This window comes from Crotalus tigris, unplaced genomic scaffold, assembly GCF_016545835.1.
Source record: "Crotalus tigris isolate CLP2741 ecotype Arizona unplaced genomic scaffold, ASM1654583v1 scf7180000018719.141741, whole genome shotgun sequence".
Classification (NCBI taxonomy): Eukaryota; Metazoa; Chordata; class Lepidosauria; order Squamata; family Viperidae; genus Crotalus; species Crotalus tigris.
Window position 1 is genome coordinate 1 of NW_024097166.1, and position 141741 is coordinate 141741.

The 141741-nt window shown below is 37.5% G+C and overlaps 1 protein-coding gene across 1 annotated transcript; it reads right to left on the minus strand.

Moving 5' to 3' along the window:
• Positions 1–4457: 4457 nt before the first annotated feature.
• On the minus strand, positions 4458–104108 carry LOC120313599 (calsyntenin-2-like; the record flags this gene model as incomplete). The annotated part of the gene is made up of 8 exons (XM_039355669.1): positions 4458–4624; positions 15843–16005; positions 70847–70968; positions 71192–71440; positions 73251–73436; positions 83122–83271; positions 99661–99869; positions 103897–104108. Coding segments are annotated over 8 exons (1458 nt in total), but the record flags the coding sequence as incomplete, so codon positions are not given.
• Positions 104109–141741: the final 37633 nt, after the last annotated feature.

Below are 141741 nucleotides of genomic sequence, written 5' to 3' on the forward strand. Positions count from 1 at the left end.
TTTTATATGCCATGTGAGTCAGAATATTACCTCTGGCTATTGTTATTCCTGGCAACAGATAAGTGAGTTATCATTGGCATTAATCAAGAAACTGCAATGTTGCATACAAATATTAAGAGTATTTATAGGCTTTATATTAGAAAAGTTTCTCAAAGGAGATTTGAAATCAGTATAAATTTCAAAAGTATGGCCACAGAGAGAGCTGTGGAACTTTTTGACTCCTGGAATAAAACTGGGGCCTCTTTTTCCATTTGAACATAGTTCCTTTCAGAAGAAGACAAAGTCCTAGAATAATATCAAACTGGCACTCTGTGTTGTTTGGCATTGTGACGAAACATAGTTCCAATATTGTAAGGAAAAGTGTATGTAAGCAGCAGCTATTTTTTTTCATAATGAAGCAAATAAGTTTTTTTTTTTAAATTTCTAGAAAGCATACACATGCTGTTAAGATCAAAATCAAGTGAAGTGTTAATACCAATTTACAATGCCTTGGTAAGGCCACACTTGGAATACTGCATCTAGTTTTGGTCACCGCAATGTAAAAAAGATGTTGAGACTCTAGAAAGAGTATGGAGAAGAGCAACAAAGATGATTAGGGGACTGGAGGCTAAAACATATAAGGAACGTTGCTGGAATTGGGTATGTCTAGTTTAACGAAGAGAAGGACGAGGGGGGACATGATAGCAGTATTCCAATATCTCAGGGGCTGCCATAAAGAAGAGGGAGTCAAACTATTCTCCAAAGCACCTGAAGGCAAGACAAGCAACGGATGGAAACTAACCAATGAGAGAAGCAACCTAGAACTAGGGAGAAATTTCCTGACAGTTAGAACAATTAATCAGTGGAACAACCTGCCTCCAGAAGCTGTGAATGCTCCAGCACTGAAAGTTTTTAAGAAGAGACTGGACAGCCACTTGTCTGAAATGGTATAGGGTTTCCTGCCTGAGCACGGGATTGGACTAGATTGGACTCCAAGGTCCCTCCCATCATCATCATCAATCATCATCATCATCATCATCATCATCATCATCATCATCATCATCATCGCACAGTCAGCCAGATGTTCAGACTGGATTTGGCATTTTGTCTACCTATCGAGTCTTTACCCAGGACCTGGGATAGGCAGATGTGGATGTTTGATGGTATTACAGATATCGTCGCAGGATGGAAGCAGTTCCTAATAAGGCCGCCTTTTGCAATTGACTAATAGTGAATTTGTCAATGCCAATTGTGTTCAAGTGGTGCTCCAGTTGTTTGGGATTGCACCCAAGGAGCCTATGACTATTGGTACTACCCTTGCTTGCTTTTGCCACAGTCTTTCTATTTCTATTTGTAGGTCTTTGTATTTTGTTATCTTCTCCTGGTCCACTTTCTTATTAAAAATTAAATATGCATGTCAACCATACATTAAATCCCACCCTTCAAGAACAAGAATATCCTTATTTGTTAAATTAAGCCAATCACTTATCCAAGTTAAGGCAGCTGCATCATAGTATAATTTCAAGTTAGATGCTTTAAGTCCTCCTCTTTCTCGGGCATCTTGCAAAATCTTAAACTTAACCCTTGGTTTTTTTCCCAGCCCAAATGAATTTATTGATACCCTTCTGCCATTCCTCCAAATTTACATCTTTTTTAAAAATAGGTATCATCTGAAACAAGAAAAGAAACTTTGGTAGAACATTCATTTTTACAGCTGAAATTCTCCCCCACAGTGACAATTGCAGTTTTTTCCAGTCATTTAAATCCTTTTGCACTTTTGCCCATAGTAATTCATAATTATTTTTATACAATTTTCCATTTGAGGCAGTTAAATATACTCCCAGATATTTAACCTTTTTCACCATCTGAAAACCTGTGGCTTTAACCAAACTTTCCTTGTCATTGGCTAACATATTCTTAAATAATATCTTAGTCTTATGGTTATTGACTTTAAAACCAGAAACTTTTCCATACTGTGTTATAAGTTCTAATAGACAATCAACCGCTCTAATCGGTTGTTCCAAAATCAAAACCAAATCATCCTCAAAAGCTCGTAATTTATACTCATTTTTTCTTATCTTTATGCCCTTGATTACCGTTGATTCTCGAATCTGGATCAACAAAATCTCCAATGTTAAAACCTGAGCAGCTCTTCTCTTCCCTTTCTCCCAGGGAGGAGATTCAAGCCGTGGGACAGCTGATTGTCAAAGTCCCGCAGCTTTTACACAACCCAGGAACGGGCTGCTTTGTGAAAAGCAGCCATCGTAGCTGCTTGATCCACCGGAAGCCCTTTAACTAAACATCTTTGACTGGATAAATATACAAAGCAACAATATGGAAGCTATGGAATGCCCTGTAATACTGAAAGTTCTGACTTCACATTCTCTTTTTAATTGAAGTTACAATTTGTCAAATTGCTACACAATTTCCTGAAGTATACTAGCAAGTTATTCAACTTTTGATTTCATAATTAGGATTTAATCAAAGCACAGCATTACATCCAAGATTCCCAAAAGCAGAATCTCTGAAATGATGGAATATCCCAGACAGTACGGAAATTCTGGAAAGGGCAGATTCCAAACTTGAATTGTAGAGCAGATAATTTCCTATGTTGGCTAATGGCAGTTAGTCATCTGCTACAGTATCAGCAACAGCTAGTTGTACATTTTTAGTCTCTATTCATGCCTTCTCCAATTTTTATTGACTGCTCCCTATCCCCATTCCAAGAACAGCTGGCAGTACACTGCAAGCAATATTAATGTTGTATAAATGCCTTATTTACAGTGTATTCATAATCTGTATGAAGTCTATTTTTTATATTACATTTAATACTGGCCTGGAGCATTTATGGGGATGACAGTGAAATCAAAGACCTACCCCTTTTATGCATGTATTAATGTCATGCATTTACCAAGGAGTATGCTTTTAATCAGGCAGCTGTAACTATCATGTTGGCTTTTTGTAACAGAATGTTTGAATGAACCTGGGGGAATGAAGGGAAGAGATGCAGTGGTAGGATTCAAATACGTGAACAACTGGTTCTCTGTGTGGATGCCACTTCAGGACATCCGTTCTGGGCCTGGGCAACCAAAAAATAGCTACCATACTGGTTTTGCTGAACTGGCTGAATCCCACCACTGAAGAGATGTTACCTAGGAAACAATCGGACAAGAGATGGAGCTCAATGATCAGATAAAAAAGCTTAGGATGGAGCCACCATGACTAATTAGGAGGTTAAAATTGGAGGTGGGAAGTTTGTATCTTCAGACTTGTAAGATTCTGTTAATGCAGAATTACAATAAAGTAGGATTAGCTCATCTAGTCATGTTTCCTGACTGGTTTACTTGGAAGTAATATTTTTTATGTTTTTTGAATAGACACAATTATTATTCAATATTTCATTGCATTCTCTTTGTTATTTATATCATACAGCCTTTCATTAATTAGGTATTATGCAACCTAATGGGTGAGTACATTGATATGAATTGACAAACGCTCAAATGCACAGGAGTTATTTACAAAATGTCACAAACTGAATTTAAAGTCAGAAAAAATTATAATGTAATACAATGCAATACATTTTTGTAGAACTTATTTTCAAACTTTTCAGAATTTGAGAGTGTTGATTTGCTGTAGCTAACACAGTGAAGAGGTTTCTGGAACCTTTAATGACAAACAAAATGAATATTCTGTTTTCAATATGAGTATTCTAATTTGTTTTTTAAAAGAATAAAAATTATGGAAAGTATAGGACTCAGTGATTCTGATAGATTGAATGTATCTGTAAAATGTTTGTGCCACTATTTTTTCAATGCTTATCTACTGTGGTTTACCCCCATTGGTGGGGCTGTCATAAGGTTCGTATGCATAATGTGTTGCAGTTTGTGAAATCTGCACTAGCAGCTTGATTTTTTAAAAAGTTCAGATGAATTGTTCTTAGAATAAAAAATAAAAAAGTAATTTGTGTCTGTTAGTGCTCAAGTCCTCAAAGGTGCAATCTGTGCTAGAACCTTTTTGATCATACTAATATGTTATGGCCTCTGCAAACAATAACAAAACTGGATCTATCTGCTGCAGACAATTCTAATTATGAAATTTTAATCTCATACTTTCACAACTTGCAGAGGTTTTGGGGGTTGTGTGTGAAGACTTTTACAAGTTTTACATCCCTATTAATATGGATGTGTTTGTGTGTTGCATTTCATGGGAAACTAACTTGCTTCTACACAGAATCATTTCACTGACAGAATGAAATGGAAATCCTGAATGGTTGTGAAACACTTATACCATCTGATTTCTATAGGTCTACACTAGAAAGAACACAGTTGGTGTCCCAATGTTCCACTTCTACTTTGTCTTTGTGTGACTTTATGGCAAATTAGATTGCTTCTTGGAGTGCTTTTGCGTTCTATCTTGTGCTCTACATCTCATAAATCAGTTTTAAATGTTAGTAAAGATTATATCAGTTCACACCTTACCTTTATTCCTTGGCCAAGACTCTCCAGGGAATTAATATCCAAACCTTCCTTGCAAGCCTGCAAGCAGGAAATCACTTTCTGACTCTTAATTTTGCCTGGTCGTATGGTAAGACTGGCAAGACTGCCATGGAAATACTGAGCAAATCTGGGCTTTGTGACTTCTCCTCCTATTGAAAATGAACCACAAATTGTCATGTCATTCATACATGCAAATTTATTTAGGAATATCAATATTCTCAGCACTGTCATATACTGTATGTTTTAAACAATTTACGTTAACTGGGCTGCTATTCTTATCAACAAAGATGTAAGAAAAAAATGGCTTACACACTATTATTTTGGAGTAAATAATTCTAATTACAATTCTATCATCATAATTGCACATATTTTAGGTGTGAAAATATATCCTAGCCTGAAATATAGCATTAAAAATTCATTTTTGTAACATATGATGGAAAAACTGTTCAGTGTAGAAACAGAATAAATTCAGCATCTCATTATGTTAAATATATAGAGAGATTCATGTTCAATATAGTAAAACAAAAAGCTGAAAATAGCATGCCAGATTTAAAAATAACATATCAGCCAAATCTAAACCAGGAATAGTAATCTCTCTGAAAGCAGAAATAGTTATGCTAAATTAACAAAATGTCCACCTATAAAATTTGCTTAGCTACAACACTAATTTACATAATACTTCTATGCTTCTCTGTAATATTCTTGAAATATAGATAAGGAAAAAATAAATAACCAGTTTCAATAATATTGGTGTGAAAAAAGTATACATTTACAGGAACAGATTGGAAAGATTTTTATGAATGTGCATGATTTCCACTCTCTTTTAACCTTCTGGGAAAGTGAATTCTTATAGAGATTTTCAAAGGATCAAGATAACGATCAAAGACCAATGAGCAGAGCAGTGATGGTGCAGTGGTTAAAATGCAATATTGTGGGCTGACTTTGCCTATTGCCAGGAGTTTGATCCTGACTTGCTCAAGGTTGACTCAGCCTTCCATCCTTCCAAGATCAGTAAAATGAGAACCCATATTGTTGGGGGCAATGTGCTGGCATTGTAAACTGCTCAGAGAGTGCTGTAAGGCACTATGAAGTGATATATATGTCTAATGCTAAGCACTATTGCTAAGTGTATGCGGGAGGAAAGATATAGCGGATATTTATGAAAGATAATAGTGGCAAAAAGTATTAATCTAAAATATGTTAAAATCAGTCACTTAGTAGTAATTCTATGAGCTATAATTACATCTATGGTACAGTTCTGCTCCATACTGAAATATTCCAGCAAAATAAATTCTGAAATTTATCAGAAGTTTCCAGAAATTATATACTGAATTTTGTGGATTTTTAAACATTAAAATACTGTGACATGTATTATGTATATATAAATATTAACAGTGAAATAGTTTTGCTTTGGAGAAAGAGATCAAGTTCCAAAGAAACAGAATTCAGAATATCATGGCATCAGTTATTATAATTGACAACATTTGCTTAAGATGATATTGGTTTATACAGCAAGAAAAATGAATGAGCAACAGATATTTTTCTGGATCTTGTTTCACAAATTGATGTAAATATGAGTATTTTTATATTAAAATGTTTCACCGTTATAAATAACTATTAGGAATAAACAGGTTAGCATCATTTGTATGAAAACATTCCAAATCTTTCCTGGGAAAGAAAGCAAGCAAAGTCTACAGCACTGATAAATGAATGGGAATCCTTATGGTTCAAGATATCATTCAGCTGAACAATCATATCTTTCAGTGCCAAACATCAGCCAGACAACAAAATTAAATAAAAGAGACAGTTCAGGTGAAACGTATTCATACATCCAGGGAAAAAAAAGAAAAAAAAGACTGAAACCACCTGCATCATAAAATTAATGATAAATCTTACTGCCACTGTAACCATCTGAGCCCAGCCAAATGTAGCCAAGCTTCAGAAGCATTTAGTTACTTACTTGTAACAATCAATAATACAATTATGTTTGCAAACTTGAAATGGCTTTTCTGTATCTAAATATGCCATGATAAAATTAACTATTTAAGTAGTTATGACAAACATTTACTCTTGTCAGTGGAGAGTCAAACACTGATACAGATACTGTAGATATCTTCATCTTAGATACACATCTCTAAGCTTCCCTCACACTTTAGTAGAATCAAAAATTTAAAAGGGATTATTTTGGCTTTCAATATCAGTCCATTGTTCAGTACATGGTATCCCATTTAAAATCTTCCTAATAGCTACTGGTTTAACTTCTTGTTTTAACACATCCAGTAAAAAGAAGCTCAGTATTTCGCTCAATAATTAATTCAGCTATTATGAAGCTGATTTTACTATCATTGTTAAAATTCATCTGATTAACTGTAACTTAATGCCATTGTCTTTTGTTATAATTTGGAAAGACAGTTGTTTAGCTTCCAGGTATGAATTGATCTCATTGTTTAAAAAAGAGGAAAATGTAAAGAAAATAAGGAGTATCTTGGGGGTAGATGCCAAGAAAGACAGGCAGAGAATTTAGATACTCCATGGATAGATTGTAACTCCATGGATAAATTCTGCACCTATGTTTTAATTAAATAATTAATGCTACTACATGCAGTTCTTAGGATGGACATTGAAAACCTTATGATTTTCACCTTTAACTCATGGGATACAAGGCAAATTGAATTCTAGCTAATTTTCTTTGCAGACCTTGATACAGAAAGATTACTTATAACTTTAAAAAAGGAACCAGTTAAATCTTGGCTTTATGGAAGATGTTTTCTTTTTATAGATAAATAATACTGCCATGTAATGATATATTTTAAAAGAAAAAAGACACATTACTAAAGTATTATTGAGGTAACTGTTTAGATGTTCAAAAAAGAACTGCAAAAAGTAAAAATAGGACAAATTATTATTTTTATTCACCAGCACTATTTTTATTCATCACTTTGAAACTTTTATTCCAATAGCATACTTGAGAGAATTTCCTAAAAAAAAAATACAAGTTTAATTGCATGCTAATAAACTGAATAATAGGAAAAATTGTGCAGATAAATGATATACATGGGGGAAAGACTACATAGAAAAATCCATGTATTTCTGGAAAAATTAATAATCTATATAAAATATATAAAGTATCACGTATTGGTTTCCTGGCACTATTTTTTTAAATCATTCTGTTTGATATTTAATAGAATGAAATAATGCACAAGTAGCTACAATATGCATATGTATCTAATTTAGACTGATTAAGTACATCCAGACTTATGGGACTGTGAACTATAATCTAACGTTATATTTTATATTTTATATTTTATATATATATATATATATATATATATATATATATATATATATATATATATTTAGCATATTTGATCTGTTCTCTTATTCATGCATTAGCCAATAATAACCATGGGGCAATTGAGAATGCTCATGCCATGTCTGTCTTCCCTGTGCAGGTGGCTAAAATGACTGCTGAGTTTTTCAAACAAGTTACTCTGAATATAGTCACAATCACTGATTGATTTAGCTTCATTAACTATAGCCAACCACAATTAAATATATTTTATATTACTATATCAATAAGGAGAATTTGGAGAAAAAGAGGGCATAGAAAGATTTTTTTTTCCTGTTTTATATCAGCAATAGGGATTACTTGTATGTTATGTGTTGAAAAAAATCATTGCAAATTATTTTTATTATCATAGCATTTTTCTACCCCTTTGGCCTTCAATCTCAATAAAAGTGATACAATCCATCATTAAAAGCCTAAAGAGTAATAAAGCCCCAGGTGAGGATTTTTTGCCAGCAGAATTATTTAAGAAATTCCTCGACTGGTCGGATCCAGTACTGGCAAGTCTTTTTACACCTGCCATATATCAGATGGATGGAAGATGGCAATAGTTGTCTTTATATATAAAAAAGGAAATAAAAAAGATCCTAGTAATTATAGGTCCATTAGTCTTATTGACCTTGTAGAAAAAATATATGCTAGGTTCCTTTTGTATAAAATTGAAATTATCATTATCATTATTATATCCTTGCAGAAGAACAAGCAGGTTTTAGACAAAACCGATCTATCATTGATAACTGCTTTGTTCTGAACCATCTAATTGCCAAATATGCCTATAAGAGGAGACCCCTGTTTGCTGCTTTTATAGACCTTACAGTAGCATTTGATACTGTAACCAGAGAAGTATTATGGAGTAAATTGACATCTCTTAAAATAGAACCTAGACTGCTAGCTTTGATTAAAGCCCTTTACGCAAGTACCTGTTTGAAGGTGTGGCATGGGGTTAATGGGGCCCTGACTAACAGAATTCACACAAATAAAGGGGTAAGACAAGGGGTATATCCTAGCCCCATTATTATTTAATCTATACATTAATGACCTGCCAGGGTTAATGAAGGATCCCATGGTACATATGCCAATGATCCTAAACATATACTGTAACAGCTTGCTCTAGGTCGATGATATGATCCTATTATCATATTCACAAGTAGGATTATTCAGGCTATTAAGAAGGTTTAACTCCTATTGCCAGGACATCTCCCTAACCATCAGTAAATCTAAATAAAAAATCATGGTGTTGAAAAACATCATGAGAGACATAGATAGTAATTAGATGGTGAACCAATTGAACAGGTTAACACCTTTGTATACTTAGGCATAACGTTTTCCAAGTCTGGATCTTGGGCTTGCCATCTTCAATGGAGCACACTCAGAGCAAAGGCTTGTTTGAATCTACTGCTTAAATTAAAGAATCATAGTTATCCAGGGTCCCAAGTCCCATTAATCAGAGTATATAAGGCTAAGGTTACTTCTCTGCTCTTGTATGGAGCAGAAGTTTGAGGTATATACTCAATTACAAGACTATAACAAATGCAATCCCAGCACCTGAGATCTATTTTGGGCATAGATGTAAGAACATCTGCTGCAGCAGTTAGAGCTAAACTGGGAATCTATACAATTCAAGCTCTATCCAAAATTAGAACATATAATTACTGGCATAAAATTAATGAAATGGAGAGTGATAGACTCCCTATGTTATGCCTACTAGAGCAGATAAAATTACAACCACAAACTTCCTGGTTCGCTAAATTTTGTAAGAAGGTAGATTGTAGGAGTGATCGTGAAATATAATTTGATCATATTTTATCTATCTACATATTATATTGCTGTATTTGATACTAATTTCATTTTTAAAATGTATTTTATCTCAATTTCATTTTAAACTGTATTTTATTTCTATTTTATTTTAAATTGTATTTTAACCAATTCCATTTTAAATTGTTTTTACTGCATTTTAGTATAACGTGTGTTTGGAACTCTGCACCTTTATGTGGCCCATGGGCTAATCAATAAAGTAATTAATTAATAGCATTTTCAAATATAATAGGAAAAAAGCCTGTATTAAAAGGTAATTGCTTTATATTGATCAACAGCAATTTCTTTCTAAATTCTGCTCTAAATACAGCTAATGCAATGTAGTGGATGTGGATTGGCTGGGATTCAGATATCTAATTCAGATTGCCTTGACCAAGTCTTTATTTGTTATGTCATAGGATGAATAAATAACTTAATGTACTAAGTGAGTAGCTGACAAAATTGTTGCTTGAGAAGGAGAAATTTGGAAAAGACTGTTTTGACATATGACATCTTCCTGAAAAGCTCTTTTATGATGTGTGATAACTCTTTAGTTTGTAGTACATTTTTCAGTGCAGTAGAAAACAAGCACAAGTTTTAGAAATCTTTAATCAATGTGTTTCATACAAAATATAATTTGGGCACTACTTGTATTTCATCTGAATGGCAAAAGAAATGGCTATGTTCAAATGCAAAAAACTAATTGGTTAGAGATGACTGTCTTCTATTCTCCATTCAATCTTATTCATAGAGAGAGAAGATGATAGGCAGATGGACAGACATCCAGATATCTGAATGACAGAATAGTAGGTGGCACTAATAATGTCTTCTCTTATAATATGGAACACTATCAAAAATAAACTGAAATTGTATGAAACTCATGTTTTCTAGCCAATAAATGAAATGTCTGAAAATATGTAATTTTATGTTGAAATTGATTTTATATGTGTATAGTAATCAATAGCACCCGAACTTGCTTAATTGTGGTCTGCTAGATTTGGCTTTCTCTTATGTTTAGGATAGATTTACTTTTTATTACCTAAATAAAAAGCCAGTTTGATCTAGACCAGGGGTGTCAAACTGCCGGCCTGTAGGCCAGTTTCATCATACCCAAGTTGCACCCACCCTATTGCCGGCAATAGAAAAAGAGTCGCGATACATCGCAACACGTCACGTGACGTGGTGAGTTTGTCACCCATGGTCTAGAATAGGGGTATCAAACTGCCGGCCTGCAGGATGGACGCATCACCAGGAAACCGCGCCTACCCCATTGCCAGCAATGGGGAAAAAGCTCTGATACGTCACGTGACATCACATGACGTTGCGAGTTTGATATGTTTGGTCTAGAGGTTAAGGAATAAGGCTAGAAACAGAAAGAGTGTGAATTCTATTTCCACCTTAGACATGAAAGCCAATTGGGCCAATTATTCTGTCTCAGCCAACTCACCAATTATTTTTTTGCATTTGAATTAATAGGAGGAAGAAGAAACTTTAGGAAAGAAGAAGCATTAGGAGGAAGAAGGAGCACTGCTGCTTTGAGTTATTTATAAAAATAATAAAGGCAGAATGGATGGGTGGGTGGATGAATGAATGAATGAGTGCCAGTTTGATGTTGTGGTTAAAAGGCAGGCTAGAAATTGGGAGACCATGAATTCTAGTCTTGTCTCAGGCATATATCTAGCTCGGTAAGGCATAAGAAGGAGGCAATGGTAAAACATTTCCAAGTTTTTCCAAGAAAGCTGCAGGACTTGTTCTGGTAGTTACAGGAGTCAACAAGGATTCAAAGGCAAAACAAAAGCAAAGCTACTCACATTTAAGTGAGGTTCTTTATTTTCAAAATTCCTTTTAGTTAAACTTTTCGTTTTGTTCTTACCTCTAGGAAATTATTTTAATTCTTTTATGCTAATCTTTATGCCTGTAATTATATTTGCTTTGTGTTGATTAATGGCAACAATTCATCTGATTTGAGTTTGGAAGGCAGTTTTATTTAATACAATAAAGATGTTTTGTTTTTTGTTTTTATAGTACTATTGATAATCTTTTCCCTCTAAAACATACATTTTAGTGATGTATTTTTTTTTAAAAAATCTCTAAATTTTTCCTTCAGAAATGGCAAACCATGAAACTGTTTTCTGTTTATCTATTTTATTTCTGTTGTTATTGTTGTATTTTTTGACGTTCTAAAAAGTGGCAATCAATGGACCCAGAAATATATTTCAGGAAACAACCAACCAAGAAGAAAAGAATGAAGACAGGACTTCAAGTGAGGGATTAAGTTTTTAATGTGATCTGCAGGGGCATGTAGAAAAAAAAAGGAAGAAGGGAATAAAACACTAATAACTAAAGAAACATTTCATGTTCAGTAAAATGTTGTACATTATTCAGAATTCAACATTTTGGCTGGCGAATTCTTGAATTAAATATCAAGTTGAATATTATGCTTTGATTCAGTTTTCTTCCATTATTTTCTTATAGTTTGCCAAGTCCTCTTTATGTATAGGTGAAATCTCTTAGCAGAGAGTTCTATTCATTTAGGGTATGAACTGATATTATGAAATAATCATAATAACCAGAGTTTAACAAAGAATACCACATGAACTACACATAGTATTCCACCTATTCCACATGGTCAAGTGTCTTTGCATAGAATCAAATGCAATATGTAGAGAAAATCATTTGGTTTTGTATTCCTTTTGGGTTTGAATGTGTCTTTCTCAATCTCAGGTCTTCTGCAAGAGGTCTGGGAACACACAGTTTGTTAGTTGTTCTTAGCACTGTACTCTTGTGGACAGAAAGCTCTGATGTTCTTCTTGTTATCACCACTGGGACAATGTTGGCTTTTACTTTCTATATCATTTCAGGTTCCTTCTTCAGGTCTGCTACTTCTCCAGTTTCTCATATTCCTTCTTCTCCTGATACTGCTATCACTTGGCACCACTACATCTCTTACCATAGTTGTCTTCTGCTTCTTGTCTATCATCATGATATCTGGTTGATTGGTTAGTACCTGCCTGTCTGTCTGAATTTGGAAGTCCCACGGGTTCTTAGCACTTCTATTCTCCAAGATTTTTTGAAGAATCTCCCATCTGGACTTGAGAGGATCTATTGCATACATTGTACAAAGGTTCCTGTACACAATGCCAGCTACTTGGTTGTATCATTCAATATATGCTGTTCCTGCCTGCATCTTACATCCTGCTACTATGTGTTGGACTCTCTCTGTTCTGCCTGTACCGTAGGTCCTGTCTAGAGTGGTAAACCCCTGCTTCTTTGGATCTTGTGCTTAGTGCCTGATAGGATTTCTCACTGTCTGCCTATTCAACTATCTGTACATATCGTGTACATCTGTACATCTCATTCTTCTGTTTGATCATCTTCCCATGTCTGCTGCTGCTATCTCAGGCATTCTCTTAGCAGCACATCTTTGGATGCCAACTTACTGATGTGCCCTTGAATATTCTGGGCTTCATCTTGGACAGTAACTTTGACATTCAGTAGACCCCAGCTGTCCCCCCTCCTTTTTCTTTTTTGCTGGTGTACAATTTCTGGGTGTTGAACATCAGGTAGAAACCTCCATATATTGTGAAGAAATTCTGGGTCAATCCATTAGCAGTCTCTATGCCTTCCTTTGTTTAGCTAACAATACCATAAAGATATATGTTTTGATGGCATGGATCTTATTATTCCCTTGAGCTGAGTTTTCAGGGCCTGTCTGTCAGCCCTCCTGGGTAACTGGGTAGAAACAACACCAGATGAGCTAAATCTATTTCACTATATTAACAGAATCTTGTAAGTCTGAGGTACAACTTCCTGCCCTCAACTTTTTACTACTAGATCCATTAGGGAGGTCCTTTTCTAGTTTCTTTGTTTGACTGTAAATTGACCACAGATTCATACCTTTCTTAGCTGGTAGGCAGCACCTCCTTTCTCTTTTCCTCAAGTTTATCCATGCATTTCATTCCATTGTCTTATCCTTTGGTGGTAGTTGGTTCTTGCTGTCTTTCTTGTCTCCTTATTATGGTTCCTATCTTTCTGTGGGATACCAAGGTACTGTAGCTGGTCTGTATGCCTGCTATGTGGTTTGCTGGTAGTTCCACTGCATCAGTCTTAACTACTTTCCCTCTCTTTACTACCATCAAGCTACACTTCTCGAATCATCTGGTAGTGGTACTATCTATTCCACATTGTTTTATCTGACCAAAGTAGGCTGTGATCCAGCTATATCCACAGTATTTTGCTTGTCTAATAATTTAATCACTTTATTAAAGTAATCATTAAGGTTTATCTGGCATGTTCTGTTTCTAACAAACCCATGCTGGCTTCTAGTGATTGCTATGTTCATTTTTAGGCACTCAGAAATATGCTGCTTGATTATCCTTTCTAGGATTTTCCCAAGTATTGATGTGAACCTAACTGATCTATAGTTTCCTGGATCCATTTTTTCTTCCCTTTTTGAAGATTATAATCACATCAACTCTCTTCCAGTTCCAGATAAGTCTTAGGAGCTAGGGCTAGGAATTCCAATTTTCAATCAGGTTTGAGATATCAACTCCCTCAACTCCCTTAACTCCTTTTTTGTGTGCAGTGGGTCAAGAGAGTTTTTATTACTTAAGAATATTTCACAGCTCAGTCAAGATAACACTTTCCTATGGTTCAGATGGAAGAGCATAGATTGATTCACAATGTTTCCACTTGTCCTCAACCTCCTGAAGATGGCAGGAGTGGGGATAATTACATGAAAATTCAAAAATCTTTCCTTCTATCCAGATACATTCTTCCTTGCATATGCTTGACCAGAAGTGCAAAGCTGGAAGTGATATCATTTCAGATCCAAGGTGGCGCAGCAGTTAGAGTGCAGTACTGTAGGCCACTTTAGCTGACTGTGTTCAGCAGGTCAGCGGTTCAAATCTCACCGGCTCAAGGTTGACTCAGCCATCCATCCTTCCGAGGTAGGTAAAATGAGGACCCAGATTGTTGGGGGCAATGTAAATATATATATATATATACATTGCTTACTGGTGTACACCGCTTACAGAGTGCTTGCATTTAAAGCGGTATATAAGTCTCATAAATAAATAAATAAAATTTCAAAATAAATAACAGCTATGAGACTAACTAAGACTTTACAACTTATTAACTATAGCACATGATTGTCCAGCACTTAATTTCTAATTAGCTGACTATTTGAAACATGAGAGAAAAATGGAAAGAATATAATACTATAGTCATAAACCAAATATAATCAACATCACCACCACCATCATATAATGAATAGGAATTAATAATGTTTTGATAGCTTTTTGTAATATAGTATTCTTCATGTGATTTAGGATTGCCAGAACTCATTAAATCACCCTCCCCAAAAAGTGATTGAAAATTAAGCTGGATAGAAATTCTGGACATTTCAACTCCAATACATATACAGAGTCAGATTGTGGAAGGTGCACATTAGGGTATACTTTATTACATTAAGAACAATTATCTTTACTTCCATAGTAAAATGCTATATGTATATAAATAAAATTCAACATAAAACAAGCTACATTAGAGCCCCACACTTTAGGAAGTACAGTACATGATTTCACAGTTCATATATATCTTCTTGAATTCAAACTGTTAAGTCATACTAAGCTAACACCAAACAAATCACAGTACATGAATTAAGTGAAAGAAAGTAATGAAAGAGAATCATCAAGCTATTTAATTAATGATGTAATGGTAGTAAAAGAAAAGTACAGAAAATGAATCAAAATAAAACATAACTACTTAATTAATTATTTGGAATGGAATAGGGCAACATTTTTTAGTCAGGTAATTTTTAACAATTTGCAAGACAGCACAGTGTATAATAAATGAAACATAATTTCTAATTCCAGATTTCTATTTCTAAAATAGAAAAGGTCTGGGATTTTGCAGATTATTGGAAGAATAGATCTGAAAGACTAGACACATACACACACACAAATTTCAAAGTACTATTTTCTTGTTGCATTGAGAATATCTAAATTGTTCAATAAATGCTTGTTTTCTAAAAATAAAATTATATTACTTTTTTTGCATGTGCAGGGCCTGCATTTCTACATCAAACTTTACAAAGGTCTAAATGTAGAGAGAGAACTTTCCTCAGCTGGCATTTAAACTATGATTTCATTAAATACAACCCTCTATTTAATAGAAATATCAATACAGTGAAATTTCAATTTAAGCATTCAAATTAATATAATTACCTTGCCAACAGGCACCCACAGTGAGTTGCATTGCTATGTGTGAGGGATGAATAGGCCAGTCATTAGTTACAAGATATGGTTCATATGTTGTACCATCCATATACAAAGTAGCTACTGGGAACTCAATGTTGACAACATAGTAGTGCCATTCTTTATCACAAATCTAAAGAATAGAAGAAGAGGAAAGAAAATATTACCTAGCTTCATGAACAAAGTTTGGGAGATGATCAATCAAAACAAATGAATTTTGCTCTACTTTAAACTGGAGAGGACTTTCATGGTCCTGTTACACTTTTATGTATATAGCATACAATATTTATTTCAGAATTCCTTTTTGCATAAAAAGTGTAAATACATACACAATTTGATCAAATGCTGTATGATTTAGCCACATATGCATGTTTATTTTTTCCCCAAGTATATGCTGTTATAAAATATAGTGCAGCAATTGGAAGAAATAACTAAGTAGATTTGTTCCTAGGGATTTTATTAGGATTCACTTCCTATGCAGAACGAACACCAATAGGAAAGAATAAAGGCTCCATCTCTTTCTCCTCTTCTCAAATATTCATCCATAAATATTAGAACAGTTTTCTCAGAGGTAATAATATCTGTATTAAAGGGAAGGTATAATTTCAATCTACAAACTAGGGATAAATAACAGTACAATCACCATTTCTCTAATACAACATGAAAGCTCACTATAATTTTCTTCACAATTTGGCAACAGCTGGTTACCTAAAGAATCTATTCAGATGGATTTGTTTAGTTATAATTCATGATATCTATTTGTTTAAAATGCTATAAAATTGCAAGCAGAAGGATAATTAAAAACATAGCTGTCATCTGTAAATTAATAGCTATAATCTATTAATTATTACTGTAGCTATGACTCTACTTGATCAATTACATTTCTTTAAATTCTTTTGCTGTCAGGCTGTATTTAGATACTGGGTCCAGTTCTGGGCACTGCATTTTAGGAAGGACTTTATCACATTTGAGAATATCCAGAGGAAAACAACTAATATCATAAGAGCTTGGAAGGGAGAAATTACAAGGAGCTGGGTGTGTATAGAGACATAACTTTCTTCAAGCTGTCATGTAGAATGTGGGGTAGAATAACTTAGAGTTGTTTCAGCTGACAAGACAAGGTAGAAGGATTATAAAATGTCTAACATACAGATTTCAGTTGGACATCAGGAACAATTCTTAACAGCAAGATCTGCTCAGAAATAGAACAGACCGTCTCAGCTAGTGGTAGATTCTTCATTACTAAATTATTTAAACAGATGCCAGATTTGTCAGGGATAATATAGTTGTGGTTTCCTGCATCAGGTCGGAAATTGGACTCAAGGATCTCTGAAGCCCTTTGCAAACTATATATTCTATGATTTTTTTAAAAAAATAGCAGCTCATTTCACAAGATCATACAGTTTTCATCAAAGATCAGTCACCTTAGATAAAACAACTTTATGCAACATCTAGCTCAGGGGTTCTTTTTTGTTTTTTACTTATATTGTATGTTGCTAGAGTTGTGTGTAGTTGATTTTCTCCACTGAAATGGTTATCACAGAAGCATTTAAATGTATGACCATATTACGGTATTTTTATCACCATCACTCTATTCATTTGTTGACATTTTTGTTCTAGATTTTAGGCAATCTGATTTAGTATATAATAAACATGTAAAGGAAGACAATGAGTGAAGCCTGAAACATCTGCTATCCCTTGGTGACCTTCTTTGTTCCCACCCACACATGGTTTGAGGCAGACACTAAGTCTATAGGGCACTTCAATTCCAAAAATTTGATTCACACTCTTTTGAAGTAAATCATTACAGATAGTCCTGAGGTTAAGACAACAATTAGGACTGGAATTTCTGTCACTAAGTGATGCAATTGTAAAGAACAATGTCACGTTACCAGTTAGCATTCCTGGCTGCTGTCTTAACCAGATGCTTGGGTCATTGACCAAAGACCTCATGTGACAATGATATGAGAAGAAGTAGAGTTTCAGGTCAACAAGTGAGAGCTGTTGGTGAGAGCTATGGGCAGATACGTGCTATAGGCACATGTTATGGAGCAAAGGCAGGTATGTGGGTCATTACAGCATGTGCTATGGAGCATGGGCAGGTGTGCAGAAACCAATGGCAAGAACAATGGTGCATGGATGGTTGCTGAATGAGTTGTCATAACCCAAGAACTATTTGTAAACTGAACAAGTGTTTCCTGCTAAAGTATCAAGTTGGAACAGCAATTTGGATCTCTCTGATCCAAATACTGAAAAGGGACTCTGACCACTGAATTAAAGAGTCTGCCCAAATTAAATCAGCCTGCATTAACATTATAATTCAAGGCACAGGGAAGTAGAAGTAAATATGAGCACTAGAATAATTTATGTTGAGGCAATGCCAGTGGCAATGCCAAAACATGTATAAAAGCCTAAAATGGACTATTTGTAAGCTGTCTCACATGTTTCAGAAATTGGGCAATCATTATTTTAGAAAGTCTGCCTTGACACTAAGGTTATTAGCACCAACATTGAAGTATAAGCAAATAGAAGTCACTCTTTTTTCTACAATATCAATATCTACACCCTCTTCATGCTACGCTTCAATTTCCAAAATTATACCATTAGTTTCAGACATCTGAATGTCATTAAGGAAATCACCTTGTGTATTTATTATCTCAAAGACTTTTCATGAAAAATCTCAGGCAGATTGATAGTTTTACCCTACCTGCAAACAATTATTGCTTGTCTCTGGCAAATTAAGAAAGCTTTGAATCATTACACTGATGATGTTACTTAGTTGGGCAATGAAACATCTGTAAGTAAATAACAAAGCTAAGAGAGCACTAAGCAATACAGTTCAACCTTGAACTACATATATGTTCTTCTATTAAAATTCTGGATAGTTGAAAGGACTAAGACTGGAGCACAGAAACAATTATTATTCATGATAGTAGACAGAGAAATATTTTGTCTTGCTCTCTCACTCACACATCAATGCATATACAGAAAGAGAACTAAGTGCAATGGTTGATGTGTTGGCAGTGGTGGGATTCAAATATGTGAACAACCGTTTCTTTGTGTGGATGCCACTTCCAGAAGTCCATTCTGGCCTTGGGCAACAAAAAATTAGCTACCGGTTCTGCAAAGTGGTGCGAACTGGCTGAATCCCACCACTGTGTGTTGGGCTACAAACAGGAAAGTGTGGGTTTCAGTTTTCTCTAAGGCAGAGGTCTTCAAACTTGGCCCTTTTGTGAGTTGTGGACTTCAACTCCCACATTCCTCGGCCAGTGATGCTGGCTGAGGAATTCTGGGAATTGAAGTCCACAAGTCATAAAAGGGCCAAGTTTGAAGACTCCTGCTCTAAGGCATGGAAGCTAGCTGGGTGACTTTGAGGCAGTCACTTTTTTTTTCAGCCCAACCAAGTTAACAGGTGATTTCTGTGGGAAAATAAGAGGAGGGACCATTATAGACATTGTCATTAGTTGTACAAAATATATAAATCAGATGTACGCATATATACATACAGATACACACACATACTCACACACACCAACTGGCAGGTCTGTTTTAGAGAGTTTAATGCTGGTATGGAAAGAACAATCAGTGGGTGAGGTTAGTTAGATTTGCCATTTGTTCTTACCTATTCTTTTACAATGATTGTATTCTATTTTCATTTTATTGGTATTATTGTACATTGTCCAGAGTCAGCTGGAGCCTGGACAGTAAATATTAGAGTAATCTCTATAAAATTAAATTAAACTGCTTTATCGGAACAAGGTTTTGGAAGGATGTAGTTAGGCTGCTGAATTATTGAAGAATGAAGGTTCACTAATGGGGTGAGAATGTGTGAATGGTATACATAGAACTAAAAGATGAGAGCAGCATTGAAGAAGCATTGAGAATGAAAGAAAGGAATTCCTGATAGGAATCAAAGATTTGAGATGAGATTGGCAGTGAATCTGACTGTCAGTGAAGGAATAAAAGCTAGCATTTGGCAGGCCAATGGTACTAGTAGTGAAGAGAGTGAAGAGGCAAAGGTTGCTCTGTCACCTTCATTGCTATAACTAATGCTACTTTTGTTGCTGCCACTGTAACTGGATTGGGTGACTGTGGAAGGCCAGAACAAGTAGAAGTAGCATTGGTTATTCACTCTGTTCACTCAAGGCCAGCAGAGAATGGTGCATACTAATGCTAAATTGTCATTTCTGAAATGCCGTGGATGCTATGGAAACTGGAGACAAGCGACTAGAATCAAGCTATTTGTCTCTAGCTCAACTGACATACATTATCATAAGCTGGATCTGTTTTTTATCTTGGAGCAATGGTAATGAAATATATTGTCATCTGCCCTTTGCCATGTTAGCTTACTTCCTAGATTACATTTGCTTTGTCAATATCCTGGACCTCTGCAAAGGTGACAGTGTGATTAAAATAATCTGCCCCAGTCACCTAATGGATCTTGTTGATTTTCAGTGAGCACTTGAGATTTATTTCAGTGATCTGGCAAGCAATTTCTTCCTGTGCTTTGTGGAACTCAGGAGATTGAATGGCCTTGCTTTGTGTGCTGATTTCTGATGATACTAATTAATATAGGAAAGGACACTTTTCATTCATTATTCCCCTTTTTCAAAATTTATGCAGTTAATATTTTAGCTCAAAAAGTACATCAAAAGTGAGTAAATGTGAACAGTCTCAAAAATGTAACTAGGCTATATGAATGTTCATGTAGTGTTTTTTTTAAAGAAAAATCACAAATTGATACAGAAAGGGAATTGATAGTAACTGACAGATTAATTCATCTACTGGAACAAGGATGCTGATCCTTTATTCCCCTCTTTGTATGTTTCCTACAGGTTTAATGAGAATGCACTGAGATGCTGTTATTTTTCACATATTTCCCTTCTTTATTTACTGGAAAATTTGCTAGTCATGGGTCCTGAAAAACTCCTGTGATGCTGCTGTAGCCTTGTGAAGTTTTAATCTTCTGACAGGCAAGTTCAACATCAAGGATTTAAATAATTAGAGGTTACATGGGGAAAAATAAAGGTATAGATGCAGAATATACCATACAGTATCTAGGAAAGGAAATGACTTGCTTTGTTGGCAGGACAAGTTGATAGGGTGCTGAAAAGAGGTAGCATTCAGGGGCAGTTCTGTCTTTCTGTATCAATTCTGTATAAATCTGGAGTAGTAAGAGTGCTAAGGAAGGAATGTTGAAAGCAAATAACTGATACAGTGAGTATGAATGACAAAAGCATTTGCTAAAAGAAAACATTTGAATGTAGCTATGTAGTTCTATTGCTTGTCAAGCACTGGATATGCTTTTCAAAATATAAACTCTCAGGTAAAATGCAAAATGCACAGGAAAAACATTTTCTGAAGGGAATAAATAGATATAGCAATTCTAAATGTTATGTCCCGAGCCTTGCAAACGGCTCGGGCGTTTGCAGGCAGTCCCGGGCAGGTGCAAAGCTGCCCGGGACCAGACAGGCTGTCGCCAGCGCCGTGCGCATGCGCGGGTGCTGGCGCGGGAAAAGTAACCCATTTACCCGGGAGTTGCCTATATAAGAGGCTGCGAGGCGTTTGGGCGAGGCTGAAGCCATCTTCCTGTAAGCTGAACGCTGAATAAATGAAACTGAGAACTCCAGCTGCTTCTCGTGTCTGTTTTCCCGCCACGGACTCAACACTGGCGACGAAGGTGGGATGCCTTGCACTACCTGGAAAGGAAGAAGTGTAAGCTTACCCAAGGAGTCCTGAGCGGCGAAAGAGGAACGGCGTCGACTTGGCAGCTGCCCGCCAATCCGGTGCGCATTCGGGGGTAGGCTGGCTGATAGACCCGTCTCCTGAAGATCCGAAGATGGCGAAAATCGGAAGGCTTTCGGAATTCGACGTCTCACATCCAGAGCGGTGGGAGTCCTACGTATCCAGAATGGAGAACTACTTCAAGGCAAACCAAGTGAGGGAAGATAGCTTGAAGGCGGCCACCCTGCTTTGCGTTTGCGGCCAAGACGCCTTCGAAATCGCAGAAAACCTTGCAGCACCTGTTCCAGTAGAGTCTGTAAGCTACGCAGACCTGAAGAAGCTGCTGAAGGAGCACTTCAACCCCAAGGTGTCTGTTATCTCATGGCGCCACATCTTCGAACAGAGGGATCAACGGTCCGGTGAGTCAGCCAAGGAATACATCGCCGTGTTACGGAAGGCCGCCAAGCCCTGCGAGTTCAAGGACCTCGAGGAACGACTGAGGGACCGATTCGTGTGCGGGTTAAGGCATCGCGAGCTACAACAGAGACTTTTCGCAAGGAAGAATTATCCTTCCAAGACGCCTTAAGGGAAGTCACCGCAGAAGAAGCAGCAGGCGGCGCCATCAAAAACATGCGGCCGATCAGAAACAGTGCAGAGGGTGCGTCCGTGCACCAGGAAGACGTCCGACGAAACTCCGAGGAGGATCCGGACGAGGAAGTCGACCGTCTACACCCCGCGAAGGAAGAGAACCAGAAGGGAAGCTCTTCGGCTCCGCTCAAGTGCATCGGCTGTGGAGGTCGCCACAGGAGAACCGACTGCAAGTTCCGCTCCGCTACCTGCCGGGCATGCGGCAAACAAGGGCACATTGCAGCTGTGTGTCTGGGCCGACGAAAGGCACAACCCCAAGAAGAACGCCTGAAAGGGTACCAGATTCCCCAGCCAGAATAGGGTAGGTTTTGCGCTTCGCGAAGAAGCATCTGTAGAACAGGCACACACAAGCCCATGAAGAAAAAGCTGTCACTCAACGTGAAGCTACAAGGGGTTCCATTATCTATGGAACTAGACACAGGGTCTGCCCTGTCCATCATTTCATTGCATACATTTAGGAAGATTTGTTCCAGAAGTGGGTCTAAGGCCAAGTTAAGGCCTTCTGATATTGTATTAACAGATTTTCAGAATCAGAGTGTGTGTTATTGTGTTTTGTTAGACTTATTAGTAGTAGGGCCACCCTTAACGTGCAATACAAGAGTTTTGAAGGTCCACTAGACTTATTAGTAGTAGGGGGTGAACGAACGAGTCTCATAGGACTCGATTGGTTTGAGGCCCTGGGGATACACGTCACAGGACTCAACAGCTTACAAACACTCGACCTACAGGAAGTCTGCAAAGAATTTGCAGATGTTTTCAGCCCCCAGCTGGGCACATTCAAAGGACCACCTGTGTCCTTAAAGCTAGACCCCACTGTCACTCCCATTAGGATTAAAGCAAGAAGGGTCCCTTTTGCTTTAAAAAGTAAGATTGACACTGAACTAGACAAACTAATCCAACAGGGAATCCTAGAACCTGTTGATTCCAGCCCGTGGGAGACCCCCATTGTCACGCCTCTAAAGGCAAATGGGGACATTCGCATTTGTGCTGATTACAAATGCACACTCAATAAGGCATTGCAGCAACATGCCTATCCTGTTCCTGTGGTCAGTCACATCCTGGCCTCTCTCAAGGGGGGGCGTGTTTTTGCAAAGCTTGACCTAGCTCAAGCATATCAACAGCTGCCTGTTGATGATGATGCTGCCATAGCTCAGACCATTGTGACCCACAGGGGAGCCTTTAAGGTAAAAAGGCTACAGTTTGGAGTGAATGTCGCTCCTGGGATTTTCCAAAGCGTAATGGAAAACACACTACGAGGTATACCAGGGGTCTGCCCCTACTTTGACGATGTCTTGATTGCAGGAGACTCCACACACATTCTAGCTGAAAGGCTTAGGGCTGTCCTGTTAAGATTCAGGAAATCAGGCCTCAAGCTCAGAAAAGACAAATGCCAGATTGGGGTGCCTTCTACTGAATTTCTGGGATTCAAAATTGATGCTGCTGGGATTCATCCTGCTGAATCCAAACTAACTGCTATTTTAGAAGCACCCAGGCCAAAGTCTAAGGCCGAACTTCAGGCCTTCCTAGGCCTCCTGAATTTCTACAATTCTTTTCTTCCACATAAAGCTAGTGTAGCTGAGCCTCTTCACAGGCTACTAGACAAACAGGCTGTGTGGCTGTGGTCACAAGCGCATGAGGCTTGCTTTAAAGAAGTCAAGGCCTTGCTCACTTCTAACAGTGTTCTTGCACATTTCAACGAGTCTCTCCCTGTGTGCATCGCTTGTGATGCGTCCCCCTACGGGGTTGGAGCTGTCCTGAGTCACCTCAGGTCTGATGGAACTCAGGTTCCTATTGCATACTACTCCAGAACACTGTCTTCTGCCGAGCGCAACTACGCTCAGATAGACAGGGAGGCTCTGGCTGTTGTTGCTGGAATTAAAAAATTCCACGATTTTCTATATGGCAGGCATTTCACGGTCTTCACTGACCATAAGCCTCTGCTGGGACTGTTTACCACACGTAAGCAGACTCCCCACATCATTTCCCCTAGAATGCTTAGGTGGTCTATTTTCTTGTCTGCATATGATTTTTCATTACTCCACAAGCCTGGGAAAGAAATGGGCCATGCTGATGGCCTCAGTAGGTTGCCTCTGCCAGTAGTAGAAGCTGACCCCGCGCCAGCTGTCAACATTCTATCAATCCAAGCCTTGCCCGAGCTCCCTCTTAGTGCCAGGGATGTTACCGCTGAAACAGGTACAGATCACACACTTTCACGTGTCCGCTCCTGGGTCCTGTCCGGGTGGCCTGAGCACTGCCCTAGTCCTGAGTTTCAGAGTTTCTGGTCCAAAAGAAACGAACTGTCCCTTTCTCAGGGTTGTCTGCTTTGGGGAAACAGAGTTGTCATTCCCACCTCAATGAGGACTAGGGTCTTAGAATCCCTCCACGAGGGTCATCCTGGCATTGTTCGTATGAAGGCTCTTGCACGCAGCCACTTGTGGTGGCCTGCTTTAGATAAAGATATTGAGGCTAAGGTACACGCATGCCACCTGTGCCAACGATCTCGCCCAGAGATGCCCCAAGCTCCTGTGCATAGATGGGAGGAAACACAGTCCCCATGGTCTAGGGTGCACATTGACTACGCTGGGCCCTTTCAGGGCCAGTTCTTCTTGGTCCTTGTTGACAGCCATTCAAAATGGCTTGAGGTTGTGCCTGTCTCATCCATCACCACTGCAAAGACTATTCAGGTACTGAGGGGGATTTTTGCTGCACACGGGCTGCCAGATGTCATTGTGTCCGACAACGGCCCTCAATTCACCTCCTCCGAATTCCAAGCTTTCTTACAGGCAAACCTGATTCGTCATGCCACGTCTGCGCCTTTTCACCCGTCCACCAACGGTATGGCTGAACGCATGGTGCGCATCGCAAAGGACGCCTTGAAGAGACTCACCTACGGGGACTGGCATCACAGGTTGGCTGACTTTCTCCTTTCTTATCGCACCACACCATCCACTTCTACAGGGAGAAGTCCAGCTGAACTTCGTTGGGGGCGCCAACTTACTACTAGACTTGACCGGTTGCATCCGGACAGACTGCCTTCATCTACCTCACATCCTAGGGCACCTAGACAACTACTTGTGGGTGCCCCGGTTTGGGCTCGCAATTACGGGCCTGGTCATACATGGGTCCCCGCTTCTGTGTCCAGGATCACAGGTCCTCTCTCCTACGAGGTTGCCCTGGACAACGGTCGTGTCCTGCGTCGGCACATCGACCAACTTCGCTCTAGGCGAGACTTTTCTGCTGAGACTCCTGGGTCTTTTCCAGGGGGGGAGGGGGACCCTTTGGAGCAAAGGGAAGGGCAAGAGCTACTGCCCATCTCCACTGAGGGAGCCACAAACGGCTCGTCCCAAGGTTCTGCAATTGCTCCGAAAAGAAAGTCATGGAGCTTACCCACACAACAGGCACTCACGCCTACTCCAGCCAGGGAGTCACCCCGGGGGCATACTCACTTTCCACACACATCACACAGCACTCCAGCAACGGAGGATACCCGGGGGCATCCCAACAAATCATTCCCCGCAAGAGAGCTGGCACACAATTCCCAAGGTTGGCCTGACCTTACCCCAAATCCTACAGGGGGTCAAACATACACAGAGCTAGTCGAGGAACCAAGTCCCGACTACAACAACCCTAGCACAAATCAGGGAACACCTGAGTTTTGGGAAAGTACAGAAACCCACACGAGCCCGAACACAGAATGGGGTTCAGGGAATGGACAGCCTCCTGACAGGTCTTGGACTGACCTAGGAGGTTCTACAGAGACGCCCAGCAGTGGGCTATCACTTCAAGGGGCCTGAGGGTCTACAGCTAGGTAGGTCAACCAGGTCACAAAGTAACAGAAGCCCTGGCCTGACGAGCCCGGTGGGCAAGCAAGCAGGCCAGGCATCGGGGCACAGTCCTTGGAAGACACCAGGGCACAATAGAGAGAACAGGCTCACGCCTCCCTCCAGTCAGGGGACTTATGCCAGTAACCCAGAGCTAAGAAGGTCACAGAGAGCAAAGAAATCTCCTAAGTATCTAGAAGATTACATAACATTGCTGGCAAGGCAAAAGCCAGTAATCAGTGGGAGCACTGGGGAGCAAAATGTCATATAAAATAAATGTTGTATGTTGGTAGTAGTTTTAGCCCGGGGGAAAGGGGTGTTATGTCCCGAGCCTTGCAAACGGCTCGGGCGTTTGCAGGCAGTCCCGGGCAGGTGCAAAGCTGCCCGGGACCAGACAGGCTGTCGCCAGCGCCGTGCGCATGCGCGGGTGCTGGCGCGGGAAAAGTAACCCATTTACCCGGGAGTTGCCTATATAAGAGGCTGCGAGGCGTTTGGGTGAGGCTGAAGCCATCTTCCTGTAAGCTGAACGCTGAATAAATGAAACTGAGAACTCCAGCTGCTTCTCGTGTCTGTTTTCCCGCCACGGACTCAACACTAAATATAATTGAGTCATTCCAAGAAGCCAAATTCTGAAAATGTGGTTGCTGAGGCTGGCAGAGAAGTGGAAGAAAAGGTCTGATGACAGATTTCATTCTCCCAAGCTCAAAGCCATGTACTTGAGTGGGTGTACTAGTTTTACAGCCTCAGATAATGGAACCCATATGGAAAATGTATGCATTGAATTAAATTTCTGAAATATTTGGCCAATAAAATATGAAGTGAGAATTGAATCCAGTTCTGTTCCCATTTGTAGTAATTTTTCTTCAATAATTTTATTAACTATCTTTGTGAAACCCAGATGTGTTCAAAGATAAATTATGTCTCACAAACCAAGGTAATTTATTTTATAAACAACTGAATGTGTTTCATCTGCAAAATGACAGTGCGATTATATTAGGTTCACTTTTTCCCCCATGTTGGAAAAACAGAAAAGCACTGAAGTGCTTCCATGGTGAAAGGATTTGATGGTGACATTACCATTGCCTGGGGGATACCCAGAGTTTGGGGCTTTTTTCATGTCCCCATGAAGTTGCCCACTGAAGTGGTATCCATTATTCTACTCCTGGTCACCCATTTTTGAATTGCTGGGTTGGCAGAAGCTACAGCATGTGATAGGAGCTCACCCCATCCCACAGCATCAATGGGTCTCAAACATGAGCCTGCTGATTGCCAGCCCAACATTCTAATCTCATGAGCCACTACACTTTTATTTGCTTAACTGTATTTATTAAATTTTGCATAGTTATACATCAAGTCTTTTATTGGGTAACTTCCAATGTCATACAAGTGGACCTCTGTTTTGAAAATTGGTCCTTCCTTGCTTTACAAAACAGGCAACCTACTGAGACAGAGGCAGTACTGCCTGATCTTCCTATAAAATAATCTCTAAAATTTGGGAGCTCCAGGACAAGGAAAAAAGAGACAGTAATTCTGCTTACTCAACTTACTTCCTCACCTGCCTTTTTTTCCCCTTCCTGAAATATATGACATTACTGGCAAGACAACTGGATGAAATAATTATGTTTCCCCTTTGGCCTACTATAGATAGGGCTGTGTTTCACATATCAGCAAAACTCTGATTTTTCATTTAGTATCCTTCTTGCTGACTTTTCTAGTTATTTCTTTTCAAACGTTCAGCAACACTGCAACTTATAATACATTTTTTGCACTTTAAGTCACTATTTATGATCAAGATGATAATGAAAGAGACTAGAACAGTCCATTTACAACAAAGTGAAATCAAAAGCAAACACAGACCTCTGACTTTCTTGAATACTAATAGCTGCTTTAAAGGCTCACACCTCCTGATATTACCCTTGAGACAGTGGTGGGATTCAAATATGTGAACAACTGGTTCTCTGTGTGGATGCTGCTTCTGGAAGTCCATTCTGGGCCTAGGCAACAAAAAATTAGCTATCAGTTCTGCCAAACTGATGCGAATTGGCTGAATCCCACCACTGCCTTGAACATGAACATGAACGAGACTATTTCAGAAAGTAGCAGTGCCTTGTGACATTGCAGGAGAAAAACCAATGCTATCTTACTTCATCTGTTTGTTTTTTAATATATCTAGAACACTTCTGAATACTCAGATGAGAAGCATGGAAATGCTGGAACTCTAAAAGTATCTTCCTTCTTTATGAGAGGTCAGGACTAAGATTTACCCTCTTTCTAGAATAAATATTACACCTAATGACATAAGCTCATTACCTTAACACAGTACATTTACAGAATTTATCATGCAATGTCCTGTACCCTCGACATCCATTTACCTTCATTTTCCTGTGTAACCTGTAGTACAACACAAGTCATAAGGATCATGTATAAATCTTCACCAATGGTGGAGATTTTAAATTGATGAGTTGAATTTCAATTTCAATTCTCTGTTGAATTTCAAGATATCACCATTGTGAAAAGTTAGTTAATTCAGATGCCTTATTTTTATTTAATTGCAAGGGATGGAACAACACCATAAGTTAGGACAATTTTTTTTTTTTTTTGATCCTTTGCTGAAGGGCTTTAGGATTATCCTCTCAGCCACAACATGGAGATCAAACATTCTGCTCAGCTACTCAAGAAGACACATGCTCTCTAAATCTGCCTCTTGAGTCTGTCACGTCTTTGCAGAGAATATCTTATTTTGTATTTTGTGATGTATTTGAAGCTGTGAAGCTGCTCAACTAACAGGATATGTGCTATAAAGAAACAGATGGCTGGAAAGAACAAGACTGTGGGTATTTGAGAACCTGAAAAGTGCTCTTTTGTGAATGAAAAAGAGACTCTCTGGTCAGCTCAAGCGCTCTTGAGTCTCTTGAGTCTTGGATGGAGACAGAAAACAAAGAATTTGCCTGTGGAAATAGAATGATGAAAGAGATTCTGTAATAAGCTATAGAAAGGGATCTGACTTGATTTTTAAAAATATTTTGAAAGAAAGATTGGAATCTTCATGTACTGTGTCATTAAAAGGAAGTATAATAACTTTAAAAAATGTGCCCAAGATAATGGATCAATGTGACAATTATACAGTATCAATAAACCCTGAAAATCTGCAATGTGAATATTAAGTTAATGTGATGGGAAGGAATGAATTGGTGAATAATGTATTCTATCAGACAAGGATTCTATATCCTAATTGCTGAAGACCGTGTGCATGATGAACATTTTGCAGATTATGACAAATTGGCACTAGTTTGTCATAATCTGCAAAATAAAACAGTCCCTCTCAGAAAAACAACTTTGCTTTTTGGATGGTGTAAATATTTTATTTGGAGACTAATTCTGTATCTTTTTCCCATTATAGCCAAGGAAGAAATTCTGAAAACGCTGTCATATGCAATGCAGACAAGGTAAGAAAACACGAAGAGATATTAATTAGGGACAATTTGAAAATCAAATGGAAGGGGATATGGCAGCTTGATGATACATTTTTCTTATATGAAAAATAGTGAAGTTAAAGAAAAGTAAATCAGAGAATAAAACATTCATCAGAATGATCACCAATGGATAGAAAAATAGACAGGGATTTTGTTTAGTGAAAACAAGGACAAGGTCAGAATAGGCAAGAAATGTATGTGCTAATTTTTCATTCAGAAGCTTTTTTGGTAGACAGTAGATGTAAGCTTTATAGTCCCATGAGAGGACAGAATATTAAGGCAGTTTTTAAGGCAACAAAATATGTCCTGTACAAAACAGCTTTTTGAATAAGATTTGGCAACATCCCCTTTTATGTAAATGAAAAGCAGCTAAAACTTCAAGGAGCAAGACTTTTTATCCTGAAGAAGCAGCATGCAATGTTCTTCCAAAGGGAACGGAGGCTTCATTTTCTAAAAGCCACTTAATTGGTATCCTCTTCTCTAGAGATGTTTGTGCTCAGATAATAGGAATGGCCTTTGGGGGGAAAAAAGTACGGCACATGAGAAGTAAGTATGTACTTATCCCTTGGAAATTCCTTAGGCTGCAGAATTTAGATTGAAGCTTTGTTCATTTGCCCCCAAATTGTGCGGTAACTGTACCTATTCTGTTTGTGAAATGAATCACTGTGTGGGAGATGGATGAGTTTTGCATGGAGGTGAACAGAAGGTGAGAAGGCAAAGATATTCTGTCATGCCGGTAGTGGGTTAAATGTATCATTCCTTATGAATGTAGGAATATTTTATGAAAAACTATTTTTAGACTTCATTTCGGAAACAGTTTTATGACACTTTTGCTTTGGTGCATGGCTACTATTATGTATTATAAAACAGTTGATACAACTGTTAACAGTAAAAATAGCTAATAAATAATTGGTATCGCTCGATGATCAGCATTAAGGAATCATTTACTTAATACTTTCAGTTCACATGCTTATTCTTTCTGTTATGGATTTACTTTGAATCTCTTCTTAAAAATATGTCTATTTAAAAATCATCCTATGGAGTTTAGTGTAAAATACTCAAGTAATTATTTCATGAATTAATTCTTTATACAGATATATAATTCTCCATACATATTTATATAATTCTCCATACATATTATATAAATAAATAAAGGGAGAGTATTTTATAAAAACAAGATACTATGATAAATTTCTCATAAACAGAACCTTTAAGATCAAATACTCTATTCTATGCACCTTTTCTATAGTTTTGAACATAACAATTATTCTTGCTTTAAATGGCCAATAATAAATATTCAAGATTACTAATACTTATACCACTTAATGAACTTAGATGTTGAATCAGTTGAACACAATGCAATTTTTATTCAAATTGTGATAGTATTCTTTTTGGTTTGGGGTAATTTGTGAAAGCCAATTTATTGGGCACAGGTTTAGATGCAAGTTGTATTAAACAAGTTAGTAGCAGAGTTCTTGCATTTATAGCATCTGGAGTTAGTTATGATTCATTCTTCAGATATTAACCTTGTCTCACTTCTTTACTGACCTGGAACCAGTCTTATACATAATGAGATGTTCTGGATTTTTCATTTTTTTACAAATGCTCCATTACTTGTCATGGTCTGTACAATCAAAGGCCTTTCTATAATCAATGAAGCACATATTGACTTTTTAAAAAAATACTCTTTGACTCAATTATCTCTTGTTCCTTATTCTTTTCTAAAATCCCTTGAACAGCTGTCCACGAAGAACTGTAATCTGCATTGAATGATTCTAAGCATATTTTTTTAGCATGTGAAATTAAGGTTATTGTGAAATAATTTTCCCATTATGTTGTCTCCTTTTGTTGATTTTCTCCTATTACAACCAGTGGACCACTTTGCCAATTCCCAGATTTTTTGGTATGCTTTTATTTGAATTTTTATGGATTCTTCTTCTGTTGTTCACCATAGTTCTGTAGATATTCCATCGATTCCTGCTACCTTCCGACTCAATAATGACCAGGATGCTGGTCTAACATTACATTCATGTACTAGAAATTCTTGTAAATAGGGAATATCTATGGTATCTTGGATGTTGAGTATACTTCTTCCATCTTGCTTGGCCTTCTTTGAACCATTTACTTGATCATTTGTGTCCTTTATACAGATCGTTTAGAAATGAACCTCCTTTTGTATTCAGAGATCTTTGGGGAAATTTACCATGTTTTTCCTGTGTTCTCTTTTCTTTTACTAGTTCTTTGAAGTTCAGTTTAAGCTTCTTTCTGGATTTTTGTCCTTGACTTTGGCTTTTCTTCTCTTCTTGGCAATCTGTTCTGACATCCAGCTTGGTTTCTTGGTCTTTGGCAGTTTCTTCACAATCAGCCTTAAAAACCTATTTCCTTTCACTCTTCCTCTAATTTTCTATCAAGCAAGTTCAGAAAATCCTGATACTTTTTGAAAATATATGTCCAAGATCATATTATGGAAACTGTTGGCTTTGTTCTTCTGGTTTAGCTTGACTTGGAATCTGAACATGAACAATTTGTGATCTGTTTCATAGTAAATCCCTGACTACATTTTTGTTGTTATGCCTTCCAACTACTTATTAATAACTGACAATCCTATTTCTGGATGTGTCATCTGATGATATTTGTATATATATATATGTATATATCCAAAATAAAATGAACACCAAGGTATTAATTAAAACTATAAAAGTTTAATTTAAAAACGCCAAGCTTTCGCCGTCACCTGCCGGCATCATCAGGGCTGGGCCGCCAGGGTGAGAGAGTCATTTTTATAGGCAAGCCGAAGTCTGCACTCGGCTCCTCGATCTCGTCACCGGACCCAATTGGTTAAATTGTGCTCCGGTGGTTCGTTTCTTTCTGTCCTTCCTAGCTATGTGTATATCTTCATCTGCCTTCTTTTCTTTGAATTCTAAGGTAGGTAATGTAAACTCTTTGTCCCTCTGATTGTCTCTATCCCTCAATTCATTCTCCCTTTCGGGTTCGAGTGGTAATCCGCATTTGTCCTTTTCTTCTCCCCAATCACGCTTTACCCAGTCACTTTTTCCATGAGTGTCTTTCCTTTCATCCTTAACCCCCCTTCCTCGTACCCAACTGTCATCAAGGTGGTCACACACAGTGTTCCAGACTGGTTGGGGTGGTTCGATAGGTTGTTTTTCTATGGGGGTGGTCTCATAATTGTGGTTGTCTTTCGCTATCACACCCTTCCCCAAAAAGGAGGGGAATATACATACATACATACATACATACATACATACATACATACATATATATATATAAAATGTAGGTCTTTGGTTGTTCGGGTTTTCTCCTGTGTAAAATTGGAAGTGTCTTGGCGACGTTTCAACGAAATCCCATTCGTCATCTTCAGGCTGGTGCTTTCAGCTTCGTGCTTCGAGGAGCAATGTGTGGTCTTAGCTGTTTCTTCCTTTTAACTGCCAGTGGGGGTATGAACTGATTGGGTGGGAGCTTGGCTGTGTTCTGATTGGGTGGAGGTGTGTTCTGATTGGTTAGGGGCGTGGCTGTGCTCTGATTGGCTGGGGGGTTGGCTGTGCTCTGATTGGCTGGGGGGTTGCCTGTGCTCTGATTGGCTGGGGGGTTGGCTGTGCTCTGATTGGCTGGGGGAGTGTTCTGTTTGGTTGTGCTCAGGTTAGTCTGAGTTGCAGGGGGATTTAAGATTTTGGGCTGCCTTACTACTTTTTGGCTTCGCATTCGTGGTCGTGCCTCATCTTCATGGAGGGTGTCAGTTTGTTTCATGTATGGATTGGAGGGGTTTAAAGTGGCTAATGATGCAGCTGTGGTCTGGCTTCTGGTTTGTGGTCGTGCCTCATCATCGGTGTGGCTTTGGGTTTGCTTTTTGCGTGGATGTGTGGTGGTGACATCCTGTGTGGTTTTTGTGAGTGTGGGTCTGGTATCATTTTTTGTGTTAGGGAGTCGTTTGTCAATAAGGGCGGGTTTCCAAATGGCTGGTAGGCGGGAGGTATCATCTCGCTTGTTCATGCTGTGTGGGCGTTTTTCTATCTCGATGGCTTCTCTGATTATTCTGTTATTAAAATGTTCACTTTTGGCAATGGTTCTGGTATTTTTAAAGTCAATTTCATGTCCTGTGGCTTTAAGGTGTTGGACCAGGGAAGATGTTGGTTCCTCTTTTTTGACTGAGTTCTTATGTTCTTCAATGCGTGCACTTATTCTTCTGTTGGTTTGTCCGATGTATGTGTTGGGACAAGCAGTGCATGGGATTTCATATACTCCTTGATTTTCTAAGTCAATTTTATCTTTGGGGTTTCTAAGGATGGTGGATATTTTTCTGTTTGGGCAGAATGCTGTTTTGATGTTGTGTTTATGGAGGATCTTACTGATCAGGGTGTGGCTAACTGAAGAGAGCAGAATGAGCTCGAAATGGCCATCTTAGTCTCCCAATTTAATTCTTTAATTCTTTGTCAGAAAAAGAAATTTGGATTTGTAATGTTTCGCAGTTGCGCCTTGAGCCTGCTTAACGCCCCTAGTTGGGGCTGCAAGGCAAAAGAGATTGTAAAAAAATAAAACTGCAGTATAGCAGTTAAAAAATGTCAAGGTGTAATCAATTAGACATCTGTCTGAAAAACTTCCTGCATATACTCCCTTGACTCAGCTGGCAAAGAGGGAGGAGAGCCTGTGGCTTGGTGGTTAAATCACTGCCTAGCATGTAAACTGCCCAGGTTCGAATCCCATAAAGGGTGTGGCTAACTGACGAGAGCAGAATGAGCTCGAAATGGCCATCTTAGTCTCCCAATTTAATTCTTTAACTCTTTGTCAGAAAAAGAAATTTGGATTTATATATATATATATATATATATATATATATATATATATATATATATATATATATATATATATATATATACAAATTTCATTTAGGCTGTCTGAAAAATCTGCTACCAATAAAGAAATCACTGGATTGCCAAAAATAAATTTTCTTGCTTCATTTATCTTTTTTTAAAGCCATACAATAAAACTATATTTTCTTCTTTGTTATTTCAAATTTTGGTTTTCCTGTCTCCAACCAGAGACAACATGTCTGGTTTGCATGTTCTATCAATTTTAGACTGACCTTGATATGAAGCCTATACAGTTCTTTTTCTGTGTTAGTTGTTGGAACCTAAACTTCAATGGCTTTGTATTAAATAGTTGTTCACAAACTCATTGATATTAGTCATTGACTGCATGGTACCTAAATAATTTCTCTGTAATTGTCAGCTCTTTGGGATAGGCCAGATATGGAAACAGACTCCATAATATTTATTAGTACTCTACTTTATTGATATAGGATAAAGTAATAGAATCTTGAAAGTCCAGAGCTTTTTTCTTCCTTCCCTCTTATATCAAAGTAAGTTAATTGGAGGCAATTGATGTTCCTTTTTGATATTTGTCTTCTTGTTCTGGACTTACTTTTTTTTCTTTTTTTGTTGACTACCTCCACATACCTTCTCCAAACTCATTTCTATGATTCTTTACAGCAGTATCCTTCCTGACTATCAAAGCAATAATGTTCCTTTTTATTTTTCATGTCCTAAACAATATATCCTTTCATGTCCTAGCAAAAAAGCATGATCTGACTGTAAATGTCCAGTTCCAATCCATGTCAACTCATTGATGTCTAAGACATCAAATGGTAGTTGTTCCATTTCATTTTTCACTGTGCTGAGCTTTCTGATATTCACACTTCTTACTTCTAGTTCCCAGTATTCTGTCTTTGCAGCTTCACATTTTCTTTTTCTGCATAGCAACATCAGTTACCAGCTGCCTAGCAGGCTTTAAATAAATTAAACAATTTTATCTTGTTTATTCGCATGGGGGTTTTGGTAAAAAAAAAAGGAGTGGTTTACCATTGCTTTTTCTCATAGAGCATGAAACTATTCTTTTGCCATTATCACTAAAGTTAACATCTGCTGACAGCATCATATTATACTGTTGCTATCTAATGTAAGTGACTGTTTGTTTTAGCTGGGCAGATGGGATAATCTTTAAGCATTGAAAAATGTACTTTCTGCATGTTCTTTTGCCCATCCATCCCAGATACCTTATCATCACAAAAATATGGCAGCATAGGAAATTTCTGGATTGTAATATAATAATAAATATTAATATTTTTTGGATATTTTCATGGTAGTAATCTAAATGAAAATTATTTCTGGGAGAAAAATTATTTTCTAGAGGAAAATCCCTTATTGGTTATGACATTACTGATGCTAAGGAAACTAAATGTGTAAATGCTAATTATTTATATCTAAAACTGCACTATTTTTAAATGCCTTTTTTGTGAAAAGCTACAGGCTAGATCTTTCTAGGGAAATATAGCTTTGATTTATTGATTGTGCTTTGAGAGTAATTGCCTTGATCAATGTAAAGGATCCTGTCATCCTGCCTTTGTCTAGTAAACTCCATTGGCAATGAAGAATGTAGCAAAATGAACTTGATTGTTCTTATTCTTTGGCATCTACTTTCTTCAACTCAGAGGATTTATTTTTTACATTAAGTACTAATTCTTATACTTTTTCCACCACAATAAGTACTAATCCATGTACTTCTTCCAAAGCAAAACAATTATTTAAATGTTAACTGTGTTATAAGGATTTCCATTTGATCACTCTCTTTCAGCATGTTTGTCTGTACTGTTAGCAGATAGTAAAAGAAATAACAATTAGTTTTCCACTTCAAAATGTCATTCATACATATCTAATGAATTTGTAACAGATATTTTATTCGAAATACAGAAATGCATTAATTCTTTCTTATTCCACGTATATTTAATCTGAATTCCTAGCATAATAGTCACTGTCTTCCAAAACATTAATTCTCATTGATATTAGTGTTTCACTAATATGGCATACCCAGAAATGTCACAGCTAGGAATGAGACCTCACTGCTCTTTGGAAGCTTCTGGACTGAAAGGACTAGCCAGCTATTCCAACTGCACTCTTTCAGTTATTTTCTCCTCACTGCATATGAATTTTCAAAATCATCCTCATGGTTGAAAATCATATAAATATGCAATATACATCATGGATATATGGGCTATAGTTTCTAGCGATAAAATTAGTAAAGATGCTGCTGAGCTAAGTGAATGACTATTCTAATTTGTACAACCAGTTTTTTTGGCTAGCTGTAGATTCCTTGACTGCAATAATTCCTTGAGAAAGACTTTGTGTCTTTCTTTTTCATATCAGTAAAAATGAGCAGAGAGAGATGTTGCTGAATAACAGAAAGATGAGTAATAGAAAAGAAAGACCACATCAGCATCTGACACCTCCTCAGAATAATAAAGCAAACTGAGAAATTCTAAAGCGCTTGGGAGTAAGATAGAAACCTAATTCACATAGTAAGAAGTTTTTCAGGAAATTTGCATAATATTAATATGAGTCTTGAAATATATAAATTTAAAACAGGAACAGAAAGGTAGAAATATGCTCCAACTTTACTACTCTGAGAAGCACACAAACCTGTCACATCATGTGACAGCAAAATGCTTTACAATTCCTGAATATTTTGTCATGTCTTTCAATCCTGTGTTATATTCTATATGAAATCTCCATTCTGAGCTAGGAAAAGGAAAATTGCTTTAGCCAGTTTATTTGGCTAAACGATAGCGTAGCATGAAACTAACATTCATGTTAAAAATCTGTATTTCAATTTGGTTTTACAAGATGAATCTTCTTCAGAATATTTTTTACTTATTCTAACCTGGTTAAAATGTAGAGAATTTCAATGAGTCATAAAATCTGAATTTGAGGGATTAAGCTGTGTAATGTTTCTTGCACTGGGGCTGTTACATCTCTTTCACCATTATCTTATTACTGATGTTATTTGTGTACTGTTCTTCTTTCCAAAATAGAGAGAATTATAGGTGAAAGTAAAAATACAATCAATATGTAAAATTTATAGAAAACAGGAAAAAAAATCCAATTAAAGTAACAGTTTTTGTGGGATCCTTGGTGCTGAGTTTGGTGGTTTTCTTGCAGACATTTCATTACCGAATTAGGTAACATAATCTGTGCTAGAAATGAGTGGGGTTTCCTCTTATTTTTATACTAATGGCTTGCCATGTCAGCGTTGGTGGACATATCCTTGGTCGTTCATTGATTAGACTGTTGTTTACTGTTAGTTTGTCTGTCTGTGTCGATATTTCCTTGATTGGAGTATTGTTTATTTGATTCTTTTTTTTTTCAAAAAAGTTTTTATTTTCCAATTATCAATTACATAAACAAAAAAGAAGAAATTTCACATTTAACAAGATAAAGTAAATACAGCTAGATGTCGCCTGCCCACCCCCACGAAACTGCATCCGCCCTCTCTTGTACTCTCCCTTACTTCCCTCCTCCTTCTCCCTCCCCTCACCTCTCTCTCCCTTCCCCCTCTCCTCTCACCATAATTCCTCCCAAGCCTTTCTCCTCCTCTCTCTCTCCTCCCTAACCTTTCTCCTCCTCTCTCATCCCTCTTCGGATACAGTACCGGGGAAATGCCCAAGCAACATCTCTCTCATAAGTTATCCCTTATTATCTTACTTTAATCCTATCATCTAACCTACCTACCCCCCCACCCCAACCCCCCCTCCCTCCAAGTCCCAAAAAACCCACCCACCCCAACCTCCCCTCCCCCCCACTTCCCAGAGCTTGGCACAGGGTTTTCAAGCATATTAAACAAAATCTACTTAACTTTAACTAATGCAAACTAAATCTAACTAAACTTATCCAACTATACAAATAACAAAATCAATACATTACTTTAACTCAAATACAAAACAAATTTAAACAAATTAAAGAAAATCAACTATCAAAATCAAATAATGCCAAATTTAAAACAAAAATTATTCATAATCAAGACAATACTTTTAATGATATCTACTCTAATCAAAGTTTACCCATTTTTTTTCAAACATATTAAACAAAATCTACTTAACTTTAACTAATGCAAACTAAATCTAACTAAACTTATCCAACTATACAAATAACAAAATCAATACATTACTTCAACTCAAATACAAAACAAATTTAAACAAATTAAAGAAAATCAAAATCAAATAATGCCAAATTTAAAACAAAAATTGTTCATAATCAAAACAATACTTTTAATCATCTCTACTCTAATCAAAGTTTACCCATTAAATCCCATATTTATTTTAACTTTAACTAATACAAACTAAATCACAATAAGTAAAACGGAAATTATTCATCATCCAAACAATACTTTTAATCATATCTACTCTAATCATAATTTACCCATTAAATCCCATATTTGTTCTTCATATAATTTATCCACCTTCTCCACACCGAGATGTGTATTTCTTTTAAACAATATAAACTTAGCTCTTAACTCTTTCCCCCCCAGACCCAAATGAATGTAATACCCTTTTCTCCCAAATCAAAACCTTATAACATTCTTATCCACTTTTAATATATCATAAGTACTCTCAAATATTAAATCACCAGATTAAAACCTATCAGCTATTCTCTCGAACAGAAATCATAGTAGATACTCTCAGATATTAAATCCCTAGATTAAAGCCTATCAAGTCTTCTCCCAGGCAAAAATCATAAATAACAAAAATTTAACAAAACTCCTTATAACAAGCCGGCGGATATTCCAACTTCTCCTTCTATTATCTGTTACTTAGAAGATGACGAAAAACCTTCTGCTGTTCCATTATTTTACTTCTAAAAGCTGCGCGAGTCATGCCCAATTTCTTTGATGAATCTTCTGTTAAGGAGGACTGGTGCAAAGGTTCAACCTGCATATTTTTTCCAGTCAGCTGCTCTTCCAGCTTTTCTTCCACCTTTATTTTACTTCTAAAAGCTCCACAAGTACTCAATTTTATTAATGAATCTTCTGTCAAGAGAGATTGTTGCAAAGGTTTAACCTGCATATCTTCTATCAATTGCTCTTCCAACTTTTTTTCTAATATCTCAGCTGTAGGTAATAAAGAGCCCGCCTTCAAAACAGAAGTATAAAAATCCTTCACTTTTAAAATTGTATCAAGTCTGCATAATTCACCACCATTCCAGCTGGTATCTCCCATCTGAAACGAATCTGTCACCTCTTAAGCTCATCAGCCAAAAAAGCAAAATGCTTTCTTACTTTAAAAATTCTTGAAGGTAGTTCTTTCAGAAGTATAACATCCTGGGCTGCAATTTGAAATCTCTGCTTGTAAAAGGCTTGTAAAATTTTATTACGAAGTGATCTACTAAAAAAATAAATAACCACATCTCGTGGCAGATTCCTCTGTCTTGCAACCCTTGAATTAACCCTAAAAACTTTTTCTGTCTCTCTCAATATTTCTTCAGGCTCGGATTCCAAAATAAGAGCTATAGCCTTTGCAACCACTTGTCTCAAATCTTCTTGATTATTTTCCTGCATTCCTCTTATTCTTAAAGCAAACTCCATACTTCTGTATTGTAACATAGTAATTTCATCCTGAATTATTTCCACCTTATTTTCTATTTTATCTTCCAATTTTTCAGAATTTTCTACAGCAACATCAATACGCTGATCCAAACGATCTATGTGATCAGCAAACTTCTGAAGCACAGACGCTATATCTTCTCTCAATTTCCTAAATTTATTTTCAATAATTTCACTTATCTCTTTTTCAATTCGTCGTACACTATCTTCCAAAGTGTCCTGTAAGTCTTTAGGTAAAACTGCTGGTAAAGCAGAGAAAAGTGGTGGAAATTTAGACTCAACTTGCTGAGCTGTCTGCATTACCGAAGAGGAGATTGAGGCTTTAGAAACTAAAGCTCCAAAATGCTTTGAAGCCATCTTGGAAAAAAAAACTCTTAAAATCTTATAAAACCTTTAACAAAGAGAGAGAGAGAAAAAAGAAGACAAAAGGAGGGAAAAAAACAAAAACAAAAGCCCCCTGTGTAAATGAAAAAAAAAGAAGAAAAAAAGCTGTTACATTGTTTCAAATTAAAGTTCCGGTCCTTTCACTCTTAAAAACAACATCTCAGCGCCATTTTTCACCCCTCTCAAATAAGAAAAGAGAGAAGATGAAATCTTTTCCAGAGTTAAAGTCTCAAAATAATCACAGATATAATCTCCCTGGTCAGCTCTGTCTGCTTTAAATTTTACTCACAAGTTCATTTTGAAAGCAGATGTGTAAGCGGCGTCTAGCTTTGCCCCCCCAAAAAAATTAGAGCAAAGGCATCCTGGAATGTGGAGAATGCCTCAGACTCCATGGGAGCTCTCACCCTCCGACCTCCAAAGAAAAAAAAACTTTGGGGTCTCTCGGGGAGCCCTGCCACTATCCGAGGGAAACTCATCTCCTCCCCTTCGCCCAGTGAGAGAGATTCCAAGCCGCGAGACGGCTGTTGCTCGCTGTCTCAGCTGGCTTTGACACATTCCAGGGCGGACGGCTGAAAACAGCCGCCATCGCCGCCGCCGTCACAGGAAGCGTTTATTTGATTCTTGATTAAGTATGAATCTTGATGTTAATCTCTGTTACATGGGTGTTGATTGCTAATGAAGAGGGGTTTTGGTATTTTTGTTTTCTTCAGTATTTTGATTGTCTTTCTTGAGGGGTATGTAGATGTATGTTATCTCTATGTGCCTGTTGATGGACAATTTATCTGAGTGCCAAGGTTTCAGGAATTATCTGATGTTTTTAGACTTGACTTCATCTAGGGTGCTCCACAGTTTCCCAATTGAAATTATGATTGAATCTGTCCATGTGTTGCGAAATCAAGGAATTTTCATCATGTATTCTGGCTGTTGGTTGGTGTTCATGGATATACTATACTAGTCTTTTGACAGTTTGTCCTACATAATGGCAGTTACAGTTCTTACAAAGTGTGTTTTAGATGACTCCTGCTTTTCTTCTGGGGCTCCTGGGTCTTTTGGTTTTCTTAGGATCTTTTGTTTTAGAGGACTTTAATTGACTTGTGTGCTATACTGATACCATGTGGTTGTAATAATCTGTTGGTGGTCCCGAGATCTTTTTGATACATGGCAGTGCTTTTAACTGTACAGTTAGAGCCATAACCTGTTTCATATAATTCAAGTATAGTTTGCATTCTCTATTATTTTTTTTCCTTTTTCAAGCACAGCCAATATACATATGACTGCTCTTCCCTATATTTTTAATGGTTAGTTTTGCATGACTATTCTTGACAATTCTTTAGGAAAACAGAATGATTCAGTAAGTAAAGATGCCTACTTTACCCTGAGGCTAAACCTGAAGCAAGGTTCATGAATTTCATTGATTTAAATAAAAAAAAAAACCACACACAAGTTATTTGGTTTTTTTTAATGGAATTGGATAATAATTTCAAGAACAGTATGAAGATTGCCTAGTTTCAAATCAATACATGCAGGGATATTGTAGCTAATTTAAATTCTGGCTTTTAAAACATAAAAGACCCTGTTTTTTATTTTTGAACTTTCAAATGGGTATTGTCTTTATCTTTTTAAGTCTGATGAAAAATGATTCTTCCAATATACTATGCTTCTCTTATTGGAAGACTAACTTATTCTCTGTCTCCCTTCCTCTACCACCTGGTCCTTTCCCCTCTTCTATATAGAAGTATGAAACAATGGCTAACAAAGGAACAATGCAGAGCATTAGCTAACCTTTGCTGCTGCCTGAAAGTATACGTTTGGCTTGTTGCTTTAGGGAGATTTTTCTTTGGCTCATGAAATCACAGAATTGATCTGATACATAAGTCAATTAATGGCTCATGACATTTGAGTTATGGAGGTTAGGTTAAGATAGACTACTGGAATTAAGATTAAATCTTAATGTTTTCTTCTAAAAGACTGCATAAACTGTGCAAAAAAATTCCATATCCTGTGAGTCATGAAATTTTTATTAGGTCATTGTTTGGCTAAATCAGCTTTTCCTCCAAATAAACTAAACTTATCCCAGTAAGTAAACTATGAGACTATGATGCAAATTAAAGACAGGAAAAGAAGATTTAAGATTGATTACTGCTCGAAGGGATATCACATGTTTTTCCTATGTTCACATTATTTTTTTTAATACAGTATATTGCAGGATTGTGATTCTGTCATCTTTCTCAAAAAATTAGAATAGTAGGTTTTTAAGTACTATGCTTTAATATACATTTAGAAGTTTATATATAATTTTACTTATAATTAGTTAAATAAAAGTTATTCACATTTTTTACATTTAGATAAAATCATAGCATTGTCTAAATTTTCTGTTTTATATTAGGTCAGGCAGTGGGTTTACTTTTGTTAAAATATCTGATATAAAGCTAAAATTGACAAAATATATAAAAGATCCAAGCAAGCTGCAAGAACTGTATACTGGGGAATAAAATCAATAACTTTCCAATGGCTGAAAGACTTTTTTTTTTTTTTAGTTTTTCATTTAATGTCTAAAGCAATTCTTTAAATTGTACTGGAAAATTCCAGATGATTCTGACATACACTGGCTTTATTTTTCAAAATGTATCTGAAGAGGATGAATGATATAGCAAGCAATGTATAAATAAATCACCCAAGAGATGGTATAATCTGTTGTGGAGAATTTGAGCAAAATAACAAAACATTGTTAATAAAGTAATTTCATAACTTCTCTAAAAATATGAACAATACTGAACTTTAGGAAAGAATGTAGGAGAAACTAAATTTCAGAGGGCACTATGTGCAAAATACATGGATTCTTTGAAAGTGGGGAAATTTGGGAGCTAAAATCCGCACATCTTAAAATCGCCAAGTTTAAAAAACACTGCTCTATAATATATAAGTGTAGGGAGGCGTCTAAAATGCCAGGAAAAAAAAAATCACAAAAATTGTTTCCCTGAAGTATATGACTAATGGAATCTATTTAAAAAGTCTTCATTTGGCCATTTAGATTTCTATATCTCAGAAATACTTTTTTTGTAAAATTTGGGTAATGCAGTAATTAAGATGTCAGCTCCTTCATGGATTACTGCCTTGTTGTGGCGAAGGGGCTTGCATAAGTCAATGAAGCTATGAGCTGTGTAGTGCAGGGCCACCCAAGATGGACAGGTCATAGCAGAGAGTTTTGACAAAATGTGATCCACTGGAGAAGGAAATGGCAACCCACTCCAGTATCTTTTCCATGATACAGTACCAAAAGGCAAAAAGATATGACACTGGAAGATGAGCCCCTCAGGTCAGAAGGTGTCCAATATGCTACTGGGGAAGAGCAGAGGGCTAGTACTAGTAGCGCCAGAAAGAGTGAAGTGACTGGGCCAAAGCCAAAAGGACGCTCAGCTATGGATGCATCTGGTGGTGAAAGGAAAGTCCGATGCTGTAAAGATCTTCTCCAGCATGATTGGATGGAGAACCCACGGATGGGTTGTCTTAATCTATCTGCTCCAATTAGACTAAGTCTGAAATTTAGTACCGCCCCCTCTGTGCCAACTGCACCCCAGTTTTAGACTTAGTCTCTTTGCTCTAAGACGCGTTTTTTCTTCGCTCCTGGAGCAGAAGACTGTGTATTCCTATTTTATTTTATTCCCTTTAGCTTAGTGCTAACCACTTTTATTAATAGATTTGATAATTTAAAAAAAAAGAAAAAAGAAAAAAAATTTTTTTTTCCAGTGATCATCCCAACCTGTAGCCTAGCAGGCTGACAGGCTGACAAACCTCCTTTTGGGGGGGGGGGACTTTCCCTTTCTCCCTTTGAGAGCCTTTCAGCTTCACAATCAGCTTGAAAATTGGATTCCCAGAAGCAAGAGAAATCTCCTACCAGGGGCCGTTCCTCTGCATCAGAGGCTCCATTCTTCTAACCAGAGCCTGGAGGCCTTAGAGGCAGGGGTAAGCTTGCCAATTGACTGGGGGGCTCCGCAAGCGACGACGATGCTCGTCAGGCCTGGAGGGAGTCTTTTGTAGGTCCCTCAGCCTCAGCAGACCGCCCCAGCAGCAGGAGAAAGTTTTTGGCACCGATCCAATTTTCGGAGCCTGGAGGCCTTACTAGGCCTCAGCCTGCCTCAGCCTCTCTCAGCTCACCTAATTGTAATCCATTCGCTGCGTTAGGAGCCCAAGCGATTCCTCGGAACGAGGGCTCATCGCAGCTTAGGCCTCAGGCCTCAAGGCCTTCTTCTAACGGCCGTTTTTTCAGCGCGAACTCTGCGGCTGCCATTTTGAATTGACTCACAGCGGCCATTTGTATGTGACTGAGGCCCAGACTGCCTGTAACTCAATCCTGAGGGCAGTGTATGACCACCTGAGGCAGAGGCCTCGAGATTCAACTACATCATCTCCACAGACGGATTGGACTGGGGAGGGCCAGCTTGCTCCTGAGGGACGCAGTGCCCACCAATCCCCATTGCCCACCCCCCTCACGGGCCGAATCATCTCTGCGGCTCCCTTGGCAAGTTTACAACGCCGAGGGGGGGCGTTTTTGCTAAGGTTGAGTCCAGAGCAGACTCATCATGGCGGAGAAAACCACCAGCGAGCCGGCCAAGAGGAAACATCAAACAGAGGCAAGTGGAAAGAGCACCACCAAGCGAGCTCGGCCAAGCAGGGAGTCCAATATGCCACAGATGAGGGAGGAGGAGTCCCAAAGACTGAGAGCGGCCTCCCCAGGTCAGACAGGCACAACGGGAAGGCCCATTTTTGAACCCCTTCCTCACATTGTGCCTCAGCCCCAGGGGCCTGGTCTCCCCCCAGGGGAATTTCCCAACTAGAATCAGCCACAAGGGTGGGCCCAGGGACAGGCTTGACTAGCCAGGACACACTTAATGTGGGCCCCCAGACCACATTCACCCCCACTGCAGCAGGGCTTCACCCCCCTGACAACCAGACTCTAATCCCGGACTACCTTCAGTCCATGATAGCTCAGGCTGTGGCTCAATTCATGGCTTCCCACACCCAACAGCCACCCCTACAATCCATGTATCATTCCAATCTCCAGATATCATGGATGAACCTTCATCAGATCTAGAATCAACAGGGGCTGACCCATCGGGCCTGATTATGTCAGAGGATGAAAGTATCACTTCATCTGACCCCACCCCTCCTGTCGGTCTCTTTGACCATTCACTTTTATTTCCCTGCTAATCAAGGCCTGCACAACTGCAAACCTCCCTCAAGAGCAGGAGGCCCACCTACAACATCCAAGGGTCCCCATGTTATATATACGAGCCCTCAGTCTCTCAGAACCATATCCCCTGCCCCCTTTTCTCAATAGGGTTCAAAAGCAATGGGAGAAGTTAGGATCCCTCTCAAGTCCTGGTGCCATAGAGAAGACATTATTCAATGTTGCCCCTTCTCTGACCTCCCTATTGGAGGTCCTTGAGATTGATGAGCCATTGAACTCATTGTTTCCCAATGCTAACATTCCTGGGGATATAAATGAGGCACTTAGAGCGGAGGATAAAAAGATTGACTCCTCATTGCGTAGTTTCCATCTGGCATCAGCCTGGGCAACAAAGGCGGCAACATCCATGGCCTTCTTCGCCAGGGCTTCAGCCCTTGGGTTACGTGAGCTCCAGGACAGGATCCCTCCAGACCAGCTCAGAGCTCACCAAAATCTGGGTAAGTTAGTGGCCACATCTCAATACCTAGCCGACGCTTCCCTGCACACGGCCAGATACACGGCCCGGACCATCACGGCAGACATCTCCGCACGAAGGCTCCTTTGGCTCAGAAATTGGCGAGCAGACACCAAGACCAAGTGGCGTCTGGCCTCTAAACCTTACACAGGTGGACATCTCTTTGGTAAGGCACTAGAACCATACTTAACTGAAGGTAAGGACAAACATAAAACTCTGGTTAACTCATGTCACAAAGCAGTTACAGGAGGCTGCCTTTCGACCAGCTCCATCCTGGGACTGGGCCCAGGCAGATCGTTCAGCATGCAGAAGCAGACCACAGATCCAGGCCAAGTGGCCCCTTTGAGGCCTGGGGGGCCATTCCTCTAAACGAGGCAAGTGATCTCACAGTCTCACTTCCCATAGGAAGCCGGCTGGCCCCTTATTCCAGCACTTGGACAGCCATCACTACAGATACATGGGTGTTAGACCGTCACGCAAGGTCTAAGACTAGAATTTTGTTCTCAATCACCTGACAAATTCCGCTCTTGCCCTATCCCAACGAGTAGGTCCAGGGCTGACTTTATGTCAGAGGCCATAGCTCATTTATTACAAATACGAGCAATTGAACCAGTACACAAGACCAAGAAGGATGAGGGTTTTACTCAAACCTCTTCGTCATCCCTAAGACTTGGGGGGCTGGAGGGCAATCTTAGACTTGAAAGGTCTAAACCTTACTTGAGGTATAAGAAGTTTAAGATGCAACCACTTCAATCAATCCTGGCCAGCATCGGGCAAGGTGACTTTCTTACCTCAATAGACCTAACTGAGACATTTTCCTAACCACCGCAAATTCCTCAGATTCAGCTATGCTCAATGCCACTACCAGTACAGAGCCCTACCATTTGGCCTCTCATCGACACCAAGGGTATTTACAAGGTACTGGCAGTGCTTGCAGCCCACCTTAGACAAATTCCAATCAGAATTCAAGGCTATTTAGATGACATACTAATTCAGTCATCATCATTCCGAAACGCTCAGTCAGACCTCGCCCTAGCCATCAAGGTCTTTCAGGAGCACGGGTTTTCTGTTAATTTCCAGAAAAGTCATACAACAACCCGGCTCCTCCATTTGGGCGCTGTTATAGACACGGAAAATTGTACGGTCTACCTATCTCAGGAACTCTATTCAGACTCTTGTACATCAGATCCGAAGGGACAGAATAGTCACATTGACCTCCCTATCACAGCAGCTGGGGAAGACGGTGTCCTGCGTGCAAATTGTGCCATGGGCACACCTCCATGCCAGAGAATTACATGGCTTCTCCTTCCATTTCAGAGACTTCACACCAGCACATCCCACCAGAAGGTCCGAGTTCCACATCGGTGTTGAACTCCCTTCAATGGTGGGACTCCCCGGCGCTGTCACGGGGAGCAGTATTAGAACCAGACAGGATTACCATTACCACAGATGCAAGCCTGTTTGGGTGGGGGGCACACCTCCACACGCACTGGGCTCAAGGTCGGTGGTCCAAACAGGACCTAAAGAACAATATAAACTGGCTGGAACTCAGAGCCATACATATGGCCCTAAAGAGATTCACCGATATAGTACAGGGCCAACATGTCCTGATTTTAACCGACAATATTACAGCCAAGGCCCACGTCAACAGACAAGGGGGGACAAGGTCCAGGCCTCTCATGCAGGAGGCCAAATTGCTGGGGTCCTGGGCGGAACTGAATCTTGCCTCCATCAGGGCGGAGCACATATTCGGAGTGACCAACCAGCAGGCAGACTCACTGAGCAGAGCAACCGTGGACCATTCCGAATGGCAGCTGGATCCGAAGGTGTTCAGAGAGATCGTGGACAGGTTTGGTTCCCCAACCTTAGACCTTTTGCCTCCCCAATCAACTCACAACTTCCCAGGTTCCTTTCCAGGTTCCCATCTCCATCAGCGGAGGGAACAGATGCACTCCGCAGTCCCTGGCCCAGGGAACTGCTCTATGCCTTCCCTCCCCTGCCACGATCAGAAAGATCCTTCACGAATGAGCAGAGGTCCTCCTGGTTGTGCCGCATTGGTCGAGACGCTCTTGGTCACTGACCTGATGGAGCTCTCCGCGTCCCCTCTATGGAGGATCCCAGCAAATCACATCTCCCACATTCAGGGGGAACTACGCCATCCAGACCCTCAATGGCTCCAGTTAACTGTCTGGCACTTGAGAGGCAGGCCTTAGGCTGAGACTCATATTCATTGAAGGTCATAGCTATGATTCAGCAATCCAGACGACCCTCTACAAATAGAATATACGATGCCACGTGGAGAGGCTCCTGTAATTGGTGTTTAGTTCGAAAAATTGACCTTTTGGCGGTTTCAATGCCAGTTATCTTGGAGTTCCTGAGGGATGGTCTAGACAAAGGGCTTTCCACAAGCACCATCCACAGGCAGGTAGCATCACTTGCCACAGTTATTTCCTGCGGCAATGAATCCTTAACACATCACCCTATGATACGCTCCTTCTTAAAAGGAGCTAACGTCAGACCATCAACTGTACATAGATACCCCTCGTGGGATCTTCATCAGGTTTATAGGCTCTTGTTTCGCACCCTTTGAACTATTGACACTGGTTTGTTCAAACAGTTATCGATGAAGGTGGCATTTCTTGTTGCTGTAACTTCAGCCAGAAGGATCTCTGAACTGGCTGCTCTTCAATGAGGAAGGACCTGTGTACTTTCCATAAGGACAGGGTAACCCTTAGGCTAGGCCCCTCCTTTGTGCCTAAGGTCAAGTCCTTGTATCATAGATCTCAGGAAATAGTTTTGCCGGACTTCTGTCCTAACCCATCTAATGACATAGAGGTTCAGTGGAACAAATCGGATGTGCGCAGGGCTTATATTGTTATATACAGAGAACCTCATCTTTCCACAGAACAGAGGCTCTGTTTGTGTCCTATCACCCTTCATCACTAGGTCAGAAGGTTTCTTCAACCACAATACGGAGGTGGATTAGAGTTTGTATTTCTCTGGCATACCAGTCTCAGTCACTGCAAGCTCCTAGGCATTTCACGGCCCATTCCACCCGGGCGCAGCTGCTACAGCTGCCTAGTCTAATCAGGCCTCCATAGAGGGAATTTGTAGAACAACAACATGGGCATCGCCCTCTTCCCTTGTCCGTCACTACAAGATGGATATATATATGCCTCTTCTATGGCTTCATTTGACCGCAAGGTTCTAGAACACACATTAACGTTGGATGGGACCCAGGCCCAATCTAATTCCCCACCCTAGGGACACAGGGCTTTGGTATGTCCCATCCGTGGGTTCTCCATCCAATCATGCTGGAGAAAGGGGCGTTGTCTTACCTGAACGCCTTTTCTCAGCATGATGATGGAGAATCCACTCCCTCCCATTAGGTCAGTTGGCCTGGTTCCCATATTGATCAGACGCGTTGGACTAAAGTCTGAGTATCGCCTTAGCCTAAAACTGGGGTGCAGTTGGCACAGAGGGGGCGGTACTAAATTTCAGACTTAGTCTAATTGGAGCAGATAGATTAAGACAACCCATCCGTGGATTCTCCATCATCATGTTGAGAAAAGGCGTTCAGATAAGACAACGCCCCTTTTTCTCCAAAGGAACCTGTTAGTGTCCCAAACAATCTTGCGGACCCTGCTCAAGCAACGCTTATGTGGTATGCCCTGGATGGAAGGGAGGGAACTGCCAATAATCTTTTCAGCCATCCTCACCACTCTCTGTACTGCCTTCCTGTCAGTTTGACCAAACTAGATGTGGTCAAACAAGAGTTGACAAGACTGAACATCGACATCTTAGGAATCATCGAACTAAAATGGAAAGGAACGGGTGAATTTAATTCAGAGGACCATCAGGTATACTACTGCAAGCAAGGATCCCTCAGAAGAAATGGAGTAGCCTTCATAGTCAATAAAAGAGTAGGAAAAGCAATACTGGGATACAATCCCAAAATGACAGAATGATCTCAGTGCGAATCCAAGGCAAATCATACAATATCACAGTAGTCCAAGTCTATGCCCCAACCACTAATGCTGAAGAAGATGAAAATGACCAGTTCAACATCAAAAAATGATGTCCTTATCATCATGGGGATTGGAATGCTAAAGTAGGAAGCCAAAAGATAACTGGAATAACAGGCAAGTTTGGCCTTGGAGTACAAAATGAAGCAGGGCAAAGGCTGATAAAATTTTGTCAAGATCATACAATGGTCATAGCAAACACTCTTTTCCAACAACCCAAGAGATGGCTCTACACATGGACATCACCAGACGGTCAACACAGAAATCAGATTGACTATGTGTTCTGCAGCCATATATGGAGAAGCTCTATACAGTCAGTAAAAACAAGACCAGGAGCTGATTGTGGCTCAAATCATGAGCTTCTCCTTGCAAAATGTAGGCTTAAATTGAAGAAAGTAAGGAAAAACACTAGGCCACTCAGGTATGAACTAAATCATATTCCTGATGAATATACAGTAGAGGTGACAAATAGATTTAAGGAATTAGATCTTGTAGACAAAGTGCCTAAAGAACTATGGACAGAGGTTTGCACAACATTGTACAAGAAGTAGCAACTAAAACCATCCCAAAGATAAATAAATGCAAGAAAGCAAAATGGCTGTCTGAGGAATCTTTGCAAATAGCTGAGGAAAGAAGGGAAGTGAAAGGCCTTAGGAAATGATGGAAGAAAGTGAAAGAACTATACAAGAATGAGCTTAGCGTCCCTGATAGCCACGATAGGGTGGTCACTGATCTTGAGCCAGACATCCTAGAATGTGAAGTGAAATGGGCCTTAGGAAATCTGAGCAACAACAAAGCTAATGGAGGTGACAGTATTCCAGCTGAGCTATTCAAAATCTTAAAAGACGATGCAGTAAAGGTGCTACACTCAATTTACTAGCAAATTTGGAAAACTCAACAGTGGCCACAGGATTGGAAAAGGTCAGTTTACATTCCAATTCCAAAAAAAGGCAATGCCAAAGAATGTTCAAACTATCGCACCATTGCACTCATTTCACATGCAAGTAAAGTTATGCTTAAAATCCTACAAGCTAGACTCCAGCAGTATGTGGTCGAGAACTTCCAGAAGTACAGGCAGTTTGAAGAGGCAGAGGAACTAGCGATCAAATTGCCAACGTATGCTGGATCATGGAGAAAGCTAAGAAGTTCCAGAAAAACATCTACTTCTGCTTCATTGACTATGCTAAAGCCTTTGATTGTGTAGATCACAACAAATTGTGGCAAGTTCTTAAAGAGATGAGAGTACCAGACCATCTTATTTGTCTCTTGAGAAATCTATATGTGGTTCAAGAAGCAACAGTGAGAACTGGACACGGAATCACTGATTGGTTCAAAATTGGGAAAGGAGTCTGGCAAGGCTGTATTCTGTCACCCTGCCTATTTAACTTATATGCAGAGCACATCATCAGAAAGGCAGGGCTAGATGAATCAAAAGTTGGAATCAAGATTGCCAGGAGAAATATCAACAACCTAAGATATGCAGATGATACCACTCTAATGGGAGAAAATGAAGAGGAACTAAAGAGCCTCTTGATGCAGGTGAAGGAGAGTGCAAAAGTTGGCTTGAAACTCAACATTAAGAAAACCAAGATCATGGCATCCAGCCCTCTCAATTCCTGGCAAATAGATGGGGAAGAAATGGAGGTAGTGACAGATTTTATCTTCCTAGGTTCCAAGATCACCACAGATGGGGACTGCAGCCAAGAAATTTTAAGACGCTTGCTCCTCGGGAGGAAAGCTATGACAAATCTAGACAGCATACTAAAAGGCAGAGACATCACCCTGCCAACAAAAGTACGTATAGTTAAGGTCATGGTTTTCCCAGTTGCAATGTATGGCTGTGAAAGTTGGACCATAAGAAAGGCTGAGCACAAAAGAATTGAGGCCTTTGAACTATGGTGCTGGAGAAGACTCCTGCGAGTCTCCTGGACTGCAAGGCGATCAAACCGGTCGGTCCTAGAGGAGATCAACCCTGAGTGCTCTTTAGAAGGCCAGATCTTGAAGTTGAAACTCAAATATTTTGGCCACTTAATGAGAAGGAAGAGTCTAATGCTGGGGAAGATTGAGGGCAATAGAAGAAGGGGACAACAGAGAATGATGGATGGAGTCATTGAAGCAGTAGGCGTGAGCTTAAATGGACTCCAGAACATGGTAGAGAACAGGAAGGCCTGGAGGAACGTTGTCCATGGGGTCATGATGGGTCGGACACGACTTTGCAACTAACAACAACAAGATGTCAGACTTGGGTGGGAAGAACTATGTTCAATTAACTCTCAATTGTAGAGAGTATTGGGTGCTGTGGGCAATTACTGATCTTTACCTTTTGTACATTTGCTTCTTTTGTCTCTTAAATTACTTATAATTTATAGTTATCCACCATCTAATAATGCTGAAAGAAAGTGTTAATAAAAATTATACTAAAATAAAGCATGACTTCAATATATCTACAAAACAACAGGTTTCAGTGTCACTTTTTTAAAAAAAAATAGTTGTCTCTAATAAAATAAAAAACTGTAATATATAGTAGTTGCCAACCACACCTCTTTGTGGGAAACATTCTGCTCTTCTTCTTTTTCATGGACTCACATTTAATGGGCTCACTATCCTTGATATAAAAGCACCTGGACATGCATTTCATCTGACAATCTGAAAACATGATCAAACAAATATGGGAATTACTGAAAAGTGATGAAAAGGCCATACATTTCTGAGGCATAGAACCCTGGATTTCAGTTCAGCCCTTGGATTCATGGCATATTTACAAAATGTTAAAATTTATGTTGAAAGCTAAATTCTACATTTAAAATATGGAGAATAATAGGCTTTTCTACATTCAGGTTTATGTAAGGTAATGTTAATTTTGCTTCATTTCATACCAAAAGTCTTTGAAATGACCTGCCAATGTAAAAGACACATTAAGCTGAGCTGTCTTAAATCAGTGAATATCTCTAGGGATTCCCAGCTATCATCATTTGATTTATATTATTTTAAAAACAAGTTTCACTTCTTTTGTAACATATAGTACAGTGTTTCTCAACCTTGACAATTTTAAGGCATGTGGACTTCAACTCCCAGAATTCCACGGCCAGCATTGCTGGCTGTGGAATTCTGGGAGTTGAAGTCCACATGCCTTAAAATTGTCAAGGTTGAGAAACACTGATATAGTAGTTTGTCTGCAAGGTTGTTGTTATTGTTCTTAAGCTATCTTAGTACACATTTTAAAAGCTGTTTGAGGCATTTATTATTCACCCAAGAAATTGCACAAGGTACTGGAATGATCACTGCACTTCCAATTTAAATACATACACACCACACACACACACACACAGCACTTTAATATGCAGCATTCATATTCAGGGCAGCTAATTTCAGTTCTCAAGACAAAATAAAATAAAATGTACAACATACATAGTAAATGAACTTTTATGAGCATGTTGAATTTCTCTGGAGAACTGGCTGTTCTTGTCTAGGCAAATGCAATGACCCCAGACAAATATGTGTCAAGGATGCTTAAGGAATAGATTTTAAAGCTGTACCCACATAACATCTATTCAGTGTCAAAATATTATTCCAAAGTAGATCTACATATGAATATGCTGCTATTGTCTTCAGTCTTTCAGTTATCTTGCAAAAATCTGCTGTCAGGATGAACCACGTACTATGTGCTAATAGGTGTGGGAACAGCCTTAATAATATCCTGAAGTGATTTCAACCTTCAAGAAATTAAAATACACTATTGTTTTTAAAAATGACAATTCCAACTTCTTGTGAACATACCAGGATAGTGGGCAGGAACAGGCAGTCTGGCAGTGGAAAATATAGATGACCTTTATTGTCATTTTTTATTGTGGGCACAACGGCACACATTAAAAATGAAATTTAGTTGCTTGCTTTCAAAATGTACACATACATAACACACATTTAAACATACTATATACAACATATGTATAGACCCTTACATATAAGTAAATACTGTATAAATATTAATCACTGTCCATCTTGAATATATAACGGAAGGAGGAAGCTTTAGAGTTCACAACGTTAATACTGTATGGAACAAAACTGTGACTGAATTTGGATGTTCTGCTTCATATACCACAGTGTTCTCAAAGAAGGTAACAAGGAAAACGAGTGGTGAAGAGGATGTGTAGTGTCCCAAACAATCTTGCGGACCCTGCTCAAGCAACGCTTATGTGCTATGTCCTGGATGGAAGGGAGGGAACTGCCAATAATCTTTTCAGCCATCCTCACCACTCAAGAATCCAGTTGCACAAAGGAGTGTTTAAGCCTAAAAGGCCCAGTTTGTCTACTAGATGCTGGGGAATGATTGTGTTAAATGCCGAACTGAAGTTGACAAACAACAAATGCACATGAGTATTTCTTTCCTCTAATTGCTTCAAACTCAGATGGAGAAGAGAAGAAATAGCATCCTCTGTAAAGCAATTTGGTTGGTAAGCAAACTGAAGCAGGTGAAATGCTGGTGCGAGGCTAGATACAATAATGTCGTTTATCAGCTACTCAAAGCATTTCATAATATGGATGTTAGTGTAACCAGACAATAATCACTGAGGCCTGTAATTATGGACTTTTTTGGCACTGACAAAATGATGGCCATCTTAAAACATGATGGGACTACTGCCTGCTGCAATGAGAGATTGAAAATATCTGTGAGAACACAAGCCAGCTTATCTGAGCATTCCCTAAGAACACATCCAGGAATATTATCCGGGCCTGCTGCTTTCCAAATGTTAACTTTCTGCAGTGTTTTCTGGACAGAGGTGACATCAAAGCTAAGCACTTGCTTGTCAGGATAGAGCACAGCTTTCCTAGCAGGAGTGCTATTTGATGCCTCAAATCTTCCCAAAAATGTATTCAACTTATTTAGGAAGTCTGTATCATCCTTGCATCTCGATGGAGCCACCTTATAATCTGTTTGGCCTGGATTCCTTGCCACATTCGCCTGGTGTTTGTTGGGTCCTGAAAAAAGTTCTGAATTTTCTGGCAATGGGCTTGCTTTGCACATTTTATGGTACTTTTCAAATTAGCTCTGGCTGTTCTAAGTGCCAGCATGTCACCAGGTTTAAAAGCCACATTCCATGCTTTCATGTCAGCCATGGTTTTTCATTCGCCCTCACAACAATACTTTTAAGGACACAGACATCCTCTATGCACTTTTGGATATATGCAGATACCGTGGTGGTATACTTCTCAACATTTATTTGTTGGTTATCAGTAGCTGCTTCTTTAAACATGCTCCAATCCGTGCACTCAAAGCAGTCTTGTAATGCTTCTATAGCTCCCTCTGTCCAAACCCTTATCTGCTTTACTGTAGCTTTCACTCTGACTAATAAAGGTCTATATGCTGGAATAAGCAGCACTGAGAGATGGTCAGAGGGGCCCAGGTGAGGATGGGGGATAGCTTTGAATGCATTCTTGATGTTGGAATAAACAAGATCCAGTGTATTGACTCCTCTGGTTGCAAAGTTCACATATTGATGGAAATGTGGCAGAAAAGCTTTCAAATCAACTTGATTAAAATCCCTCACTACAATAAATGCACCCTCTGAGTGAGTAGTTTGTAAGTCACTGATGGTATGATAGAGAACATTCAGGGCCTTTTCTCTGTTTGCATGGGGGGGGGGAGGTATACACAGCTATGATAATGATAACAGAAAATTCCCTAGGCAGATAGAAGAGTCTGCATTTGATGGTCAGAAGCTCCACATCAGGGGAGCACAGACTTGAAAACACCTTGGCATTATTACACCATCTGTCATTTATATAAAAATAGACATCCCTTCCCTGGGATTTGCCACTAAGAGCAAAACTCCAGTCCTGCCAAAATGTTGAAAATCCCATCAAACTAACAGCACTATCTGAGACAGAGGGCTTTAATGAAGCTTCTGTTGCAATGATGACACAGCAATTTCTCATTTTCCGGTTTGTTGTTAAATCTAGCCTCAAGTAATCTATTTTTGGCTCTAAGAAGCAAGCATTTGCAAACAAAATAGATGGAAGTGACACTCTGTAAGATCTAGCTTTTAGCCTAGATGTTAGGCCTCTGCATTTGCCACGTTTCCTCTTTCACACCTCCTCCTCATCTTCGGAAGATGGTCAGCAATGGAGAGAAACTTCCCAGCTGCAATGGCTGCCACCCACTCTGCATCTGCCACTCAAAACGCTGCCTTTGCTGCTCAAAACACTGAGCATGGCGCTGATTCCACCTCCAGTAATTCCCTTTCTTCCTCCCCGCTCCTCCAGACATTGCAGCTGATCTCTCACCCTCTGTGTCAACCGCCAACGCCTCCGTTTTGATTCTTTCCCCCATAGTAATCCGAGGCCAAGCAGACTCTCCAGAACATTTTTCTCAACAGTTCCTCTCTCGCTAAATAACTTCATCTCCAATATGAAGTGACGTTCGTATGAAAGTTTAGCAATCCAACTCTGTTTGTCACTATTTTTGAAAAGTACTTCAGTCCGAATCATTCATTCCCCTCCATATCTCCAACACTTTTGAGAGCTGAAGCAGTCATACCCAAGCAAGGCACCACCATCTTAAAAATATGGCTATTCCCACAATTTTTACTCTTCTCCAATGACAGGACCTAGAGGCTTTCTGAATAAATTCATATAAAAAAGTAACATTTTCTTCACTTAGTGCTTTTTTGGTGCTACCTCTTATTGTAGAAGAACAATTAGTGCACATGGAAAAACACAAAATTTCAGGTTGACATTCTGCTCAGATCCAAATATTTCAGTAGGTACTTGTGGCACAGTCACCACCTGCCTATTCCTCCATGTTCATTTTGGTCATGAATGCAAGAGACTGGATGAGTTTACTGGGCCTCAGAATGTCTACTGTGACTCTGTAGAATGAAATTTCCATAATTTTAAAATTAACTGATTTTTTTCAACTGGTACAGAAACAAAGACTTAAAGTTGTTCTTGTACCCCTAGAAATTGTTTCATTATACAAATAGTGTTAATTATTCTGTCTCTCGTGTTCAATCTTAATGTCAATATTATGCATACATCTTCTTCATACTTACTGTCTAATCTATTGGTTTCCTAGTGTTATACATTTTGTAAAACCATATCATTAAATCTATAAATTCTTATTTCTTTATTCAATTTCTGGAATTGAATATCCCCATTTCTGGAATTTTTAATCTCAATATTTTCTGTCTTGATTATTTCCTATGTCTTTCTCATTTCACTATTTCTTCAGCTTTTATGGGCAAATACGGCCTCTTTTTATCTGAAAACACTCTATTGCTTTTCTAAGGCCTTGTAGCATTGACTATCCTCCAGTCTCAACAATTCTCCATTCCTAGAACAGATTTAAACAACATTGTTTAATGTTGTATGCAGTGGACTTGTTCTGAATACTTCTTTGAAGATATCGGTCTGGTTTTTTCTTCCACCTTTCAGCTTTTATCAGCATGTCTTGCCTATAGGGAGTAAGTCCAAAGTTTGTTATTCCATTGTTTCATCCTGGGACTGCTATTGAGTTTGTTTAAATTGGAAACTTTTTCCGGCTTCTCTCCAGTCTTCCTGAATTAAATCATTTGGCACCATGCTTATCACATACACACCGTGTTTGTTGGGTTTTTTGTACGTTTTATCGGATCTAATTAAAGGAGAAAGTAGGGTTGTCTTAAACCATTCCCCATGTTTATCTGATCATTGATTGAAATAAATATTCTCTCTGTCACTAAAGATCTCAGGATGCTCATTCTGTAGCATCTCTACTTTCTCTTTGCAATCAAAATATAGACTATATAGAATACAAAAGGTAATTAAAAAAAGTAATAGAAAATTAGGAGAAGGGGGAGGGAAAAGAAAAAGAGTGTAAACAGGGAAAAGAAAAGAAAAGGCACCAATTTCCAACTTTCTTTAGCACAGTGGAAGATAACATTACAATCACAACTTTTTACTTTTGCTCATCAGTATGTACAAACCGTTTCTATAACAATAAACCTATTTAATTAGAAAAAATGAAATCAAGATTTCATTTTTTTATTGCAAGCACAAAATCTGGAAGCAATTTCAAAATAAAAACAAGGTTAGATATATTCTCTTCTTTGGATATAAGAATCAGTTTGACCATCTCTACTTCTCTTTGCTGTGGGGAATCTATCTCTATTGACTCATTAATCTTTATCATAATTCATATTAAGGGAAGCTTCTATATAATTTCAGGGCTTTTTTAACCCTAAAAGGAGAAAACACTTTTTCTAATTTGAATAATTTACTAACTTTAAACAATACTCAAGTATTACATATAAAGGGGAATGAAAAAAACCTCTTCATTTTAAACTCAGAACCCTAAACACAAAACTACATTAGAGCTTTCCCAGCATTACATTAAAAAAAAACAACAACCAGAGGACATACATTTACAAATTTATTTTATACATATGAAGCTACCTTAATGCTTTCTTTCAATACATATATCAAACTTATAAAAATCCATCTTAACTAATTGAATCATTAAATTTAAGTCATTCCTTCCAGCTTGTCTTCATAGAATAAAGTGTTTTTCTTCTTAGGGGTGTCTATCAAGTCTTTTTTCTTCAAGATGTTTTCAGCCTTATTTATATCCATAAAAAAGTCCCAAGATTGTTCTATTAGGCATTGTAGATTAACCTGGAGCAAATCCTCAAAGAATGAAGTCTTCCATATCTTTTTTTCTCAAAGAGTTCTTGACCTTGTTGGTATCCATAAGGAAAAAAATCACAGACTTGACCTCTTAAGAATTGTGAGTTTACTTGACACTCTTGTTTCAGTTGCACTGGGAGGGTTATATTCAAACCATCAACATAATAAAAAAAAAACTGGTATCAGATTTATATTCCAAATTTTTGACTTCCTGTATAGTTTCACTGACCAGAAAGGGCAATGGAAGTTATTTCTTTTAATGCAAAAGGCAAATACATAACACTTATAAACACGTAAATATATGTCCAAATTAAAAAACTTTAAACAATACTCAAGTATTATATATAAAGGGGAAGAAAAAAAAACACACCTCTTTTTAAACTCAGAACCCAAAACACAAAACTACATTAGAGCTTTCACAGCATTACATAAAAAAACAACCAGAGGACATATATTTACAAACTCATTTTATACATATGAAGCTACCTTAATGCTTTCTTTCAATACATATATCAAACTTATAAACACGTATATATATCTCCAGATTAAAAAAAAGAAAAAGAAAAAAAACTATTCAGCTATTTAATATTAAGCAACAGTTTTAAGTCTGAAGTCAAGAAATAAAAATTAAGTTTTATTATGCTCATATACTACATACCGTATATTCTGGCGTATAAGGTGACTGGGCGTATAAGACGACCCCCAACTTTTGAGAAGATTTTCAGGGTTTAGAAAGTCGTCTTATATGCCAGAAAATACAGTACAATATTGAATTTCTGTTTATAGATGAGCACAATAGGAGCTCCATTCCTTTGCTGCTAGAAAGCGAGTGTTGCCCACCACTGCTTCCCTAATGCTTCCTGAATTCAGCTAGTATTTTTCAATATTCAATATTCATAGTCAAACAAATGTTTCTTTTTTAAATATTGTCTCTGGTAGATCCCATAATCTATTTTGTTAATTTTCACTTTGATCTTTTTCCTTTGACCAGTATCTTTCTTAATCAATGTGATTTGCTGAATCAAAAAGTTTTTCCATATATTCATGACTGCTGCTATAGGTATAAGAAGTAAATCAAATGTTTCTTTTTTTTGTAGATGTAATGTCCTTAATTTATATAGCTTACTGTTTTCTACTATTTAATTGCTTTTCCTGAAAAAGAATAAAGTGATGGGCAATGTAGAAAAATGTATGCTTTGTCCTGTTAGTGCTTATTTCTGTAAAAAAACAGGGCTGGCCACTAGGGGGCAGATTGGTTTTAAATTCAGAGAACAGCTACCCATATATTCTGGTGTATAAGACGACCTCCGACTTTTGAGAAGATTTTCAGGGTTTAGAAAGTCATCTTATACGCCGGAAAATACGGTAGTTTCTTTTCATACAATTCTCTAAATCAGGGGTTCCCAACCAGGGGTGCAAGACGATATTCCAGGGCATGCAAAAACTTGGATTTTCAAAATTATAGTGTATATGCATAATATAGTGTTGCCATTATTTCAAACTTTTGTAACAGATACGAGAATATATCAGAAGCTTTCTATGGGTGCAGGGTCAGGGTATAGAAAAGGTTGGCAACCACTGCTCTAAACTGGTGTCTGTCTAGGCATCATTTCTATAGGACAGGTTAATGCTATGACTGGAACTCACTGTTTTATCTATAGACTGTTATTTGATTTTAGCTACATGATATATGCTAAATATTCAGTAGATGTGATCCAAGAAAATTAATTTTCTCTTTAAACTCCCACATTATGAACTCTGGTAATATAATAAATATATTTTTAGAAACCATAATATGTGAATTGCTTTACCCTGATTGAAGAAAACAAAGTGTTCCCAGTGGAGAGCTTCTGGCTAACATAATTAGAAATTAGTTGGCATATCACATATCTTTGTGACTATATATAAAACTCCCCTGAATAATTTAAATAATAAATTCTGCCCCAGTGGAAAATAAAGCTCATATCTCTGAATTTGTTAAATGTTTTCATTTCCAGAGACATGTGCTTAGGGATATTACTAATAAATTTTAAACCTTGCTATAATCTCTACAGGTATTATTTATGTAAATCCTTATTCTACAAAATGCATTTATATTTCAGCTGCTACTCAGCTGCTATTCACATTTACCTTCCTGGTTGGAAGTGTAATCCATTTCCTTTCTCCTGCTATTTTTTTTTTTAAAAAAAGCTTTGAAAATGAAATCTACAAATCTGTATGCAGGATTATAAAGGCTTTGGTTATACTATACTAATATAAGCCAGTGAAGCAGGAAGACAACTCCTGGCCAAAAGCTTGGGATAAAAATACTAGATGGATATGAGTGATGTACTTCCTTTAATCCTAATTAGAACCTCCTCATTTATATCCCTGTTTCAAAACACCAAAGCACATTTAGTTTTTATTCAGAAATGTGCATATTCTGGATTTGTTAGAATATCATGCTAGATCCATGGTGTGGTGTTGCCAAAAAAATAAAAATAAAAAATACACAGAGTCATGGTATATTTAATTTTCTTTCCCTTTCCTACTATGAAAAACTTTTGTTGCTGTCATGTTTACATCTGATCTGAGGGTTCATTCTACTTGTAGCTTACTTTAAAAAAGATATGCCTTCCAAGTTTTTGACACTGTTTTGTTTAAACAAAACCAGAATTAGAATTAACTACAATTAATGTTTCGCACATACTGTAGCACTGAAATGATGAATTAAAAAATAAAACAGGATCTTTACTTCCGTGTTTCACACAAAATAGACTATCCAATGATAACCCTAACCCCTTCTAAGCCATAGATGGGGCAAAGTTTATATTATCATATAATCTGTATCTTTTAAAATTTTAGCATATTAATTGTGTAGATGCACTCTTGCTTAAGGACACCACAGAAGAAAACTGCTATTTAGTTAAGATAAAGGTCCATACAGTTCTGTATTATTTGCAATAATTCCAACAAACTTTCTACATGACTATTTGAAAGTTTCCTAGTAATTCAATGGAAGAACATTGAGAGACTGTTTTCTATTTTTGTGAACAAGAAATTAAAGGATGTTTGAGTCAGCTGTCTTTCTACTGCTCACTTTCTAACTGTTCACTTTTTAGTAGGGTGCTAGAGAAGGTATAGGATGTAAAATCCAAGAAGTTTTGAAGAACATATTTTAAGCTACTTCAACCTAATGTCAGGTTTGATTTTGATTAGAAAAAAAATTGGTCACCCTCACATTAAACATCTTATCAAAAGAATGAGCAACTGGTGTTAATTCAGTTTAATTTCCTCTATTGTATTCTTAACATTCTCATAGTATGAAGTACTATGCCAGGGGATAGGAATAGTTTCAACAGAAGCATCAATCCAGCTCTTCTTCAGTTCTTGGCTAAAATCTGTTTCTGCATCATAAGGTTTGTTTCCTTGAAATACAGAAGATTTGATTTAATTCTACCTGGAAAAGTATGTACAATAACAGCTCATTTCCTCTTTCTAGGATTTGCTATAGCATTGTGTTCTGAAAATGCTAAAAGAACATTTGGGATTCAAATATATTGCACGCTATATTTTGCATGCTGCATTACATTTCTGAAACTCTCTTTTCAATTACACAGTATAAGGATTCTGTATAATTTCAGTAGTAGGCGAAACTGAATAAACAGAATCTTACTGCAAATATAAGATGGCGGTGTCTGGGTTGGAAATCTGATTGATTCCATGACAAATCATTCTAGATCTTGCTCTATTGCAAACTTAAAATTTCCTGGAGGCTAGAAGTGATCTTTATCAGTTCAGATGGGTATGCCAGTTACAGATTGAGCAAGAGTAGCCTAAGTTGATATATATGGTCATGTGCTGGACAAAAATACCTTTTTACAACATAAAAGATATATTTATATCTTTATATCTATATATTTCCAACTTTGAAAAGTTTTGTCTGATACAGAATATAGCTAAGGAGTCTGCATATAGCAATAGCATTTAAACTTATATACCATTTCAGAGTGCTTTACAGTTCTCTATAAGTGATTTACAGAGGTAGTATATTGCCCCCAACAATCTGGGCCCTCATTTTCCAGACCTCTGGAGGATGGAAGGCTGAGTCAACCTTGAGCTGCTCAGAATCAAACTCTTGGAGTGAGCAGTGAGTTAGCCTGCAACACTGTATTCTAACTACTATGCCACCACTGCTCTTGTCATTGTAATATGCTATCACTAGCAATGGGATATGGACATATCTCAGGCCCACTGCTATTTTAATCTTTAAAGCATTGAACATTTAGGCTAGATTATTTGAAGGACTGATTACATATGCATGGAGCTACCTATATAGTATACACTTTCTCTCAGCACAAAGCATCTTACAAGGTTGTTGTGGGTTGTTGCCCATCTTGAGTTGATCAAATAAAGGTGGGATAATAAATAAATAAATAGTGTACTATTCATACAATTCACACCTTTTTCTTTTGGTTATAGAACATCTCATTTCTAATGGTTCATGTGCTGCTAGGATGGAATATTTCTTAACATATTGAATATTATTTTCCAGCCAAAGAATTACATTAAAAGCAGAGGACCAAAGTTTTTAGTGAAGGGACTGCTTCCTCATTTATACAGTAAATGATATGCCAAAGTTAGTTGTTGCCTATGCTTTTACTGTACATGATTGAACAGAAAGGCATTAAATTTCATTGTCTGATCTTTTAAGAATAGCAACGCTTTGGCTCTTGCCTGCACAGTGTCTCTAAAACAGAAGGAACCTTGTAAAGGGGCACATGGCCCCTGGAATATTAGCCAAATATGCTGCTGAAATTCAATAGCAAAGGCAAAACAACAACAACAACAACAACAAACCCAGGTTGGACAATGAAATAAAATCCCATTCTGTTCCTTTTGGGACATAATTATATATCACAACTGAATTCACCATGGCCCTTAGCAACCAAGTTTCTTGTAATATTTTATTTCTGCTCCAAAATCACATTCAGCTTGCAATGCAAAAAACACCATGTCCTTGAGAGGAGAGAGAGGCAATCATGCAGATCAGAATACATATCAGCTAGTTTTTAATGGTGGCCCAGATGTGACACTCCTGTGATGTGTAGCCTCCAAGTGACAGTTTTAAAACTATTGTTTTTCATTATTTCTTGTGTGAATGAAATGCTTTATTTTCCAAAGACTAACCACATCAAGAACCACAGCATCCTAGATTTAAAATGAGCCATTAAGTCCAACCCTAGTTCAGTGCAGGAATCTAAATTAAAGAATTCTCAAGAGACAAGTGTTTCAATTTCAGCTTGAACAGAATAACTCTTCTCCCAAAAACTAAATAGCCCCCCTTCTTTAATATGAATATGAAGACCTGGCTATCTTACTAAACTCTGAGGTCTATTTCCTCAGGAACTAAATGTGTTTTAATTATGCACTTGTATGATTGTGCCTTTCCAGTCTTAGATATATAATTTTATGAATTTATCTAGACTATGTACTTCATTATTATTTTCATATAAGGTTATGAAGATGGAATTATATATCTCTGATTGGAGCAGCTTATAAATTCTGCAAATACATTAAAAGGCATATGAAAACCTGAAACAGTGAGTTCAAATCCTGCCTTAACCATGCAAGCCAGCTGGGTGACCTTGGGCCAGTCACTCTCTCTCAGTCCAATCCATATCACAGTGGAGAAGATTGGAGGAGAAAGGTGTTGGATATGTTTGCCACTTTGAGTTATTTGTAAAAATAATAAAAGTGAGATATAAATAAATTAAATTAAATAAATCTCATTTGATAATTTCTATCAACAATTTTTTTGCCATTAGTAAATATATGAATGAATGCTGCACTGAATTTACTGCCTGCAATATTGTATCTCTCAATACTCTTGGTTTTATAAGACCTGTTTTACTTTAGATCTTTTTCACAGTTAAAATACATATAGTTAAAGTGACCAACCATCCTCCTTTAGGGAGGACAGTCCTCCTTTTGTAAGTTCTGTCCTCCCTCGAAAAGTGTCCTTCTACATCTCCTCCTTTTCGATATTTGAAGACTAATCTGCAGGGCTTTTTTTCCCTCATAGAACGCTCAGAACGGCATTCCGGCATCTTTTTTTGATGGTTTTTTTTTCAACTTTTGCATGCGCTGTGCTACTCCCACTATTGGCTTTTGAAAGCCAATAGGAATTGCTGCTGAGCACGCCAAAACACCTGGCTGGCAAACTTTGCACATGCAAATTGTCTGTATTATTGTTGCAATGAATAAAATGTTTCTTTTATTTACGATATTTTTTTCCTTCAATTTATTTGTGTCCTCCGTTTCATTGTAAAAAAGTTGGTCACCTTAATATAGTATGACTCCTTCCCTCCATCAACCCATCCCGTACTCTACATTATTGCAGTAAAGATTAAGGTAAAATCTTTTCAAGTAATTTCTGTCACTGATAACTTAATAAATACTAGCATGTAGTTTTCTTGGTTATCTATAGAATACTTGCTATTGTCTTATGTATTTTTCCCACTTCCCAGTCTAATATACAGCCCAAGGATTTCCTGGTGGCCTCCAATTGAGGTACTCATCAGATCTGAACTTATTTAACTTTATGAGAGCAGCCAAATTTGTCATGTCTAAATAAAGTCAGTCACAGGATAAATGTAATCAACCAAGGAAGGGGAATACAGTATATGCAGGGAAATAAAAATATGAAGTCTGAATGAACATTTTTGTTTTCTACCCAAAATGTATCATTATTAATTATGGATTTTCAAGACAAAGTGGTTTTTATAAAAGAAAATGCTAATTACATGAGAGTAACATATTCATGCATATTAAAATATATGGATGCCTCTTCTCCCATTTTATACCCAGAATATGTAACAAATACATTTAGAAATGTGATTTTTTATTTTAATTGTTTAAAATGAGAGATCAATGTATAACTTACATACCCCCAAATTTAGAAAAAAATACTTTATTTAAATGTTATCTTCTAGCTATTTAATTATATAGTAAAACATTTGAAAGAGACAGAGTGATTATATACCATACATCACAAGCAGAATAATTAGTTATTTGTAAGCCTATGCGATAATTATTTTGTCAAAATAAACTATTTTATAAGAATGCTAGCTCACAGGAAAGACTGCTGATATTTCAATATCTCTGGGCACATTTTCTGAAGTCTAGCTGAAGAAGTCAAATGTTGACAAATGTAAGTTTTCATGGAAAAAGAACTATATTATTGCCATTCTATTTAATTCTATTCAAATATGAGTACCTTTGAGTGGCCAGAAATGTTTAAAGTTGTTTCTTGGATATAGTAACTACATATTAAAGGCCAGAACTTCAATATTTTTGTCAGAGGGAATATAAATATGATGTTGGACATTATTAAAATATCTAAGGGGCTAGACATTTGTATTTAGGAGATACTAGTGAATGACAGAGATTTATTGATAATTTAGTCAATTGTATAAAATAATATATAGTTTCTAGGACTTCTGGTTTGGCATTACACCCAACTAAAAGTGGTAAAAAAATTTACCTCGCATCTTCATTTGAAGCCCCACCCAGGCTAATCAAGGATCTCCAAGAATGATGCCTCAAGAAAAAATAAACACCTTTCAGAAGGAAATATACTCTGTGCTACAACTAATTCACCAAACAATTGTCGCACACAATGAGGACACAAAAAAACCATAACGAGACTAAAAACAATTTAGCTAATAAATATGAGCAAATCTTCAAATTAAATCTACAATTAGAAAATACCCAGACAACGACTACAAGGTATGAACAAATAAACCAGAAATCAAAAGATGAAGCAGAGGAAATTGACCCAGAGACAGAAGAGATAAAAGAAGGGAAATATAAACTACCATATATAAATAAAATACTGCAAGACTTAGTCATAATAACAAAAATGGAAAAGATATTTTACCCTTAGGTCTGCAAAATATACCTGATGATAAGGAAGAAGATTTTTAAAAATGGACTATAGAACTGTCAAGGGAAATGCCACAACTTGGGAGATAAAAAATGAAAAGAGAAAGAGAAGGAAAGTGGGAGTTGCTTAAGGAATATAAATGGCTGGAATTCCCCCCCCCCCTTTGGCACTATGATCTTTAGTTTCACTGTGGGTCACCAAAGGGCTGTCAATATTTTGCGAAGTCTTGTGTACCTCTGTAACTTTGTTTCAGATCTTAGTTAATGTCTGGAAAATTCCAACCAAACCTGGTAGATTCTTCTGAATATAAGAGCAGAAATGCAGAGAATGTAAGCAACAATCTGCCACAAACAGATATTATGCATCACCAGCTCCTGGTCTTGTTTTTACTGACTGTATAGAGCTTCTCCATCTTTGGCTGCAGAGCACATAGTCAATCTGATTTCTATGTTGATCGTCTGGTGATGTCCATGTGTAGAGCCGTCTCTTGGGTTGTTGGAAAAGAGTGTTTGTTATGACCATCGTATTCTTTTGACAAAATTTTATCACCCTGTGCCCTGCTTCATTTTGTACTCCAAGGCCAAACTTGCCTGTTATTCCGGTTATCTTTTGGCTTCCTACCTTAGCATTCCAATCCCCCATGATGATAAGGACATCATTTTTTGGTGTTAATTCTATAAGTTGCTGTAGGGTTTCATAGAACCGGTCAATTTCATCCTCTTCAGCACCAGTGGTTGGGGCATAGATATGGACTATTGTGATATTGAATGGTTTGCCTTGGCTTCGAATTGAGATCATTCTGACATTTGGGGGATTGTATCCCAGTATTGCTTTTCCTATTCTTTTATTGACTATGAAGGCTACTCCATTTCTTCTGAGGGATTCTTGCCCACAATAGTATACCTGATGGTCATCTGAGTTGAATTCACCCATTCCTGTCCATTTTAGTTTGCTGATTCCTAAGATGTCGATGTTCAGTCTTGTCATCTCTTTTTTGACTACGTCTAGCTTGCCTTGATTCATGGATCTTACATTCCAGGTTCCTATGGAGAAAAAATCTTTGCAGCATCAGACTTTCCTTTCACCACCAGATATATCCACAGCTGAATGTCCTTTCGGCTTTGGCCCAGTCGCTTCATTCTTTCTGGCGTTACTAGTACTTGCCCTCTGCTCTTCCCCAGTAGCATATTGGACACCTTCCGACCTTAGGGGCTCATCTTCCTGCATCATATCTTTTTGCCTTTTAGTACTGTCCATGAGGTTTTCATGGCAAAGATACTGGAGTGGTTTGCCATTTCCTTCTCCAGTGGATCACATTTTGTCAGAACTCTCTGCTATGACCTGTCCGTCTTGGGTGGCCCTGCACGGCATAGCTTATAGCTTCATTGAGTTACGCAAGCCCGTTCGCCATGACAAGGCAGTAATCCATATCAACATCAATATCAATATCAATGAATACAGAATAGCAATCGGGTTTTTAATAATCAGTATAATGGCACCTAATCATTTTTTAAATAAATTGTTGGACCTAGTAACACAGCAAAACAAAAAAATGCAGAAGAAAAATATATTCTCACTAAAAGTGGATCCTTCTAAATCTAGCCAACATCAAGCAGAAAGACTGACAGGTAAAACAGTTGGCTTATCCTTGATCTTCTCTGCTTCATTTCGTATATTTATAACAAGAATTTCTGAGTCAATTTATCAGTTACTCTTATAAGGAAGCTACACTGTATGCAATTACTACATAAACTGACTGTGCATTCATCTTCAAATATAGATTATAAATAATATCTTGCACATTCTTTTCAGTGGACACATATAAAAATCACCTCATGCTGTGCAATATAGTTAATTAAATAGGTTTTATTTCTAGGAGGGTATAGAATTGTAACCACAATCACTAATTAATTTGTAATGACTCTCAAATAAGCATTACTGTAGTATATGGAAATTAAAATAAAGAAGAATTGATTCAGTACAAAAGAGGCTTCTGCTAGTTTTCTTGCAACTTCAATTAACCAAACTTAATGAATGGTACAGGTAGTTGTTGCTTTTATAACCATTCAAAGTTAGGATGACCATGGAAAAAGTGATTTACATCCCATAAAGGAACCCCAGCCATCATAAATGATCATGTCGCTCCATGGTCATATGACCACATGTTGGGAGGATCAGCTTTACAATTACTTATAGCATTCTACAGTCATGTGATGATTCTTGATGTTTTTGCTGTTTTTTTTTTAAAAAAACAGGCTATCTGCAATCCACTATGTAAGAAATATGTGTATAATAAGTAAACATGTTTTTTTAAAAAATAATTGTGAAATGTTATAAGTATGATATGGGAGGGTGACATGTTGCATTCACAAGAAAAAAGTATCATTGAACAGGCTAATATTTAAAAACACTTTAATTTAAAGTTAAATTGCTTTTGGTTTAAAATCAAAATCAAATTTAATTTTGAGATGAAAGCTTTTTTATTACATAATCACTCCCATATTTTTTTAAAAAAATTCTAAGCATTTATATAAATTTTAGTGAACTGGTAAATGAGTATATACAAAGAGATTTCCAAAACTAAACAGAAAGATATAAATGTAGAAAATCAGGATTTTTTTTATTTTGGTATCACATTCTAGTTTAGGAACATTGTCACAGCAAAACTTATTTTACTTTCTAGTTTAGTTGATGTATTGTTGGAATAAATTGCCTTGTCAACTGATAAATACCAAGGCAGCACTGGCTTCAAAACTGATTTGGAAGTGCTTTGGACCTCATGAGAAAACAACAGTTCTTAGTTCTTTTAGAGTGGCATTACCGCAAAAAAAGACCTTACTTTTTTTTTAAAAAAAAACCTATTTATTAAAGTCATAAGGTGATTCTTAAAACAATAATATCTTTTCTTATGCCTTGCACAGATGTCTGAATAACATTGGGCTCCTTAATGAATAGTAAAGAGATATTGTGCTCTCACTCATGTAATCTCCAAGCATTTCTTTCAATTCACTTGCAAAGTGTTCAAACTCTTAATATCTATCCATTTGAGGAAATTTATTACATTGCACAGTGTTAACCTTCTTCAGTACCAACTGTCCACTTGCATGAGGTCACATGGCTGTCATAAGCAATCAGCTTGAAAAAAAGATTTTCTGCATCTCACAGGCTGAGTAGAGTGAAAATATTTCTTTATTATAAATTTTCAGTAGAGTCGCCACAACCTTGTACACTTTGTTCAGTGATGGTGACTCTATGGGATAAGTGTGCTGAAGGAGATGAAAGACTCAGAAAAATAAAGTCTCTGAAAGCACCCACTGTAATCTCTGATCACTTCCACATGAATGGACTGTGCCATTATAGGATCAGTTCTACAGGCTAAAAGTTACAATGCTTTTGAAGCTTCCAATTTGATTTCTGCTTCAAATTTAAAATTCTGTAAACATTCTGATCAAGAAGTTGAAGGAATCTTCAGAACTGCTTCTCTAAATTGCACTGGGGGGTGCAATTTAACTTCCCAAACAAATATTATTTATCTTAATTGAAATATATATCCTGAAAAACTTGGAGGAAAGAAAAAAAATGATAGAAGATTGAATTTTGGTAGAAACCGGAATAATTTCATTTTCAACCATAGCTTCCAATTCAGTGGTGGAATTTTGTTTTCTCTAGTTATAGTTGGACTCTTAACTTTCATTAATTGAAATTATCCTACTCAAGAACTTCAACAACATCCAATAGAGCAGAGGCCCCCAACCTTTTGAGCACCAGGGACCAGTTCTGGGGAGACAGATTTTTCCACGGATCGGAGGGGATATGGTTTCATATGCTGCCTGCCTTCCGTGAATAGGGCTTTGCTTGTTTGTGTGGCCTGGTTTCTGGCATGCCGCTACCCAGTGACAATCCATGGACGGGGGGTTGGGGACCCTGCAGTAGAGTACTCATTCAGTCATAATTCATGGTTTAAGATTAGATACTATTATCTGCAGTAGAAAGTTGTTCAGTCTGGACTTTCCAAACCTGGTGCTCTCTAGAATGTTGAATCTTAAGACCTAGAAATTTCAGGTTGGTAAATGCAAATTTAGATTTTGCATTATTAGGCACACTATTCATGCAACATTATGGAAGAAATTTTAAGGAACAATTATAATAAAAGGTAATTTATGTACCTGGTCAAGCTTCCAGTGAAATTCTGCAGGACGGAAGGTATCAGCTTGGTCAAAATCTTTCCGTAGCAAAAATACTAGTCGACAATTATGCACATAAAGTGCATAATGGTGTCGATTCATTTCTAAAAATAAATAAATAGATCAAGATGAGAAAAAGATTGGCATGTGTAATAATTTATTAAAATCAGATTATACAATTAATTTGAAATTAAATTATTACAAATCAATACTTGATTCAGATCTTGAGGCTAATTCTTATAACAGATTATGTTATTTTTCAATATCTGTTTGTACTGAACATTTAAATCTGAGAGAAGAATGAAGAAAGTACAGATTCTAAGTTACCTGTCTTATCAGAATTACACAAAATAGTTTCTTTCTCTGCTCTTAATCCTGGACTTGGGCCATGCTTCATCCACATGGTGATGGTAAAGTGATCAGTTAGATTCTTTGGTACTATTCCATCAGGAATTTTGGCACCTTGCTTTCCATCAAATTTAAAAACCATGTCATTGCTGTCCATCAGAAGACCAGCTGTCCAGTTATTTGTAGTACTGTGTATTGGTAACAGGTCAATGGCACCTGAAGATGCTCCTGTGGATGACATACAATGAAGAGATTGATGAGATACTAATGGGAAAACTGTTATCTGAATTTAGTGTATAAAAATCAGAATCACACTTCATTGTCTCATTTTAATGACAATTGACATTTTTGCATTTAATCTTCCCAAGCTTAATTCCTGGCCATTAAAAGAGTATTAGTGGTAGCAGCAGGATTAAGTAAGTTTGAAGATAGCCACTGCATTGTCAGGATGCCAAGAGGCTAAGCTTTATAGACCAGTAGCCCTGTTTTAATCATATTTTAATTTATATAAATATCTTTTATCTATGTAATCATGATATTCATATTTTTAACATGTGGACTATGGCTTTATGTCAACCTAATAATCAATAATTTGTTTCTTCAAAACCTTTCACAATAGATAATTTCTTAAACTATAACCAATATCACTTTATACACTGATTACAAAAATTAATAACAGTAAAAAGAAAAATAAATTTTCCACCATTATATGAACCTTCTTTTTGCTGGCTCAGAATTAACTGGATGCATATGGAGGTACACTACCAATACTAACACTTCTTTTACACAGATGTGCTCAGACATACGATGGCACATTTCCATCTCTTCAGGAAAGAGTACACAGACTATTATAGAGGATCCAAAAAAAGAAAGGAATAGAATATTGAAAGTCACTTTCCATTACTGAGTGACTTTCCTTCCTTCCTTCCTTCCTTCCTTCCTTCCTTCCTTCCTTCCTTCCTTCCTTCCTTCCTTCCTTCCTTCCAAGAAGCAATGGATGGAAACTAATTAACCTAGAACTAAGGAGAAATTTCATGACAGTCAGAATAATTAATCAACTTGCTCCAGGTATTATGGTTGCTCCATCAAAATAAGATCTTGAGGTTAATTCAGAATAAGAAGAGATTGGACAACCATTTATCGGAAATGGTATAGGGCAGTGGTGGGATTCAGCAAGTTCGCACCATTTCGGCAGAACCGGTAGCTAATTTTTTGTTGCCCAGGCCCAGAATGGACTTCCGGAAGCGGCATCTACACAGAGAACCGGTTGTTCACATATTTGAATCCCACCACTGGTATAAGGTTTCCTGCTTGAGCAGGGGTTGAATTAGAAGACCTCTAAGATCCTTTCCAAATCTGTTATTATGTTACTTTTCTGCTTAATACTCTCCATTATTTTCTAGATACAATATGGAAAGCCTATTGCTGGTTACAAGATTTGTGCTGGAATTTGTAACTGTTTTGATATATAACAGCTATTGGTTGGATAATGTTGGGATTGAACTCACATGGCCTCACTGGGCTATGTGACCATTGGTGTGGCAGCTCCAATAAAGGCATTTGGCTTAACTGAGAAATTCAATTTGGTAACTTCAACTTAGTGATGAAGATTACTTTAAAAAGTCTAAAGAGTCTTTCCACCATCCTTGCAGAGTCCTAGTAAAAGAATTGTATTAATTAGTTAACAAGCAGGATATCTGGTCATCTGTATCCTTCTACATAAATAAATGGCCTATTTTGCCTGATATACAGATGATGAAAAGGATCACGTTCTATCATAAAAATTCAGCAAATATTTCAAAATAAGTTTTATTGCTGACTTTGTACCAAGCAAATTCATTTTTTTTCAGAATATTGTTTATTTAAATTATCTATGCACTTATTACTAGCTTCAGGCCTGCTAACTGCAGACATGTGATCCTTGTCCTCATATAATCAAAGAACAGAAAAGAAATGTGCCTTTTAGTTTCTACATAAATATCAGCATTGTCACTACCAGCTCATAAACACCCAAAATTATATATAGATTAATATGTACCACATAATTTCTGCAGAGATTTCTCTGAATATGTCTCACGATCACAGCCTTTTCCAATATAGTTGGTCTGAAGCTCAACAGTGGCATGGATAGAAGAAACAAGTCCATCACAAGTCTCCAGGTGAATAATGGGAAATAAAGGTATGCTCCCCGAACCAGGCTTGTACTCAATATGTCTTTTCCAGCCTAAAAATAGAAATATTACATACTACAACACGGCCAGCAATGTAACATTTTATGTCTCTTATAGACTTTTTTGTATTTTGTGCCTTTTTAGAAACAGAAGTGAGATGCTTGTGTTTTAAAAAAACCAAAGACCTAATCAGAAGTGAAATTTAAAAAACATTTCATTAAAAAAATATGTCAGCTGCAGATTTCTTTGTTCCCAGCTGTGTAAACAATAAATAACTTAATGTAAAAGTCAACCAAACTCAACAAAATTGTTGGGAAGCTGTTCAAAGGCTACCAAGATAAGATTTTATAATAAAGATATTTGTTTTAGTTCTATTCTATTCAAAGGGATACACACTGAAATCATACATACTGTACATTTTCAATCTGTTCAGATGTTGAGAATTACCACATTGCTATAAAGACTTTCACTTTCCAAGCAGACATTTATCTGAATGCATGCAAGAGATAAGCTGGGCTAGCTTTTCTCTTGCAGACATTTGTACTGAATCCTGAAATGTTACAGGAAAACCTTCAATTGTCTGGATGATATCTGCAGGGAATAAAAGTTAAGCTTTGCAGTGCTTTCCTATTCTTTAGATTCTAGCTCAGATCTTATTTTTTCCCATCAGGCATTTGACTTATCCTGTGAGTCTACATACCTTGTTGCAAAGTAGCTGCATACATAGATTTTAATAAACTTTCTTGTGCATTCAATGTATATTTGAAGATAGTTCAGGGTTAGTCTATTTTCATAACCAGCATGTTCACTGATTAAATTTTCCTTGGCCAGGAACCCTTGGTGTATTCCAGGAAAGAAAATCCTGATTCCTCTATAATTATTTCCACATGTGGAATGCTTTACAAATACAGGAGCAAGACTACTTCATACTCTTAATTATGAAGTGGCAAGCACATACATATTCTAAAGATCCTCATAAACACATTTATATTTCAATGAATTTCACTTATGTATTCATGTATTACTAATTCAGTCCCTGCCTCCTTTCTTTTGACCAAGACCTGTTATGTTCCTCATTGCAAAAATTTAAGCCATGCTATTAGACAAGTCATAAATTTTACAAAATCATTTTATATTAATAACTCTTTTGGTTCTGTAATATTTTGAGGGATATAAACATTTTTAACAGTTTGATGATTCTGATTGTCTTTCCCTACCCACAAAAATTCTAATACAGACATGATGAAGTAGACTCATCATTGTGACAATGTGACATTGTGACTTGTCACAATGGGTCAAATATAGTGATTTGCAATAAGAGTCACTGCTGTAAGTTGAATGATATCACTCAATGCCCTTGATCTGAAGATACTTTTAGTTAGATTTTTCCAATGCTATGGATTTGTTCATATATTTATGTATTATGGAAGGATAGGAGAAAGAGCCATCCATTTAAATTCCTACAGTTTTTAAATTTATGTCATAATACATTGCCAAACACATGAATGTAGTACATATTAATATTCCTCTTCCTTCCCTCTCTCCTTTTCTTCCTTTCTCCAAGAAAAAAATATACATTCCTACATCAATACATTAATATTGGTTAATATGGTTCAGTGTGCCATGTGAAGAAGTGATATGACAGCTGTTCAGAATTTCCCAACACAAAATAAATCCTATGATTTGTCATAAATTTCAACATTGTTGAAGTATTATTTGCAACCTGAAAATCTAACTTTATTTCAATTCAGTGCAGTGTGGAACATTAATACTTTTATAGACCTTTGACAAAACTACTTAGGCCATATTATTTCAAAGAAAGTCCTATAAGGAGTATTCTACGGTACTTTAATCAGGATGATTGAATTACAATTACATAATTTCAAATTGAGACTCAGTCGTAAAAGGTTCCTACTTTTAACAATATTGCTAGCTTTTATACAAATATACGTTTGCAGATATTAGAGATCTTTCATACTAAAGTCAAAATAGTAATTTTAGTAATCACTAAAATTAATGATTCAAAACAATCACCATAATTAAAGATTCCTGTTTGCACAGTGAATTTTTATAAATATATTGCTTAATTGTAAGAGACACTTAGGTGTTGCACTCATTCTTTAAATTAATAGTCCTATTTAAATTGTAATTAGTATATCCAAATATGCCTTATGCAAGACTTTCAAGATAGAACAGGTTGCTCATATGCAAATTTTTGTCAATGCTATATTTTGCTTCAGTTCAAGTAATAATAATTTACTCAGTTTGTAAATGAAGACAGAAATAATAATTATTCCATATAAAGAAAAGAGTTGCAAACCAATATTTCAATACTTAGAATTTAAACTGTAAACCTTGCTATCTTTATAGTTAATGCTTTAATTCTACCTTAGAGCAATTGCTAAACTAGCACTCAGCAATACCGATGAAAATAATGTTCTTTCTTTTAAATGATCCAAAGTAGATTTGTTTTTGATTTTGCAATAAAGATGAGCTAAAATTGGTTTTCTCCCCTTTTTTATTGTAATCCTAGATTGGGGTGGGTTACCTTTTACAATATAGAGACAAATAAAAGGCCATTCTCCAATAGCACTAAATGAATAGAACCAAGGCAATAAAGGTAATAAATCAATGCATACTGTAAGTCAGGACATTCTAGGACAGAGATCAGCTAGCAATTTAAAAGACCATTTCAGGAAATCAGCATCTTTGCATGTGCAAAAAAAGTTTGCCATTGACACATTGTGTTAAGTTTGTTTGTAAGTACATTACTTATCCCATGCTAGTATCTGTTCCAATGAGACAGATACAACAATTGCTATGAAAAGAACTTTTTATTTCTTTGTTGGCCTCTGCTCACTGAGCATAGAATTTATATTTCACGGAGCTTCCAGTTTGCCACGCGGCTACCATGGATGGCTGGGAGACTTGCTCCTTCTCCACCGTCCAGTTTTGCATCGCTGGGGGGCCCTGAAAAGGGCCAAAGGTTGCTCCAAAGAGGCGACCAGCAAGGAGGGGCATTCGCTGGATTGCGGGAGAGCCGTTAGACCTGGTGATCCCTCCAAACCGGTGGACGAAAGGACCGTCCATAGAATATGGCTCGTTCCTAGGCTGCAGACAGCCAAAGCCACACTTACTACCTGGCAACTTCAAAGCAACGTGGAAAGGACTGGGTGAAATCTACTTCTATTAAATCCTAATTGCTCTTTTGTACCTATTTAAGCTGCTAAAGTACTTTCCCCCCTGTGGAGATGGAAGGGGGATTTTAGCCCTCCCTCTGGAAACAGCGGCAATTGAATATACAGGGGAGATTTAAAAAAAAAATGTTGAAAAAATAATTGGATCCCAATTGGAACTTTATTTCTTAAAGCTTATGGACTGAAAGATTTTTTACTTTTTAATTTTCATTATCTATTCCTGTTGAAAATCTGGGGTTTTTTTTCCTTATAAATAAGAAGAAAAGCTGAAAAGATTAAAATAATTCTGGGATTCAAAGGGAAACTTTAAAACAGGGTTTTTCAACCTTTTTACCAATTGTACCACTTTTAGGATATGGCAATATTCGAGTACCACCTAGCAAGATGTCAAAAACTAGATGATCAAAAAAAAAAAACCTGTTCAAAGTTGTAATTGCACTGAAATGACTTATGATCATTTTTCACACTTATGACCATTGCAGCATGCCCAGTGTCATGTGTTTTATATTTGGATGCTTGGCAACTGATTCATATTTATAATGGTCACAGTGTTCCAGGGTCATGTGATCCCCTTCTGCAACCTTTTGACAAGCAAAGTCAATGGCAGAGCTGCTGGTGGCCAAGTGCTAAGGTAAGACTTCCTTTCCTTCCCTACTTCCCTTTTTCTCATTCCCATCTCCTTCTGAAGGAAGAATTTGAACCCCCCCATATTTTCTCTCTTCCATATATTGATCAAACAAGGAAAGCCTCCAGAGACAGAAAAGACAAGCTGCTGAGTGAACTAGCTTAAAAAGGCACATTCCCCTTTAAGAATTAGCTACTGGCTAGAAAGGAAAGTAAGGAGCACAGCTGGCACTTAAGGAAGAAAAAAAATGTAAGTACTGGCTGCCAGCTAAGGCAACCTCCCCAAATGGTTCCATTCATAAGTAAAGGAATGCTACAGGCAAAATCCATTGAGGAGAAAAATACTTCACAATCCCTTGCAGCAAAACTTACAGCTAACAACAGCAGAGCAATAGAAGCTAATAAGAGACATCAGCCATCAGCCAAATAGAAATTGCCAAACACTCCTTAAGAACACAAAGCCCTCATTGCACAAATCCCAGAACTTCAAAGTCACAAAAGCACATAAGAATCTTTCCACTCTCCAGCTCCTTCCCTCCTTCATGCCTCACCTCCAGCCATTGCTGCTTTTTTCATTCCTCTTGGAGGGTGACCCCTCCCCTACTGCATTTCTTGCCTGTTTGCTGCTGCCAGCACAGGTGGCTGCCACAGCAGTTGTAGATCGCTCATGGCCAGCCTGCTTGATCTCCTCTCCCCAGCTCCCCCCTCCCCCCTTCTTCTTCCCCTTCGGTGCAGCTGACTCTGCCTTCTCCCAAGGCTGCTGCTTTTTTTCTATCTCCCTCTCCTGCCCAAACTGCCTCCTTTTATAGGCTCTCCTGTCTCCGCCCCCTCCTCCTTTCTCATGGGGGAGGGTGAGCCAGAAGTGAGCCTGCAGCCTTTGCAGCTCCAGAGGACTCTCTCACTGTAAGTCCTTGCCTGTGCTGGCTCTTTCCCTCCCCCACTACACTTGGCTAGGCAGGACTATGTACCACCTGCCACTCATTAATGTACCACTTGTGGTACGCGTACCACTGGTTGAAAAGCCCTGCTTTAAAAGATAGAGGCGACACCGTGTGGTCAAATTTGGTATTTTAATCTGTTATTTTTCAGAAGCTTGGCTGACAGCCTAGAGAAATAGATAAGACACATGAAAATTTTGAAACAACAGCTGTGAAAGGCTTTGTGTTCCTTACCCAGAAAAAAAAAACTTTTCCTTTCTTTTGGACTTCCTAATTGTAAAGCCTTTACTCTAAAATACCAATATGGAAGAGAATCAGGAACAAAATCTCCTTATGGATAAAGATCAACAAATTCTTTCTATGTTGAAAACAATAATTCAAACTCTCACCACAGCCAATGAAAAATTAAGAAGCTATAGGAAGGAACAAAAAGACAGCCCAGATATGAAAGCCCAAATTTTGACCACAACTAAAGAATCATCTATACAAAATATAATAGAAAAAATGAAACATTCAAATACCATGATAGAAGAATCAACTACTTAACAAATATTGACATTTGATAATCCAGAAAAGACACCAACAACTTGGAAAAAGGAAAAGGTTTCCTATATAAATCAGAAGGAATTGGAGGATGCAGAAAAAGAACAGTTGGATGAGAAGATAAACAACTCAGAACAACCACATTGATACGGAAGAATAAAGAGACGACCGACCAGATCTACAAGCTCTCTCAAAAAAATGGTGACCGGACGGATTCACCAATATCAAATAATATATAGGATATTACAAGAAGATTGTATTGATGACCCAAAAACAAGGACATGGAAGATGATTTGGCAAAGGAAAAAAGCTAGAATAAGACTGAAGAAGAATGGAGTTTCGACCATCTTATCAAAATTTAAAACAGAATATACTTAAATAGATAAGATGTGCATCTTGAACATAAGAATAGTTTTTGGTCATTAAAATTTAGCAGTATAAATACTAATAGCTAAATTTGAATTTCGATTTGTGTATAAAGGTTAAGTAAAGGTGGATAGGATGTAGCTAAGCTAAAATTTATTGATGAAAGTAATAAACAGGCCTATATGGAACGTCAATAACAAAAATTATTAGTTTAAGCATGAGATAGCAGACACAAAGAGGAAGAAAAGGGAAGCATTAAATACTGAAATAAAAAGAAATTATGATTATCACTTAAAAAAATTGAAAACTAGCAGAAAGGAAGGATATTATATTGTATTATAAATTTGTTGATATAGAGGGTGAGAAGTTAAATAGATGTGTATTTTGAATATTAGATTTTGTGAGGAATGGTGATAGAGGAATTGGAGGTATATTAAAAATCTTGGGAATGATAAATATTAAACGTTAAATTTAAATCAGTGGAAATTAAAACTGGAAAAATTAATTAGGTCATTGATTGTCTAAAAGATTGTATGTTAAAACAACTAGGATATATATAAACTAAAAACTATTGATATATATAAGAAAGTTATTTTTTATGTGATGGATAGAACAAAACTTTTTTTAAATCTACAAATAGACAGTATATATGAAGGGAAAAAGAGAGGAAATGTTTATGGTAGCAATTTGAAATCTGTACTAATGATATTTGTATGTAATTGAATTACTACTACCCACCCACCATGTTGCTTTTCAAATATGTGAATGTAATATTAGAAAATCAATAAAATTTGTAAAAAAAAAAGAATTTATATTTCACAATACTATCATTTTTTATGAGTGAATTTAACATTTCTGAGAAGTGAAAGCAGCACTAACCATCAATATAAAGTGTCTGGATATGTGATGGATATGGGATTACTTATTAATAAATGTATATGGCTGCCCATCTCACAATAGCAACAATGTGTGGCTAGAGAAATTAAAATTGAACATAAACAAACCAATAACAATAACATTAAAAGTCAATAATAATGTCAATAAAAATGCAAGGAAAATGTCCTGAAGTCATTGAATACAACAACAAGCACTTCTATGACACCCATTTCACAGCCTCCCCACTGCCTCCGATACCTTAACTAGCCAGGAAGAACATGGATCTGATACACAGGTAGATGAACTTAATGCTGCAAGAACCCCTGCCTATTTCTTCAAGTCCAACAGGATCAAATTTCATGTGGAATTTTGTGGGGAAGGTTATTTTTTTATTTAAAAAAAATCTTGTTAAGACTTCTTTCAGCGTTTATACTACCTCAAAATGATAGGAAACCCTGCTCAAATATTCTGAAGGGGTTATAAGCCCTGATCTGGGTAAGAAAGGGCTGAAACTGTCAAAGGACACTCCAGAGAGATCAGCGTATAAAGAGAATAAAGAAGAAAGGAAATGTGAAGCCCTGCAGATGTTCCAACCAATCAAATGACAATTCTCTATCCTAATGGTACAAAAATTTAGAAAACGAGAATATTTCTCTATATTTTTTGCAAAACTATTTCATAGTTTATGTGATTGTCTGTTCCATATATATTCATGTAGGCTGGTAGCAGCAAAGGTTTATAAAAGAAAAACGCTGCCTAAGCTTGATCTGAGTCAGATAAGACAAGATTGATCAGACAAGCCAAACACTGAACAGTTCAATGGCCATGAAGGCTTTCAGATGTGCTTTCTGTCATGATTCATAGATTGTGTTATCCTCTGTGTTTTCAGACAATATGCAAAGAAGCAAGATTTATTATGACAGTCCTGAATGAATACAGATATTTTGATATGAGAAAATTTATGAAAATGTTTCTTCCACAAACTTCCTTTTAATATTTTGCTTTTACTTATTAAAAGAGCAAAAAAATAGCACAGATCACTAACTGAAATTGTGTAATTTTTATATACTACTATGAAAATCCTTTTTATATAAACCTGTTTAAAATTCTGTAGCCAATGAGAAGATTGAATTAAACATTATCAATATGCATGCAAGTGAGCCAAGAAAGTTGTAACAGCTGAGATTAGGATTACTAAAAACAAGGCCCAAACTGTATTCACTCTGCCAACATTTACAATGTTATAAGTTCACTTTTACTATTTTGAAAAAAAAAATGATCTCACTCTCAAGGACAAGCACTTTTGACTTCTGTAGCCTTAATATAATATATAATATAAGTATATATATTCTTATATTGTACATTATTAGCAAATGCTATCCGGAGAAAGCTTACACATTAATTCATAAATGGGAATATGGAAAAGAAATATACCATATTTATATTTCTGTTCAAGATAATACACTTCTTGCTCTCTATAAAAAAAATCTTTTTAAGCATCTGGGAACATTGGAAACAAATGTGACCTAGATATGTTACCTGAGATACTTTTATATTACCTTTGCATTGATCTCAATGGATCATTAAATAGGTCAAACTTGATACTTAATCAGTCACAAAGACAAATGCTAAAAATAAACCCTTGGCTGTTATTGCATGCTATGTACAAAACATAAAACATGCCTAATTATCCTTTCTTTTGAAAAAGATAGATTTTACCATATTTTACATGATAAAATAATTTATTATCTGCATTTTGAAACCAAATATGTCAGATCCCATGGGCTGAATTAAAACATCATAAGACTCTGTTCTAACCCATAAATTCATAACTTTCAAGTCTTGGCCCAAATTCTACATACTAATGGGATTACTCTTTGGATACATTTTCAAATTACTGAAGCCTGGCATGGATGCCAGTGCTACTACAATGGAAAAATTAGAATTTTAAGTGACTCTTTGTGCTGAACAAGACATAGAGATTCTGCTCCAAATTTCTGATGAGAACATTCTAGCTCACACCTATTTTTAAGGCTTTATTATTATAATTATTTGGGCTGGTGGCAGCCAATTGTATTGGCCTTATTATTACTCTGAACCTACCAACTGCTCATTTATGAAATGAGAAACAATGCACACCAAGCTTCTGTATAAATTGTTGGTTTTATTAACACTATTGGTGGATTACTTTCACTGCTGATGGCAGGTGTTTTATTGTACTGCAGCTGATCAGTTGATTATGATGGTGTATTTACAAAAACAGCAATCTTAGCTGACTGCGATTGAAACCCAAAAGCCAAAGAGAGTTGGGGAGAATTATAAGGAAATTCTATGACTATAAGCTAGATGGAAATTAAAAAAAAATCAGAAAAAAACAGTGGCAAACCATAGTCATATTATTGAGGATTACATTAGATAAAGCTTTTACTTTATCTAAACTAGGGATCTTCAAACTTGGCCCTTTTATGACTTGTGGACTTCAACTCCCAGAATTCCTCAGCCAGTGAGCTGAGGAATTCTGGGAGTTGAAGTCCACAAGTCATAAAAGGGCCAAGTTTGAAGACCCCTGGTCTAAACTTTTAATGACAGTTCCTATGTTCTTATTTATTATCTTCAAAATTGTATAGACTTTGTATATTTAGAATAGAAGTGCTGATAGATCCAGGTATTTGGGGTATATTTCTTTGCTCAATTGCATTGAATTGTTGCTTCAACCATTGAATTCCAATTGTGCCACAACTTTCCTGCAATAGCAATGGACTAATCATGTCAGGGCGATAGACTGATGCATTGAGACTACAAGGACCACTACAGTATTGTCAATACAGTATTGTCTGTCTTACGCCTCACTTTCAGCATACAAGTTTTGAGTAGGACTGAGACTTGAAGAAAACCAACTTCTAATTATTAGATTACTGTAGAGGTTGAATGAAAACTAGTAATGAAGCCATAGTCTAGCAGCCAAGCATTTCTAATTGGTGGTTTAATTTATCCAACTTCATAATTTTTAAATAATATCAGATTATAGCCAGCACTGAGCACATAAATTGTATACTTCATTTTTAAAAACTAAAAATTAAATTATGATTAAGTTTTTGTTATTTTAATTTTTCTTCTTTAATTCTTCTTTATTTCCAGTACAAAATGTATAATTAAATTAACACTAGCATTTAATAATGACACACAATTATTACCTTGCCATCCAGGTTTACACACAGGCTTAACTTCAACACGTACCAGGACATCTTCAGTTGCACGTTTCTGCCCACAGTCAAAAGCTGTTACCATTATTTCATACTGATGCTCTTTGTCATAACTGAGATTTTCAGTATTTCTGATATTCCCTGTAGGTATAACACAGAACAATAAATAGCTATTATTTCATTGCCAACTTACTGGACTAGTGCAATTTACTATAATGAAACTTATAATAATTGTCAATAGTCTACAAAAGAACTTTTATATAAAACAGTATTTCTCTACCTTGATAATTTTAAGGCATGTGGCCTTCAACTCCCAGAATTCCACAGCCAGCATTGCTGGCTGTGGAATTCTGGGAGTTGAAGTCCACATGCCTTAAAATTGTCAAGGCTGAGAAACACTGATATAAAAGGAAATGGGGACAAAAAGCTAGAAGAAAAATTGACCTTCATGGGACCTTTTCTTAAATTGTACTTTTTATTTTATTTTCCTCAAAGTTCTTCAGAACTTTACAATCAAACTATCATCTTATGCAGGGTGGGACCTGACTCTCGAGATTAGGTTCATCAGACACAAAGAAAATAGCTAAGTGTGACAAGCATAGTTTGAAACAGAAACATACTGAATGCAGCACTTGTGTTGAAAATGTGTACCAGCCTCTGTATTAAGGTCACATCTCTAGACCAATGCAACATGAAAGGACATGTATAGATATAATATCTCTTTGATGAATTAATACGACACATAGCACCTTCAGCAAATTTAAATTAATCATAATATCAATAATTCTATTCTTCCATAATTGCCTGGTGTCTAGAAGACTCTATCATGTTAAGAGTTCCTCTTACAATAGAAATAGTAATAACATTTAGACTTATATACTGCCCCATAGTGCTTTACAGCACCCTCTGAGCAGTTTACAGAGTCAGCATATTTCTCCCAACAATCTGGGTCCTCGTGTTACTGATCTCGGAAGGATGGAAGACTGAGTCAACTTTGAGTCCTGTCAGGATCAAACTCCAGAGTTTGCTTTCAATACTGCATGCTAACCATTACCCCACCAGTGCTCTTGTATTGAATGTATTGGAAATGGCCAAAGACTAAATTAATTAACAAAAACAATGGCAATCTGGAGGTTTAGTGTCTTCTTGTTGCTGCTTCTCCAGTTTCCTCACTTCTACATCACTGGCAAGATTTATTTTGGTTGCTAATGGCTTTTGTCAATATTTATGGTAAATTTGACCAGTACTTCACTTAATTTACTCAATATTGCAAAAGATATAATAATAATAATAATAATAATAATAATAATAATAATAATAATAATAATAATAATAATAATAACCCCCAGTGAGGCACTACCTTGACGTGGTTGTGGGGCTTGTGTACTCTGAGGAAGATGAGAGCTATGCCAGAGGTTCAACCATACTGGACAGGTCTCATCAGAGGAGTCAGACAAAGAGTGTCTCTCCCATAAAAAATATGGTGAGACGTAAATTTCAGAATGCCATACCGGCTCGGACGTCGCCCGGGTTAACAAGGTCCGCACTAGATATTGGAGTTCCTGGATATCTGGTGAAAAATGGGTTACAGGACTCAGGACTGTTGGCTGAGCAACCAGGGCCAGCAGCTGCAGAACTACTGGAAGAAAAGGTGTTTACCCGTCGCAGATACACAGTGATGGAAAACAAAGAAATAATGATCTGTTACTACAGATCAAGTCCAACAAGACGAGGATATCTAAAACGAATGCACGAATTCTGGAAAGAACAACATCCAGAATCAGAAATAACAGAACAGAGACTAGCAGATCAACGCCGATTTATAACACGAAATAAAGTATTTACAGAAACAGAATTGGACGAACTGCAAAGGTTTACCCAGGGCAAAGAAATCAAAGCCTTACAAGAAGTAATTCAGAATGTAGAGGCAAACCAGGGGGAGTTGGCAGTGAAAGAATCCAGTAGAGATATACAACTGTTCTCATTTGGAAACCAGGCACCTCTTCCTCAGGAAGAACAAAACCCTCTAACTAAAGAAATAAAAGAATTGAAACAAAGAATAATTGAGCATCTAGAACAGCACAAAAACAACAGAATAAGGCTGCCTGCATTGAAGCTTGTTCCAAAGAAACAGCTAGCACAAGCATTAAAAGATGCAAATACTGCAATAGCAAGTATAAGCACCAATTCACTGCAAGAAACAAACCAACTAATGTACAGCACAGCTGCAGTTATAACAGAATACCTGGGATGCAAAATCAACAAAAAAGAAAAACAAACAAACAGTGCACCACAAAAATGGAAGGTTAGACTAGAAAATAAGATCAGCAAGTTAAGATCACATGCAAGCAAGCTAGAACAGATGAAAGAAAAGAAGCTGAAGAACAAGAAGACCAAAGAATACCTAATCAAGAAATACCACTTAGAAACAAGGAAGATCAAGGAAGCACTGGAAATAATAAAGCAACAAATAACAGCTATAGCCAGGAAAATCAGTAGATATGAAGCTCGAATTGCAAACTATAGGCAGAACCTCCAATTTCAATCCAATCAGAAACGTTTCTACCAATCCATCAATGGAGAAACTGCAAGGAATCAGTCAGTACCTGACAAGGAAGAAACAGTGCAGTTCTGGAAGCAGATATGGGATAACCCAAAGAAATACAACAAGGATGCGGCTTGGTTAAAAGAGGTGGATGCAAATAAAACAGAAGTTGAAATGAAAGAACTAGTAATAACAACAAAAATGGTAGAAAAAAGAGCAAAGAAAATCAAAAATTGGTCAGCACCAGGTGAAGATGAACTGCATGGGTTTTGGTTGAAACATCTAACTGTTATACACCCACTCATTGCCAAACAGTTCAACAATATACTACAAGGAGGAGAAATTGAAAAGTGGCTAACAACTGGGAAAACCTACCTAATAATGAAAAATCCAGCAAAAGGGGCAACACCAGGTAACTACAGGCCAATTACCTGCTTACCAACAACTTTCAAATTACTAACTGGTGTGGTAGCTGATGCAGTACAACAGCATCTAGTTGAAAACAATCTCTTTCCACCTGAGCAGAAAGGAAACCGCCCCAATAGCAGAGGAACAAAAGATCAACTCCTAATAGACAAAATGATCTTGGAAAACTGCAAGAGAAGGAAGACCAACCTGAATGTGGCATGGATTGACTACAAAAAGGCATTTGACTCTCTGCCACATGATTGGATAATAAGTGCCTAGAAATAACAGGAGTCAGTAGAAACATCAGAAAATTTGTGCAAAGATCGATGGCACAATGGAAGACACAGTTGCAGATCAATGGTGAGAAGCTGGGAGAGGTTAATATCAAGAGAGGAATATTTCAAGGAGATTCATTATCACCATTACTATTTGTTATTGCACTGTTTCCTCTGTCAACAATACTGAATAACTCAGGACATGGCTATCAAACATCAAAAACATCTGCCAGACTATCCCACCTCCTTTACATGGATGATCTGAAGCTGTATGGAAAAACATCATCTGAAATAGAATCGCTGCTCAACACTGTCCGTATATATAGCCAAGATATTGTAATGGAGTTTGGCTTGGACAAATGTGCCACACTTACTATCAAACAAGGAAAAATAGTGAAAACTGAAGGAATCAAGATGCCCCACGAAAATAACATTAAGAGTCTGGATGAGGAAGAGTACTACAAATACTTGGGTATCCTTCAAGCTGACAACATCAAGCACACTGAAGTCAAGAAAAAGATTAGAGGTGAATACATCAAGAGAGTGAAGAAGATCTTAAAATCCAAACTCAATGGAGGAAATACCATAAAGGCAATCAACACCTGGGCAATCCCAGTCATTAGGTACACAGCTGGAATAGTGGACTGGACTCAAGCAGAACTAAAAGCAATGGATAGGCAGACCAGAAAAATAATGACAATGAATCATGCCCTTCATCCACGCAGTGACATTGATAGACTTTATCTACCAAGGCAAATAGGTGGGCGTGGAATGCTACAAGTACATCAGATGGTTGAAGAAGAAAAAATGGCTTTGGAAGAATATCTGAAGAACAATGATGAAGATGCACTGAAATTAGTATATCAGGAAGGCTTACTAACTACTGGAGAGACCAAACTGGCCTACAAGAAAGACCAAATGAAGAACAGAATAGAGGCATGGGAAGACAAAGCACTACATGGCCAATACATGAAAAAAATAGCTGGGAAAGCAGATAATAATAAAACCTGGCAATGGCTAAGAGCAGGAAAATTGAAGAAAGAGACCGAGGGACTAATTCTGGCTGCACAAGACCAAGCCTTAAGGACAAATGCATACAAAGTCAAAATTGAGAAGACAGCAACAGACAGTAAGTGCCGCCTATGCAAAGAAGCTGAAGAAACAGTGGACCACTTGGTAAGCTGTTGCAAGAAGATTGCACAGACTGATTACAAGCAGCGGCATGACAAAGTAGCAACAATGGTGCATTGGAAGATCTGCAAAAAATATCATTTGCCTGTAAGCAAAAACTGGTGGGATCATAAAATAGAGAAAGTCATAGAAAATGATAAAATTAAACTGCTCTGGGACTTCAGAATTCAAACAGACAAGCACCTGCAACATAACACCCCAGACTTAACAATTGTCGATAAGAAAGACAAAAAAGTCTGGATAGTGGACGTGGCAGTGCCTGGAGACAGCAGAATAGAAGAGAAAGAACTGGAGAAGATAACAAAATACAAAGACCTACAAATAGAAATAGAAAGACTGTGGCAAAAGCAAGCAAGGGTAGTACCAATAGTCATAGGCTCCTTGGGTGCAATCCCAAAACAACTGGAGCACCACTTGAACACCATTGGCATTGACAAATTTGCTATTAGTCAATTGCAAAAGGCGGCCTTATTAGGAACTGCTTCCATCCTGCGACGATATCTGTAATACCATCAAACATCCACATCTGCCTATCCCAGGTCCTGGGTAAGGACTCGATAGGTAGACAAAATGCCAAATCCAGTCTGAACATCTGGCTGACTGTGCGATGAATGATAATAATAATAATAATAATAAAGTTGGAAGGGACCTTGGAGGTCATCTAGTCCAACCTCCTGCTCAGGCAGGAAACCCTATACCATTTCAGACAAATGGCTGTCCAGTCTCTTCTTAAAAACTTCCAGTATTGGAGCATTCACCACTTCTGGAGGCAGGTTGTTCCACTGGTTAATTGTTCTAACTGTCAGGAAGTTTCTTCTTAATTCTAGGTTGCTTCTCCTTGATTAGTTTCCACCCGTTGCTTCTTGTCCTGCCTTCAGGCACTTTGGAAAATAGTTTGACTTTCTCTTCTTTGTGGCAGCCCCTGAGATATTGGAACACTGCTATCATGTCCCCCCTCGTCCTTCTCTTCATTAAACTAGTCATACCCAATTCCAGCAGCTGTTCCTTATATGCTTTAGCCTCCAGTCCCCTAATCATTTTTTGATGATATGGGAAAAAATCATAATTTTTTTCCCATATCATCAAAAAACTGGGTTTCAACTTTCAGCTAAAGGGAAGATTCAGATTTTACTTGGCCCAATTTGGCCCAAAATGGTTCTTCTTACAGTTTACACGATAGTAACTATTTTCAAGCAATGATTTGAAGGTGTCTCTCTCTCTCTCTTTCACTGTTTCCCATTGTTCTGTTTTCACAGCCACTCATTGTGAAAGGCCATTCATTTAATATTCTGTCTTCATTGTCATTAAATGCCCTTAGACTTCATGAACTTGCCCAAAGTAATAATTTCCTTCCTTCCTAAAATTAATCTTTGTTTCCTTTACTACTCTAGCATATTGTCCATTTTCACCTGTTCAGGTCAGTTTTGACTCCCAGAGATTGCTTGAATAAGTCCATGGCAAAAGAAAAACATTAAAACTTTTTAAGCAATTATAATATAATTATTCCAATAGCAGCAATCTAACATATGGAGATTAGAATGACCCCAAACCCTGTTAGCCTTTCATGAGGCCCCCAAACCAGGCTATGCTCCTGAGCTTGGGGTGCCAAGTGTGTTAAAGGAGCCCATACTGCTCCTGTAATCTGGATGTTTTAGTGGTTTTACTGCTTTAAAATATTTTAGCATTTTTTAATTTTAATATTTCTTTTAAATTGTGGGTCATCCATAGACACTGACTAAGAAGGCTACAGAAATTGAATGAATGAATGAATAAATAAATAATAAAAAATCTGTTTACATAAATACACATTTTTACAGGCTTTTAAGTTCACCTTTTTAACCTTTTCCTATTTTGGAACTACAACATCAATTGACTAAAAATAATTTTTTTCCTAATCGAAGAAAAAAAGATCCAGACTTGTTTATATTTGAAATTCCAGTTTTCTGATTTCAGAGCTAGCTTCTTCAATTGAAGAATTAAGTTTTAACAGGAAAGGCACTGTAGACTATGTTCATATTTAAATGATGGTCACAGTCCATAATAATGATATGTTCCATGCACCCTCGGCGAGCACTCCTTAGCTATGTACTTAATTTCAAACTTAGTCTATATTATAAGGTTTCATTCTAAATCTCATTCCATCAACTTTGCACTGACTCCAGCCAGCTTGAAAACAGCCTCCAAGAGAACAATATAGGAAACTAGCTCGTTCTAGTGACAGCTAAATAGCTAACAACTTACTTCACTCTCCAAGGTCTGGCAGTCATTCTAACCATTAAAAGAAATCTCTGTACAGTTGGCCTACATCATAACCACAGTCCCAAGTAACACACTGCTTTTAATGAATAAACTCCTGATGATGACATAAATCTTAATATCCCCTAAAGCTAAATAAAAAGTTGCAACTGTTAACGTACATGCTTTAGAAGATTGGTTTCTAAAAAGCCTTTTAATCATTCATGAAAGATCACCAGAGCCACAAAATGCCTACAAAGAAAGGAAATAAATATTTCCAATGAGATCTCTAGCTTCATGGGGCTCAGATATAAGTGTGGGAACTGCAAACTCTGAAGGACTATTCTTTTCTTTTAAATGTTGCACAGTGTTCTGTATTCATGATCTCATTGCTCATAAACAAGATTATAGTAATCAAAGCCAAGAAATTGCAGCTTAGTTACCATATTTTGCTCCATTTGAAGTCTCTAGAGTAACCACATGGTATTAGTAAGTTGGGATGTAAGTAAAGCATGGGTACTGATGTCTAACTAGCTCAAGAATGGATAGAGTTTGCAAAAGAGGTCTTATGCAACCATCGTAAACCAGGAATTGAAAGATATGTGTAATCAAGGAGCATGCCCAGATTACAGTTGTTCTGTAAAGTAATAGTGCAGCTTCAACTGGAACAAGCTGAACTCCAGTCCTAGACCTGACTATAGTATAAATGTGAAATACAGCTCAGAGGATGTTGAAATAATATATTGTTCTTCATATCCTCTACAGCAAAATTGGTCAGTATTTGTGTGATTAAGTCTTTTGCTCCAATCTGCTGTATATCATGTTATATTTATTTAAATGGGGCGTTGGTCTTACCTGAACGCCTTTTCTCAGTACGGAGATGGATAATCCATGGATGGGTTTTCTCTGTCTGCCTGCTCTTGAGACCAAGTAGCCAAAGCTTGACACGCCCCCACTTCCTGTGGAGTCCATTCTTAACGAGGGCGAATTGGCTGATGATTGACGAGGTATTGGCTCTCATCTCCCTACTAGCGGCCTGCTGGCCTTGGGGTGGGTGTGGATTATCCATCTCCGTACTGAGAAAAGGCGTTCAGGTAAGACCAACGCCCCTTCTCCAGTACAGGAGATGGATAATCCACGGATGGGACGTACCAAAGCCTCACTGTCCCAAGGGGTGGGAAACAGATAAGGCCGGTAGATTGATCTCTGAGACAACTTGCTGGAGGACCCTCCTACCAAAGGAGGCGTCTGCCGATGCAAAGCGGTCTATCTTGTAGTGTCGTATAAACAGGGAAGGCGAGGACCATGTCGCGGCCCTGCAAACTTCCTCGATTGACGCCTGGGTAGCCCATGCCGCCGAAGTTGCAGCGCTTCGGGTGGAATGGGCTGTGAGATGACTTGGGGGCGGCAGGGATGATACATTGTAAGCTTCTGCGATACAGCTTCGGATCCACCTTCCAATGGTGCCCGCGGAAACTTTCCGCCCCAAGGTGCCCGCTTGGAAGGACACAAATAGGGCCTCCGATTTGCGGAAGGGTTCTGTACGCTTTATATAACGCCGCAAGGCTCTGCGGACGTCCAATGTATGCCACTGCCGCTCCCGGTCATGTGTTGGATTTGGACAGAAGTTTGGGAGAATTACTTCCTGTGTCCTGTGAAAGAGTGAATTCACCTTCGGTATGAAGGCAGGATCTAACCTAAGGACCACCCTGTCCTTGTGGAAAATGCATAGGTCGTTTCTGACTGACAGTGCGGCCAGTTCCGAAATTCGTCTGGCCGATGTGATGGCAATCAGGAACGCCACCTTTAGCGACAGGTGTCGCAAGGAAACGGTCGCCAATGGTTCAAATGGTGACCGAGTGAGTGCGTGAAGGACTCGCGGTAGTTCCCAGGACGGGTACCTGTGAATTACTGGAGGTCTGGTGTTATAGGCGCCCTTGATAAAGGCGCGGATCCTGGGGTGGTGAGCTAAGGGAACCGAATCCGTGCAGGTGAGGAGGGTGGACAAGGCCGCCACTTGCCTGCGGATGGTCGCGGGGGCGAGGCCTCTGTCTAGTCCCTCCAAGAGGTAATCTACTATCTGAGGGATGTAGAGTTTGTGTAAGTCAAACTGCCGTTCCCTGCACCAAAGGCAAAAATTTTTCCAAGTGGAGTCATAAATGCGGTTTGTTGCCGGACGGCGTGAAGCTTGAATTATGGTAATGGCCCCGGGAGAGAATAGTTCCTGTGCCATTATCTGGCGCTCAAGTGCCAGGCGGTCAGTTGTAACCATTGGGGTTCCGGGTGACTGATGGTTCCCTGGTGTAGGGACACTTGATGAGGGGGAATGTTCCATGGGGGCGACTGAGACAGGTTCATCAGGTCGGCGAACCACGGTCTCTGTGGCCAATATGGTGCTACTAGGATCACTTCTGCCCGCTCCTGAATCAGCTTTCGGATGACCGCCGGTATGAGTGGTAGTGGGGGAAAGGCATAAAGCAGACCCTGAGGCCACTGAGTTCTCAGAGCGTCCGTCCCCTCTGCTCGCGGGTTGAAGTAACGAGAGTAAAATCTGGGGAGCTGGGCATTGTCTGATGATGCGAACAGATCGAGGATCGGGTACCCGAACTTGCGGGAGATGTCTAGGAACAAGTTCGGGTGTAGCCCCCACTCCGAAGGGTCCACTGTGGTGCGGCTTAGGAAGTCCGCTTGCTGGTTGTTGACCCCCGATATGTGTTCCGCTTTTAGTGACTTCAGATTGGGCTCTACCCAGCTGAATAGGAGTCGTGACTCTGTCATCAGGGTTTTTGATCTGGTCCCCCCCTGCCGATTGATGTGCGCCTTGGCTGCTACGTTGTCTGTTAGGACTAGAACGTGGTGGCCTCTGATTCTGTCTTTGAATTGTTGCAAGGCTAGGTGGATAGCCCTGAGTTCTAGCCAGTTGATGTTGTTTCTCAGATCCGTGGCGGACCAACGTCCCTGTACAAACTGGGAGTCCAGATGGGCTCCCCAACCATACAGACTGGCGTCTGTAGTGATGGTAACTCTGACTGGTTCCTTGAAGGGTGACCCCTTGGTCACGGCCCGAGAGCACCACCAGCGTAGCGCCCTGCGGATTTGTGCCGTGACCCTGACTAGGTGGTTGGATGCGCTGGTGTTCTGCCATTGGTAAGGGAGCAGAAACCACTGTAGTTCCCGTAGGTGGAGCCTGGCCCAGGGTACAATGGCTATGGCTGATACCATCTTGCCCAATAATTGGGAAAGTGTTAGTATCGGAACTGAACGTTGCCTGTGAACCCAGCGAGCCAGTTCCCTGATGCCGGCCACCCGGTCTTGGGAGAGATAGACCATACAGTTGGTTGTGTCTATCATGGCCCCCAGATGCAGCAGCCTGGACGAGGGAACTGTCTGGCTCTTCTGAAAGTTTACTGAGAATCCGTGTAATTGGAGGACGCGAATGACGGTCCTTACGTCCGCCTGAGCTGTCTGTAGGGATGTTGCTTGGATTAGTATGTCGTCTAGGTAACATTGGACGCGTATTGGGATTTTTCTCAGTTTGGCGGCTACCGCTGCTAGTATCTTGGTAAATACCCTGGGTGCCGAAGATAGACCGAAGGGGAGAGCTCTGTATTGGAAGTGTTTTCCCCCGTAACAGAAACGTAGGAACCAGCGGTGGTTTGGGTGGATGGGGATGTGAAGGTAGGCTTCCGTGAGGTCTATCGATGCCAGGAAGTCTCCTTCTCTGATGCTTCCCAGGATGGACTGAAGGGATTGCATCTTGAATTTTTTGTATGTGATGTAGCGGTTGAGGTTTTTTAGGTCCAGGATTGCCCTCCATCCTCCTGAGGTCTTTGGAACCACGAAGAGGATGGAGTAAAATCCTCTGCCTCTGTATTCCGCTGGGACCGGTTCTATGGCTTGAATGTCCAACAGGTGTTGGATGGCCTCCTGCATGAGTTTGCGTTTGGTGGGGTTCCTGGAGACCGAGCAGTTGATGAGTCGGTCTGGGGGTGTGACCAGGAACTCCAGGGACAGCCCGGACTGGATGGTTTGTAGTACCCAGTTGTCCGTGGAGGTCTGCTCCCACTGGTGGAAGAAGTGAGCTAGTCTTCCTCCAATGGGTAGGTCTATGTAGGAGTCATTTTGTCTTCCGGTACGGACGACCCGTTCCACGAAAGGGTCGTCTCGACTGGTTTTGTTGTCTGGGCTGGAACCCCGGTCTGTCGTAGGGGCGGCCGTACGGTTTGTTCTGCCTGGGAGTGAATGGCTTGGGTGCCTGACTGATAGGCGTGGTTGTCGGTTGGCGAAAGGACTGCCTACGAAAGTAAGGTGTGGTACGTTTGTCTGACCTTTTGTTCAAGTGTGCCATGACCTTCCGCTTGTCTTTGTTCTCTACAAGATAGGGGTCCAAGGCCTCCCCAAACAGACCGTTGCTTGAGTAAGGGGCGGTCGCTAGCCGCCACTTAGCCTTGGTGTCAGCTTGCCAGTGTTTTAGCCATAGCATTCTCCTGGCAATTATGTTGGATGCTATGGATCTGGATGAAAAAATGGCCGATTGGAACGTTGCGTCTGCAGCGTATTCCGTGGCTGCTACCATCTTAGCCAGGTCCTGGTGTGTTCGTATGTCCTCCATAGGAACTATGGTTTGTAGTTGTTGCAACCAGATGAGGGTGGCCCGGACAAAAAAGGAGGCCGAGGTGGCTGCTTTGATGGCCCATGCCGCTGTCTGGTGGGTTTTGCGAAAGGCTTGTTCCCACTTTTTGTCATCTGCCTTAAGGGCCTCCACTAGGTCCCCAGCCATGGCTGTCTGGGAGACCAAGGGGGTCCAGGCTTCATCTACTTTAGGAATTTCTAAGGCCTCATTGAGGTCTGTGGCAGTGCTGTATAATTTTTTGTCCGTACCACTCACTGATGGGAAGGAAGCGGGAGAGTCCCATGGCTTCTTGATCCCTTTCAGGAAAATGGTGGGGCAAGGTATATGGTGTTGCGTTGTCACCTTTTCTACGAATACGGGTCTGGATGTGGTGGCCGGTGTCACTTGCGGCTGAGAAAACTGATCCGTCCCCATGTCCGCAATGACTGTGGCCTTGCGTAGTATCGTGAGGAAGCGGTTGGGATTAAATAATCCCCCTGAGGGGGGCTCAGGGGGAAGTTCCTCATCCTCTGACATAGAGATCCCAGGTTGATCCTCCTCTTGTGGTGAAGAATAACCACTCATGGAGGACTGGGCCGGGGAGATGGGTTCCTGAATGCCTGAGGACTCTGAGGCGAGTTCCGAGTGTGGCATGGCTGAGATGGAGGGCCCCTGGTCGTGGTGGGTGGAGCGCTGTGCTAGGGCTCGGTCCACCACTTTGGTTAATAGGGCCTCTAGCCGTCCATCTGCCCAGATGTCCCCTATGTCATTACCTTTGGGTGTGGTGACCGCAGGTGGAGAGTTGGACTCAGTGGTTGTGCCTGCCGCCGTGGTTGTTTGTTGGGCTGATGTAGATGGCGGATCCAGTGGTTGCGGTGTTCCTGGAATGGACCACGCGCTCTGGGTTGATGTGGATGGACCCAATGGTAATTCCATCTCGGTGGCCGCTATTTGAACCAATTCCAATTGGGCCTGCCTCTGCGCTCTGGAGAACTCCTTCTCCAGGGCCTGGTGCCTACGGCTGGCTTGCTTTTCCGCCAACTTGGAGGGCCTCTTGAGCGAGTGTTTTGTCTTCGCTTTGCACTTGCCTGCCGCCTTCTGGTCAGAAGGTGTGTTGCAGCCGTAATTGGGAGATGGAGGGGTCGTGCTCATGGATTGAGGCAACGAGGGTCCCTCCATTCCGCTTGAGCAGTCCCAGAAAAACTGAGAAGACGCTCAGGCAGGCAAGTATTGGCGGGAGCGAAATTGGAACAAGTACCAGGACTGTTCCCCTGATCACCCGACCACAACAAAAATATTCTCTCTGGGCTAAGGTCACGGTAGCTGAGGGAGGTACCGAAGGCACGTTTGGAACCACTCTTTGGGTTCCGCCCGGAGGCCTTAGGTGACCAGGCAACGTGCACCAGTAGAAAAAGGAAAAGGGAGGCAAAAAATATCAGTGGCGACCTCAAAAGGGTCTGTAGGCCTGACTTAATACACAGCAGGTATCAAATGGCGGTCACCTAGAGCGGAATTTATTCTTATTAATACTATTACTATTATACTAATAATAGGAACAACAACAATAATAAAATAATAATAATAATCACAACAACAACAATAATGGTGATGATGATAATATTGTGTGTTCTGTCTTTAGGCCTGTTGGCCCTGCAGTCGCTTAATTTTTAGCTTTAAAAAAAAATTTTTTTTAATTATTATTATTATTATTTTTAAAATTTATGTATCTATTTTTATTATTATTATATTTTGTCCTATTATTATATGTGTGTATCGGGGGTGGAGCGCTGGTTGTGTGCTCCTATTCCGCCTCTATCAGTGATTCCAGATATGATGTAGAGCTTCCTTAAGCTCGGTTTGCCTTTCTCTGGCAAGAGATGGCAGCCACAGCTTGTTTCTCCCTGAAAAAGGGCTTTGCGGATCCCAGGAGGGTTCTCTAGCCTCCGTTTCTTGGTTGGGGCTTACTCCCTTCCTGTGCTTCGTTTCCCTCTGAAAATAAGCTCCGCAGCCTCCCAGAAGCTGCTTGTGCCCGGGGATTTAAATTTGGCGCGCTGTGACGTTTTAAGGGAATCCCAGTCAGGGATTGCCTTTGTTGTTTGAAAACGGCAACTAAAATGGCGCCCGCGGTTGCCCTGGGCTGCTAGGGAATCTCCGATGATCCGAATTCAAGTTTGAATCCGGACCTGGAGATTGTTATTTTTTCCCCCAATTTGAGGAAAAAATCCCTTGGAAGGTTGGGGAGAAAAGCTCAGCAAGTGGTCTCTGCTGATGCCTTCCCCCCCCTTTTCCACCTCCAGAGCCCTGGGGCTGACTGGGATCCGTGGGGAGTTTCCCCCCCACACCCCCTTTTTCAATTTTAATATAGGATCAGGGATGATCCCAAGGAAAACTTAGTGGTTGGGGAAAAGGTTCAGCAAGTAGTCTCTGCTGATGCCTTCTTCCCCCCCTTTTCACCCCCCAGAGCCCTGGGGCTGGCTGATATCTGTGGGGAAATTTCCCTCCCCACCAATCCCCTTTTTAATTTTAGGTTTGAGATCAGGACTGATCCCCAGAAAATTTTGTGGTTAAATTCCTATAGGTGGCAATTTTTTTTTTTTTTTTTTTTGGAAGGGGAAGCCAATTATCAAGGGATAATCAATCAATGGATTTCTTGTCTAACCTGATAAGCTGAGAGCCACGCCAAAACGAGTCTTCTTCGAGCAGAGACCAAGTTAAGAATGGACTCCACAGGAAGTGGGGGCGTGTCAAGCTTTGGCTACTTGGTCTCAAGAGCAGGCAGACAGAGAAAACCCATCCGTGGATTATCCATCTCCTGTACTGGAGAATAAACTAAATATAACAATTGGTTGACTCCAAGGATATGTAAAAACCAGCTTCACCACCTTCAGATGATATGTACAAGAAGTTCAGTTCAAGGTCCATTTGTCTTGACAGATTTGACTTGTGCTACACATCCCCAGTGCTGAATAATTTAAATCCATCTCTCCTGATACTGTCTCATCTACACACTGGCATTCATAAACTATGCTTGACTAATTGGCAAGTAATATTTCAGAGAATACTAACATGGCACATATTCCTAGATTACAGTCTCTACCTATATACTTATTTTTGACTTTTACAATTGCCCAATATGTTTCAAAGTGTCATTGAATCCAATATGGATTATGACCACCCTAACCTTAACACTTTTATAAAGATCAAATTGTCCATAGCCAAAGTCCATCTGCCCTTTAGAAAAGTACCCTTAAGAAGAAATTATGTGGATTAATCATCCAGACATTGGGTCTCTTCAACAGGAGTATCTCCTTTATCCACAAAATGTTGTCAACCCTTTCCAAGACCATTAAGAGAATTATCAATTTGGCAATAGAATGATGCTATCATATCTCAGAAGATTTAATCTACATATCAATCTGGCTGCATAACAGTTCAGTCATATTGGTTTCAAGGAAATTTGTGATGAGTTTCCTGAAGTCCAGGAGCTTCTTGCACTGAATCCAAACTCAATGTTCAGAGGTCTGAAAATTATACATTGTGCAAGCTCTACGAAGTTTTTTTTTTTGTTTGTTCTTTAGGAACTATTTGACCTGAACACTAAATCCACAGATTTGATTCACTGTTGCTAAATTCACCTTGATGCTCGGTCTCTAAAGGTAAGAGGTGAGATGCTTGCCTACTATTCTGTAAAATTTCTTCATAAAATTCCTAATCTGAGCATTTATATTCCAGAAAATGGAAAAAATATAAATATTGTCCAGAATTAATTCTGAGCAATAAAATATTTGCATTGCTCAAAAAAACAAGCTTGAAAATGAAAAACTACAGTAACTTAAATGATCTAGAAGTTACTGTATGCTATATGAGACTTTGTTTTAGAACCCTTTCAACAAAGAACTAGGCTAATAATTTTTTATTACATAATATAAATTATATTGAATGTCTTGTTTCATAGAATATATAAAATATCAGTCCTTCAATCGAGCTATTGAAATGTGAGGACCAATATCAACATCTGTAGAGCACCTAGTGGGGCAAATAATAGCACCTCCATTATATATCACATGTAAAGGGCAAGTTACATACCTGTGTATGATATCAAGATGTTTTTACATAACTGTATTACTGTGACATTATTTTAATGTCATCGAATACATAGTTTCTAACTGCCATCTGAATTTCACCAGTCCTAACTTTTTCCCATTATCTTCTGACTCTGAGCTATGCACTGTGAAAAAGCAGTTCAGATAGAGGTAGAGGTCAGTGTCATATGGGAAATTGCTTCCTCTAAAGCAGTGCAACATAAAATGGCTTCTAAGAAAAAACAAAGGCTTTGCACACATTTTCAATTTATAATTTTGAGCCACTGATAGAATTTCAGAAATAAAAATCCTCATTATTTCCAGCACCCTGGAAATAATTTGTTACAGCAAAACTAATAAATTTGTTTACTCAAGGCATAATAATTTAAACACAGAATGTAACTAATCATATATTAATGAAAAAATAAGGTTGATGTGCAACCTTGGAAAAAGACATCTGGATTTTTTAAAAAAATAATTATACATTTGCCTCTTCAAACATGAACTCACTGAAAAAAAATAAACAAATTAATTCAGTTAATAAAGATCAGGAACATTGGGAATGAAGTATATGTAACATGGAAGGCCAAAATATCTCATAGCTGAGGTTCTACACAATCTCAGCTTTAAGGTTTTACAATAAAAACATCTAAAATGATTGAAATCCTATAAAATATTGGCATTATTTTATCAATAATATGAGACATCAGAATTTTTAACTATTTTGGATAAATATACTGATACTCTATGAAAATCTTTCAGATATTATTATATTTTTTGCAAAAAATATTGTTCTTACTATTTCATTAAATGGAGTCTGGTGCCTGAAAAGCTTGCTTAGAAGTTAATTTTCTCTAAGAAGGTATTCTTATTGAATCCTCTAGGTGATTTTAAAAAAAGAAAATAGTTCTGAATATTAAACAAACATGCAGTAGATACTTAGAATGAATAGCAGAGTCTAAAGAATGTTGTACTAATTCTAAGCAGGATTGTCCTAAGTGGATTGCAGTTGGTTGACAAATATGGCTAATCAACTGAAGCCATTTCTTTTTTCAAGATAAAATAGGAAAATTAGAAGCCATCATACCACTAACATTGATAGAAAAATAAATGCTTTATAGAAAGATATCTCTCAAGATATAGTCCAAAAAATGCATTATGTGTCAAATGTCAAGAACTCACCATTCCTGTCAATTGCAAACGGAACATCAGTTGTGACAATTTCATAATTGCATATCTGGCTGTATTGAGGAGAACAGTCTTCATCCATGGCTTCTACCTGTAACACACTGTCGTAGATCTTTCCTTCTGTCACAGTAGCTTTATAAGATGCTTCTTTAAAAGCAGGTGCAAATTCATTAGCATCTTTTACTTGGATATGGACCACAGCTCTAAAAAAAAAAAAGACTATAATTCTCAATTTCTACTTATTTTCTAAATCCACTGTAGCATGGATAGTTCCTTTTTATGTTTAAATTTTATAAAGAATTGTTGATAAAAATAATACAATCTCAATATGAAAAATGGGTAGAAAATATCTTGTTTGAAGACCTGCCAATAGTTAATAGAATTAAAATATGTATTTTAATGAACTACTTATTTAAACTAATTTTTGGATGAACTTCAGTTTTCACTGCAATTCTCTATTATTTTATTTCCCTTACATGGATGTTAAATATTGCAATTCCTACAATATTATTCCGAGATTGCCATGTATACTGAATATAACCAACACTTTAAAAGTTCCCATTGTTAAATCAAGAAACACTTGCCTTTTTATTTAGAATATGATTAGAAATTCAGTTTACATTATGATCCCTTTATGGATTACTGCCTTGTCATGGCGAAGGGGCTTGCGTAACTCAATGAAGCTATAAGCTATGCCGTGCAGGGCCACCCAAGACGGACAGGTTAGAGCAGAGAGTTCTGACAAAATGTGATCCACTGGAGAAGGAAATGGCAAACCACTCCAGTATCTTTGCCATGAAAACCCCATGGACAGTACTAAAAGGAAAAAAGATATGACGCTGGAAGATGAGCCCCTCAGGTCGAAAGGTGTCCAATATGCTACTGGGAAGAGCAGAGGGCTAGTACTACTAGCGCCAGAAAGAATGAAGCGATTGGGCCAAAGCCGAAAGGATGCTCAGCTGTGGATATATCTGGTGGTGAAAGGAAAGTCCAATGCTGTAAAGATTTTTTCTCCATAGGAACCTGGAATGTAAGATCCATGAATCAAGGCAAGCTAGACGTAGTCAAAAAAGAGATGACAAGACTGAACATCGACATCTTAGGAATCAGCGAACTAAAATGGACAGGAATGGGTGAATTTAACTCAGATGACCATCAGGTATACTACTGTGGGCAAGAATCCCTCAGAAGAAATGGAGTAGCCTTCATAGTCAATAAAAGAATAGGAAAAGCAATACTGGGATACAATCCCCAAAATGACAGAATGATCTCAATTCGAATCCAAGGCAAACCATTCAATATCACAGTAGTCCAAATCTATGCCCCAACCACTGGTGCTGAAGAGGATGAAATTGACCGGTTCTATGAAGCCCTACAGCACCTTATAGAATTAACACCAAAAAATGATGTCCTTATCATCATGGGGGATTGGAATGCTAAGGTAGGAAGCCAAAAGATAACCGGAATAACAGGCAAGTTTGGCCTTGGAGTACAAAATGAAGCAGGGCACAGGCTAATAGAATTTTGTCAAGAGAATACGATGGTCATAACAAACACTCTTTTCCAACAACCCAAGAGACGGCTCTACACATGGACATCACCAGACGGTCAACATAGAAATCAGATTGACTATGTGCTCTGCAGCCAAAGATGGAGAAGCTGTATACAGTCAGTAAAAACAAGACCAGGAGCTGACTGTGGCTCAGATCATGAGCTTCTCGTTGCAAAATTTAGGCTTAAATTGAAAAAAGTAGGGAAAAGCACTAGGCCACTCAGGTATGAACTAAATCATATTCCTGATGAATATACAGTAGAGGTGACAAATAGATTTAAGGAATTAGATCTGATAGACAGAGTGCCTGAAGAACTATGGATGGAAGTTCGCAACATTGTACAAGAGGTAGCAACTAAAACCATCCCAAAGAAAAAGAAATGCAAGAAAGCAAAATGGCTGTCTGAGGAAGCTTTGCAAATAGCTGAGGAAAGAAGGGAAGCGAAAGGCAAAGGAGAAAGAGAAAGATACACCCAATTGAATACAGAATTCCAGAGAATAGCTAGAAGAGATAAGAATACCTTCTTAAATGAACAGTGCAAAGAAATAGAAGAAAACAACAGAATAGGGAGGACCAGAGATCTCTTCAAGAAAATTGGAGATATGAAGGGAACGTTTCATGCAAAGATGGGCATGATAAAGGACCAAAATGGCAGAGACCTAACAGAGGCAGAAGAGATTAAGAAGAGATGGCAAAACTACACAGAAGAACTATACAAGAATGAGCTTAACATCCCAGATAACCACAATGAGATGGTCACTGACCTCGAACCAGACATCCTAGAATGTGAAGTGAAATGGGCCTTAGAAAATCTGAGCAACAACAAAGCTAGTGGAGGTGACAGTATTCCAGCTGAGCTATTCAAAATCTTAAAAGACGATGCAGTAAAAGTGCTACACTCAATTTGCCAGCAAATTTGGAAAACTCAACAGTGGCCACAGGATTGGAAAAGGTCAGTTTACATTCCAATTCCAAAGAAAGGCAATGCCAAAGAATGTTCAAACTATCGCACCATTGCACTCATTTCACATGCTAGTAAAGTTATGCTTAAAATCCTACAAGCTAGACTCCAGCAGTATGTGGATCGAGAACTACCAGAAGTACAGGCAGGATTTCGAAGAGGCAGAGGAACTAGAGATCAAATTGCCAACATACGCTGGATCATGGAGAAAGCTAGGGAGTTCCAGAAAAACATCTACTTCTGCTTCATTGACTATGCAAAAGCCTTTGATTGTGTGGATCACAACAAATTGTGGCAAGTTCTTAAAGAGATGGGAGTACCAGACCATCTCATTTGTCTCTTGAGAAACCTATATGCGGGTCAAGAAGCAACAGTGAGAACCGAACACGGAACCACTGATTGGTTCAAAATTGGAAAAGGAGTCCGGCAAGGCTGTATACTGTCGCCCTGCCTATTTAACTTATATGCAGAGCACATCATGAGAAAGGCAGGGCTAGATGAATCAAAAGTTGGAATTAAGATTGCCGGGAGAAATATCAACAACCTAAGATATGCAGATGATACCACTCTAATGGCAGAAAGTGAAGAGGAACTAAAGAGCCTCTTGATGCGGGTGAAGAAGGAGAGTGCAAAAGTTGGCTTGAAACTCAACATTAAGAAAACCAAAATCATGGCATCCGGCCCTCTCAATTCCTGGCAAATAGATGGGGAAGAAATGGAGGTAGTGACAGATTTTATTTTTCTGGGCTCCAAGATCACCTCAGATGGGGACTGCAGCCAAGAAATTAAAAGACGCTTGCTCCTGGGGAGGAAAGCTATGGCAAATCTAGACAGCATACTAAAAAGCAGAGACATCACCCTGCCAACAAAAGTGCGTATAGTCCAGGCCATGGTTTTCCCAGTTGCAATGTATGGCTGTGAAAGTTGGACCATAAGAAAGGCTGAGCGCAAAAGAATTGAGGCCTTTGAACTATGGTGCTGGAGAAGACTCCTGCGAGTCCCTTGGACTGCAAGGCGTTCAAACCGGTCAGTCCTAGAAGAGATCAACCCCGACTGCTCTTTAGAAGGCCAGATCCTGAAGTTGAAACTCAAGTACTTTGGCCACCTAATGAGAAGGAAGGATTCACTGGAGAAGAGCCTAATGTGGGAAAGATTGAGGGCAATAGAAGAAGGGGACGACAGAGAATGAGATGGCTGGATGGAGTCACTGAAGCAGTAGGTGTGAATTTAAATGGACTCCAGAAGATGGTAGAGGACAGGAAGACCTGGAGGAACATTGTCCATGGAGTCGCGACGGGTCGGACACGACTTCGCAATTAACAACAACATGATTAGAAATTCAGTTTACATTATGATGTATATATTACAAATTACACACAAAAAATGAAGGGAAATCAAAATAATCTGGCACATATAAACTAAGTAATAACTTTTTTAAATTTCAAAAAGCAACTGATCATTTGCTAATAGGTAAAAGAAAGCATATAGCTATTACATCTGCAGACATGAGTCTGTTTAAAATAATTGCTATTCTAGCTAAATGTACTATTAAAGAAGCCAGTTTTACTTAGTCAGAGTACAAGAAAAAAGATTCACATACAGTCCTATGAAAAAGAATTTTGTTTTAATTTCTTCTTTAGCAACATTATGAATGTTAAAAGGATCTATGAATTGTAAGTGTACATCCCAAAGCCCACACTCCTCGTTGTCACTCACTTGTGAGATTTTTTCCAGTTTGTTCCACTAGGCCCTGTCCCACAGTCATATGCCTGAATGATAAATGTGTACTCCTTCTGCAATTCACAGTCAATTGGACTTCTTGCTTGAAGCTGACCTTCTCCAGATGTCTTGTTTAGGACTACAGCTTCAAAGGGCATTTCTTGTCCATGGATTTTAAAAGCACAGATTTCACCTGTAAGAAATAACAAAAAAGAAATGAAAAGATCCAGAAAAATTACATGATCATCGTGCAAGCAGTTTATAACCCATTGTTTGAAAGAGTTTGGTATTTATAACATTATAATGTTTAAAAGACAATACTTTTCTGAATACAATTAACTAAGAAATGTTATCAATTGACTTGTCATGACTAATATACAAAATAAAATTGTAAATCAAAAATACTGAATATTTAATTTTTTTTATACTTGGTAAAAAAGCAGAATCCTCTACTATAGATAACATTGGGGACACAGTGTACATATATGTATATACTCATTGTGCATAAATACTCAGGGCACTATCCTTTCATACTTCCATACTTACCATTTTCTGAAAAGAGCTATTCACATGATTATTCATATATTTTACCACATATAGTTATTTTAATTACTCTTATTTTTTCTATGTCAAGAGTCTCCACTGCAGGCAGCTAAGAATGAAGATTTTAGTCACCTGATTACTGATTTGCAATTTATCATCCATGCTTCAAATTTTTTTCCCAGTTTATGTATGGAAATTTTGTTAACTTATTGATCCAAAGTAATGTGTTGGCTAAAGTTAAGTCAGCTTTAAATCTGGGCTATCAGTGCACAGTTTAGAGCTGTCAATATTTGATAAGTGCATATCCTTCAGATAAGTGCATATCCTTCAGATAAGTGCATATCCTTCAGATAAGTGATCTGAAGGAAAAGGATATAAGCAAAATACTATCATCTAGTTCAGATTGCCAATTATTCTGATAACATTATGTCATATGAAAATACAACTATGCAGGTTCAATGTGCCTTCTTCAGAATATCTGAAGTACTCATTAAAAAGTCAGACAGAAAGTATATTTGCTTTTTCTTTAACTTTCATCATAATCTCAGTAAATAAATTATCTAAAAAAAAGTTCCATCTTCAAATGCTAGTAAACCTGTCTACATCTATACTTTTATATGCCGATGAGACAAATATGCTATCCTTTACTCAGACAGACCTAAGGAGAAAGTTGCAAGTGCTAGCAGCATATTGTAGGAAAGAAAAATAGGGTTTTATTAATGCCAGAGTTATTAGGATTAGTTATAACTGGAATATAAAAAATAACCATTTGAAACAACAAATATTTAGTTGTTACCTTCTAGTCATTTATAGCCTTAAAAATATGTGCTGTAATTATCAATGTAATGTCCTAAATGTGTTATCTTTTGAGAATAAGTAAATTATATAAAATTGATTCCGAGACAGGGATTCAGATTTTCAGACAGTCATATTCTTCTAAAGTACATAAACTAATACATAGAAATTGATGGCTGGATATAGCCAGAAATTATTTCTGTTAAGTCCTTCGTTTGCATGCAAATGATGAAGACACATGGCGATGCTGAACAAACACTTTATTCTCCTTCTACAACCAAGCAAAAGGCACGCAGATCTTTTTATATGGCCAGAAACCCGGACAGTGTTAACCAATAGGAACAGAGCGTTTTTGTGTCTTGCGCATGCACACAAGGCTGGCGCCGCTCTGTTTGGTCTCTACAGAAATCCTTTTAGCCAAACCAATTATTTTTCTCAATATTTTGCTCCACTTAGAACATTTCCAAAGGCTAAATTTATCATTTTGCCATTTATAGTTCAATATGGAAGTATAATTATATGCCTTTACAAAGCCTGCCCCTGCTCATAAAATTTAAATGAATCAGTTTTTCATGTTTTGTTAAGTTGTCTCATATCTAATCTAACCTCTATTTAACAATACTCTTGTTAATCATCTGGACCAAACAGATAAGGAAAATCTGCTTATTTTCTGCCAGGAAATCTGCCTACAGAAATAAGCAGGAGTGTTGCCAAATTTTGTTTAATAGAAATTACTGTGAGTTTATGGATCTAATTTTGGAATGGTCAACCAATAATTTACATTTGAGCTCTGATAAAGGTACCTCTATGTGTTTTACCAATTATTCTGTATCTTGTTTTCTTGCTTTCTTTTATTCAAAGTTTGAATAAATATTTTTTAATATGGTGTTTGGACTATAAATGAATGATTAGGATTGTGTCAAATATTAATATTGGAGAATTGCTTTTTTCAGGAGTTGAGTGGTCCACACATTGAATGAATGAATAAACACATAAATAAATATATTGATAATCTTAGTATACCAATTTTTAAGCAGAGCAGGATTGGTGATACTAATGAATACATGATACCTGAATTTTTAGAGATTTTCATAAGTCAGTCACCCAAACAGTAGATAGGCAATGGAGGAGATTTAAGAATGGCAGATCATTACATAAGATTTCTTCTAGCTATCACAGAAATTTTGGAACATGAGGGCAACTTTAAACAAGGTAATATTTTGCCATTTTTTTCTAGTAACATCTTCATTTTAAAACTGCTGACTTCTTATATTTGTCTGTGGTGCTTCTAGGAAAGTAACAATTGCATAATGGACTGAATTTATGAAAATAAGTCTCAGTGTAGTTTACGATAATGAAGTTACCTTGTAGATGTACAATCCATCAATGCAAATCATGGATTTTCAGTTTTGTTTTTATATGGACCAGATAGCCAAGTTTCTAGCAATACAACATTCTCAGAAATTAAAACTTGGCAGTTTTTAAAATAAAAAGAGTTTTATGGGGGGGGGGCGCGGATTTACTTTAGAAGTATTTTCAGAATTTGTCTCATTTTATTGAAAACCTCATTATCACTGTGCAGTGTAATGAGTGCAACAACTCATTAATTACAGAGCAGGTTAATAATTGCATTAAATTGAGGAAGATCAACAATATCCTAAATATTGTACCATTAATGCCAGAAAATTTTAATTGTTTCAATATATTTTGAAGAATTTTGAAGAATTAGAGTCTTCTCCTAGTTAGTATCTGAGATACTATACTATACTTGTTTTCTCATTTGTATACAGATAGATAAAAAAGCACTTATACAGTGCTTATACTTATACAGTATGCATATATGCAGTAGAGTGATGTATTCATTCATGCATTCATGATGGTACAGTCAAGAAATCTGGCAAATATCTGAAGTGAATTAAATCCTAGGATTTCTTTATGACAGAAAATAATAGCAGACATGTGCAGGTTAATGCTAGTGTTTGGCAAGATTCTTAAATAGAGTAAAAATATGTTATATAGAAATAAGACTAAATGTGTTTAACTGTCTCAAAAGAACATATTTTTCTTTCTTTTCTTAGATCATAGCTTTTCCCAGGCTTTTCAGGCTTCTAATGCTTAAATTGAATCATCATTATATTTTAATATTAAATTTGAAATTAATGGAATGGAAAACATAAAAATTAAAACTCCACATGTACAATACAAACCAATAAAATGTAATGGTGTAAAAAACTCTAAAATAATAAATTAATTTAGAAAAGGACAATAAAATAAGTACATTTTTAATTAAGCCAACCTCAATAATGAAAATCATGAAATTAATTTCTGATTTCAGAAATAAATCTATAACGTGTTCATAGTGGTAAAAGTGAAAACATTTCATCTTTGTTAACTGTTCAAGTTTATATATATATATGTAACCAAGGAAGCTATATTAAGGTTGCATTGGAAAGGATGTTTTTTTTAAGAATTTTTTTTAGTGAATTTACTAGATTATACATTTAACTAGATTTCAATAAGAGTGCTATTATATGGTGATAAAAATATAAGCACTATTAGAATTGCTCATCCTAACTGTGTAAGAAAATGAGAGGGAAGAAGCAACATGAAGCTGAGGTTAGGTATATAAGTCCCTGATATAAGGGACTTAGAGGAGAAAAAGTGCAAGCTTTGGTGAAAATGTTAACATCAATGTTGGATTATTATAAAATTCTTTGTGGTGCAGACCTTGTAAATAGTCCAAAAATAATTACAGTTAGCCCAGAATGTGAGATTACAGATGTGAGTGACACTTCTTGAAGTTCCCAAATAGGCCCCTGGTTGAAATGGCTTCACTGCCAGTTGTCTTCAAGATCAGTTAAGGCAGTGGTTCTCAACCTGTGGGTCGGGACCCCATTTGGGGTCGAATGACCATTTCACGGGGGTCGCCAAACAAGGCTGTCCGCCATTTTTTTCCCCTTTTTTTGGCCACACCCCTGGCACCCGGTGATGTATAAGTGGTTGGGGGTCACCACAACATGGGGAACTGTATTATGGGGTCGCGGCATTAGAAAGGTTGAGAACCACTGAGTTAAGGTGTTAGGAAAGGACTTATATAATCTAGAAATATATGTAGTTTGAAACAGTGCTTGCAAAATTGCCTATTTCCATACAATCTATCCCAAACTTCTAGATCAACATCTTTTTTATTATTTTCTGAGTGCTGACAAAGTGATTTCTTAATAATTGGTTTCAGAATTTGTCTATATCAAATCAATCCTTGTTGATGATAAGAACAATAATTGTTGAACATTTGCTCTTCTCCATTTCTCTGGTTCTATGTCTATTTGCATGAAAGAGGCTCTTTGATGACATCTACAAGTTCCTTCAAGGTTGGTCCTGGAGACGTAAAGACTTCATGATACCCAGGTGTTCCCTAACCATCTCTTTTCTTACCCTGGCTAGCTCCTCCTTCCATTTATTCATTGTTCTGCTAATCAGAACAATAGTCCAGTCCATGGCTGCTCCTTTGTGGTATGCCATAAAGGGTGGGTGCTCTCTCTGCTCTTTTTTAGTATCTACATGAAACTGCTGGGTGAGGTCTTCCAACATTATGGGATGAAGTCTCATCAATATGCTGATGATATTCAACTTTACATCTCTATCCATGATGAACCAAGTGTTGCTGTAACTGTCCTCTAGTAGTGCTTGGAGATTTTAGGGATTTGGATGAGAGACAGCAGGCTTCAGCTGAACCCACATAAGATTGTGGCTGTGCAGTCAAGAGGCCTCATGATCCGGGGGCCTTCGATTCTTAGTTATCAATGAGGTTACACTAACTAGATAGACCCACAATGCACAATGTAGCTTATATGCTACATTACAGGTGGAAAAAAAAATCTGAAGTCTGATGGTTTTTTTCTCAATGCTGACAGTATTCAAGTGGTGTCCAGATGTTTTGAGATTTCACCCAAGGCATCTATTATTGGTACTACCTTTGTTTTCTTTTGCCCCACAGTCATTTTATTTGCAGGTCTTTGTGTAGGTTTTCCTTCACTCCTACACTCACAACTCCTGCTCAAACAGCAGGTGACAGTTGTGGCTAGGAAAGCCTTTGAAGTGTTGAGTGCCAGTTTTGCCCTTTCCTGGATCATGAGGACCTGCATATAGTCACTCATGCCCCGGTTATCTCCCTGTGGGATTACTGCAATGCACTCTATATGGGCTACCCATGAAGAAAGAAAGGTGTCCCTGTGAGTTTTATTCCTCTAGTCTTAACTGACTATAGGAGGCGGGGCTCATCTCTGTTTCAAGAGCCACTGAAATATCCTTGAAGTGCATTTGGTATTATATTCACTATCAAAAAGAGTATTTTTATTGTTATTTTTCCCTCTAAAAGATTTCAGTTTGTTTTTTCAACTGAATTATACAGCTTATATGCTACATTAAAGGTGGAAAAAGTTCTGAAGTCTGATGGGTTTTTTCTCAATGCTGACGGTATTCAAGTGGTCTCCAGATGTTTTGAGATTTCACCTAAGGCATCTGTTACAATTGGTTATACCTTTGTTTTCTTTTGCCCCACAGTCATTTTATTTTCAGGTCTTTGTATTTTGTTATCTTCTCCAGTTCTTTATCTTCTCTTCTTTTGTCTTCTAGTACTACTACATCCACTATCCAGATTCTTTTAAATATTTATTAGTGACAATTGTTAAATATGTGGCAGTGCTTGTCTGTTGTATTCTAAATATTATTATTTACTAAAATTATTATCTGTTCAGAACAATGTGAAGTCACATCTGCCAAATATGGAACAATGGATGGGAAAAGTATAATCTGCAAGCAAGTAGTTTCTCAATAATGTTTTACTGTTTTATTCTTTTTATTTATTCTTTTACAAGGTTTATTTTTTCATTTCTTTTTCAAAGAATGTATCAGAATTCTATTTCAGCATGGTTGATCACAGCAGTTTATTCCTGATATCTGAATTTTGCATAGTTTATTTTCTGTTTTTTAAATGACATAGAATATATTATTTTTATCTTTAATTGCAATTGTTCAATGAAAAAAAATATTATCACATTTATAAGCCCTTCTTTATGTACCTGATTGTTTTCTTTATCTTTGTTTGTTTCTGTTTGTATATGTTTTTTTAAAATAAAGTTTGATTTTTTTAAAAAAATCAGGCAAGGAGAAAAATGCCACGTGTGAACAGTTCTAATCTAGTTGAATTGCCTTTTAGAAATGGTTACATCACTTATATTTTTTCTCTATTTTTCTCTGATTTGCACACATATTTTTTAAACAACATGTATTCATGAATATCATAAATGAGCACTGTCAAGATTTCAGTATCCTGAAGATCATTTTGCTTTATAGTCTTCCTTTAACAAGAAAACTGAAGGCAATGACAAATTAATTCTACTTGAGAAGCTCTGTTTGCAAATAAATCTTTTACTCTTAAAGTTAATTTGTCCGGTTCAATTGACACAGTTTTCTTGTTCACATCACCTGCTATTCTTTCCTACCTAATAAATGTGACACATAAACAGACAATTTGTAACTCCATGTTTCTGCATTCAGTTGAATCCATGAATAACTTAAATTCCATTGATTGCAATAGATTTTCTCTTAATATATTTAATTCTGAATCAGTCCACTTTTGTCTACACAACACAATTACAGATAGCAGTAGTTAATAATAGTATATAAATTTGGGTTAAAAAGGCTGGTTACAAGTAGAGGACAGAACTAGGAAAAATATGTTGTCAACCTACAATTTGGCTTTTATTTGGCATTTAGATATTGAGATTCATGTAGTACATGAATTCATCTATCATCCATACCCACTTTAAGCAATAAAGGAGAAGGGGGGAATGGGAGATGGAGAGAAATAAGGCAAACTTGATTTTAAAATAAGTTCATATGTTCTTATAAAGAAATACAAAAAGAATTTAATATCACCAATGTTGTATAGTGGCAAATCAACTTTATTCTATACTTTATTACTGAAAGACAGAAATAAAAGGGTGATATTATTCTGGTTCTACCACAGATAATTAGTAAGCATTATAAATTCTATTTCCATGCTAAATAATCTGTTTTCACCAGAAATCTCTGTGGTATTTAATAATGCTATGTTTTATTTATTTTATTTGTATTTATTTTTCATATTTATATGGCTGCCCATCTCCAAAAAACCTTATAATTGTCAGTGGAACATTCAAAGTACAGCGTTAGTGTAATTGTTCAATTGTTTGGAGCCTATTCAGTGTATTTGAAACTAATGAAAAAAATGGCCCAAACTATTAATGATTATTTAGATCAGTGGTTCTCAACCTGTGGGTCGTGACCCCATTTGGGGTCGAACGACCATTTCACGGGGGTTGCCAAACAACGCAGTCCGCCATTTTCCCCCCTTTTCCTTAGCTGCGCTATTCTCTTTTATTCTATTGGCTTTTGAAAGCCAATAGAATAGACTCTCTTGAATAGAGTCTAATTCTATTGGCTTTCAAAAGCCAATAGGAATTGTCCAGGCTGTCTCTGCCCTGCTGAGCCCGCCAAAAGCCCCAGTCTGCAAACGGTGCTGCAAGTTGCCTGCAGCAAAGGCGAGCTGTCTGGAAGCTTCCACCCCTCCCTGCTGAGCAACTACTAAAAATGTAAGTAAAAGAGGGCCAGGGGTGGGAGGTGGGAGGCCGGCGGGTGCAGGGAGGGTTGCTGGAGCACGTGGGGCCCGGTGGGTGCCTTACCTCCCTTGGGCTGGGCCAGCTGGTGACCTAGCTGGTGGTCGCCTTGCGCCATTGCTGCCCCTTGCCAGCTACGCCTCAGCCGGCGCAGGAGGCGGCACCACGCATGCGTGGGGCTCCTGGGCAGGGAAAGTCCTCAACTTATGACCGGTTGGGTAGTCCTCAACTTACAACCAGTTGGGTAGTCCTCGACTTACAACCAGTTGGGTAGTCCTCGACTTATGACCGGTTGGGGTCATGGCATTAAAAAGGTTGAGAACCACTGATTTAGATTAAGGTAAGATAAAGAGTAGTCTGACAAGACTTCATGGTCAACTCTACCTAGCTTTGGCAATACTGATATAATTTTAATTAAAATTTAGACATCTTGACATCGTTCTTTCTGTTAAGGATGGTACATACTCAACTAGCCAACATATGCATTGCTAGTACAAAATTCAATACTTAGATATGTCTTGTCAAAAAAATTGCTTAAATTTTATTTTTTACTAGATTTTTGTAAAGAGGCAGTAGTCAGTTATGAATCATGAATCTCACAGTTTACTTGCATCATTAACTTAATGTTGGCACAATGTTAATGTAATAAATTTAGGGTTGTCAATGAGAGGCTTTGAAATGACAGGTCCAACAAAAGTGCAAAATTACTGTAATGACTAAAAGTAATGGAGATCACATATGCTAGCTTCTTACTAATTAGCAAATGAACAATATTTGGCAGAACTTGATTTAGCAGGCTGACATCTGAGCAATCTACAAAATTAGAAACATGCCAGCAAAAGGTATTAATCCAAGCAAGGAAAATCACCATGTAAAGAAACTTATCTAAAAGCAATAACAAAGGTATTAACACGACATACTTCTTCTGTGATAAAAATGTTGAAGGGCAAATTCATTTCAAACTATATAACCAGGATACCAGCCAAAATCACATCAACATAGTACAATCATCAAAGGATGCAACAGTTTATACAAAGTAGGGTCTATGAACTCCTTCAAGTTAATATCAAAAGGAACAATGAAATACAATTTGGATGCCCAAGTGGCAATAGAGAAAAATAAGTGAATCATATTTCCAATCAGCAATGAAACATATCATTATTATTTCCCTGCACAAAATTTGTCAAAGGGCTGTTGTTGAAAAGAACTTCTTGTGAGCATTTCTTTAACATTCCAGTGGAAATGGATGTACATTTAAAAATAAATGAATGCTTGTCACTTTTGAAGATTCTGAAATATAATTAGGAGGCAGGACTCATTTACTTTTATTTCCAAATACAATTTATTAAGAATTTTAATTACAACAGTAAAATCTAATACAGTGGTTCTCAACCTTTTTAATGCCGCAACCCCCCAACTGGTTGTAAGTCGAGGACTACTCAACCGGTCGTAAGTCGAGGACTACTAAACTGGTGCAGCACCGTTTGCAGAATGGGACTTTTGGCGGGCTCAGCAGGGCAGAGACAGCCTGGACAATTCCTATTGGCTTTTGAAAACCAATAGAATTAGACTCTATTCAAGAGAGTCTATTCTATTGGCTTTCAAAAGCCAATAGAATAAAAGGGAGTAGCACAGCTAAGCAAAAGGGGAAAAAAATGGCGGACTGCGTTGTTTGGCGACTCCCGTGAAATGGTCGTTCGACCCCAAATGGGGTCCCGACCCACAGGTTGTGAACCACTGATCTAATACAAACTAAACTTAAGAAAATGATAAGATAAAGAACAAAATTTACAAAAGAGAAAAAGAAGTGACTTTATTTTACTTTACTTTAGAAGTGACTCAACCATTTCCCTATCCCAAAGCCTAGGAGAACAGCCAAGTTTTCAAAAAAATTCTGAACATCATTAGTTCTTATGGACAGACAGAAAGAATCAGAAATAGTAAGTCTCTCAGTCAGGTCCTATGCCATGAAGAGTTTTATAGATGGTAATGGTAATCTTCAATTGCATCCAGAAGCACATTGCTAGCCACTGGAGTTTACAGAGTATTGTCACCTAGGCTTACCGTGGCATGCTCATCTCTGCCCAGATAAGTCCATACTGGATGAGCTATGACTTTTGAGTAGATGATAATGATTATTATTATTATTATTATTTCTTGCACAGTCAGTCAGATGTTTAGAAGAGAACAAAATACAAAGACCTGCAAATAGAAGATGTGGAAAAAGAAAGCAAGAATAGGTCCAATAAGTCTAACAGGTGCCTTGGGTGAAATTCCTAAACATCTGGAACACCACAGATGTTTAGACTGGATATGGCATTTTTGTCCTCATATTGAGTACTTCTCAAGGATTTGGGGTAGGTAGGTTATTGTTTGATGATCTTAAAGGTATCATCTAAGACGCTATTGCGGTTGGTCACAAAGTCAGCCAGATGTTCAGACTGCTTTTGGCATTATTATTTTCCGTTCAGAACAATGTAAAGCATAGATGCAAGTTCTTTAGGTGTTATTAGTTTTCATAACTGAGTTCTTCCCAAAGACCCAGAGATCATAATGTATTGGAGTAGTATATTCTAATAGTATATGTACAGATCCAAGCAGTGTGGCTTTTTGCAAATGACAGATGGAAATTTTGGCAATGGGCAGGCTTTATAAGTGCCATCATTTGGGGGGGGTATGGTACCCAATGTTCTGATAACAATTGGACCACCATGATTGGTTTATGCCATAACCTTTCAGTTTTGATTTTCAGATCTTGATATTCTGTGATATTCTCCAATCCGTTGTCTTCTATTCTACTATCCAGTTATTGCCCCATAAATTAACCATACTTCCTTCTTTTCAACAAGAGTTATTTCAAGTGTTATGAACCAAGATTTTATTTATCTGTATTCAGAAATCCTGCAATATTTTAGCATGCTCATTTTTTTACTATTTTTTCAGCTATATATTCCCACAGTTTTTTCATTATTGGCACATGATAATTTTCACAAACGTTCCAGTAAATCATTGTTCTGTCAGTTCAAATAACTCTTCTTTGCACAGCAAAATCAACCGTTGTATGTTTGTATGTTTTTTTAAATATTCCATTCCATTGCCTGATTTTATCTTTATCTACTTTCCTATGCAGGTTTTGTAGAAATGAACCATGTAATGCATTTTCTTGCCAGCAATTTGATCACGTTTTTATTACCTTATTACAATGTTCACTTTTTGTTTCCTGTACATTTAGTAAGTTCCATTTTTAGTGGAATTTACTGAATGTATTAAGTAATTTTTTAGGTTAGTCGCATATATGCAAATTCAAGCAGTATGGCCTTTTGCAATTGACAGATGAAAATTTTGTCAATGCTCAGATGTTCTTAGTGAAATCCATGATGTTTTGTTATAATTAATAATTATTATATTCAAGTTAAGACAAGTTGTGCCTTCATGGATACAAAAGCACACATTAATATTAGCTATAGCACAGAGGTTCTAGATTCTAATGCTGGCTATTTCTAAGAGGTACATATAGATGATGTAGAGCCAGTTTGGTGTAGAGGTTAAGGCACCAGGCTAGAATTAGAGAAACTACTGAGTTCTAGTCTTGCCTAAGACACAAAGTTTTGCTTCAAAACTGTTAGCAGATTTACTTACTAAACCTTTAATCCCTTAGGCAGAAAATTGAGGCCTGTCACTCTCTCTCAGCCCTAGACTAGCAGATAGAAAAACATCTATTTCTCAACCCATATGGCAGCAGTCAAATAGGTTATGCTCAATGAAAAGTCCTACAAACAACAATGGAATGATTCAGGGTGACTTCACACACACACACACACACACACACACACACACACACACACACACACACACATATATATATATATATATATATGTGTGTGTTTTCTGAGGTTTTCGCGGGTATTTGTATGTAGGTCTTTGGTTGTTCGGGTTTTCTCCCGCGTAAAATTGGAAGTGTCTTGGCGATGTTTCGACGAAGTCCCATTCGTCATCTTCAGGCTGGTGTTTTCAGCTTCGTGCTTTGAGCAGCAATGTGTGGTCTTAGCTGTTTCTTCCATCCAGCATACATATATATATATATATATATATATATATAATATATATATATGTTTTCTGAGGTTTTCGCGGGTATTTGTATATAGGTCTTTGGTTGTTCGGGTTTTCTCCCGCGTAAAATTGGAAGTGTCTTGGCAACGTTTCGACGAAGTCACATTCGTCATCTTCAGGCTGGTGTTTTTAGCTTCTTGCTTCGAGGAGCAATGTGTGGTCTTAGCTGTTTCTTCCTTTTAACTGCCAGTGGGGATATGAACTGATTGGGTGGGAGCTTGGCTGTGTTCTGATTGGGTGGAGGTGTGTTCTGATTGGTTAGGGGCTTGGCTGTGCTCTGATTGGCTGGGGGCTTGGCTGTGCTCTGATTGGCTGGGGGAGTGTTCTGTTTGGTTGTGCTCAGGTTAGTCTGAGTTGCAGGGGGGGTTAAGATTTTGGGCTGCCTTGCAATCATAAAGAACGTAAGAACGTGGGGTGGTCCTCTCACAGAGAAAGCAAAGAATAGCCTCCAATTCAGTCATCATTTCCCTCACCGTTTTGCTTTGGTACAAATCTGAAGACACCATGCTTGGAGCAAAGTTTTCAGCTTCGTGCTTCAAAGCACGAAGCTGAAAACACCAGCCTGAAGATGACGAATGGGACTTCGTCGAAACGTCGCCAAGACACTTCCAATTTTACGCGGGAGAAAACCCGAACAACCAAAGACCTACAAACACCCGCGAAAACCTCAGAAAACATATATTCCCATAAATTATTTTCTTACGGGTATTCAAGAAGACTTTGACAATGTGGAACCAGAACAGTCAACCAATTATAATTAATTTACCCTTCATATTCAGTTTAAGCTAACAAACCAAAGGCAAGAAGAATATACATTTTTATGAGATTACTAATTATTTTTAAATTTGAAATGTTGCTGTAAACATGGTATTCGATTTTGACATTTTTATTGAATAATCACATACATTTGGATAATCACAGTACTGGACAATCCTTAATTTGTTCAGTACTCTATACCCAACCTGGAAGCATTATTAGAAAGCTAATTTCTCACAATTTTTTTATTACTGATAAAAATGTTCTTTTTATGTGCATGAGTTGTAATGTTTTGTATATAAATCATAAATTGGAAGAATTGATTTTGTATTTCTGACAAGAAAGAATTTGTATGTTATTAGAATAGGACGTTTGCATTTCCATTTATTAGAACTTACATAATTTTCCAAAGACAAAGACTACTTAATATGGAACATTTTACATATCCTTGATCTTTCAAATTACTTTTATAGAGCCATGGTGGTGCAGTGGTCAGAATGCGGCTGCCTGCAGTTTGGCAGTTCAGTTCTCACCGGTCAAGGTTGACTCAGCCTTCCATCCTTCCGAGGTTGCTAAAATGAGGACCCAGATTGCTGGGGGCAATATGCTGATTCTGTAAACTGCTTAGAGAGCACTATGAAGTGATATATACATCTAAATGCTGTTGCTATTGCTTATCTTAATATTACCATCCCACATAATGAAATAATTACATGTTCATAATTCAAAATCACATTTTATATTCTATTATACGATCTTAAAAAGAGCAAACAACAACCATGCTTGCTTGGAATATTCATTCATATGTGTACCTATAATGAATCAGGGTGGTACATTCCCTTGCTGTTTACTATGAATTTTTGGCTAATTTATTTTCATTCTTCCCCACCACAAAGTTTCCATAATGTACAATGGGAAGTACTCATACCATGAAAAGAAGCCTATCATCTCAGTATCTAATGAATCAGAGTCAGTGATACCCCAAATAACTTTTAGTAAAGTTTAATAAAGTTAAATTGATCTACCATAGTATTTTATAACATTTTAGTTCTTTTATCTTCAATCTGTTTGAATTTCACAGGAAGGTAATAAACCCTTTCTGTTCATTTTAAATAATAGCAGCAGAACACAATAAATGGCAACAGCCAAATAAGCAGTGTATTATTAAAACAAATGACCATAAGAAACAAAATATTGTATCAAGTAAGAAATTATTTAGAATTAATATGTCTTTAACTGCTTAATCTAGCTGAAACCTTGCAATGATTTGGCCACAGTAACACGAACTTACTCTGCTATAAAGTCTTATAAGTATCAGATGATTGCCAATAACACCCTCAGGCATGCCATTTAATTACACTGACAAGCAAGCACTGGAGTCATCTTGGTGTTGCACAGCAATAGTAGTAGTTTTGAAAGACTACTCCCTTAAGCTTTAGCAAAAAGGTCAAAAATAATAAATATAATCTAAAACATGTTGACAGCATCAAGTTCCAATTGTTGCTATGGGTTACAATAACTCAATCAAAAACAGAAAAAGTGATACTAAATAAAAAAATACCTTATTAGATTCAAATTTCATTCTACAATGCTTATTTTAGGAAGATAAAGACATATATTACTGCTTCAACAGGATTCTAAAACACAATTAGTGTCAAGCATCAAGTTTTCAAATTGGTTATCATCAAAGAACTTGAATAGTATAACAAATACTATGGAAATATAGCCTTCTTTACTATACTATATAATTTATTGCATAGAAATGATCTGAACTTTCATTAATTGGTCACATCTGTTTTGATATCCTATAGGCTCCATGCATGATCTTTTCACTATTTAAAAGATCTATGGTGGATTACATTATGGGAATCCAGTAATAGAAAATATTACAATATTTTTAACTATTATTGCTACTCCTGAGTAGCCTGAAGATTTGTATCATTTGCATTTATGTTCTGAGCCAATTGTTCCCTTACTTTCAGTTCTTCAGAATATTAAATACATGAAATGGGTTTATGTGTGTGAAATAACCTTGATGATCGCTATGCAAATTTGCAGAAAAATCTTCCAGAGAACTGAAAAAATATTTAAACTTATCCTTCTCCAGAGTAACCTATGAAAACTAGGTGTGCTTCAGTTCCACTCTTAAAATAAAACAAAAAACATAGCCTTAACCCAATTGACTTTCCCTTTGCTTAATCCAAAACATACCATGTTTAACTTTTATATTCAATTCATTGACCTACTTCCCTTCCAGGTAAGAATTAGAATCCAGGAAATAGTCCATAAAGGCATTCATCTTTAAAACTATATCACATTGCTTTTAAAGCTGATATTGCATTTTTAGAAAAACATCCCGCCTTTATTATTTTTATAAATAAGACAACAAATATATATATATATATATATATATATATATATATATATATATATATATATATAATACTATTTTTTCTAGCACTTTGCCTTTTATTATATTGTAAGCTGCTCAGAGTTGCTGTTTCAGTGAGGTGAACAGCATAGAAATTTAAGAAATAATCAAATAATAATACATAAATAATACTCATCTTATTTTCCAAACAAAAAAAAACCCCATGAGATAGGTTGGGCTGAGAGTGACTGCCCCAGGGTTTCATGCCTAATATGCGACTAATGCTCACAGTCTCTGTAACTCTGTGACTCACAGACTCTGGAAAGAGTGCAGAGAAAAGCAACAAACATGATTAAGGGGCTGGAGTTTAAAACATATGAAGAACGGTTACAGGAATTGGGTATGTCTAGTCTAATGAAGAGAAAGACAAGGGGTGACATGATAGCAGTGTTCCAATATTTGATGGGCTGCCACAAATAAGAAGGGATCAACCTATTTTCCAAAGCACCAGAAGGCAAGAAGCAATGGATGGATAGAAATCAAGGAGAGAAGCAACCTAGAATAAGGAGAAATTTCCTGACAATAAGAATAATTAACTAGTGGAACAGCTTGCCTTCAGAAGTTGTGGATGCTCCATCACCAGAGGTTTTTAAGAAGAGATTGGACAGCCAGTTGTCTGAAATGGTATATGGCACGGGTATCAAACTTGATCATGTCACATGATGTATTGTGATGTATCGTGATGTTTTATGCCTTTGCTGTGGGTGTGGTCTATGTGTGACGCATCTGGCCCAGGGGCCGCCAATTTGATACCCCTGATATAGGGTGCCCTGCTTGAACAGGGGGTTGAACCAGACAGCCTCCAAGGTCCCTTCTAACCCTGTTATTCTGTTCTGTTATTCAATCTCCTGTTTTCTGGGCCAGCACTTTCACCACCTCACCAAACTGGCTTTACTAAAATTATTACTCCAAGTGAACTCTGTACTTTGAGCACCACTTATTTAATATTTCCTTTTCCATTTCATAGTCAATATTGCCAAAACTATACATGTGAATAAACCTTTGAATCAAAGCAAAAGGTTCTTTTCTTTTTCTTTTTAGTGACTTGCCAAAACAAAGAACTATGTATGTTTGTTAGAAGCTTTTCATATTAGCAACATTATTCTGGGGAATAACTGTGATAATGACCAAGAAGATTGAGAGATCACAAAATATAACAAAATCTCTATTAGCCAACTATTGACTAACATCTGCACATATAGTCTGAAATAATCTTATAGATCACTAATGTTCACTTTATTCAGTTTATGGATAAATGGAAATCATTTTCCATTCAATGAAGAGCAGTATCTTACTAAAACAAATAAATTAACTGCAGCTCAAGCAGCATCAATCAATTTCTGTGAAAATTAATAACTCCATTAATAAATATATTGATTACATCTTACTTTAAAAGCATGTCAGACAATGTGACTCATTAATTTCACTTGAAACCCCAGTCATGTGTATCAATTGATTTTTCCCAGATGGCAAGGCTTGCTGCAGTTCTCAGTTCACTAGCTGTTTCAAATATAGTAAAGCTTTGTGAAATTAAACATTTCTCTAAAGAGCAAAAGCCACTATCAATCATTATATGGTCTGAACCATACAGCATAACTCATATCTTATTTCATATACCAATGAAATAATTGTAATTAAAATAATTCCCAATTAATTATTAATAAATTCCACATTAAAAGGCACACTTTTGTTTAGTTTTATCATGTTTAGATATAATAGAAAGCTACATCATGATCCCCTCCAAATTAAGAACAGTCAAGAATTTTCCTCTCAAGGAAGATTCTGGAAGACCAGTGTGATAAAAATAAATGTTCTTTTTTTTTTAGAAACTGAATTAGAAATACAGTACCGTATATTCCAGCGTATAAGGCGACTGGGCGTATAAGACGACCCCCAACTTTTGAGAAGATTTTCAGAGTTTAGAAAGTTGTCTTATATGCCAGAAAATACAGTACAATATTGAATTTCTGTTTATAGATGAGCACAATAGGAGCTCCATTCCTTCGCTGCTAGAAAGTGAGTGTTGCCCACCACTGCTTCCCTAATGCTTCCTGAACTCAGCTAGTATTTTTCAATATTCAATATTCATAGTCAAACAAATGTTTCTTTTTTAAATATTGTCTCTAGTAGATCCCATAATCTATTTTGTTAATTTTCATTTTGATCTTTTTCCTTTGACCAGTATCTTTCTTAATCAATGTGATTTGTTGAATCAAAAAGTTTTTCCATATATTCATGACTGCTGCTATAGGTATAAGAAGTAAATCAAATGTTTCTTTTTTTTGTAGATGTAATGTCCTTAATTTATATAGCTTACTGTTTTCTACTATTTAATTGCTTTTCCTGAAAAAGAATAAAGTGATGGGCAATGTAGAAAAATGTATGCTTTGTCCTGTTAGTGCTTATTTCTGTAAAAAAAATAGGGTTGGCCACTAGGGGGCAGATTGGTTTTAAATTCAGAGAACAGCTACCCATATATTCTGGCGTATAAAACGACCTCCGACTTTTGAGAAGATTTTCAGGGTTTAGAAAGTCGTCTTATACGACGGAAAATACGGTATATAGAAAAAGAGAAGGATATACTTCAGCAATAGAGTGTTAAGCTGTAACTAGCCATTGCATATAAGTTCTGGTTGTACAACCAACACATGACTCAGCTTAGTAAAATAATGATGTGAAGAATGCAAGAAATTACTTTTCACATTTAATGCTTGTTTCCAGTTACCAGATCAAAGCTGAAAACTTGAAGAATATAAGCTGAAATATTGGCAACATTAATGTTTTCTGATAGGACACCTTCCAAGTCATACTTAGAAAGATCAGGAATTAATCATAAAATTAATCTATGGATTCTTAAAGCTAGTTTCTACTATCCCAATATTTAAAATTGAGGTAGAAGAATCCCTGTAACAAATTAAAAGAATGATAATATCAATAATATCAAGATGCAATAAAAAGGCAGGCGCATCTTACTCTGCCATAAATTTTTGCTAGGTGAACAGAACAGAATAGAACTGGAAGGGACCTTGAAGGTCTTTTCGTCCAGCCCCCCACTCAAGCAAGAGAACCTATACCATCTCAGACCAGTGACTGTCCAATCTCTTCTTTAAAACTTCCAGGGATGGAGCACCCACGATTTCTGAAGGCAAGTTTTTCCACTGGTTAATTGTCCTCACTGTTAGGAACTTTCTCCTTAATTCCAGGTTGCTTCTCTCTTTGATCAGTTTCTTGTCCTGCCCTCTGGTGCTTTGGAGAATAATTTGACCCCTTCTTCTTTGTGGCATCCTCTCAAATACTAGAATACTGCTATTATGTCACCCTATTTCTTTTTTTTTTTCTTTAGACTAGCAAAACCAAAATGCTGCAGCTGTTCTTCATATGTTTTAGTCTCCAGGTCTTGGATCATCTTAGTTGTTCTTCTCTGAATTTCTTCCAAAGTCTCAACATCTTTTTTGTAATATGGTGACCAAAATTGGTTGCAGTATTCCAGGTGTAGTCTCACTAGGGTTTTATAAAGCGATACTAATAATTTGTGTGATCTTGATTCTATGCCTCCGTTTATACAACCCAGGATTGTATTAGTTTTTTTGGCTGCTGCTTCACATTGCTGGCTCATAGTCAAGTGATTATGCACTAGGACTCCGAGGTCCCTCTCACAGTTATTGTTTTTGAGCCAGGTCTCACCTAATCTGTACATATCTTTCATTTTCCTTGTCTAAGTGTAAAACTTTGCTTTTCTCCACATTAAAACTCATTTTGTTGGATAGGGCCCATTTTTCAAGTTTGTCAAGATCTTTTTGAATCCTGTGCTTGTCTTCTGGAGTGTTGGCTATTCCTGCCAGTTTAGTGTCACCTGCATTAGGTCTAAATACATGTATTTTCTATTGGATGGTACTGCCTGAGATTTCTTTTTTTTACAAAATCTTTATTCTAATCCTTAGTTTGTCATTCTCTTGAGAAGAAAAATGCTTGGTAAGCAAACTGAAAGTAATTTTTAAACATTATTTCAAATATTGATCCTTAATAAAAAAAAATGAGTGAAAGGAATAATTCAGTATGTTTGCAGGAAACAGTCCTAAGTTGCTAACCTAGGAAGAACATCTGAAAATCAATTCTCTTTTTTTAAACATAATGAAACATAAAGTTTTTTTTAAAAAAATGATGATCCAAATAGAATCTCCACCATTATAAACAATCTACCTCTTCATTTTCCAACCCTAATATGGCTGTCAGGTAGGATATAACAAGTAAATCAGAAAAGAGAGGAGAATTTCTACATTACAAATATATTACTAAAGACCTGATGAAAAAATCAGTTACCAAATAAAATCCTTTATTTATATTACAACCTGACCAGACTTAAAAATATGTATATATGGTGCTATTCTATATAATCAAAGTCCATTTCTGATAGGCTTTTGAATAAAATAGAATAATGGCATTACACAGATGTTCTCAAAGGCTCCTTTAAGAATGTAAAATAGCACTGAAGGAAGTTTTATTATGGAGGAAACTATTTTGGTTTTTAGAAAATGATGACTGATATGTTTTTAACCTATCAACTATCAGCTAATAACAAAAAAGTTAGAGTTTGAATTTCTTTTTGCTGCCATCTACTGGTTGGATAGATTTGTGCAACCAAGATGCAGCAACTTGATAATTGATGGAGAAAAAATATTTTACTGATTATTATGTGACACATAGCATACACACAATCTAATCATCCAAAAGTGTAGGAGAAAAAAAGCTGTATGCTGAAACCATATTTGTACCAGATTACATTGTCTCTCAAGTATTCAATTTTCTTAAAAATGTTCTACCTTTCCTATGTACATTTTCAAAACATAACTAAACACATTCCAAAAATGTATACTGTTGTAATCTAACAAAATGTACATACATTCTTTTGGCTCAGTAAATTAGTCAGTTTTGTTTTCTATAACATTCAGTTAAAAATAAATTAATCTCAAGTTCTTTTTTTCTCACTTATATACCTATTTATAAATTTTGATGCATTTGTACATTACAAAATTTGACATATTATTAGGTTTCTGTGGATCAGCTAACATACAGATATGTATTGCAGCCTTGTAGGATTGTGTTCAAAATCAAGGTTGGGACAAATCAGGAAAGAGAAATTGTTTTTAATTATATTAATTTTATCCTATAATTTTTGACTATACTAAGCATTTCTATTTACATATATATTTAATAGTAAATCACACTGTGGGTATCAAAGTTTTTACAGTAAACATCAAGCAGTAATTAATGAAAATTATCCTAATATTTTCAATAATTATCAAATAATTTCTGAGAATACTTTTTAAAAATACATATTGCTTGCAAAACTTTCTTCAGGTAAACCTCACACTATAAATTAAAACTTTTCCCAGGGATAAGACAGAAGAGCCAATTAAGAGCCAATTAAGGCTAAATCTAGATCAGTGTTTCTTGGTTGCCTGAAGATTTGTGAACTTCAGTATGTATGTATAGACTTGGAATAAGTCCTATATAATTTTGCACAAGTCATTCTTTATGAAATTTGGATTTGTTCTGTATTTCAGTGATAACAGATGGGGAAATTCATTCCTTATACAGTATTCCATTTAGAAGTAAGGAAACACAAGGGGTATGTCATTGCTGATAAGCTTGTAAGCTTTTAATCTTATGAGATAGACCAAACAGAAAACACAACAAGATAAACACCATGGTGGCACAGTGGTTAGAATGCAGTACTGCAGGCTAATTCTGCCAACTGCCAGCAGTTCAATATTCACCGGCTCAAGGTTGACTTAGTTTCCATTCTTCCAAGATCAGTAAAATGAGGACCCAGATTGTTGGGGGCAATATGCTGACTCTGTAAACCGCTTAGAGAATGATGTAAAGAAAGGGTTCCCAACCGGGGGTGTGAGACGGTATTCTAGGGGCTGTGAAAACTTGGGTTTTCAAAATTATTTTGAACATATCAGAAGTGTTCTAGGGGTACAGGGTATAGAAAAGGTTGGAAGCCACTGCTGTAAAGCATTATGTAGCTATGTATAAATCTAAGTGTTATTGCTATCAGTTAATTGTACTTTATTGTAAAGCTACTGTACATTAACAGCATCTTGAATTGAAAGAGCTATATCAACTCTGAGGTCATATTGTAAATATTTGCTTCCTTTGAAATCCTGTACCAAAATACGCTGAGTAAATCTAAAGAAGCAAAATTTTGGTGACTTCAAGTTTTATATTAGTTAGATTGATTTTATCCCTGGGACCTGAAGTTCTTTTGCCAAGATTTTTCAGAAGTGGTTTGCCATTGCCTGCTTCCAAGGACTGAGACATAGTGGCTGACCTAAAGGCACTTTGTAGCTTCCTGCCTAAGGAGGTAATAGAACTCACGGTTTTCTGGTTTCTAGCCTGAAGCCTTATCCATTTCACTAAACCAGCTGTCTTTTTAAAGTAAATTGGTCATCTCAAAAATCACTTTTACAAGCAACGCAAATCCTGGCTTTCTTAGAAATAAGTTTACTTACACCTGAATGTATTATAGACTTAAAATGTACCCAAAGCCTAATTAGAAATCAGCCTCGTTGAACTCTTTGAAATTTGCTTCCAAGTTGTATATGAAGTTGTAGCTCCAATATAACATTTTAACTGATACTTTCATGCAGCAATTCTTACAACATAAGTGCTATTTTGTGGATTTGTATCCTGCTTCTCTGTCAATGAGAAGTTAATTAGCAGAATAAAAACAATTCAATAAAGATGCAATGAAAACATAACAAAGCATCACTGAAAACTCTGCATTGAAAACAAAAACACCCTCTCAACTGAATAGCCAAAATGCAATTAGCCCAATAGTTTTATCTGTTGATCAAGAACATCACAGTGGAAGCTGGCATGACCACCTTGGCAGGCAGTTCTGAAATCTGGGAACACATCCTGAAAAAGTCTTCTCATACACTCAAAATATACCAAGTATATTTTAGATATGTGTCATATGCTCAGATCTGATTATCTCTTTAATTAGAAACAGTTGGGCAGGAATCAAAAGCTGCATCTTCTGGGCAAGTATAATCTACTCTGACTTTCAGTGACCAGAAACAAGTCTCCTGCTTTGATTAAGCTTCAATTTATTTGGCCTCATTCACTGCAGACATTAGATAAGAATTCAAAAGTTAAAACAGGTTGCTTCGAGTTTGATGAAAAGGAAAGATAGATATAGTAACTTTGTAATATGTTTTTATTATTGTATTATTTTGACGATCACCAGGCATATAATGCTAAAGAATAGTAAGAATAGAATTATATATTAATAGTAGTTAATATGCCTCAGTATTCTAATCAATCTTATGTTTCATTACCATATTATACTCATATAATTATAAATTAACAAAATTAACATTTGAGAAAATGTTTGATTTATTAAACAGTTGAGAATTACAAATGGACACATTATTAAATTATGATTTAACTGAATTTGACAGCTATTTAAAAATTTATAACATTTGCAACATCTAACAAATTGCAGATCTATTTACTTCGTGACAGCACCAACACTTAAAAAAGGTTTTCTTCTAATATTCACATGCACATACTCACAAACTAGTATTTCATGTGAATATGAATGACAATTTGTGGTGAGGTAATTTTAAAGGCTCCTCTAGAAGAAAGGAAGTAATAATCTTTTTTCATCATCTTATTTGATTCATGAGTGTATATTATATAAAAATAAAAATGAAAGTCAGCTACAGATGAAGGCACATCAAACAACAAGCATTGTAATGATCACTTTCATTCTATTACTGTCCTAAATAATTGACATTAATATTGTATCTGCAGAATTACTATAAAATTAATATACCAGTGAAAATACCAGATAACTATTGAATTAATATTTCAAGAAATATCAAAGACCATATGTTCAGAATCTGCAATGATTTGTTCTGCCATTAGTGAGACTTTGTTCAACAATAAAAGTGCCATTTCAAACTTTTAATTCATTGTCCACAGACTGATGTACAAAAATAAAAGCTATAATATAATAAATGGAATTGCAAGCACTATATTATAATGCATTTCTCCTATCTGTTCCTATGTCTATATAATCAAAGAGTTTCTGTAATATAGGAACCATGTTAGTAGGCGAGTGGCCATACAATATTGGAATTCAGCGTGATGCAAGGACAAGCAATAGAACAATAGAACTATAAACTAAAGTCCTGGGCTGATTTCAATAAACTTAGAACTTGGGACATGAATAAGAATGCTCAAGGGGAAAAACAACCCAAGAAATTCGGGAAACTTTGAAAAGTGAGATTATAAAAGCCCAGTCTAGGACAATACCAATGAAGAAGAAACAAAAGAGATCCAAAAAGAACCCAGCATGGCTGCACAAAGAACTCTCTGATAAACGGAAAGACAAAAGAACAAGTATAAAATATGAAAAGAAAGGCACATAACTAAGGCAGAATATCAGCAAATAGCCCAAACCTGCAAAAAATGAAGTCAGAAAGCTAAGGCTCAAAATAAATTAAGGCTTGCAACAAATGTCAAAATAACAAAAAAAGCTTATTTCAACATGTAAAAAAACAAGACAAAAGTCAAGGAAACAATTGGTCCATTAATAGGAGAACATGTCAAGAATGTGATGAGCAGCTGGGACAAAGCAGAATTGCTTGACATATTTGCATCTGCCTTTAGACAAAAGGGAAAAATATAGTCCAACCTATAAAAAAATACTGTAAAATGCAGATTAGCAAATCAAAATAAGCAACAAAATGGCAAGAAAACATCTATCCATTCTAGATTAATTCAAATTACCATGACCAGATGGATTATATACAAGGTTCTAAAGGAACTGGCACATGTGATCTCAGAGTCACTGAACCATATCTTTCAAAGATCCTGGAGCACCAGAGAACTACCAGATGACTGGAAAAGGACTGATATAGTTCCTATCTTTAAAAAAGGAAAAAAAGAATGGATTCAGGAGACAACAGATCTATTAGCTTGACATCAATTCTTGGGAAGAATGTGGAAAAGATAAGCAAAAACAAATTTGCCTCACCTAAAGGCAAGCAAGTCATAACTAGAAGCCAACATGGGTTTGTCAAAAACTGATCATGCAAGACAAATCTTATTGCATTCTTTGACAATGTGACAAAATTAGCGGATCAGCGAAATGCTGTAGTTATAATTTATTTGGACTTCAGTAAGCCATTTGACAAAGTAGACTACTTTCTTGGTAGGATAGAAAAATGTGGGTTAAACAGTATCACCACCAGATGTATTTGTAACTGGCTGATTAACCGCACTCAACATGTAGTCCTAAATGGAACTGCATCTACATGGAGGGAAGTATGCAGTGGAGGACATCAAGGCTCTGTCTTAGACCCAGTACTCTTCAATGTCTTCATCAAAAGAGGAGATAGAAGAGGAACTCAACAAATTTTCAGACAACACCAAGCTGGGAGGAATAGCCAACACTCCAGAAGATTCAGTGGTAACAATGGAAGGTTCTACATTTAGGCAAGAAAAAACAAATGCACAGATATAGAATAGGTGGTAACTGGCTCAATAGTAATAACTGCAAGAAGGATCTTGTAGTCCTAGTGGACAATCACTTAAATATGAGGCTGCAGTGTGATGCAGCTGCCAAAAAAGCCAATGTGGTCCCATGATGCATTATCAGAGGGACAGAATCAAGATCACATGAAGTGTTGGTACCACTTTATAATGTCTTGATAAGACCACATTTGGAATACTGCATTTAGTTTTGGTCACAATATAAAAAAGATGCTGAGACTGCAGGAAAGAGCAATAAAGATGATTAGGGGACTAGAGGCTAAAACATATGAAGAAAGGTTAGATCTAGAACTAAGGAGAAAGAACAATTAATCAGTGAAACAGCTTGCCTCCAGAAGTTTTAGGTGCTTGAACACTGGAGCTTTTAAAGAAGAGATTGGAAAACTATTTGTCCGAAATGGTATAAAAGGTGTCAGCCATTGAGCATCTGACATTATCCTGCTTTGGTAGAATACAGAAAAAATAAATCCCCCCTTTAATAGGAATTATTTTAATACAGTATACTACCCATATAGAGAAACCATGAGTTCTTTTTAAACACTTATTATGATGGGAGCTGACAATCTATTCTAATATGAATGTCCTTTTCTGATGCTGTTTGTTTGTTTTGGCTGTTAAAGAGATTCAGTCTCAGGTGTCATGAGAGGTTTTATCTTCTAGGAACTTCTGAGCAGTAATGCTCCCTGAAGAGACATACCAGTATGTACTGAAAATTTAACTCATAGAGATCTATAGAATACAAACAGTAAAAATACACAATTTGGCCAATTCATAAAGCAGTAAAATGAATAAAGATCCTAATAAACTTTGCTTTCAATTTAAATAGAAATAAAGGTATCCATGAAATAAAACTCAAATTGCTTAAATGGATGAAATTGATAAAAACAACACATTCAAAATCTGCAATGATTCTAAATGATCTTTTTCTTTCTCTCTTGTTTATAACAAGTACATTTATGTATGTAACAATAAGTCCAGGCATAATAACCAATGCTATAATCCATGTATGTAAGCACTATTATTATTATTAGTCAAACTATTTGTATAGCTGCCTATCTTATGCAGCATAATACTGGGCACCTCACAAACAAAAATAAGAAAGAAAAAATTCATTAAGCAAATAATCATTAACCACACTTCAGAAATCAACTTATATATTATAATAACCATTGCTAAACAAGCAGCTTAAATAATGATATAAACAAAAATGCAATTCATAATTTATTGTTATACAGTTATTTACCACAGGATCTGTGGTTGTACATGCATGATTTGAATTAATTGAATATTTATTGTACATCATATATTATACAATTATCAGTATAAACTATACTGATAATTGTCTATATTTATAAAATTAAATAAAAGGAGAAAAGAGGCTTGAAATTTATATCATTAAAAAACCTAAAAAATGATTTCTTATTTTTTCTTCTTTCAGAAAAAAAAGATGTATCTATAAGCAGTATCACTTTATGAAATATTTTAATTTATTAATTTAATTTAATGCTGTTTTAATTTCAAATCTTGGAGACATAATCAAATGAAGCCTGGAAACGTATTTTAAATTTTAGCTGCTATACAAGATAAAATATTCAATAAAAGTAACATCCTTTTTTTCCCCTTTATCATATTCCTTAATTAGTTTTTACAGAAAATCTCCCACAATAATGCTAAAGATTTTTGGGGGGGGGCATGGTCATAGATGAAAATCACCCTTGTCCAAAACTATTTAAACATCTACATTGTTTCAATATTATAATTTGACCATTACTTCACTGGGGAGATGGTTTTAAGATTTTAAATCTTCTTGCAAGATTTATCTTGCAGTATGCTTGCAGTATTTATCTTAAGTATACTTGGGCATCGTTTTCTCTATAATAGTTATTTTCAAATGCTTTAATTTTGAAAAATGAAAACTGTTCCAACCATCTCCTACTATTTTTGATCCTGTCTAGTAAAATGCTTCTCTGCATGTTTATAAAACTGTGTATTGGTCCTAATCCCCAAAAATACTACCGCCATAATACCCTTAATGCAAATCTTCCTAGTCAACATGGTAGTATGCCTCTCTTTCATAAACTGAAGGATGCTTCAATCAATCACATAATTTTCAAATTCTTGATTTGATATGGAAAACAGTGTTCCAATATCCCAGGGGCTGCCACAAAGAAGAGGGAGTCAAGCTATTCTCCAAAACACCTGAGGGCAGGACAAGAAGCAATGGATGGAAACTAATCAAGGAGAAAAGCAACCTAGAACTAAGGAGAAACTTCCTGACAGTTAGAACAATTACCCAATGGAACAACCTGCCTCCAGAAGCAGTGAATGCTCCAACACTGGAAGTTTTTAAGAAGAGACTGGACAGCCATTTGTCTGAAATGGTGTAGGGTTTCCTGCCTGAGCAGGAGGTTGGGCTCGATGTCTTCCAATATTATTATTATTATTATTATTATTATTATTATTATTATTATTATTATTATTATATTAGAACTGGTCATGAACAAATGTCATGTTTTGTATAATGAAGTGCAGACTTAAACTTTATGTTTGCAAGTCATAAATGTGTATTGTGGTAGTCCAAAAGGGATGTGTACATTGTCAACGCTGCAAATATTGTATATTCTTGCTTTTGACAATATGCAGAATTCAATATGCAGGACTTCTGGTGGATTTGTGCTGGCGATGGCGGCTACTTTGTAGCCGTCCTCCTGAGAAAGTGTTAGAACCGCTGAGAACAGCAGGCATCAGCTGTTCTGCAGTTCAAAACCTCCTTCCCGGGCAAAGGGAGGGAGGGGAGTATCATCTGAATAGTGGTAGAGCCTCTGAAACCCCCCAAAGAATTTTTCTTTGGGGGTGAAAATAGTGCTCCCACGGAGTTCAGATTGTCTCCGCTTCTCAGCTGTCTTTGTCTCTAGGGACAAAGCAAGACGCCGCTCCCACCTCTGCGATCAAAGTGATCTGGTGAGTTATTTTAAAAGTGGAGAGAGCTGAATAGAGGATTTTATTTTATTTTTTATTTTATTTGGATTTTAAGTTTAAAGATTTATTTTTATTCCCTTTTTTTTCGCCGAGAGGGAAAGTAAAATGGCGATTGACAGGCTTTTTTCTTTTTAAGCGATCGGAACGGAACGGAACGGATTTGATTACTTATAATGATTTTCTGAAGGTGGATTTGGGTTTTAGGAGGATTATTTTCCCTCTCTGCTTAACTTTTTTTGTTACTTTTTTAAGGGATTTTTTTTGTATTTTTTGTATTCTTTTTCTCAAGAAGGAGGAAAGAAGAAATAAATCTTTGAAGATGGCTTCAAAGTGTCAAGTGACTTCTACAGTACCCAAGGTGGCCTCTTCTCCTGCGATATTACCAGCACAACAACCTAAAGCCACACCACCATCTTCTCCTCCTCTGCAACCAGTAACAGTAAAAGATATGCAAGATATAATGGGAAATGTTATATCTCAAATTAGAGGTGAAGTGAAAGAGTTTTTAGTGGAGAATAATAGTATTTTGAGGCAAGATATAGTTTTGGCTTTAAAAGGACTTGCTTCTGTGGTTGAAAAATTGGATTCTCGAGTTGAAGAAGTTGCAGATAAAGTGGAAGTGTTGGAGGAAAAATTTGAAGGAATGGAAAAAAAGGTGGAAATCTCACAAGATGAAATTGTTATGTCCCAATATAGAGAGATGGAATTTGCTTTAAGAATCAGAGGCCTGAGAGAGGATATGCAACAAGACCTGAGAGAGATGGTAGTAAATGATTTTGCTGTGATTTTGGGCAGAGAAAAAGAGGAAATATCCAGAGAAATTGAAAAAATATTTAGAGTTAACTCCTGGGTTGCAAAGCAAAGAAACCTGCCAAGAGATGTGGTAATTTACTTTGGGAAAAAATCTTTGCGCAATGAAATCATACAAGCTTTTTACAATAAGAGGTTTCAGATTGCTGCACAAGATGTTATAATTTTAAAGGAGATCCCATCTAAAATTTTAAGAAGAAGAAAAGAGTTTGCTTTTTTAGCAGATGAACTTAAAAAAGGCAGATGCCATTCAGATGGGATATTCCGATTGGAATAGTGGTGAGCCATGCGGGGACACGTTACAGACTTAATACTGTTTCTAAAGCAAAGGAGTTCTATACTTCGGTCCTGGGAGCACGCTCATCACCACCTATAATGTTTAAAGTCTTGGATGGGAAGGAGGTTGAACAGCAGTCTGAAGAAGCTGTATTGATGAAAGCTGGAAAATCACAGGCTGAGTGGTTTCAACAAGCTGAGATAAAAGAGCAAAGAATGATTCGGGCAGCGCATAGATGTAAGGAAAAGGAACAACAGAAGAAAGATGTTAAAGAAGTTCCACAAGAATTTGTTTCGGAGCCTGTGGGAGGAGCAAGACCTAAGAGATCTTCGGTACAATCTTCAATGGCAGATCTTCAAGTAGTCTTCTCCAGGCTTTTGGATGAGGGAGATGGTAAAGCTCCTGACATGGAATGCTAATGGCCTTAATTCCCCTCAGAAGAGAAAGAAAATATTTCACTATTTGAAGGAACATAATAATGACATTATTTGTTTGCAGGAAACGCATATTATCTCTAAGGATCAAAAATATTTAGTTAATGCTCGATTGGGATCTCATTTTGTATCCTTTGCTCTTGGGAAAAAAGGGGGTGTAGTTATCTATGTTAAGCAAAATTTATCAGCTTGTTTAGTAGATTCTGATCCTCAAGGGAGATATGTTATGATTGAAGTGGGATTGTATGGTAAGAAAATACTTATAGTAGGTTTGTATGCACCAAATCAACAACAGGAACAATTTTATAGGTTGTTACATCAAAAATTGATTTTATTGGATTATAGATCTGTTATATTAATGGGAGATTGGAATGGAGTTCTAGATACATACAGAGATAAAAAAGGACCTTCTACTTCTTTTAAACAGGCCAAATTACCTAAGGCCTTTTTTGATTTGAAAGAGGACTGGGAGGTGCGAGATTATTGGCGAGAATATAATTTGGAAGAGAGAGACTTCACCTTTTTTTCGGACAGACATCAATCTTTTTCAAGAATTGACTTTTTTCTGATTACAACGGATTTATATTTTAGGGTAAAGAATGTAAAGATATTTCCAAGGACATTGACAGATCATAGTCCAGTGTGGATGGAATTGGTTACTGAAAAAGAGGAGAGGAGATCTTGGAGGTTGAATGAAAACTTGTTTAGACAAGAAATGAATGTTCAGAAACTTAAAGAGCACTTAAAGGAATATTTTGCTTTAAATATGCATAAGGGAACTTCAATGTCAATGGTATGGGATGCAAGTAAAGCTTACATGCGTGGGGTTTTGATACAAATGAATAAGGCTTATAGACAGAAACAGGTGCAGAAACGTAAGGAGTTGGAAGATGAGATTAAATTAAAAGAAAAAGTTTTAATTTCGAATCCCATAGATGAGAAGGTTAAGGAATCCATAAAATTGCTTAAATCGCAATTTAATATGTTAATGGCAGATCAGACTGCAACTAATTTATTGTATATGAAACATAACACATTTTGTAACGCTAATAAGCCAGGAAGATGGCTGGCTTATCAATTGCGAAAGAAACAGAAGTTGAGAATTATAGATAAAATAAATTATAATGGTAAATTGGTATTCCAGAAGGAATTGATTAAGAAATCCTTTTTAGATTATTATAAAAAATTATATATGGGTAGGAAAGTACAGGCTTCAGATATAGACAAATATTTACAAGATGCTCATTTTCCTAAATTAACAGAAGATCAGAAACAAGAAATTAATGGATTGATTACTATAGAGGAAATTGTGACAGCAATTAAAGAATTAAAGTTAGGTAAAGCACCTGGTACTGATGGATTGACATCAATTTATTATAAGACTTTGATAGATGAATTGATAGAACCTCTAAGGGAACTTTTTAATAATATATTACAGGGTTTAGAGACCCCCTTGTTTTGGGGGACAGCTTTTATATCTTTGATCCCAAAAGAAAATCAAGATCTTATTCTACCAAAGAATTATAGACCTATATCTCTTTTGAATGTAGATTATAAGATTTTTTAGCTAATAGATTTATGATTGTGTTGAATCAACTAATACATATGGATCAAACTGGCTTTATAACTGGAAGGTATATGAAAAATAATGTTAGACAAATTATTAACTTAATAGAATATCTTGATAAGAACAACCAAATCTCTGCAGGATTGATATTTTTAGATGCTGAAAAAGCTCTTGATCAATTAAATTGGCAATTTATGTTAAAATTGGTTGACGAAATGAACTTTGGAGATAAAATTTTACAGGCTCTTCGAGCCATTTATCAAAAACAAATGGCACAACTTATAGTTAATGGAGGTTTGTCAGAGGTATTCCCAATTGAAAAGGGGACCAGACAGGGTTGTCCATTGTCCCCATTGCTGTTTGTTTTAACTTTGGAAATTTTATTGATCAAAATTCGGGAATCATCGAAAATAAAAGGAATAGAAATTAATAAAAAAGAATATAAATTAAGGGCTTTTGCAGATGATCTGGTTGTTACTTTATCTCAACCAACCCATTTCGTAACGGAGTTGTTACAACTGATAAATCAGTATGGACAAGTTTCAGGTTTTAAAATTAATAATAATAAGACTAAAATATTGCCTAAGAACATGACCAACTTGGATAAGGAGACCTTGGTTAGATTGACAGGCTTTGAGGTTGTTAATAAGGTAAAATATTTGGGGGTCATTTTATCTGCTTCCAATGCAAAACTGTATAAAAATAATTATGAAATGCTGTGGGTTAAAATACAAAAGGATTTGGAAAATTGGAAAAAGCTGCAATTGTCCCTCTTGAGGAGAATAGCAGCGATTAAAATGAATGTTCTGCCAAAATTTCTTTTCTTATTTCAAATGATACCTATTTTAAAGAAAGAAGCAAATTTAGATGAGTGGCAGAAAGGTAACAATAAATTTATCTCGGCAGGGAAAAAACCAAAGTAAAACTTAAAATTATACAAGATATACGAGAGAGAGGTGGACTCAAGGTACCGAATCTGAAATTGTATTATGATGCCGTGGTTTTAACATTAATCAGTGATTGGGTTAACTTAACAAATGTAGGTATACTCCTTCTGGAGGGATGGGATTTACTTTTTGGATGGCATGCCTATTTAATTTATAATAAAAAGGTTGATAGGGTTTTTAAATCTCATATCTTAAGAACTTCTTTACTTCGGGTTTGGAAGAAATATTACAGAAGTGATTCAAAAATTCCATTATGGACTATTCCATGGCATGCAATAGAAGGAATAAGGAGAGGAGTTAAGATGGATACTATTTCTTATACACAATTACTTAAGTGGGATGGTAAAAATTGGCAATTAAAATCTACGGATGAATTAGCACAAGAAAATATTATTTATTCATGGTTTCAGTATAGACAACTATTGGTAAGGTGGAAGATAGATTATAATGTGGGCTTGCTTAGAGAGGATGAGAATTTGTTAAAACAAATTAGAGATCAAAGTCGAACCCATATTAAAAGAATTTATGATGTGTTAGTGGAATTGGATTCAGAAGTAGAGTTAGTTAAAGATTGTATGGTTAAGTGGGCACAAAATTTTGATGAACCGATCCTATTAGACACATGGGAGATTATTTGGGTGAGGAATGTTAAATTTACGCAAGCCCAAAATTTATGGGAAAATTTTTATAAAATGTTTTATAGATGGCACCTTGATCCACAAAAAATGTCTCGTATGTATTCAAACCTGCAGCCCAAATGTTGGAGATGTGGTTGCTTGGATGCTACTTATTATCATTTCTGGTGGTCATGTAAAAGTATAAAAGCTTTTTGGATTAAGGTATGGTGGAATATTCAAAGAATTTTTAAAAGAAGGATAAAATTTACTCCACAATTGTTTTTGTTGGGTATTGTTTCGGATTGTGATGACAAAGAGATCATTTTAATGTTAAATTTAATTACTGCGGCTAGGTTGTTAATAGGGCAATATTGGAAGAAGGAATCTTTGCCTACTCTGAAAGAATGGTTTTTTAAAGTTTCTTATTTAGCGGAAATGGCAAAAATTTCGGCTTTTTTGAAAGATCAATTGCAAGAGAAGTATCTCTTGGTGTGGAAAAGATGGATAAATTTTATACAATATGAGTATGATATAAGAAAATATCATCTAGCTTTCGAATAATTTATATTTAAAGTTCAAGATATTATTTAGAAGTGTAATTATTATTATTCTTTAATTTTTTATTTTTTTATTTTCTTTTTCTTTTCTTTTTTTTCTTCTTTCCTCTTTCTGTTTTTTATATATAATGGAGTTAAAGTATTTCACAATTTGTTTATTGAGTGTAATTATATTTGTTTAAGGTTTATTTGGGTTTAAAACTTTTTTTCTTTTAAGTTCTAGTTAAGCCTGTATTCAGCTCTGGGAAGAATGGAGGAGGGTTTTGGGGTGGGTTGGGAGGGATCGGGGAAGGGGTTTTTATTGTAAAATTTTAAAAAAAATTAATAATATATATATATGCAGAATTGTCTGGTAATTATGGGGTTAATACAGAGAAGAAGGGGGTTGGGGTAAAGCCCTGGAAAGAAAGAGGAAGAAAACATTTGACTTTCACACTAATCGGATAATGTGAGATATGATGGCTAATTTAGGGAGGGAACATGCTGTTAATTTAACTGCTTAGAAGAAGAGAACTTAGATCCTAGCATCCCTCCGTTGTGCCTGTGCCGACATTTTGTAACAATAAAAGACTTTTAGGAAAATAATGCCTGGAAGTTCTTTGAAATGTTTCATTAGCTGGAACCATAACAACATGCTAGGATCCAACATTCTTTTCAAACGACCTGGGGTCCCAAACTCCATCCACTGTCTCTATGCTTGAAAGGAGCTGGTAAAGATTTGGGGAAGATCTCATTATGTAGAAAGAAAGATTGTCTGAGGCCAGCCCCGTGGCTGCAACAGTTTCCCTGGGGGGGGGGAAGCGACAGCCAGCAAACCAGGGAGAGAGGAATTTGGCAGATTTCCCAGCTGAGAGCAAAAACTTCAAAAGCAGAATGGACAGATAACACATTTATGGGTGAGTCATTGGAAAGATTTCAAAACTCAGAAATGAAAACCAGAAATCAGTTCCTACAAAGTGAAACCTACAACCCTTCCATTGCAGATGTTCCTGCCAGGGACTCCAGAGAATCCCAGTTTGAATCCTCTGCAGCAATGGGGAGATTTGGTTTCCCAGCAGGTGGCTGATCCATGTCCTCTGAACTTACCACAGCTTGCAATGCCTTGGGGTGGTACAGAAGCCAGGAGATCAGCAGCTGTTGGGAGAACAGCCACAGAAAGGAGGTTGGCCACAGCCCCCAAACATGCAACCCCTGGGCATAAATCTGCAGCCAGGTTGGGGCCTACAGCAACTGGGGGGGCCACAGGAGCAGTGGGGAGCCCAGCAGGAAGCCTGTCAGATCCTGCCTTTACTGGCCAGGGACCCCAACCCTGAAGAGAAGGGGAGTTCCAATCTGAGGCATCTGCAGCAATGGGTAGATGGGTTTCTCCAGCAGATGAATGATCAGCAGCAACAGAGGGCATCACCGCCCCCTGCAGTCCAACAGCAGGGAAGACCACTACAACCCCCACTTGCGCAGCCACCATTGGGAGGCCTACAGCAGCAGGGGACACCATCAGACCCTGCTGGCCAACAGCAGAGAGCCCAGCAGCTGTGGAACCAGCCTCAGTGGGGGCCACAGCAGCCTGTGTTCACACCACCTTTCAATGCAACCTTCGATGGGGATCCAGAGACGCTGATTTTTTTCCTCAACCATGTACGTTCTCACTTGAAACGTTGGGCCTATCTGTACCCGGAACCAGGGGCCATGGTCGATATTGCATACAACCTAGAGGGAAGAGCATCTGAATGGCTGAATAATTTATATAGCGAACAAGTCCCCGAATTGGAAGATCCCCACCTCTTCCTCTTAAGTCTGAGAGAACGATTTGAGGACTCATCCATTGGGCTCAAAGCAGCAGGACAAATTCAAAAAATAAAACAAGCCGGGAGGCCTGCCCTGGAGTATGTGCGAGAATTCGGCAAGATAGCAGGTCAAATAGAGGGGTGGCCTGAGCAGTCTCTCATCCATTACTTCATCAAGGGATTAGACGATCACCTCTCTCAGGTCTGCATCTATCGAGAAGTACCTGATCGGCTACAGGAGTGGTACCAGACAGCCGTGAAGCTAGATGTTAAGCTCTCTCGCTATAAGAAGCCTCCCCCACATGAACCTGAGCAGCAACCAGAGCTACCCGGACAGCAATCACCCCCACAAAAGCCTTCGACTACTGCAAGGGCTGAGAGACCCAGGCCACCTACACCCCCTTCCTTCAAGTGTTTCCGGTGTGGACAAGGAGGACATCAAGCGGTCACCTGTCCAGTCTCCTACCCCTGACTGCAGAGCAGACCAGGACCAGCAATGCGAAAGAAACCTGCTCAACGGCCAATGAGAGGAAAATCCAACCGACTCACACAGGAACCTGTCGACCAGGTTACACCCCACACACAGGAGGACACCGAGACTCCAAGTGGACCTGCCCCTGCTCTATCCTTCTTTGACAGCAACGATGAAGGAGAAAATGACCCAATGGTGAGTCGACAAATCCCGCCTTTTTCACTGGCTGCCATACTTATAATTCCTAAGTCTGGGGCACAAATGGACTTGAACATACTAATTGATTCGGGATGCACCCACTGCATTATTAGTCTGGCGTTTGCCATGAAAATGGGCATAAGGGCAAAACAGCTTTCCAAACCGGTGAGATTTGAGCAAGCCAATGGCTCCCTGATGGGAGGAACTCTTATCACACAATTAACCGAGCCTTTACACCTAGAAATAGGTGCACACTGTGAGTTTATTCGCTTCCTGATGGCTCCAAAAATGACTGAGGCGGTGATCCTAGGACTAGACTGGTTAGACAAATGGAAGCCGTTTATCTGGTGAGAGAAAGGAATGAGAACTGTGAGACTACCTATAGGGCCTGATTCCCCCATTGATTCAACAAATGTTACTGGGAATCTTAGGCCACCCAATGAGCGAGTGCACATGGCTGCCTCACTGCCTCCAGGCGAACCAGTCATTCCCAAGGAATACTTGGACCTGGCAGAGGCTTTCAGTGAAAAAGAATGTGATGCCCTACCCCCTCACAGATCCAATGACTGCTCCATCGAACTGGTGCCCGGAGCCAAACTCCCATGTCTGAGGATGTATGCTATGTCCCCCCTTGAAATGGAGGAGATGCAGCGATACGTGAACAAAAACCTAGTGAGGGGGTTTATCGAATGGGCCAAATCTTCCATGGGAGCCCCTGTGTTGTTCAAAGAGAAAAAAAGATGGGTCTCTTCATCTCTGCATAGACTATAAGGGACTCAACACTGTGAGTGTGGAAAATAAATACCCCCTCCCCCTCCTAAAGGATTTATTGACCCATCTGGCTAAGGGGAGTGTCTTCACTAAGTTAGACCTAAGAGAGGCATACTACCGGGTGAGAATAAAAGAGGGAGACGAGTGGAAAACTGCCTTCAACTGTCCTATGGGGAGCTATCAGTTCAAAGTCATGCCATTTGGACTACAGGGGGCCCCAGCTGTATTTATGCAGTTGATTAATGAGGTCCTACATGATCACTTGTACAAAGGGGTTTTGGTGTATCTTGATGATATCCTGATATACAGCATGAATATGACTGATCACATAAAGCTGGTGAGAGAAGTGTTAAAGAAACTATTGAACGCCAAGCTTTATGTCAAGTTGTGGAAATGTGAATTTCACCAAACCCGTTTAGACTATATTGGCTACCAAATTTCTAATGAGGGTATTGAAATGGATCCAGCCAAGGTGAAAACTATAATCGAATGGCAGCCCCCAAAGACTCGCAAACAGCTCCAGAGTTTTCTGGGTTTTTCCAACTTTTATCGTCAATTCATCCCCTCTTTTGCCGAGATTGCCCTACCTCTTACAGAACTATTCAAAACAGGCAAAGGAGGAGGGAAGCCATGACCGGGCCAACCACTAGCATGGACAATGAGAAACAGCTTTTGAGAATTTAAAGAGACTATTTGCCACTGAACCGGTTCTAAAGCACCCCTGCCCAGGGGAACCCTTTGTGATTCAAGCCAATGCCAGCGATGTGGCAGTTGGAGCTGTGTTACTGCAAAAGAACAAAAATGGGGTCCTGCAACCCTGCGCCTACACCTCTAAGAAATTTACTGAGAGCAAGTAGAGATGGGCAATCTGGGAGAAGGAGGCCTTCGCAATTAGATGGGCACTATAAACTGGCATCACTATCTAGAAGGGAGCAAGGTGCCATTTGAGGTATGGACAGATCACAAAAATCTAGAAGCACTGAAAACTCCCCGCAAATTGTCCCCAAAGCAAGTACGGTGGGCACAGTACTTTAACTGAGTCCTTTGGGATTGGGCGGCATATAAATATTTGTAAATAAATAAATAAACTGCTTTAACTTCACTCTAAAGTACATACCAGGAGGAAAGAACTTCCTAGCTGATGCGCTATCCCGGTTACCCCAGTACAAAAGCGAATGAGAGGAGGTTAACGAGGCAATTATCCCCAACCCACAAACTGCCGGTCAACTTATACCTCACAGGGTCCCCAACCCTGATGATCCTGGAGCGAAGAAAATAAAACGAGAGCTCCTCACCGACCAATGGTTCAAAGATAATCAAGCCTCCCTAACATGCAGGGATGGCCTGGCTTGCAAAGGGGGGAAGCTATATTTGCCAGAAGCACTCCGTCTTAATGATCTCAAACACAGCTACGATGTAAAACAGGCTAGATACTTTGGATATTTGAAAACCCTACACCACACCCGCCAGCAATTTTGGTGGTCATGGCTGAAAAAGGATGTGGAAAACTATGTAAAAAGTTGTATTGTATGTGCCACAATGAAAAGAATCACAGGAAAAAC